The sequence below is a fragment of the Homalodisca vitripennis genome, chromosome 2 (assembly GCF_021130785.1).
Source record: "Homalodisca vitripennis isolate AUS2020 chromosome 2, UT_GWSS_2.1, whole genome shotgun sequence".
Taxonomy (NCBI): Eukaryota; Metazoa; Arthropoda; class Insecta; order Hemiptera; family Cicadellidae; genus Homalodisca; species Homalodisca vitripennis.
The window spans coordinates 89,804,181-89,948,359 of NC_060208.1; the positions used below are offsets into that span (position 1 = coordinate 89,804,181).

Genomic DNA, 144,179 nt, shown 5'->3' on the forward strand with positions numbered 1-144,179 from the left:
ATGATTTAAACACTTTTTCATTCTTACTTATAACTTAAAGACATTTTGATTCTTTATGTATATTCTTAATTTACAGTAAAGTAAAAACATTGTTTCTATCCTAATAAATGGCTTAATTCATTCTCCTCTAATTATCCAACCTTTTAAGCGTTCCAACCATCCTCTGGTCCCCTAGGTGATGAGTAATCGAGGTGCTGTGATTACAATACACATAACAGTATGTTACAGTTGAGAATCTAAATCTTTTCTCGATATAAAACACTTGTTCAATACTTATCTGTATCATAAGGTTGACATACTTTAATAATAAAACATGCTGGTAGGCACCAAATACGCATCAATTTTTATGCTTTATTAAAATGTACCTATAGCACTTTTATAGTTATAAAAATATTCCTTTCAGATGGTTTAATTCATTAGGAACACTCAGATAACACATTTATTGGGTTTAAATTTGAATTAATGGTTTAATATGCGATAAAATCAAACAACATTTAATCAAGATCCTAGTCATTAGCCAGAGCAAAAACACCCCAATAAACTAGGTTCTAGTCAAAGGCTAGTAGAAGGGTTAAAGGTTTGTATCATTTGTAACAATAGAAAGGAGATCAAATATGCTACTGCAGATCCCTGTATTTTATGAATGAAATTTGAATCAGAATTCACAATCACTTTATTGCTTTACAGTAACAGTCATAATAAACCAAACTCTAGGGTGGATTTTTTTAAGAGTACATGTTTATGGTGAGCTGAAGAATATTATGGGATAACAGAGAAATTCTAGCCATAGATAAGAATTCTCGGTATTGAATAATGTATATATGCCTCGTTTGATACAGCCAATAAAAATTTGGTAAGACAAGAAACTCAACAACAATTGTCCAGTAAACCACAACGTTTGAGGAAACAAGGGTGTATAGATAACGAAAACACTTGAATTGAAAGGATATAAATATGTAGAGACCATCAGTAACACAGGTAGGTATTCTTACAGAGTTGTCATATATAATCCCTCGCATAATGTTTTTTGATTAAATTTCATGCTAAATTTAAAATGATTAGCTCAATTCGCTTTAGAGATAGCCTTAATGATAGCCTTTACTAATGTTCAGCCAAACAGACTAGCAGCATCTTCGAACTTGATCTTGCATATTTAGAAGTGTAGTTTCATGCAAAATTTCAATTCTGTAGCTCAATTTCTTTTTCTCTAAATAACCTGTAAAGAAACAAATAAACAAAAAGAAGAAAATTTTCCCAGCTTCCTGAGAAATAGGATTTCCTAATGCTAAGCCCATAAAATATACAGAATAAATTTAAGTTTAACTGTACACCACAGTTAAGGTCTTAGTTAGACAATAATAGTTGAACAAAAATTAGATTACCTGAGGAGGTGCATCCTCATCCGAGCACTTATCACATCCCATGTCATCTACAGGAGCATCCTTCTCTTTTCTCATTTCTCTAATATTTTCCAAAACCTGAATCCAGTTCTCTGGCTCCCACTTGCACCGTTTGTCCACAACTTCGGTTTTTACTTCCAAATGGCTATGGCTACTGCTACTATCATATTCTATTTTAATTGTGGATTTATGATTCTTCTTATATGCTGAATAAGAAGTGTCATCATTATTTATATCTGTATTTTCATTTTTCTCAGAATCCTGGTTAACCTTTAACTTCTCAAGTTTCGTTCTACCTGCTGAAACTGAAGTATGTCCCACTGGGTGTATGCTTGAGTTTGATTTCGATTCACTTTTAATAACCAATCTCTCCTCTTTTTCCACTGGATTGGATGACTCATCAGGATTTTCTTTCCCTATTTTTTTTCTGGCTCGAAACGAGTACTTTTTTGCAAGCCCAATTTCTTTTGATGACATCACGGCAAAGCGCTTCAAGAACAAACTCAGCGCAAGAGTCTTCCTGAAAAATATATAAAATAATAAGGTCTTTTTTACATAGGACAAGAAGTACTCATTTCACTTGCTTCCAGAAGGGATATTCAATATGGATAAGGTTGAGGGTAAAGGTCACCTCTTATCGAAACTCCTTTAACACTAAGAGAGTTCCACACATTCCAACACCATAAACTGACTTGTTAACCTTTTTACACTAAAACTATTCTGCCAATTTGAGATTTGTAAAGATAACTATGGTTGAGAGGCTCATGCATACTTTACATGATATACACCTGTACTCAGTTAAGTAAAATGTTGTAGTGGTAAGGACAAGGGAATCTGTGTTGTCTAAATATGGGCCTAGCGATCCATGCCAAAACCAAAAAAACACCTGAGGACATAACATTGATGGGAAACAATATGTCCACAGAAGAGATATAAAGGGTGAACATATTGGACTCCTTCATAGCAAATACTTAAATGTTTTTCTTAATATACATTCTATTTGAAGATATACCTTTTAGAATTAGCTTTAAATTCTTTGAACTGGAACATCATATGTATTGTTATAGGAATGTGAATAATGTTCCAGAAACAGCCCAACCTCCGACACAAAGGGAATGTGAACGAACACTCGACGTCACAGACAGTAACAAAAGGGATAATAGGTGAATAGCGCTGTTAGAGAGCGCTCAGTGGGTTGGGTCAGTTACTTTGGTCCAGCTTTGTCCCCCCCATATATGAGTGATGACACTGTGATCCTTCTCCACTTGTCTAGTAGTGCTGGAATTGGAATGTTATGGAAGCGCCAATAACTTTATAAGGAGCTGTAGCAACACAGCAAGTGAGTTGAGCTCCAGAAGTAACTTGTAAAGTGACAGAAATAGTGGTACTACTCATGATCATAACAAACCGAATTGTGTTAATAAGTATTGACTGTGTCAGTGTTAAATAGAGTCATGTGTAACTAAATAGACAATATAGTTGTTAGTGGTGTTGTGGCAGTAGAGATTAGTGACCGTTTTATAAACAATAGCTTATTTAAAGCCAGCCTAGTTTTAAGTTTGTAAATATTAAGATTAATAAATATTCAGTGGATTCAATATTCACAGTATTCCATTTCAGCAAACCCTTAACAATATAATTGAAAATTTGCTTCATCAAGTTACTCGTATATAGTTTATAACAATTTATAAACATTTTGGGTAGAGTACGATAAGCGGACCCGGTTTTTTAACGATATTATCAAAAGATATTTAATTATTATACCCATTGATATAACTAACCAATAGTAATTAATTTGAACAATAACTAAATCATCTGCAACAACTGTAAAGCATTTTCATATTCCAAACATAATTTGTTCTATAAGCAACTATAGTTAACTTTAGAAACCAAATTAACTATACAAAATACCACTATAAGATACTGTGTCTTTCTCCGTTTCAAGATGTTTGTTTTGTTGTTGTTTTCTTTATTATTTAAATGTCATTTGCCCCTTTACTATTTATCACATTACATAATTGTTTAAACTATTTCTATTAATATGAAACATGTAACTTTAATTTAGTATTTCAGATACAATAATATTGATTAATAGTTCTGTTATTCTATACAATAACATATATATATATATATATATATATATATATATATATATATATATAAGTATTGATAATTGTAATAAACGATAGAAAAACCAGGTCCGCTTATCGTACTATAACCAACATGTTTACAAATTAATGTATTTTTGACCACGAAAAACCACGCTTCTTTTACTTTCAGTTTTTGCGCTAAAACTAATTTATTTACCTTTATGTTACCTTAGAATCTGAAATTTATATAAACTATATTTTCCAGGCATATCCCACTTTTTTAAATACAAATAACAAAAGAAATTTCCCCCTAACTGTAAAAATTCAAATGAAAATATTTTCCTAATTATTTGTTATAATTGTATTCTATTGTTCATTGTGAACAAAATAATACCAAATACAGGTAGGTTTTCAGTAAAATATGTTTTACAGATTTTAGAAAAATATCTTGCAAAACTGGTAAACGGCTTAGCATCTAAGGAAAATACAAAGGGAAGTCAGAGTGATAATTGATGGCCCATTATTAGTTGGAATAATTTTTCTTACCTTTAGTGGTTATTAACCTTAAAATTCAAGTCACATTCCCTTATATATGTATAATATAACATCTATCATTCACAGTTCGGTTAAAATAAAGGCTAGCCTATATATAACGTCAATCAGTAAACGGTAGATGGAATGTTATTCCAACCATAACCTTCCTTTACGTTGACAACAAAAACAACATAACCTACCGCCTTGCTCTTTTTTCTGTCATCTCTCTTTGGCAAACTGTTGCACTGAATTGACCATGAAGCTCTGATGTACTTGTTTTACATTACTCTAAAACAATTTTCATTTAAACGAAAGAATTTATTTTAAAATTGTATTGATTCTTTCTGTTTGAGTATATTAAAACATATGCGTGTGGGTGTATATGATTTGTTATATTGACATAGGCCTAGTGATTTAGTTATTTGAACGGATTCAAGAGAAATTAAAGATGAATTTATTTAGAGGACATTTGGTACTAATAGGTGTTCTGGATATCCTCTTGCCGGGCCGCTCAGGCACTTATAAATCAAAAAGTTAGACTACGAATAGAAGCATCTAGAAAGAGAAACGCCTATACAACATCTGTATATTTATATATATGTTTAACTTTACTAAAAGGCATTACCACATAAACAGCAGTGAACCTATCGAAATCATTGTAAAACATAAAGACAGACAATAACAAAAACCATTTCAGATTTAGTTATTAGGTAAAAAAAAATTATGGTTGCCTGTAAAGTCGGTTTTACGGGCGAAGATTTTACGTGACAACGTCTTTTTCTCGGTAGAATATTTATTGATATGAATATTATTAAATTGCACAATAGGAACAAGGAATTGAATGAAAATAAGAATTGTATAAATTTTAACAATAGAAATATATTTTGTTTACTAAAACATTGTACATAATTTGAAAATAATTAAAATTTGTTATTGTAAATGGTAAAGTTGAATAAAACATTTACTAAAATTGGAATTTGAAATTCTTGCTAAACACAGTTAAATTCTAACTCCGCGCGTGGTGATTGGTCGGTTTAGTTCGTTTGTTTGGTCGCACTGTTATGACAGGTTAGAGGTTATAATTTGTTATTTTAAATGTTTGACTAGCAATACGCGCTGTTTCTTCTCAATCGACTGAATTACGATTGATTGCAGAGTGATTTAAACTAATAATTTACTTAACACTATCAACATTTGTCAATAGTATGACATAACCTATAAACTCAGTTTCTCAACTTTTGTGTCAATCTAACAATTAATCAATCAATCATAGTTTACGATAATGAAATATCAGTGTACAATTATTTACCTTTATTGTTGTAGTTGTTGTAAATGACGAATCTAAGCACTCCACATTTTCACGAATAAACATAGTTATCTGCTTTATCCCGTGCGGCGGACCCACAGTTATCTGCTTTATCCCGTGCGGCGGACCCACTTGACGGGCATCGTAACGTTACCGGGCGTTACACTTTTTCATGAGTGACTCCGAGCCGCAACCTAATTTAAGACGTTGTCACGTCAATAGTACAACAATTATTCATAGGGACATAAACATTGTACGTGTAGCATGGCCAGAGCTAGAAGTGGGACGGTATTTCACTAATCAGTACTTTGCAACTGTTAGTTTTCTCCAGTATCTAGAACGGATTATACGACCCAAAAATACTGACAATATATACTTTTCACAGAGTTAAATAATTAGTAGTGTAAATACTTATGCATAGTTAAAAGATGCTTATATTTTCTCATACTGATTTGTTTACTAGTCCTGAAGTACTGATACTGAAATATTTATGAACGTTTCCAATACCGGTAATTTGTATTATTGTTTATAGTTTATTTTTATACATATATGTAATGTATTACTTTAAAACACTTTGTTTTCAAAATAATTGTTTTATAATTTTTAGTTCAATTCAATACCTTTGTGTTGTTACAATAATTCAGTGTATCTTTATATAGTTATGTAGTATTAAATTTATATAATACATTGCGTTAAAACTCTTTATTTGAGTAAAATAGAACTAGATATAGAAATAGAATGTAAACAAAGAAATGAAAAACAAATAAATATTCACTTTGGAGCAGTCCTCCATACATATAATCTGAATCTCGTAAACGGCTGCAACAATTTTCATGAAATTTAGGGTAGTTTCGGAGGCGATAAATCTATCTAGCTAGTTTCATTTTAGAAAACGTTGTTTTTTCAGTTTTTACAAGTAATGAAAAACGGCTCCAAAGTCTTTTTTAATCTCATTTAAGCCTCAGCGTCAGCTATGCCAGCTTCGAAGTACACTGGTTCTTTATTAAAGTACAAAGTACATGATTGGACCTTCCCGGGATTTAAACCCATGATCTCTCGGTAAGAGAGCTGAGACTATAACCATTAGTCTATGGAGGAGGACTGCTCCAAAGTCAATATTTATTTGTTTTTCATTTCTTTGTTTACGTTCTATATTAAGTGACATGTGACGTATCATAAGAAGAGTAGTAAGCCAATCCTCACAGCTGATGTTTCATCAGAAATGCCAAAGAGTAACAATAAAAAGTTTTGTTTTAATTTCTACAAAAATCAAACTGAAAGGAAATTTTTATTGTAAGATAAGTTCATGAATAATTTCACTCCTTTTAAAATTAAATCTATTTATTTATTTCATATACTTCGTCCTACACGTACATACTGCTAAAGTCAAACGCCTTAACTAACACTATACGAGCAGAAAGGTCTCATGATTTTAGATGTTTCGACGCTGTAAACCAATGTACCTACAACATTTACAGCAGCTTGCGTCACAACGTGTAGCTACCGAAAATGATGAGCAACGAGAATACCATAGGGGAAAACAAAGACGTCGTAGGGATTTAGAACTTAATAATTATTTACCGACACATAAACGTGCTGTTACTGCAGCTGTGCAGTATAACGCCTTAGGACCATTTGAAAATTTGTGTATCTATTGCGGTGATTGCATTTCCCTGAGGAAGGACGAATTTTAATGGATCTACCACAATCTTCAAATGAATTAGTACGTCTTTTATTAAACCGTCACTCATATTCAGAAGTTTTATTTTTTTAAATATAAGAAACATAAAAGCATATTTTGCTCTAGCATCCTTTAATGCAGAAGATGACAGAACAATAAATAGCCATAGCATAAATGTATAGTATAAATGTATGTATAGTATGAGCAATAGCCATACTATTAATAGTTTTATCGTTTGCGGACAAGTATATAAAAAAATGAATCCCAAAAAACGATTTACCAGAACAATTTACTAACTATACATCTAAAAAAAAGTCATGATTGTAATTTATACAGAGTTTACATATTTCTACTTTTGAATAATTTTAGTTAAAACACAGTCTTTTCTTAATTGTTGACTAGGAAAATACACAGTTTTTAACACTTGCCAGTACGGAAATGCTGATTTAGTCTCCTATGTATCAGATTACAGGTATTTGGGAAATCAGTATCCAAACAAGTATTTGTAACCCATATTTGTACTCGGTACCGCCGAGTAGTAACGGTACCAAAAATAGTGGTTACAGGTCCGTACTGATTTACCCCATCTCTAACTGGTGCGAGCTATTCTGGCACCCTAAACAAAATACCAAATTGCCACGCTCATAGCCAAACTTGAATGCTCTTCCTCTTCCGCTACACAGAAACACTGCAAAAACAACTTCTTCCGTGGTATTTTTAAACATAATGAGACTTAAATTACCGATACAACAAGATATTACATGTGTGTGTATTTTGTTTCATATAGGAACTTAAAAAATAAAACGACTCTTGTAATTTAATACAGATAACTCTATTTTTACTAGTTCAGATAGGATTTATCTTTCATAGAGTTCAATTAAGTCTACTGATTGGGCAAAGTCTTGTTCTATTGATGGAGTGTACAGTCCGCATAATATACATTCGAATCACCACACAATAAGCTTACACCTATAATCCTTAAAAACAAGTTTTCTTGCCAAAAACTTTTATCTACTTTCCTATTTGTATAATAAATATTGTATATGGTTATATGGGTGCTAAAAGTATTTATTGTTATTGCTAGTAGATGCATGTTATCACTATTATAACTTATTTTCTTGCTAAAGATGATACGCATGAATAATAAAAGCTACTCCTCCATAACCATCAGACCTATCTGTTCTAATATTATTGTAATTATTATCTAATACAATGTCTGTATATTCTGTAGCCATGTTTCTTGTAATACAACTATGTATATTCTACTGGTATTAAAAAGTTGGGTGATCTCTGGCCATTTAAGCTTTAGAGATTTTACATTAAATTGAACAATATTCAACTCATATATTTCCATATTCCTTCAAGCACTATATATATGTATTTTTTATTACCTGTTACACTATGAGGTCTTACCTGAATGTCTGGAAGAACCATACTCCAGTTTTGTGAGGCTCTTCTTTACTATGTGACTGTAATATCTCATCTACCTGCAATTTTGTTTTAATGTTTGAACTTTATATTTTCTTCTTAACATTAGGAAATTTACACTTATTGCTGTTTTAAATTTTATTTTATCTTGTAATGTTAATTTGGAAGCGAGTTCCTTACTAGTTGCCATATTTGTTTGTTGATTTTTATCTGTAACCACACTATACTTTTTACCGGATATTGGACTTCTTTTGATAGCGCCTGTGTTATTTATTTTTGTAGATATCAAGTTACCTATTTTAATATAATGAGCTGTTATCCTGGCCTTTCTTGTGATATTCAATTTCGTCTATCTCTCTTAAGTTATTATAACTATTAGTAGTGGATATATTGTACTTACTACCTGTCTCTGTCAGCGTTAGGTTTCTTGGAGTGTTGTTTTTAAAGTTTGGATAGCTTACTTCGTTAGTAAAATCTAAGTGGGACTATGTAACATCAACATAAGTTTTTAATCTAGCATACCTAGTCTTTTTATAATTAATAGGAAAGTGCATACTAGCTGCAAAGTACAGTAGTCCTTCCTCAGGGTGCTCATTTGCTGCATTATTTGTTTTTGTCTTATATATTCAGGACACTGTCTGGAGTTACTGCTATGAGAGGCATAGCAATGAAACTAGAATCATTTGTGTGAATAGACCCTTATGACCAAAGATGGGACTGAAATATGATGCCATATTTATAAATACAGACCTTGTCTAAACACTAATGAGGCTTATTTTTATCAGTCTTACAGGTCAGAATCAGCTAATGATAACATTACAAAACTTCTATTTCAGCAAATATTGCTAGAGAGAAGGCTGCATCATGTTCCAATGTAATTACTATTGATAAAACGTGAATAATAGGCTGAGGTTGCTCCAGATATTCCAGAAATACATCATTCTCCGAGCTGGGGTGAAATTGGTTAGGGCATTCTCACGTTAGACCAAGGTAAATAGACTACCTGGAATTATATTTATCAACCACCTGATGTATGTGTTTTCATTAATGATTATTATTGTTGTTGTAGTTCATTTGAGAGAATAGATCTTGTTTCTTATTTTTTTATTTTTATTTTAATAGTTGGTCATTCATTATAAAATGACTGTTGTGATTCTTTAGTTGAGAGTTTTGAGCTTTACAATTCATATTATTGCTATGCACATATTAGTAATTCAGTTATTTTAGTTATAATGGGTCGAGTGGCGTGGTTGATTCTGTGGCATTTGATTTAGACTGCATGTAGTTTAGTGGTTTGGTGTGCACATTTAATTTGTTCAACACCACTTGTTGAGGCATCATAGGTTACATTTTAACATTTAACAAACATTTAAAAATTACAAAGGTGTTTGTGAACGGTTTGGAATTAAGATTGATATGGATTGGATCTGTTTAGGAGCCAAAATCATTCCACCCTTGGAAGAGGTTGCTATAGTGAAAAATTATTTAATTAAAATTGTATGAAAGATTAAAAATAAAGATAGATCCTGTCACACTGATCAATAATACAATTTGTACATGAATAAATAATAGAAGACAGTGAACACATAAATAATATGAACAAGACAAATGAGACTGAATCGAATGGTCATCAAGAAGCTGTCACAAAACTAAACTTTTCAACAAAAGATATGAATTTTGTAATAAGAACCTGAGACTGGTACCCAATTTAAAATTTTGGCTATTTGTGACAAGCAATATAGATATGTAGCTTGCTAATTTATAAAATATTGGATTATTTAAAATTAGTACAAAGTTTTTTCATGAAGACTATTTTTGATGATTATTTTTAAATGTGTATGATAAGTTCAGTTCTTATCCTCCAAGAACGCAAGTGTTCATGGTGCATGGAATTGTAAAAGCTTCTTATACTATGCAACTTTGTAATAAATTGGTCTTAAAATATTACTTCAGTCAACAATCTTCTAGAGTTTTAAGACGTAAATCCTATCCAACGGTCAAGCAACAGTTTTGCTGCAATTAGTTGTCATGTACATAAAATATGTGAATTAAAAATTAAAATATAGTATTTCATTATATATGAATCAGCAATCTTGATCATCATCTCAGCTGGCTAATTTCTACCCTTGCACTAGCCAATAATATAAATGATTCACAATTTTAGCCTCTAAATATATTGTACAACAACCAATCATAAATAAATAATGGTTAAGTATCATCAACTATCTAGTATTTCATTTTTCCACTACCCTCTGCATTCTGATCCCTCTTTACAGACACAGCATATGTGCAAAGACGTCATTTTCATGTAACAACTGTTTTTACATCACATCTATTGCATAAACTATCAAGTTAAAAACTATGGTGAAGAAAAATTCAGAGACTGGAGGTAGTAGTTTCCTTTAACTACTTCCAGCACCTGGACTGGAAAACTATCAGGCCTCTAGATTCTAAAGCTTTATTGTTTGCCATGACAGCTACTTAACTGCTACCACAAACTCTTGTTAACTTTCAAACATTCAGAACCGGCCTCTTTACTTATTCCTCTTGCCTCACCAAGTAATCTCAATTACTGTAACCGCTCTGGCCAACAATCAAGATATCATGACCTCCCACTCGTTCCAGGATTTTGGTTATTAATCTGTAATCATTACTCCAGGTTTGAATTTTAAATGGACATTTTTAAGGAGTTTAATATTTTTGATTACTTGCTTACATTATTTGTTTGAAAAGTTTAGAATTTTATATTTGTTCCGGAAATATTTTGATTTACAAATCTTAGGCAAATATTTTCCTGTTGGACTGGCAAAATAGACTAATTTATGAAACCTTCTAAGGTCTCAGAAGGTTAGCAAAAGGATAATAGTTATCACAATGACCTACCCGAATAGTCAACAGTTCTTTCACTTGGACAAATGCGGAGGTAGGCTACTATAACTTATTTAGCTACACAGGTAAAGAAGTTCGGAAAGACAAGATAAAATTAACCCTTTTGAAACAAGACCAATTTTTTCTTTGTGTCTGAGGTATACCATTGACTTTTACCCAGAGATTACCAAATAATACCAGTCTCTATTTAGGCAGTTTTTACAGTTTTTTCTCTAATATTTTGGTAACAATTGATTTAATTAAAAATCGAACATAAATACATTTTGTAACAGTAAATACAGCTTATTACAAAAAAATAAAAAGTAATAATAAAAATAAATTTAAAACAAATAAAAATATTTTATTTTCCTTCTCTGAGTACGAAGAACATTCTTTACTAAAACTCCACATGTAAAATGTTTTATTTCACTAAACACTATATATAGAATTGTACACAATCACAAATTTTTATTGGCTTTAAAATAAAAATAAAATTTATCAGACTTTAGAAAAATTGTATATGTTTGATTTTCCACATATTTTTAAATTCATAATTTGTAGTATATTTACAATCACAAATGTCAATAGAAACTCATGTTTCATAGATAAAGATGAAGAAAATGTACAAAAGTTATTATCAGTTAAATAATAAATAGAATTAATTTAATTGAAAAGTAAAAATACAAAATTAGGCATGTTCTGATAAGTTAAAGACAAGTCCATATATGCCCAACAAAGGGGTTTATAATATTTCTGGGCATTTCTTGACACATCTGAATATCCAGATGTTAGTATTCAAGTGGTTACAAATATTTTTTGGTATTTGACCAATATTCACAGATTTTCAATAAATAAATAAACTCTTCTAACCAAATCTTACCTATTTTAGTTGAAAGATTAAAACATTTTCTTGTCTAAAATTATTCTAGTAATAAACTATAAACGTTTCTACTGATAAAGCTTCTTTAATTGTTAAATTTCTTTATTTTCTGACAATTCAAAGTGAGAGTATGTGCAAGGTTCTTTTTATTATTTCAAAGAGGGGTTGGACAAGCTAGATCTAAGAGCAGATTTGTGAAGGCTGTTGTATGATGGCCTTACACCATCCTGGGACCTATTGACTTCAGAGTAGAGTTGTTGGGCCAGCCAGGTGAATGCCTCTTGGACACCTTGGTTCTCCTTCTGCAAAACAATTATCCTTGTAGTGACTTAGCCATATAATAAATTTAGCATCCTGTAACAGAAAATGTGTCAAAATTATGTAATAAATAATAACATTTTACGTCAATATCAACTCTGCCTTGTTTTTAATTTGAAAAGTTGGTGTGGAAGAAGGTAAAAAACACTCTTTGCATCTTTTCGACATCAGAGACTACAAAAACAAAATTAAGAGGTGTACTGATTGTCTCATCAGGTGCACAAGTGAGTGCATTACAATATTTTAGACACAATCCCAAATCATGGTGGAGCAACTGAGGTTCCTGCACATAACGAAGCTATGGTGGGAAGAGTTTATTCAATACATATGTTCAGTTCTGACTCACCTTCTACTCAGTGTAGCTTCTGAAATCTGATGCTGTCACAGGCTTATCTCACTCCTGTTTTTGTAATCTAGATGTCTTTGATGTCAAAACGATGCAAAGAGTTCATTTTTGAGTTTCTTCGTCCAACATTTTTGGATCCCTCCAAATAGACATGGATTCCTGATTTCAGGACTTAAGTCTGTGACAGAATCAGATTGCAGATGTTGCACTGGGCGGAGGGTGAAGTGGGGTTGAACATTCACAACTTGAATTTAATATTTAATAACATTGTATTTAGACATTACTGAGGTGAGTATGGTGTTCAGTAGAGACTTACAGCTGAGCCTTCAACGTAATGGAGACCCAACTGTCCTGCCATCTGCGAGCCTTCGTCTGCCCCCACCAGTCGGCGCCCTGCCAGGTCAGTCTTATTGGCTAGCAGCAACCCTGCCACAGGCCTGGCTCCACCACCAGCCCACTCTGCCGACATTGCTAGTCTGTGCCAGTCCGCCACTGACTGTAGAGAAGTAGGGGAACAGACATCGTAAACCAGCAGCAGTAGGTCTGGCTGGTCCCACTAAATCACAGATAAGTAATTATTGATAAAGTCTTAAAAGTTAAACAGATATTGAATTATTTGAGTTTTGATCAAATTTTGTCTGTATTTATGATTACATTTTCTGTAATAGGTAGTTTATCCCAACCAAACCATATTGAATGTATTTGTGTGCATGTGTATAAAGCGTTTTAACAGTTTAATTTTAATTCAATTTGCTGAAAGTTAAAGTTATTGTTACTTACAAACTGACTGAGACAGTCAAGGTACAAGTCAAGACCTCCACAGTCATAAATGAGCATATCAACAGCATCGGAAGTATTAGGAATGTGACATCTCTTCAGGTGTAGGTCTACTCCAAGGGTCTGTAATGCAACACAGTATATTTTATTTACTTTCAGTATTAAGCTGTCCTGTGTCTCATTCTAGGTGTCACCATGAAGTTTTGTTATAAAGGTTATCAAATCTCTGACAATGGTGGAATTTTCTTCTCTAACATGATCCCAAACTTCTATAATGCTTAAAATAAAATAACTAAAAAATAAACTTTAGAACATGTTTCACTTGTAATTTGTAGACCATTCATGTTGATTTTGGACAACAATGAAAGTATATCTAAAAGATTAAAATAATTGTAAACAATGAAAAAAAAAAAACAACAAAACGATAAAGCAAGAATGTAATTATTATTACAATTGGAAAGAATTTTTTCCCTGCCAATTGTAACATTTTTACGCTGCACGCCCCATCCAGGGCTAAATCCCCAAAATTCCATAGCTCAACTCATTCACAAGATATCCTGCGGAAAACAAATTAGACAGACAGACTTAAGTAAAATTTTGCCAGCCCTTCGCCAGGGCTTCTCAGTTCTATGTGTGTGTTTACATTTTCTTTTTCCAGAATGCTTTAAGTCAAACTCAACTTAGAGCACTAGAGATATCTCTTAGGCTGCAAGTAGATTACATGGGCCAAATTGTGTAACCCAATGTTGATACAAATAAAACAAAATAATAAGGAAAACTACATGAATGGATCTTGAAGATATAATATTTCCTTTCAGATATATATTCTGTATCATATGTATTTTGGATTTTCAAAATTCTTAGGGTTTTCTAAATATATCTCTAAGTTCCAACTTATGACAGTACTAGAGTAATACTTGTTTGTGTATTTGTGTAATAGACATTAATATTAGACATAATTATGAGCAATACCATACAGGTGTATTGTCAAAATATGGAATATTTACATACTAAAAGTGACATAAAATGAAAGAGAAGGTTACGATAAAACTTAATTGGAATAATATAATTGAACAAAGAAAACAGATAAAATAGCACATTTTACATATTGTCCATGTATATTCAATATTTGAAAATGTCCTCATAATATTCTTAATCCTTTCAAAGCAAATGACTTTAAATTAGTATTAATTTTTTTAATAAATTTTAATTCTCATTCATATTAGAACTTCTATCAGTAAAGAAAAGTTATGTCATCAATAACTGAGTCTGTTTTTAATAATGTGCGTAATGTGTTAATAATTGTAAATGCTGGTTTATAACAGTTTGAAATTATGATTATTTTAGTGTATAAATTGAAAGCTTTATGCATACATAACTGCTGTTTCAACTATGTGACTTTATATTCTTTGATGATTCTGTTTTCCCTCTTTTAAATAAAATATTATTTATGAAGCAAAATTTAAAGTATTGTACACAACAGCTGATTGAAAACTTTTTGTTTATAGTAGTTATTTATTTATAGATATTTTTAGAATATCTTGCATACTGGTTTGAGTTATGTTTAAAGACATTTTTTATAAGTGATGTTCTGAAGAAGGATTTTGAAAACCCAAAAGTTAAACATATACACTAATTTTTATATTTTGTTCTCATTTAAAACTCATTGTAAATGTATTTACATGTTGAAAGAAGTAGATTTTTATAGATTTTTTAAACAAGTACAACCGCTGACTCTTAAGTTGACTTTAGAGATTATTCTGTTTATATCCCTTCTAAATCTAAATCTGTTGAAATTCCTCATAAAATAAAATTAAAAAAAACACGAGTTACCAAAATACTATAGCACAAAAGACAAAATAAACGCTGTATTTTATCTACAATTCTTGAACTGTTGAATAAAACATTAACATATTATAATACAAAAAACCTGAACTTACCATACTATAGTTCTTTGCGAATTCTCTACCCTCAGAGATAAACATCTGTACTAAAGCAGTCTTGCCAACTCCGGGATCTCCTAAATAAAAATTACCATAACGTGATATTAATAAACTCACAATGGCCTTATAATTATAGTGGCTACATTTATAATCTGCAAGACAACTGATCAGACATCAACTAGTGTTTAGGTTTTTGAAAGAGTAACATTGTAGATTATCTAGACAGCCAGTCATTAGTTGTCATGTGGAAGTCACTTTATTAAGTTTTAGTTTGGTCCTCAGTATAAATAATTAAATTTCTTTCTCTAAGATTGGTAGGATATAATCTTTTTGATCCCTTTGAGCTCAAGTTACTTCATTCCACGGCTTCGGTACATATTACAATTTTTATTGAAATTGATTTAAAAATACATTTTTTGACTAGCTAACTTCAACATACCACTTAGTATTTTTTGTTTCTACACATGATGAACTCCATATATAGTTTTACTATGTAAGCATAAGATAAGTAAGTAAGAGCTCTTATTTTAAATACATTTCTGAAATCATAATGGCCAGCAAATCTGCAAAAACGGACTACTCCTTTTGTCAGTAAAGAAATGTACAATAATTGTACTATGTAAATGTAAACAATTTAAAAACCTAACCTGGGTAGACAATAAGCTATAAGCTACACTAGAAATATATTAATAATATTTTGTAAGTTTGGCTGGTAAAAAGTACATTACCCAGTACAACAGTTTTTACTCTAAATATGTTGACAGGCATGGCTGATTATAAGATGAGAAGACAATACAAAAAATAGGTTTTTATGAATCCAAAGAACACACAACTATCATGTCTAAAGAACAACAGTTTTGAATACACAGCTGTAATGGTGGCATTTTGTTTACATATGGTCATATTTGTTGCCATAGTAATGTGTTGGTTATTGATTTCACCACCAGAGTGAAGTATTTAACAAATAGTGCATTTTTTAAAAGGGACCTACAAAATATTAGTTTTATTTACAATTTAATGAAGAGTACCTTTCATTAGTAGCTTACTCCTTTGTACTACACATGACATTAATCCTTTATACTAGTTTCACTTACTACAAACTTGTACTCTGAATAGCCTATGTTTTAAATGAGCATTAAACAAAACTAATAATACTAATAAAACTAAATATAAAACCAACTATATTAATCAGTAATAGATTGAATTTATTAATAAAACTATTTTGAGTTAATAGTAAGAAAACTATCAATAGTCAAAATTTATTAAAATTATAAAGAGCCTTATTAATGATGCAATACTTTTGTTTTGCTTTGAAAGCTTCTATTTTTATTTCTTTGGGTGATTTATTATAGAGAATAAAATTATTTCCATTAAATGAGATTTTCTTGTGACAGAACTCAAGGTGACGTGAGAGAGTGACCAAGTGACTTGTTGTCTGATGTTATATTTATAGACTTCAACAAGATAGGATAGCTATCAAATCTTAGTTTAATGGATACTATGGTTTCATAAGTATAAACGCCACACACGATCATCATATAAATCATTTTACAAAATGTTCTTTTTCTGAGGTTTTCTAATTGAAATTAAATTTCTGCTTGTGGTGTGCACCAAAATTCCGAAAGATATAATTGAATAAATCTAAGACAAGGAATAAATTTAATACTGTTTACATTTCAAATATTTTAAAATCTATTTAAAGCATAAATTAATGCCTGAACTAATCTAGCAAAAATATTTTCAATATGGAACCTTTAATCCAGATTTTCATCAATGGATAATCCTAGACATTTTGTGAGAAGTTTGGACAATCTGAATGTCTTTGTTTTACTAATGAGTGTTATTGAAAACTATAAAGTTTGTCTTACCAACATTCAGAAGGGTCATAATTATGTTTTATCAGCCAAAAAATAATAAATTAGTGTGTGATCAATCCTCTCACTAAAGGGACAGAAGTTTTAAGGTTTGCACATAAATGTGTAAAACCACAGCATCCCTATTTGCTTCATACAAGATAAATTACATGTAACAAATAAACGATAAAGGCTTCAATAATAGGAAGCCCAATGCTTTATTTAATGAACTGAGTACTCTAAAATTGTTTATTATTTTATACGAGTATTTTAATTTAGCAAATTGTTTTCTATTAATTAAATACAAATTCAACCATTTAAACATTTTCCTAACAAACCCATTATTTGAAAATTTAAGTGATGTAATCTGTTTTCCGTTGGAATATTTATTTTTTAAGAAAATGTTGGTTTTAGCTCCTCAAAATACCATTACTAATTACAGAAAAAAATTATTTTGAAATAAAATATTATTTTTTAATATTTCAAGGAGTAGAGTTTGAAGCAGAATTTTGGGACATCTTATAATCAGACCCAAACAAAAACTATTGAGGAAAAAGATACAAACTCTTTATAGTATGTGTATGAAAAATTACTAGAGTATTTTTTTTTATTTATAAGAGAATTTAACTACCAGAAATTAAAGCATTTAACTTTCTTAAATATTATTCAATTAAAAAACAATATTTGCTTAAGACATAAATGAATAAAAAAGTAATTTCCTAAAGCCATATATAACCCATGTACATGTAGATAATGTAAATATTTCACATTTATATTTCATTGGTCTTTTTGGGTCTGATTATAAAGTTGTCAAAATTGCTGGTCTGATAATCAGTGTTGGCTGATTCACAATCCTTACTAACAGTCTGGTATTACCTCACTCTGATTCGCTTAGTGTTGTGTACAGCCAATTGTCCCTACTCTGATCGACTTCCTCTTCTTCTGGTCTGTTCAGAAACTTTTGGGCCTGATTATAAAGTTGTTGAAATTGTTGGTCTGATAACCAGTGTTGGCTGTTTACAATCCAGTCTGGTATTACCTAACTCTGATTCTCTTAGTGTTGTGTACAGCTAATTGTCACCACTCTGTTGGTTGACTTCCTTTACTTTTTTGTTTATAAGTTTTTTTTGCATAATGCCATTGTATTGCTAAGACTCTTAGATTTTGGTTCTTGAAAGCACAGGAATGGAAGATACAAATTCCATAATGACTGAATTTATTCTTTTTGTTACAGAATTAGAGAAGATGAGAAATTCTCTATAAGGGTATTGAGGGATTGATGAATTTTGGGGAGTGCAATTCAATTTCCTTGCTGAGTGTTCTTGTTAATGTTATTATGTTTATCAATATTTTTCATTGAAAACACTACAATGAGGTCTGACAGATTTTGACAGAACTTACTGTTTGCTGAATGATTCAAATGGAATCCATGTTTGGGTGGAATTGCTTTGAAAGTCTAACGGCTTGCACATTGAAATGAGCAGCTGCCAGATGCAGTAAATTAAAAACAACTAAGCCCGTGATAAAACTTAATATTGTTGTAAATAGTGGTTTGCATAATTACACACCTGGATAAGAACAAAAATTGAGAAGGTAATTTAATTATAATTTTTTTCATACACTTCTAAAATTAAATGTTAAAAAACCATACGCCCTTAACTATCTTGCATACAAATCTGCTCTTGATTGGATTTAAAGTTATGGATTTTCAAAGTTGCAGATGGGTTGAAAAGCACCAAAAACCGGTATCCTTCTTTGTTTTTATCGCCATAAAAAATGAAAATTATTGCTTTAATATTTAAATACAGGAATAATCAAGTAAAATTTTTAATGTAACATCCACTACTGTAACTGTACTACTTGCTTTTTGGTTAACGTTCAAACTTGGGTATCTATACTTTTTATCTGAGAACAGTTAAAATTTGCAGCACAAGCCTAGAGAAGTACCACAATTCACTTCCATCTTGTAAAATATAGCTATTGTAGCATAACAGATGCATCAAATATTATATACTTTTTAATTTGTAAATTCTTAACTCTTAAACTAACCATGTTTAGAAATATAACATATGAATGTAGTTAGTAAAGATTTATAAGAGTACTCTTTTTATTTTCAAAGACATTTAACCTTCAGGATGGTAATTGATGGTTATCCATTGATCTAATTCTACCAATCAGTGATGGGAGGATCAATCAATGAGTATAGATGTAGAATGTACAGGTGTAAGGATGATGTGTATATTTAAATAAGCCAATTGCCATTTATACAATTTAATGTAAATAAAAGTAATTTGACAGGTATTTGGTCTTCTGATCATATGTTAGTTTGCTTATTTGAAAACGCATATGTGACAGATACGGCCAAATACAAAATAATTGAATCGGAAAAAGTAAGCGCTCTGTGGTGTAATGGTAGCACATTCACCCGGCAAGTGAGAGATCCGGGTTCGAATCCCGGCGGAGCAAGTACTTTTTGCGATTCAATGTTTATTGAAACTAAATAAGGCTATTGCCATTTATACTATTTAACGTAAATAAAAGTCGTTTGACAGGTATTTGGTCTTCCGATCATACGTTAGTTTGCTTATTTAAACACATATGTGACAGATAAGGCCAAATACAAAATAATTGAATCAGAAAAAGTAAGCGCTCTGTGGTGTAATGGTAGCACATTCACCCGGCAAGTGAGAGATCCGGGTTCGAATCCCGGCGGAGCAAGTACTTTTTGCGATTCAATGTTTATTGAAATTATATATATATATAGTTGTCTTATAAATGTTAAAGAATCACAATCTAATTTAACAACCAGACAAGATATTCATAGTCATAACACCAGGAAAAATCATATGCTTGATATACTCTCAATCAAATGAGGAAAGTGTAAAAGCAGCCACATATTCATGAAAATTAAGTTTTTTAATAAGTTGCCTGAGAAAGGGCAACTTATAGTACTTGGTCTTTATCTTTACATAGATTTAAAGTAGTAATAAAGCATTGGTTTAAACAAAAAGTATTTCATTCTATACTTGAATATTTGGGCTGTAATACTAATGATGTAAGTTTTTAATTACATTGTTTTTCACTCATTTTATTCATAATATATTTATATTATTTTGTATGTTAATGTCGTGCATCTTTAAGTGTTAAATTAGTTCTAGGTTTTATTGTTATTTTATTTATTGTTCCTGAATGTAGACTTGTTGGTATTTTTAACTATTTTATATTTATACATTATATTCTTGATCATTTTATTATTATTATTATTGCTATTGTTATTATGTAATATATTGACTTTGTCCATTGCACAAATTGTGTTAAAAGATAATAAAATTCTTGATTCTGATTTTGTACATCTTCTCAGCTGCTACAGAAATATAACCATAAAACTGAGCTTGTTTTCAAGCTTCATTCTGAGGGAATATCACTAAGTTGTTAATAACATCCTATTACAAGTAGACCTAGTAATAATTGAAGGAATGACGATTATTAAAAATATTATAAAGAAAAATGGAAGAATGAACAGTTACAGCAATATTTTATTAAAATCTTTATTTCTTCTTAGAAAAATATATATAGTATACATGTATATAATATATACATTCCTAATATCCCTCCATGTTAGTATATTAATTTAAGTTACTAATCAATTGTTATACTATGAAATTATTGGGCTTCCATTCCTTTTTTACTAAAAAATTGGTTACTACTTATCCACCATTAGGTAAAATTAGGTTTGGATGTCAAATCTCGACTCATTGACTATTACAAATAATAATGAGTAAGTTGGTTCAGAGAAATACATTTGTGTTCGTGAATTAAAAAATCAAAAAGGACATAAAAGTTAGGGAGTGTCCAGTTTTATTGACAACTATTATTATGATGAAGAACTCTTAACTGTCTGGTAGTTGTCTTATTGGGAGTCTAATAATGGGAGATTTTAGGTGGGTCAAGAGTTTTTATTCAGTGATTTCAAGTTCAAAAGTATAGATTTTTGGTAAAAAGACAGTTAGCATATGTTAGGATGGGTAAATGGTGAAACAAAACCCTCCCCCAATAAAAATCCTTGATTTTTGGATTCACTGATAGACAACCTTTACCAAAAACCAACTTGCCTATCACTATCTATAACAAATCCGTCAATATCAAACATTGTAACCTGATAAAAGTTTGACTTATCCTTATTTTTAAGGTTGAAGAAATAATAATTCTTTTATAAGGGGTTAAGGATGGGAGCCTGAGTTGTGTGTGTCAACTCCAAAGTATGTGCAGGGCTTTAATACAGGAACTGATAGTTGGCACTAGGAAAATGAAGGAGAGATAGGTGTCAAAAGTGACTCCAAGGTATTTACTAGTGATGAAATGTGACTTCAGAAGTTGTTGAATGCATCTAAAGTTCACTTGATCTCTACCAGTTAGTTGAAGGAATATAATTAGGTTTTTATGATGATCTGTTGAACCTTAAATTTTCAATAACTGCTGTGAGATTGACTTGGAGGTTACTTTGGATAACAGACAAAGTCCTGATGGAAGATGAAAAAAGGATGCCTGGATAATGATCAGACGACTATTATGTCGATTAGGTGTACATTAATCAAGTCTCAGATAGATTAAATCTTACGTATTAAGCATATATAGTATAAGAAAACTTTTAAAAATTATTACTTATCACCTATGATAAACATTACAACTAATCAACAACAATAATCAACAAAATTATTAATAACAACAACAACAAATTAATTAGCACCTCATAGATAACCTAAAACATGACATAAAGCTAATAAAAATGGTCTATACAATGGTCTACAATAACTAACCATTGAATATATCTCCATTTAGATAAAATAAGTGTAAATAGAAAGATATTTAAAAGAAGTTTAATAACAACATATTTTTACACAATTAATTTAACAAATCAGTCTAAATTTATCTTTACATAAAGTAACACAATCAAAATTAAAATCTTGAAATACGAGGATTATTCAGAAAGTAAGGACTGTTTCCATCTGACCCTGACAGGCACGCGTCAATCGCATATACATTGGGATGCTCATGCTTGGCACCTCAGTCAGCTTCCAGCTGTGACATCGGAAACATCTCCGTTCTGCCTGTTTTTCTATATTCGAATTTGAAATGTTTGCTGCAATCAAAATTCCTGCCAACTGTTCATGATCAAGAGAAGAGTAGACGTCTGAGTATTGTGGTCGCCAAAGTAGACGAAGATTTGTTAGAACAACCTTTTAACAATAACTAATTTTTCTGTATAATTCCTACAAGTTTTACAAACTTTATTGTTTGAAATTTCTTTTACAGAAGCTAACAAGTGCAAAGGAAAATCATCCAAAAGTTTGCTTGGCCCGATCTCTCACAGCAAACCATAAACAAGAACTCTTGAACTCGTTCAACTGGGAAGTTTTTCCTCATCCCTCTTACATTCCTGATCTTGCTCCAAGTGATTGTCACTTGTTCCCGAAAATGAAGAACTGGCTAGCAATTCAGTGTTTTGAAACGATGAGGAGCTCCAGATACTTGTCACTGAATGGCTGAGATTACAGGTGACAGAATTCTATGCAACAGGAATTTAAAAGCTTGTCCACTGCTATGATAAGTCCTTGAATTTGTATGGTATTATATAGAAAAGTAGTATTTTGGTCCCTTTTTCACATGTATATAATAAAGCGATTTTCTTGTGCTTGGTTTTTTGTTTTTTAATTCCAAAACGTTCCTCACTTTCTGATTAGGTATATGAAGTAAATACATATTTCACAATTTACTTTATGGCTGATCTTACTCTATTTAGCTCATGATTGATTACATGGAATGTTTAATTAAAAACTGAATTCAATCCTGATGAAAATTGTAAAATATAACTATACAAGTGTATTCTTTCCCAAAAGATTGTGTTAGCAACCAGCCTCATATTTCATATTTGTTACGACTCGTAAACAGTACATACATATATGAGTAAAACAATGTATTCCAAACTTTTAGTAAAATGGATATGTTTAATATTGAAATGTTCAAGCAAACATTCTAAGATTGATTACAAAAGCAACTTTTTCTGTATGAATAAGTAAGAGATTATATCTTTATAAAACATTTAAAAATTTTTAATTGTCTTGAAGGAAGTTTTCAAAGTAAGCAACTCAAGTAAGATACTCACGTAGTTCAGGAAAGCGCCACAACCAAAAGATAAAGTGCAAAAGTGAGTCAGAGAGTTGAAGAGTAATCGTGAAAACACTCATGATGAATGTTCTGATCTATGATCACTGAAGATTTGGTAAGTGCAATTGCAACAAAAATTTATAGAGATTCACGATAACTACTCTCTCCAAGGAATTAAAGCTAAGTGCTTAAGACTACTGTATAAAATTGTGTCAAAAACCTAAAATTCTGAAAATTGTTCTCTTGATGCGATCTAAACTCTTCAAATAGGATTACAAACGAGATTCGACAGTTACTTTACCTTTTTGACTCGTCATGACTAAGAAGGGAATTATTTTGAGTCAAATTGTTATAGGAAATAAAACATGCAAAACCTCACATTGTTGTTCTCACTCAGGAAATTATTGAGTATTGGAAAATTGAAAAGTTTCAGGGCATTATCACCATACAGTCCCGATCTTGTTTTAACCAATTTCCTTCTTTTTATGCACCTCAAAAATCTTGGATGAAAGAACTTCAATAAAGATAAAGCCGTGAGATTTAGATTGTCAGAGAAGGCAGTAAATTTCTTTGAAGAGGAATAAAAAAAATTACTTTTAAGGTATAACAAGTGCCTAAATAAAAAAGGCAAAACAATGTAGGAAATTGTGTAAAGCCCAAAAACATATGTGCTTTGTATAAACCATGTAGTTTGTTTGTATAAAACAAATGTAAATTAAAAAAAGTCTTTTAATAACAGCAAGGAGATATTAATTGGTTTATTGATCACAAAATAACATCCTAATAATATTATAAATGCAAAAGTACCTTTGTTTGTTTGTTTTCAAGTGTAAACTATCCAACCGTACCTATCCAAGTGTATTGGAATTTAACATGGACATTCTTATGGTTCCTAGAATGAATATTAGCCTATTCTTTTAAAAAATCTCTCCGGGTTACTACCTATCAGTGTTTAAAGTAGTAAACACCCGACCTTGGTCTCTAAAGTTGTGAAATATGTCAAATGTAATCAACAGTTCTGTGCAAACATTGTTTATTATTTTCATCTTGTTTACATTATTATAGTGAGTAAATTCTGTAAGTAATGATCATTAATTTTTGTTGACGTTTTTAGATTCCAGCGATTAGGAAAATACTTATCCACCTTATACAATGTACTAATACATAGTATGGTCAGAATTTGACTATGAAGACCACCTTTGAAGCAGTCAGCAAGTACTATGATAGATGGAAGTTTGCTAGACTGTGCTTTTGAACTAACACAGAATTTACATCTCTAAATGTGCTAAAATACTAAATATAATTTTCAGTTTATAAAGAAACAAAGACGTAAATTGTTAATGTACTTTTAACTGTTCATTTTTTAGCTAATATAAAGTATTAGATATAAATAATAAAGTTACTATCTAACTTTTACTATACATTTAAAGACTTATATCCATCTTAGTTGTTTTTTGACAGAATTAGACTTCACTGATCTGTGATATATATCTTATAGATCATGAAACAAGGCAATATCGTCTATGGAACAAAATATACTGAGGACGGAGTAAATATTAACCATATGGCCATATATTTATATGGCCATAAATATGAACTTTTTGACATAAATTCTTGATCGTGGTAAGAAGGCAAACTCAACATTGGTGTCGGAAATACAGTTCACTCTACCCAGCAATGTCATACATGTGCAATGCTTACTAAATTACGTGCAAAACAATAGGTAAATACTAGCAATACAGATATAAAAGACAATGTAGTCTATGCTAGAATATTGGCCAATAAATTAAAGTATTGTATAAAAAATGTATTAATTTTAGTGTAAACTTTTATTTTTAACATAATTATGGTACTTAGATGTACTCTTTATTTAGAGTTTGTTACTGACGATAAATTATCATAAGGGCTTAACAGAATTTGCCATTGTTAACAAAACAAACACACAGTTAATGTATTTTTTTCAATTATAAACTTGGACATAATTTATTACTCTTACACTTGTCCTTGACAAGAAGGTATTAATTTACAACTAAAGGGACTGACCTGCAAAAGATATATTTAATTTTAATTATTTGCGCAATGTCATTGCAGTCAATAAAAAAACGAATTTATTTTGAGATATTATTATCATTATCACCTTATAACCTCTCTATCCAATCTGAGGGCAATAAACACGTAGGCCTAGTATTGAGTGCCTTTGACCTGACACAATCTTCTGTATGTGGAAAGTTCAGTCACACAACCAATTCACTTTTTTAATGGAAAGAATACTTCTTAAATCATTACAACTGTTTAAATATTTATTCAATATTTATAGACCAATTAGTAATAAAATAAATACAAACACTATTTGTGTTTAAAAATTTAGTCCCTGATGTTTGTTAAAATGTACTTCTTGTGTCACAATAGTGGTTTTTTCTCAGTGAATCAAATAGATCAATTAATATTGTTATATACTGAATATAGCTTAACAGAGTAATTTATCTGCTGATATAAAAACATATAAGATCTATAAATAATTACCTTTATTAAAAGCTAAAATTCAATGAAAAAAGAAACTATACAAAATATGACCGACTGCACTTGAGAGAAATGACAAAAAGGAAAACTGGTGTAATAGTTTATACCAGGGCTGCCCAACCTACGGCCCGCGAGTCAGTTTTATGTGGCCCGACTTGTTGCCAAAACAACCAAATTTGTTTACAAGCATTTGAAATATTAAATAAATACAAATTTTGAGAACCAAGCAGTCCAGCCGATTTCACGTAGAACGAGCCGTATTCATTTGGTGGAGTATGAGTGTTGAAAGAAGTAAAGTAGTTGCAGACAGATTTCACTGATTACGGTGGTGGCTGCCGGCTGGCGAATAGAGCGCGCGCGTAAAGCACGGCACAGCGCGCGGTGCGGCGACGTAACCCCTACCCAACTCAAGGTCACCACTCGCCACGTAATTTGTATGTCCTAGTATCCTAGTAGGCTTAATTAAAATCAACATATTCAATTTATTGGTGACTTTTTTATTGTTCCCTCAGAATTAGAGCAAACATCCAAAAGTCTGGGTTTATATTTATTTCTACTAAAAGAACCTAAAAACATAATATATTATAAACCTTTACCTAACAACTAATAAATAATAAGAAATTACAATAATCAGGAAACAAGGGCCAAATAACCTTAAAACTCATATTTTGAACAAGATTTCTTGAACAAACCCCGGGCAATACGTTTTGTTTGGGGTTCCAAATCCCCTGGGATGTTGGCCCGCCTGGCCATAAAGGCTTTACAATGTGGCCCTTGGGTAAAAAAGGTTGGGCACCCCTGGTTTATACAATGAGAAGACGGGGATAAAATAAGCCAATCAGTTCAATAAATGCCAAGAAATTTAAATTTGATTATACCCCCTTTCTCTACTAACTGTCTACAGCACTGCACTACAAATGCACGGGATGCCTGCAGAACGATGCCAGGACTGGAGTTTGTCTATCAACAAGCCAGAAACCCTCCATCCACAGGGAGAGTGACAGCATTCACCATTGGAGCAACGTCGCTCAACAGAAAGAGAATAGTGTTGACCACTTCATCTACCTCTGTAAAATAATAACAATTCAATCCAAATAGTTCTTTATTCATAAGTAGTAAGTAAAATATATATAAAATAGAGTTACTTATAAATTAGCATTAAAAAAAAATTAAATAAAACATAATACAGATGTCACGATGGTATACTAGGCATATGATTATCCAGAATGGGGTTAAAGTACATTATAAGAACTAGATTTTTTTTAAATCCAGTCATTGATGGTATACATTCTATAAAAGCAGAAATTCCCTAATAAACTTGTGTGAATTATTTCATACATTACTACAGCAGAAAAATCATGTATGATTAAAAATGTCCTTTGTGAGTGTTACGACAGTGAACAAGTTATAAGTGGCTGCTGTTAGAAGCTAAACTATGTAGTGGTGTTTCCATTCATGCAAAATAGCCTTGATTGAGAAACCACATGAATGTTACATAATGAAACCTTCCCCTCCCTTGATTAATTTCTAACATTATATTTAAATGACAACTTTTTTATACATTGTTGTAAAACAATTAAAACAAATAAAATTAATGATTGAAAATGTTCAGCTTTTATTATATATATATATAAATTTATTTTTTGTACCTATATATATATATATATATATATATATATATATATATTTATATATATATATATATATATATATATATATATATATATAAATAAATTATTCACCTGCAAATCTGCCAAGTGGAATTTTCCTGAGCATCTCATTAGCTTTGGCTGGCTCCGACCACCCGACTCTCCCCATGTCAGTCATCACTACAGTGGGGTTCACTGTGTTAACCCGGATATTGTGGGGACTGAGCTCCAGGGCCATTACTCGGGAGACAGAGTCTAGGGCTGATTTGGTGCCACAGTAGACCACATGGTCCTTCAAGGCTGCCTGAAACAAGTGAGTGAGAATATAAGTGACACAATGGAACTGTGTAGTGGCAAAGTTAGGATCATACATATTGAAATGAACACTGTGAATCTCATTGTTTTAATCTCGATCCTAGGACGCTGATATGCGTTCTGAGGTGATTTGTAATCCACTCTCTGTGGCTGCAGCTCTATCGAAAGGGTGGATAACTATAAGAACCTAGGAATCATTTAAGACAGAAACATTTACTGGGTTCCTCAAGTTCAACACATTAAACAATTACAAACATACCTTCATAGGATAAACATTGGCTTCCCAACCCCAAAAATAAATTCTGGTATTATAACCATTTACTTTTAATGTCTCTTTTATCCACAGAAACATTCCACAAGATATAGTACAATTATTGTAGAGAAGCAATGGCGTCCTACTCTGATGGAGAGATGCTGCCACTTCTATGTAGTTGCAGAGCATGATCAAACCACTATATGTTTAAATTATTAGTTTTATCCATTAAAAAATCTTTTTGTTTATTTTGCAGTATTTATTAGTTATTGACAAAATAAATCTCTTTATAAAAAATATTAAGTCCTTCTCTTCAGGTGTATCGGGCACTTTAATACATTTTCTGATAATTATTTATCATTATTTTTTGTTTTAAATATTCTTATGCTGACTTTTATATCAATTTTTATGTGCAGAAGTACTGAATATAAATTATTATAGTTCACTATATTTATTAGGGAATGGATGAGTTATTGTTTATTTTATATTTAGCTCTATGGGCCGCTGATATGCTAGAGGAATTCTACCTCATCCACAGATGTGTAATCTTGTTGGGGGCAATACTAGCTGATAAATATGCTTTTAAGTACTTATATCAGTATACTTTCACTAAGTACAAAGAATCAAATATTTAAAAAAAAACCCTCTTTTAGGAAATGTACCTTTTGACCCCCCACCCCCCCCCCCCCCCACCCCCCCCCCCCCCCACCCCCCCCCCCCCCCACCCCCCCCCCCCCCCACCCCCCCCCCCCCCCACCCCCCCCCCCCCAAAATATATGTCCATTTTTCTAACAACATATGTATTTATACTTTCATATTATCTTTCTTTCTCCGAGAGTCTATACAATACGGATTAATCCACACAATCACGATCAACACTAGCTGGTGCAAGAACAGCCTTTATTACAGTTTCCTTCTCATGTGTTTTCCTGATGGAAACCATGATATGCTGGGACAATCGCAATTTGGGATGTGGTAATTATGTTTCCAAATAATTACAATCAATTATATATATTTTATTAAAAAAAATATTGAAGGTCACATTGTTGGTCCTGGAGAGCAACCAGGGAGCAGACCCACTGATTTTATTAATTAAAACAAAGCCATTCAAATGTAGTGCAAAGTGATATTCCTATCGAAACAAAAACATGCAAACCACATATAAAACTAATCATAATGATAAAAACACAAATAATAAATAGCCTATTTATAACGGTCACAAATATTTTGTATCTAAAAGGATTTTCAAACTTATAGTAATTTTTTTACAATTTGCTCGAACCTTTATATGTAAAATTTAAATTTAAAATTTATGATAAACTGACAAACAACTAAATATCTTTTTTACATCTTAGAGAATTTCTAAAATATGACATTGTTTGTTTTACACCAATTTGTACTCTTTTTAAATGCAATATAACACGTTAGATATGGCTTTACAGTATTCTTATGAAGGATAAATTACATATTTGTCTTTACGATCTTCTTGGCCTGTAGACCATGAGTGCTTCAAAATAATTTAGAGCTACCTCCAGTATTACAATGGCAAAATATTTAGTATTCTCCCAGGTGTGTGGGCGTTCACTTAAGCTTAATCAATAGTAAGTTCGGAGCTTGAAAGGTTTCCGTAATTCAGCAAGAACTCAACTGACTTTACTCGTCATTTTCACTTTACTTAATTAAACACAAACGATAGTACAAACTTCTAGGATATTTTTCTTATTTCTTAAAAAGTATATAATTTTAATGCGTTTAGCAATATAATTTTTATATATTCTATCTTTCTAATGAAGCTTTTCGCCTTAAGGATCTCGAAAACTGTCATTTGTGAAGAAAAATTACTGATAATCCAATATAACTTTAACCATTTGTGGTTTAGATTCTTGATACGTGAAAAAATGGAAAGGCAGTCGCGTGACTAACCGACAGAAGTGACTACTTCTTATAACGGGCTGTTAATATAAATCTTGTGAATATAAATGTTACAATCCCATAAATTGCAAAATTTATACACCTAAGCAGTTTGATCTACAAAAATTAAATTAAAATACTATAACAAATGACTAAAAACCAATTTCAAAACATTTATGATATAAAATTTGATTGCTTAAACTACTAAATATAGTTATCTAAACATACTACCTTAACCTGTTAATCAGTACACAAATTAGAATATTTGAGGTTATCCGAAGTATATAGTTTTCCTCAACCCTGTACTTCAATAAATATTGTTTCCCTAAAACACTAAAGAACAATTTGTGTTTAAAATAGTGAGTTTTGTCAAACAATACTGGCTTCCTATAACTTTCAACATATTTAATAAAGTTTATTTAATTACCTACTGAAGTCAATAAAAAGCCATACATTTAATTATATAATTAATTTTGTAAACCCCAAAATGCAAAAAAAATTATTTCAGTTGTATTTTGTATAAGTAAGATAATTTGCTTTTATAAATAAGGCTTTCATAAATATAGGCTATGGACACTAAATTAATGCATTTAATATCTGAAGAATCCTTATATCTCAATTAATATGCATTAAAAAAAAAACTAAGCAAAACTTATGTTTAGAATCTTATGTATTGTCTAGAAAAATATTCTCGTCCTACAATTTGCAATCTTTTACTTACCTCAGTAGTTCGACATAGAAAAGTTAAAATTTCAATATTGCAAAATTATTTTAAAACCAATTTATATACCATTATGGTTTACAATTAGATTATCCAAACCATTAACAACAGTTATTCAGACATACCACTATAACCTTTTGATTAGTACGCGATTTAGAGTATTTGAGGTTATCCGAAGTATATAATATTCCGCAACCCTGTATCTCAATAAATATAATTTTTTTCTAAAAACACTAAGAACATTTTCTTTTAAAATAATGAATTTTGTCTACATAACCTCTCATTAGCACGCAGCGATAGTCCCGCCCCTAGTGGCTACAGAACGAAGAGCGAACAAACGTGACGGTACGTTCCGTGACGTGAAACGAAATTTCCCCCCCACGCAAAACATACATCTGCAGCCTGCCAAAAACATTAGTCACTTAAAAATTGAACATATTGTTAAATGTTACTTTGTAGTTAGACAAATACCAATAGTTTATGTACTAAGTTATAGCCAAATGACTGCCAATTACCACAGAATTGAGAAATTCCAACTATAAAGGGTTTCACAATGTTGGGGCTCGTGTATTGTAAGAAATGCTTAAGATTGACCGTAAACAATAATTTTGCTTACCTACTAGTTTACTAACCTACAAAATGGAGCTCCAATTATGTCAAGGGTTTTATCTCCAAACAGGAATATGAACGAAGACGACAATCAGCCGTACAGTCGTGAGTCTTTATTCAGATCGGACTCTGACATTTAAAAACGACAGCGAGGACTCTGTACTTGATTGTTAACAGCTGACAACTCTTATCAGTTTCCAGTCGCTGAACACTTTCTGTCTCCGCCCGTCCCTTTTAATGGTATATATCGATCTTCTGGTTACATTTTGCTGGGAAATACATTTACATTTATGATAGTTTTAGAAGTATGGTTACGTACTTACAAAGAATGCAGCAAAATTTGTTAGATTATTTAAGGAAATTATTATCTTAGTAAATACAAATCTGAATTATTTCTCACGTAGTTTAATTTTCGCGATGAAAATTGTGTTTTTAACCTTCATTTGCATAAACTGAAAATACATTTTTTGGACTGGAAATAAGAGACTTAAATGTTGATAGCTATCTGTAAAAATGAAGTTTTTCTAAAATGAACTAACTTTTCTTTTTTTCTAAATATAAATATGGCGGCACATTATTAGGACATTAAATTTAGAAGTATCTACGTATCTTAATTTGTCAATACATATCTTTTAACTACGTTGTATTATCAGTAGAATGTCGAGACTCACAAATTCAATTTCAATCACAAAGTCCTGTTTATTTAGATAACTTAATATGAGTCCTTTGAATAGTGAATTGTATGCAGATTAACAACTCACTTGAGATGGAAATCGAGTTTCTCGTCAGCCTGATAAACCGCTACAGATCTGTGACGTCATAACATTAAAACCTGGGTAGCACATCCTTTATAAACAGAAAAACGTGATTCTAAAAACATGAAAAGGTACCTACTATTAAAAATTGTTTTGTGACGTTAAAATTGTTCGTGCGCATTTAGTTTTATTGGAACGTTACGGAGTTTCTGGATACCGGTGATAGTATTACATATGTATACAGGGTGAGGCAGACCACCCGTACAGTACGTATAGCGGCCAATCTAAACGAGGTAGATTATTCGTAACAACTTAAACCCCCCAATTTCCACCCAAAGAATTTGGATGAAAGAAATTATTTTGAAATCTCTAAAACTCCCAAAAGGGTATTTTTTGGGGGGTAGGGGTGGTTTTTGGAAAATTTTCAAATGTAAAGGTATGTTGAGTTATACCTCATTTTAAAGGTATTTCTTCACTGATTATTTTGATGCAAACAGTTTGAACCTATCTTGCCGCTTATGTACAGGGTACACCAAAACGTTAAAAAATCAGGGGTTTGTGGGTAAATTTATTGAAACTACCAGCACAAATGTAGAGAGACGATATTTTTATTAAAAAACTAATGATGAGACGGCTTATCGAAAAAATATCATCAAATGCCACCCTACCCAAAATTTACACATTTTAAAAAATACATAGAATTTTGAAATACTTAACAGCCCCAATCTAAAAAAAACTCAAATAGCAACCTAGGTTGTGTTGTACATCATTTGAAAGGTCTTTAAAAAATAAACATTTTCTATGTTTAAAAGTTTGTCTCTATCTCCAATGGTTTCAAAACTGTAGTACAAAAAATAGATTTTTTAATAATTTTACTCAATGTATTTATTATAAAATTTAGTGCAATGTGCAAGTAAAAAAAAGTTCCAACAGTAAACTGGTCTCTTATGTTTATGATTGAAAAAAAAATACTGTACCCAATTTTTACAGTCTTTTTAAAATTTAAAAAGGTATTGGAACACCGTAAACTACAATGTCTTACGATAAGTGCTGAGGTATCTCATGAAACAGGAAAATTACCCAGTTATTAAATTAGTACATTTTGAATTATAAAAAATTTTTACACTTAAATTACTCAAAATGTATAGGAGAAAACCTCTTGTTATTTAATCATTGATGTGAGTGCCATGGAAGGAAGGAATATCCTGCCATTATTAAAAAAGATAATCACTTCAAACTGGTTTTGAAAACAAATCTACATGTTACAGCAGCATCATGGTACATTATCAATATGACAATTATCAATTATCAAACTAACTAACTAACAATAACCTAGTAACTGACCTCATGAAGAGTTAAAACCGGTGCTCAAACTGCAACCCCATTGTTTTCCAGACAGAGTTCAATCCTTGAGGTGAAGCTATCTACAGCTCTCATTATCTCTTCTCTACTGATCGTGTTTATAGCCTCCCTTATCGCCACATCATGTCTTCTCTAGTTGTTGGTCTTGATTTATACACTAGGTCTTTTAGTCTACCCCACAAGTAAAAGCCATACACGTTAAATCAGGAGATCTCGCTGGGTAGTTCACAGGGCCGCCTCTTCCAATCCATCTGTCAGGGTTATTGCTCATTTAGAATTAATCGAGAATCTTCGGCCGTAGTGTGCTGGTGCCCATTGTGCATAAACCACATACGTTGTAAGACTTTCTCAGGGATTTCGATTAGAAAGTTAATATAAACTATTCGGTCTAGGCGATCGTCAAAGAAGAATGGCCCTACAATTTTGTCACCGATAATACCGCACCAGGTATTTAGGGTCCAGTACCTTTGGTTGTCCACTTCTTGCATTCAGTGTGGGTTTCCAAACACCAGTATCTCATATTGTGACGGTTTCACTTCTCGATTTACTCCTAAACGTAGCCTCGTCACACACAGAATGTTACGGTGAGTAGTACGGTAAGTTTTGATTTTGTTGTAGTTTTTCTCGAGCCACAAACAAAAGTTCATTCTATGAAGGTAGTCATCTCCATGGAGTTCTTGATGTAATGACATCCTATATGGGTGCATTTTTATGATCGTGAACAATTCTTAAAACAGATCTTTGATCATACCAAAATCAAAGAACTACTCTTCGTGTAGAATCATGCGGATTCAGTTCAAAGGCTGCAAAACTTCGGGTGCCCTATCACTTCTCACGGGTCTAGCGAGTTCCTTTCCTTTGTTGTGGTCAGGTTGAACATGACCTGTTTCACGAACTCGACTAGCAAGTCTTTGAAAAACGTTCCTGAGTGATGTTCGCGGTCTGGGTAACGTTGGGCATAAAGAAGAGCGGCAGCTGAGTAATTTTGGAAACATCCCCCAATACCATAAGCATCTGGAATCCCTCCTCATTGGAGAATGGCCTATTAGAACAAACAAAACTTACACTACGTACTTTAAAAAAAATTTAAACTAATATCTTCCTCATACCACGTGGTCACAAGAACAACTAAATAGGGAGACGATAATAACGAGATTAGATAAGAGACTAAGGAATTGGTTCCAAAATTCTTCCAGGGGCTACTCGTGTATTTGGGATTATTAAAAACATGAACCCCACGGTTAGATTGCTATGAAACATTGTTACACTGATAGAAATCCTGTTTTTTATTACATTATTTAAAAACAAATTAAACTTAAAAGTCCAACTTTTTTCCATTTTTTTCATTGGGTTTTGATATTAAAATTCAACTAACTTAGTAAAACTTATTAAAAAATATTTTTTGTACTACAGTTTTGAAACCATTGGAGATAGAGACAAACTTTAAACGTAGAAAAATGTTTATTTTTTAAAGACTTTCAAATGATGTACAACACAACCTAGGTTGCTATTTGAGTTTTTTTTTAGATTGGGGCTGTTAAGTATTCAAAATTCTATGTATTTTTAAAATGTGTAAATTTTGGGGTAGGGTGGCATTTGATGATATTTTCCGATAAGCCGTCTCATCATTAGTTTTTAATAAAAAAATATCGTCTCTCTACATTTGTGCAGGTAGTTTCAATAAATTTACCCACAAACCCCTGATTTTTTAACGTTTTGGTGTACCCTGTACATAAGCGGCAAGATAGGTTCAAACTGTTTGCATCAAAATAATCAGTGAAGAAATACCTTTAAAACGAGGTATAACTCAACATACCTTTACATTTGAAAATTTTCCAAAAACCACCCCTACCTCCCAAAAACTACCCTTTTTGGGGAGTTTTAGAGATTTGAAAATAATTTCTCCAAATTCTTTGGGGTGGAAATAGGGGGGTTTAAGTTGTTACGAATAATCTACTCGTTTGGATTGGCCGCTATACGTACTGTACGGGTGGTCTGCCTCACCCTGTATCTAGACAGTTATCTCTAGCTTTCATCTCCATTAAACCATGTTTCGTTAACATCATGCAATTTAAATACAAGCTACATGCCTAATAACTATTTAAAAATTAAATAACAATAATTACACAAAATATAATAAATTATAAAAAAATATTAAAATGCTGTGATTTAAATTTTAAGGCCAGTAAAATATATAAACATAAATAAAATTAATGTAAATAAAATATATAAAAGTTCTAAAACCTACAAAACGATTTAAAAAATCCCTACTTAAGTCCCTTAGTGACATATTTGTTACTGCTATTGTATAATAATGTTCTCTGTAAAAGTATTAAAATATGTATTACCATATATCAAACTTTTTTTGAATCGAAATATACTTTGTATGCCTTAATGTAAATTAATTTAAATGTAAGTAAGTAATGTATTATGTAATAAGTATTATATGGAAAGAATTGCTCTTGTCTCAGAATACAGAAGTTGGAAGCATGCTACTGAAAAGGGTGATTTTTTACTATGGGTAAAATATATTTAACATTTTTATTAGTATAGCACATGTTAAAAATATCACACAAGTAAATAATTAGTTTTTTTTAATACAATTTGAAAATACATTTTTAGTGATTCTGCAGATGCATTTTTAAAGCAATATAGCTAAACATTATCTCATGGATTTTGCTGAATTTAAGTTTTTCTTACATTTTATACAACCAAATACAAATTTGGGTAGAATTAGATCAATAAAATTCTAGATTATAAGAAGTGTTATTGGCACAGGGAATATGGCCAGTAACATTTCGATAATTCATCAATTCCCCGGAATTTAAGATTAATTACCTAGGTTCGGTAATTCTTAATTACCATTTTGCATGTACACTGAATACTTAATTTGGATATAATTTGAAAACCTGGATTAGATATCCAGTTTTGACATAATTTGGATTTAAGTTAAGACATTCTTTAAATATCCAGTTCATATATCCTTTGTGTATTCAGTTTAAATATATTTCAGATATCCACTATGGATATTTATTTGTTATCCATTTGGATATACTTTGATTTTCTAGTTTAGATACCCTTTTGGTATCCAGGTTGAATATCCTTTAGGAATCCATCCTAAAGGATTCATTCACGGGCATCCTGTACGTGTTCAGTTGTAATACTTATTGGAAATACTATGTGGATATCCTTGATATACATAGTTAATATATGTAATAGATTATGGTATTTTTATATCAGGAACAATATAGTTACTTGTTTATCGATCTTTAGGTACAAATATGTTTAGGATTCCTTATGGATAGCCGAAGTAGATATTAGATTGTTATTTGAACTCGATGTATAATGGATATCCAAAGTGGATATCTAATTATTATTATGAATGGATGGATATTCAAATGACAAGTTATTTACAATTATAGGCATGGTTACACATGTACTAGTCTCGTATTGACTGATCCGTACAATACAGAGGATAATCCTTATAATCCTATACAAATTAATACAAAAGAGTTAAAACTATATATTTATAGGAATTTTGTAATACCTGTAATATTTATGTTTCATAATCCAAACTTAATTGACACTAAACTGTTGACACCTTTAATGAAGTTCTAAAAAGTGGCTGAAACATCTGTTTGCATTTAAATTTTATAAAAATATAGTGGTTGACCAGTAGTGTAATTCAGACAGCAAAGGTAAAGTTAATACGCGTATATAACTTTTAATCCATACTGCGCCAGTGCCGAATTAAAAACATCCAAGCTATTTTTAATAATATTTAAACTCTTCTCTACAAAGCCAGCCTCAATGAACAAAGCTGTAATTATATCCACATAAGGTACTCCAAACTAGTGGGTTTCATTAACATTGTAAAGTGGCATTTTAACATTGGCTTAAGAGAAAACAGTAAAATGAAAAATAATATACCTCAATGAACCATTATTCCTAGAAAAATAGCAAAACATCTATACCATTAAACTTTGTAAACGATTATTTTGAAAAGTTGCATTAAATTAATAAGGATTTCACTTTATACAGGAAATCGATCTATTCAGAATTAGGTAAGATTTCACTCTAGGCTTCTAGTCAATAGGCTTCTCTCTCCTACGTTTGTATGTACATATTCTTCATCATGACAATAAGGCAAACTACACTCTGTACTGTAAATATCACAAACCGGTTAGACGATCTTTTGTCCGAAGTAGATTTCCGAGAGCTACATATATATGTAGTCTTTTGATGAGGGCAATAAAACACCGACTAAACTGTGACACCCTAAGTGAATTTAAATAGCTGGAAGTAGACGCTTTTTAACACTGTATATAAGTTAATCCAGTAGTATATAACAACAACTAGATGTTTTTCCGAAACGCTGTAATTTTACGTGTCATATGTTTTGTAGGTGGAAATAATCTTTATTTAATTTTAGTTGCCTATATGTCTGCTGCAGTTACGACAAGTAGCATTATATATTTTGAGATCTCTTCCAATCATAACAGCGTGTCGGAAAATAACTGCTTAGAATAGAAATGGTGAAACACAATCAGCTGTTCAGCTGTGAATCTTTATCCAGTTCGGACTGACATTTACAAACGACAGCGAGGTCTCTGTACTTGATTGTTAACAGCTGACAACTCTTATCAGTTTCCAGTCGCTGAACGCTTTCTGTCTCCGCCCCATCCCTTTTAATGGTATATATCGATCTCGACAATCTGCCGGTGACATTTTCCTCGTCTAATTTTACATTTCTGACCTGTTTAAATGGCAGGTAACATTTATTTAGATGCAATAAAGAAAAATAATGTTTCATCATTTACTTAAAAAATAAAGGACAATGTAATAAATAATCACAAGTCTAAATAATTTCAAATGTATTATTTTAGTTGGCTCTTTACTTTAGTGTTACACAAATAACGATCCGTTACTTTTAAAACACATGATGTGATTTAATTTTAAAACACGAATTAATACTTTCTGGAAAAGGTATATAAGCAGATTATTGAATGTTGTGTCCATAGTCTATTAGTAAAGTATATATGCAAAACTTTAACGCTTTCCAGGTACAATACGCATAGTAACCTCATATAAAAACAACAGTTACTTATCAGCTTTTACTCAATTCGATAGTTATCTTTGCCTAATTAAATTTGTATTTATAATGATACGTTGTAATGACTGTGGTATGTCAAGACTCACAGATGACTTTCACTCACAAAGGACTGTGTACTCAAGTATCTCAATATGAATCCTTTGAATAGTGAACTGCATGCAAATTACCCAACCACTTCAGACGCAAGTTAAGTCCCCCCGTCATTCTGATGAATTATCTGGCTGCTCTAGAAGATTTGTGACATTTCCACGACATTACCGAGTCAGCTTCGCTTTCTCAAAAAGAATAACCTGATTCGAATTCTTATTAGCGTGTTACTGTTTGAAACTTGTGACGTTAAAGTTGTTTATGTATTTATTTACTTTTAAAATGTAGTATTTGAAACGTCAACGAAAAATAACTTGATATATTGTTAAAGGATGTTTGCCACTTTGTGTACTATGCAATACATTTAGGAACAATTGGATCGTTTTATACGTCTTAGAATCTTTCTTTTCCCGTTCCGTTAAATGCCAATTTAATTTACGATAGTAATATACACAAAGAAAATTGTCTTAAAACAAATCAATTTAAATTCTCTTGAGAAGAATTTCAGTTTGTCTGGAGATGCTGACAACTTAAAGGGTCTAAAAGGGTCTATTTTAGCCACTATAAATAAGATGTTCAACTAAAAAAGGATTCACTAAAACTGCTATAGCTGTAAAAGACATACAGTAATCAATCCCCTTTAACTAAACAAACACATTCATAATCGTATAATTCAGCCATAACTTGCCAAGGAAACCAGTTGAAATATATGCCTTGTGTAATGGCTACAAGCTTAAGCAGTAGCATGACGATATCGCACTTAGTTCTTATTTTATTAATTTGTTAACTATAAAAGTAGCGTAGCTAGTTATGGAAATTCTTCATTACATCTTTTAATAAAAATAAATAACTTAACAATGATGGTTTGTATAACCAGGTTCAAAAATTAGAATATTATAAAACTGCCCACATTAATGTAACTGTTAATTATTAAATGTGCAAGGTTTGTACTTAATAGTGGAACCACGCAGGAGGCCTTATATTTATAGTGAAATTATCTATTTTTATCAGTATCTTGTTGCAGTGATAAAGAGCCCATTTATGTACTGTGTTTTTACAAGTAAAATATATTGTAAACATACGTCACACCATGAGTGGGTGATGCATGTATCAATAATGTTTTTATGGACAAATTTTGTTGAAAAGTTACCATATAATGCATCTGTTATTAGAGGAGAGAAAACTTTGGAAAATAAAGAGTGTAAACTATCGGGTAGTTTCTTATGTTTTGATGCATGAAAGTTTTGGAAAACCATAACCAAATAAAATATTCTAGATGCTCTGAAATCACTTTACTATTAATAAAGCCATATTTATCCCGGTATATTTGGTGAGACGTGTGTCGGATGGTGTCAAAATACCGCGGGAAGGAACATCTACATTTTTCATAGTCATTAATATCTTGTCCCTGATACACTGTATCTGACAAGCGACAACTTTTAAATAATTTTTCAAACTTGGGAACTAATTCTTTCTTGAGTGAAATTGCAGATATGTTATTCTCATATATTTTTCATAATAATTTACTTGCAGTATGTAGAACTAGACAATATTGTATGTGATATTATTATTGTATAAAATAATAATAAAATATGACTTCAACAACTGTATTTGTAAGTAATTAATGCACTATGAATATAGACAAACCAAGCATCTAGTAAAAATTTCCCCAACCATAAATGCACAGGAATGTCAGAGAATAATAAGTTATATGTACGTTTGGAACAAAAGAATAAGTTTCGGTATGATTTTACAAATAAGAATAGTCGTTATGAAATAAAAAAAGGAATCAATTGAGAGTTATAAAACAACAATCACTTAGAATATCCTGTGAAAAACACTACTAACCACCTACATCACTACTTCTAAACAAATCACTGAGAAATCATGCGCACAGATTACTATCTAGCTATATGACTACTTCTACTTAACAATCACCTAATAGTCAGGCGGCAGAGAATAGTATCCAGCTAATATCACTACTTAAAAAATACAACAACATTTACTGATAAATCACACAGCAGAGGCTACTATTTAGGTGTATCAATACTTCTATACAAATCAGTGCGAAATCTTACAGCAACGACTAATGTCTAGGTATATCACTACTTCCAAACAACAATCGCTGAGAAAATCATGCGGCAGCTACTAGTAATCCACCTATATCACTACTTCTAAATACATCAATAAGCAATCATGGGGCAACGACTAATGTCTAGATATATCACTACTTATAAAGAACAATCGCTGAGAAAATCTTGCGGCAGCTACTAGTAATCCACCTATATCACTACTTCTAAATACATCAATAAGCAATCGTGGGCAACGACTAATGTCTAGATATATCACTACTTATAAAGAACAATCGCTGAGAAAATCTTGCGGCAGCTACTAGTAACCCACCTATACCACTACTTCTAAACAAATCATTGAGAAATAATATAACAACAACTAATGTGTAGCTACATCTCTACTTAGAAACAGCAATCGCTTCTAAACAACAAGAAAACTTTTGTGATTTATTTGTACAATAGTATAGTAAAACATTTTGTTACAATAAAAAAAAGTTGTAATACTTCGTGATGGTTTCAATTATATTTGTACTGAAAATAGCTCATTATATGAAAAAAATTAACCACTACGTTTAGCTAAAAGTAGGGGTTTTTCTGATGCAGATGGAGTCTTTTTAGTTGATTGATTTTTAAATTTGTACGTGGTAAACATTTATAAGGAGAAAGTACGGATGACATAAATACATGTTTATCGCGTGCAAGACGCTACAACAAAGAAGTACATGGATTCGTCGATGGCAGTCGATAGTTAAAACACAATATCGGAGTAAATAATCTCAATATATTGACTGGACAGTTAGAAGCTGAATATGCTATGTAATACAAAGCTCATATTTAAAACAATATTCCTCCACTGAAACGCGTATAGTAACGATTGGGTCTGCTATCAGTTTAAAGGCTTAATTCTATTACCGCAGTTCTATTGACATTCACCTTGTTACCTTAATTTTCCCGTTTCAATGAATACCATATTTTTGTCATCCAATTAAATACGTCACTTTGAATTTTGCCTGTCAAACAAAATCAGATTGTTATTAAAGTAGAGAATTGACTGTAATAATGTATATTCTTTTGTTTTTTTTTATTTTATTCTGTGTATGTTTTACAAGTGTACTTGACAGAGTTTTTGATTACAACGAAATATTGTACATTAAAAAATTGTAGTTTTCTTTTGAAACTGCTCTAAGAGGCTATATATATATATATATATATATATATATATATATATATATATATTTATTTATTTATAGAGTGTTTATAGTTTATGAATTTGTTCCATATTCAACTCATAAGGCATAAATAGAAACGAAATTAGTATTGGTATCTGGGTATGCCAAATTTCAACTTTCTGAGATATCGAAAAGTTGGAGGTTTAGTTATAAGAGATTGTATGAGCGCTTTGCAATGTAAATATAGGGATATTATTCGTGAAAAATAATTTAATTTACTCGACCCTGTTATATAGGAGTATAACCCAAATTGAGTTTCAGAACCATAACACAAAATCAAAGTTCCATATCGTAATTTACTGATAAGTTTACCGGTTTACATATAATTAAGTTAGACCCCATTGCAACATCTATAATACCCAATATGGGATTGGTTATTGCGTTATTTGATTATTGCTACATAGTTGTGCCTTATTACATTTCCAATACTTATTCATAATGTGTCAATTTAAGTACATTTTATTACACAAATTTTTCTCACCTACTTTATAAAATAGATTATATCATAAAGTTGGGTTACATTAATGGAATGTCTTTAAGAGCCTCATATTTTTTTTTAATTAGGACTTTGGAAAACGTGAATTACAATATAATAAACGAAACTCAGAATAAGCTACGTTTTTCTTCAAACAAAAATTTGGAAATAACTTTCGTTGAAGTAACCTCTGAAGTGAGATATATCTTAAGTGAAAAAAATGTATAAAAACATTCTTATCCATATTGAAATAGAGACAAGAAATAAAACACTTGTATAGTTAATCTAATATTTATCAACCTATCCCAATATCCAATATGTATAGGTATCACATATAATATATAGGTATCATACATATAGAATATATGATATGATATGTATCCTATACATATTGGATATTGATTCATTTCAGATAAAAGATAAAAAGAAACAACATTAATATTCTATTAAATATTATAAATATATTTAGTCTATCATATCAGGATCAAATATAGATTATTATTATTAATATCACACAGGAAAAATGTTTTTGCTACAATAAAATTGTATATTTAGTTTGTAAGCCGACCATTTAAAAACTATATTATGTAGGTATCAATATAAATTTTTACATCATTCATATCAAGAGGTATTGATAGATTACTCTTACTATGAAGTAGTAACAGAGTTTTTATGTATCAAAAAATAATTTTTGATATTTGCAGTAACAAAACATTTTCCAGTCTTTTGTCTTTTTAAATCATCTATCATCAATACTAAGCTTAAAACAAATTAAGTTAGGATAGTAATTTAAAGGTTTCTTATGTCAAAATGATCAATTATATCTAAAACAGTCATTTGTACATAGTTATTTTTTTACGAAGTTTTAGTGGATCTGTGTTAGAATATGCTTTAGCATGAGCTTTTACTTCAGTTTTAATTAAACATGTTTATTTATTTGGGAATTAAAATTCATAATTTTTATTTTTTTTTCCGCTTCAGAAAACCGAGCATAACAAAAGTGTAAAATATATCGAAGTTAGTACTAGTTTTGTCTGTTTGCTTTTTTTATTTAATGGTTAAATCTTTATAAAATATATAAAATCCAACAAACTTAATAAATCACAGCAATCGTATCAAAGAAAACGCATTTATTTTGTTACGTCAGTTGTTTTACATATTATAAATACAAAAGAAAGATATGAATTTAGAAAATAAATATATTTTATTTAATCTCATTCTGTATAAAGAATAGTTTATAAAATGTTAGCTACAAGTTTAATTTTTGTGAAGTATATATTATTAACGGTACAGAAAACAAGCTCAGGTTTTGACTCACGGACTAGTTCCTTTCACTTTGATTTCCAACCAAAATATGTTTCAATTTATGAATTTCTCACATCTTGATCCCACTTCTTCAGTTCTTAACTATTAATTCAGGTAATACACGAGGTTAATTGTTTTTACACAAAACAATAATTTCAGGTTGGCAACACTCAAATATTAAAAAAGTTGTTTAAAATAATTGTTCTTACATCTTCTTTATACACTCCGGTACTCATACATTTTGAGTAATTGTTAATATGTGTGTTTTTAATGTTGAAAAGCATCTCTTCTACTATAATCATATTCAGTATGAAGCGGAGCATGATATTAATTCAAAATTGTATACTACGAGTATATTTCTCTATTTTTGAGCCTTGTCACCAGCAAATTTATGTCTTTTTTAATTCAATAATACAATATTTTTCAGCTAATTAATGATTCTAACTTGACTTAGTTATTACATATCATGACCCAGGTACATATAAGAATAAGAATAAGAAGAATAAAAACAATTTATTCATACAATAGAACTCAAAGTTTTTCTGTGCAAGTCAAAACATCAGTATCAAAAGTAGTTATAAAAAAGCAACAGAACAGCATACAATTTGAAGATAAAAAAACAATAAATTCTTGTAACATTTATAAGTCATTAAAAAAAAAAAAACAAATCGGTCTAATCAAGACATGGGTATCACGAGAGCCTCGCGGAGACTGTAGAAAGCCTTCCTGATCAAGTAACAGTCAGAAATCAAAGATGATATTGCTGTATAATGTTCTAACAGGGTAGTAAAGTGACAATTATTTAGAATATCACTAGTGTCATCCGCGAAAAGAGTGACAGCAGGTTTTGTGGTTCTATTGAAATAGCTATCAATGTGTTTTGGAAGATCATTAATGTATATGAGGAAAAGGAGAGGTCCAAGGATAGATCCCTGAGGCACTCCTGTCTTGATAACAGAAAAAGTCAGAAAAATACTGCTGAGAATTATTGCGGATTTCAACACATTGAACGCGCCCCAATAAGCAAGTTTTAAACCACTTAAGTACCAATACTCTGAATGCATACCTTTGAAGTTTATCAAGAAGTATATGATGATCTACAACATCAAATGCCCTGATGAGGTTACAAAAAGACCAAGGGTTTGCTGTCTAGAATCAAGAGATGATATAATTATTTTTATAGAGTTAGCTATGGTAAGTTCGGTATTTGATGCACGTTTAAAAGCCATATTGAATTTGGGTTAAAAGTTTTGTTAATTTCCAGAAAATCATAATTTTTTCGATGCATGATTTTTTCAAATACCTTTGCAAATATTGGGATTATGGCTATTGGTCTGAAGGAATCAGGATACAACTTTTTCCGACTCTTTGGTAAAGGTATAATTTTGGTTAACTTTAGATCAGACAAAAATATTCTTCACGAAAAGGCCATTATTTACTAGCTCACATTATTATTATTACACTATACAAGCAAATTTCTATAAGTTACACATTTTCTAAACTTTTTATTTTTCGCTCGTAATGTACTAATCATTACAGCCCAGAGGCTCAAATTAAAACCTTATTCTGCATCATTTTTACTTTTAAATACATTCTGAGTTTGGTGCAACAAAATTTGTTAGTTTATGCGATATGCTAGAACGAATAAACTTTAAATATTCCCGGAAATAAATAAATATAAACAGTCTAATTCTTGTAAATTATTAACAAATATTGAACAAATGTCTAATTTTTAAATCAGTGTGTTGATAAGTTTAGTAAACATGTATAGCTTTTATAGAAGTATCCTTTAAGCAAAGTCTATACTCAAAAATTATTTAAAACTATAAACAATTTTAATGAAAATGGACGATAAATGATAAACTGAATAAATATCGCAATAATATAATAGGTAGTACGCAGAAGCTTATAAATCCAAAGTGTATATATTTCACTCTCATTTTTTAAACATAATATTACATGGAATGTGGCAAATCCATTACAAGAATGACGTCATTAGTATTCTGTACACGTCACCACTAGGGGTTGAGAACGACGGTTTGCATAATGTCAGTGCAGAATATGACTTTAGATTGTGACCTGGTAGAAAGTATGTTTCAATATTAGAACATTCTTATTCTTCTTTATAGACAAATTATATACAATACACTCTTCGACAATCTTTACATTTCTATAACGTTAATGTCAAAACATCTATCTTAAAGTTATTTATGGATAAAAATGTGTATATATATATATGTGTGTGTGTGTGTGTGTGTGTGTGTGTGTGTGTGTGTGTGTGTGTGTGTGTGTGTGTGTGTGTGTGTGCGCGCGTGCGTGTGTGCGTGTGTATATACATAAACAGTGTGAGTTTAAAATATTAATACATTCTGTTTAGTTTTTGATGGATAAAGATGGAGGGATTTCCACAAAATGGGGACTGCTCAACATTTTAAATGTAAATACCCATTAAGTGACCTCATTTGAAAAGTCTTGATAAAAGAAGAAGATAGTTGAAACTAGAGCTTTATATATCAACCCGGTACAAAATAGCTTAGTGAAATTAATGCAGGGCAGGCCTCCCTTACCTATTCTGTTTTGGGGAAGGTTTGGGAGTTGTAGGTTGGAATTAACAATGTTATTACGTGTTTTAGTAAAATAACTGAACATATCACTGTGCTATCAAAAATTGTCAGGTTGTGTTTACAAACGGCCAAGTAGTGTTAAGAGGAGTGAGGTTGTATGAGTAGGGGTACATTTCATCGAAGTTCCCAGAGTTCAGATGGATATTACAATGCCAGTGTTAACTTCTTGTTGCAACTAATAAGTACAATATGGAATTTCGTGATTAGAAATATGACTAATTTTCTTCTAGACGAAATGATTATATGTATAGATGATACAATTATGTTATACAATAGTGTGTTTTTATTCTTATAACATAAATCAATGAAAGCAGCCACTTCTTGCAATCTTAAGCAATAATTTTTAAATTATTAATAATAATGAAAACATGATTTTATAGAGTCAATGGTTGAGTTTATTTCCTTCCATAATGATTGTTTTATATATATATATATATATATACACATATATGTATATGTATATACACATAATATATATATATATATATATATATATATATATATATAGCTACAAGACTCGGCAGAACAAACATTGCAATATAATAAGTTTTTATTATTTCCAAATGTTCTCAGAAAAATTGAATACTAATTCTCTGTAAAGAGATTGTTCATTGCATATTCTCCATCAATTAAGAAGATCTTTATTTTCTTCCAGCCCTAAATTCATAGATTTCAGATGATAAAGATAACGTTTAATCTGCGCTATCCTTGGTGCATTTATTCTACGATGTCACATTTACAAATTGAAAATGGAGCCATACTACTGCTACACCTAAGGTAATGAAAGAATATATCCCAGGTAACTGAATTCAATCAATGTTACTGGGAGAGTTCACTTCATTTCCATATCACCTTCCACTCAGTGTTGCGTCTGACATCTGTCGCTGTAACGGACTTGATACCTGGAATCTGGGGTCCACATACGACTGAACAGATAAAATACATTTTAAGACTAGGAAGCTTGTAACGTTTCCGCGTCAGAGACACCTAGACCACACAATTTGGTGCACCTCACGAGACAATGAGAACACCTTTTCATCTACCTTACATTTTATATAATTGTTAAGATGTCTCTGATGTCGTACTTAGATAAATTTGATTTTGATTTTTTCATTGTAGCGTTCTTACCAAATTGAATTAAAATTTAACCCCTCATAATCAATATCTATTTTTGCCTCAATCTATTAGCTAATGACATTTTTATTGTTAAGTTCCAAGTATTGTTGTTATTGATCTAGACTTTTTCTATCGTTGTTACATGAGCAATGTAAAGGAGCGGTGGACTGGAAGTTATAAGTGATTGCAAGAAAACAAATAAAATAAGTTATGTCCAAGTAGTTGAAGCTGAGTTTCATAACTTTACTGGTATAGTATATGGCTAAAAAGTTAGGTCTTATACCATCTAGGCTTTATAGTATGGTTAAATTTGTGTTATATATAAAACTTTACCTGAATTGAAATTGAATTTCAGCAGTATCCATAAAGAGTATTTTTACTGAAGTAAAAATTACAAAATAATAATTTCATCATACTTATGAAAAATTAAAATATTTTATAACTTACATCACAACATGTATCTATATTTGAAATTTATGAGAATTTAAATTATTACAAAAATATGATAAGTACTCAGCTGTTGAATTCATCACTGGAACAGTTAATGCACGAAAAGTGTTCTAAACCCTAAAATATGTTACATTTATCTGATATATAAATAATGCAGATGGGCATGAAATTTACCTTCTTTACTATGTAACGATAGGAATATGTTTGTTTAAATGAACGTGAAGACAGAAGAAAGCTGCACATAAAATGCAAATTATATAACATGAATGTGTATGGAGGTGTTGCGGTGGTAGAGGTTTCATTAGCCAAGCTTGTTTACTCTCCTCAGATATCATATTACCCTACGCAGTACTTTCATAAATTACCTTCATCAACCATCAGCGTGATTGTTCTACTATTGTTTACACACAAATTATATAACATGAATGTGTATGGAGGTGTAGCGGTGGTAGAGGTTTCATTAGCCAAGCTTGTTTACTCTCCTCAGATGTCATATTACCCTACGCAGTAGTTTCATAAATTACCTTCATCAACCATCAGCGTGATTGTTCTACTACTGTTTACACACAAATTATATAACATGAATGTGTATGGAGGTGTAGCGGTGGTAGAGGTTTCATTAGCCAAGCTTGTTTACTCTCCTCAGATGTCATATTACCCTACGCAGTAGTTTCATAAATTACCTTCATCAGCCATCGGCGTGATTGTTCTACTACTATTTACACACAAATTATATAACATGAAAGTGTATGTAGGTGTAGCGGTGATAGAGGTTTCATTAGCCAAGCTTGTTTACTCTCCTCAGATGTCATATTACCCTACGCAGTAGTTTCATAAATTACCTTCATCAACCATCAACGTGATTGTTCTACTACTGTTTACACACAAATTGTATAACATGAATGTGTATGTAGGTGTAGCGGTGGTATAGGTTTTATTAGCCAAGCTTGTTTACTCTCCTCAGATGTCATATTACCCTACGCAGTAGTTTCATAAATTACCTTCATCAACCATCAGCGTGATTGTTCTACTACTGTTTACACACAAATTATATAACATGAATGTGTATGGAGGTGTAGCGGTGGTAGAGGTTTCATTAGCCAAGCTTGTTTACTCTCCTCAGATGTCATATTACCCTACGCAGTAGTTTCATAAATTACCTTCATCAACCATCAGCGTGATTGTTCTACTACTGTTTACACACAAATTATATAACATGAAAGTGTATGTAGGTGTAGCGGTGGTATAGGTTTTATTAGCCAAGCTTGTTTACTCTCCTCAGATGTCATATTACCCTACGCAGTAGTTTCATAAATTACCTTCATCAGCCATCAGCGTGATTGTTATACTACTATTTACACACAAATTATACAACATGAATGTGTATGTAGGTGTAGCGGTGGTACAGGTTTTATTAGCCAAGCTTGTTTACTCTCCTCAGATGTCATATTACCCTACGCAGTAGTTTCATAAATTACCTTCATCAACCATCAGCGTGATTGTTCTACTACTGTTTACACACAAATTATATAACATGAATGTGTATGTAGGTGTAGCGGTGGTATAGGGTTTATTAGCCAAGCTTGTTTACTCTCCTCAGATGTCATATTACCCTACGCAGTAGTTTCATAATTTACCTTCATCAGCCATCGGCGTGATTGTTCTACTACTATTTACACACAAATTATATAACATGAAAGTGTATGTAGGTGTAGCGGTGGTAGAGGTTTCATTAGCCAAGCTTGTTTACTCTCCTCAGATGTCATATTACCCTACGCAGTAGTTTCATAAATTACCTTCATCAACCATCAGCGTGATTGTTCTACTACTGTTTACACACAAATTATATAACATGAATGTTAAATTACATTAAAATACAAAACCAATATTTAATACATTTTATTGTGAGGCCTTTCGATATCCAAGATACCTTCATCAGACACATCACAAAATAAATACAAAAAGTAAATTTGATTATTAATAATAGTTAACATATGTGATTTAATAATAATTTGTCTTGGGTGGCGTAGTGTCTAAATATAACTAAATTATTACTGGTATTATACTATATAAATTTTGAATGTTATTTTTGTAATTTTCGGTTTAGTAATATTGAATTTTGAATTGGTCCATCTTCTTGATTTAATAGATCTTCTGTGTTTGTTTGATTTATGTAATATGACTCCCATGCATTTAAATATTTTGGAGTGTTAACATGTTTTAATAGTTTTAAGTTTTTCTGTGATATAGTATGTCCGGTATTGATGCAGTGGTGTGCGACGGCAGATTTTTCTTTTCTGTTGAATTTAATGTGGGAGCAATGTTCTTTATATCGTGTATGAATTTTTCTTCTTGTTTGTCCAATGTATTTTTTGTTGCAGTCATCACATTTAATTTGGTATATACCTGATTTATTAATAATTTCTTCTTCATCTTTTGGATTTTTTAATTTATTCTTCAATTGACTTGTAGTTTTATATGTGATGTTTTTATTTGTATGTTTTTTGAATGATTTTTGTACATCTTTAGATATATTTGTCCATGTAGTGCTTATCCAATTTGTGTTTGTGTCTTTAATAGGTAAAAGTGTTGTCTTTGACTTTTTGTCATGTTTCTTTTTTGCTTTTTTAAATATATGTTCGACTAAATCTGTTTTATATCCATTAAAAACGGCAACATCTTTTATATACTGAAGTTCCTTTTTGAATTTTTCTTGCGATAAAGGAGTGTTTAATAATCTATATATCAATGAATGGAAGACTGCTCGTTTTTGTGTTGGTGGATGGTTTGAGTCATTTGTTATAAAACGATCAGTGTGTGTTGGTTTACGATATATATCGAATTCTAATCGCTTTGAAATTGTGTTTTTTATTACTAAAATATCTAAAAATGGAAGTGAGTTGTTGGATTCAATTTCATGAGTAAATTTAATGCTGGAGTAAATTGAATTTAGGTGATTTATAAAGTTATTAAGGTTTTCATTTTTGTTGAACACTGCAAATATATCGTCAACATATCGAATCCAAATTCTTGGAAAGTATGGTAGAGATTCTTTCACTAAAATTTCAAAGTGACTCATGAAAATATTTGCAATGAAGCATGACAAAGGATTTCCCATTGCTGTTCCATTCATCTACAGCATTTCAACATGAATGTGTATGTAGGTGTAGCGGTGGTATAGGTTTTATTAGCCAAGCTTGTTTACTCTCCTCAGATGACATATTACCCTACGCAGTAGTTTCATAATTTACCTTCATCAGCCATCGGCGTGATTGTTCTAATACTATTTACACACAAATTATATAACATGAAAGTGTATGAAGGTGTAGCGGTGGTAGAGGTTTCATTAGCCAAGCTTGTTTACTCTCCTCAGATGACATATTACCCTACGCAGTAGTTTCATAATTTACCTTCATCAGCCATCGGCGTGATTGTTCTACTACTGTTTACACACTAATTATATAACATGAATGTGTATGGAGGTGTAGCGGTGGTATAGGTTTCATTAGCCAAGCTTGTTTACTATCCTCAGATGTCATATTACCCTACGCAGTAGTTTCATAATTTACCTTCATCAACCATCGGCGTGATTGTTATACTGCTATTTACACACAAATTATATAACATGATTGTCTATGACGGTGTGTAGCGGCGGAAGAGATTTCATTAGTCACGCTTTTACCCAATACAGCTCCATAATTTACCTTTATCAACCATCAGGGTGAGGTTCTACTACTATGTACATACAAATGATATAATATTAATGTGCATCAAGGTGTAGTAGCAATGGCAAATGTTTTAGTACTCAAGCTTGTTTACCCTCCTCAGATATCATAATACCAACCACAGTTCCATAATTTACCTTCATCAACCATCAGAGTGGATGTTCTACTACCATCAACACCCCAATCTTAACAAAAGAACAAAGAGCTATATTTCCAACAAAAGAATGTAGTGTTCGCTCTATCCTAATATATTTTAATATAATTAAATTCTGGAAATATTTAGACCTTACTTTGGTATTTTGGTTCATGGTTTTTGACCACATTTTGTTAATCTGTAAACTGGAAAACCTATATGATAGCCTTGACAGGCACCTTTGCAAGAATATGAACTAAACATAATTAATGCTGCATAATTAACAAATTAGAACTGTTATTATCATTGACAGAAAGCTCATTATAGTAGAATTATTACTATTTACCATTAGTCAGCTAAAAACAAATGTCACTGGTGACAGCCGAATACTGTTGTTGGTTGATATAGGAATTAGAGTTAAAATTTACACTACCATAAATTTGTTGAGAGTGATTATTTAATCACATCAATTATAGTTCATGTATATTAATGCCATTTACATTTTACGCACATTAACATTCAATAATTATTTCAGAACAGCAATGAATAACGCCTAATGGCATTAAATCAATACTGGCACTTAAAAATCAAGTTGGATTAATGATAAAAAAATATATAACTTTTTAATTTACCCCACAAAAAGGCCCAGCGTATATTAGATGTTATAATTTGCTCTATTTACTTTGGGAGTTCGGAGTACCAGCACCACAGGTATGAAATAATTATTTTCAGGAGAATTAAAATCGATGATCTCGTTCAAATGTTCCACATACTTACTGGGTTTAAATATAGATTTAATTAAAAAAATTTTAAATCGTACAGATAAGAAAGACAAGTTTTGAGTGATCTCTGGTTTTGATCAGGAGAAGCAGGAGGTAATGTGCCGTTGGCATCACAACCAGAGTTCTATGTGGTCTCTCAGTAAGTATCTTCTCACGCTACCTTTCTCAATCGAGGACATCTAGTAATGTGGCGTTGGCATCACAACCAGAGTTCTATGTGGTCTCTCAGTAAGTATCTTCTCACTCTACCTTTCTCAATCGAGGACATCTAGTAATGTGGCGTTGGCATCACAACCAGAGTTCTATGTGGTCTCTCAGTAAGTATCTTCTCACGCTACCTTTCTCAATCGAGGACATCTAGTAATGTGGCGTTGGCATCACAACCAGAGTTCTCTGTGGTCTCTCAGTAAGTATCTTCTCACGCTACCTTTCTCAATCGAGGACATCTAGTAATGTGGCGTTGGCATCACAACCAGAGTTCTATGTGGTCTCTCAGTAAGTATCTTCTCACGCTACCTTTCTCAATCGAGGACATCTAGTAATGTGGCGTTGGCATCACAACCAGAGTTCTATGTGGTCCTCAGTAAGTATCTTCTCACGCTACCTTTCTCAATCGAGGACACCTAGTAATGTGCGACAGCAGATCGTATATGGGGTACATTCCTGTCCTGAGCGATGATGATATCTTGTCCAGTATTACACAACTTCAAGAAGTAACTATGCTGCAAGTACAAATAAAAGTTCCTATATAAGATTTCTTATCCTGCGATTGTGACAGCGATATCATATGAGTGGCAGGTATTAAAAAGGAGAACCAATATATTAAATAATGAGATGAGGGGATTTAATTCTTCTACTGCCTTCGATCACAGGTAACATAGAGTTAACATTTAACAGTGTTTGAACAGCAAGGCCGATCATGTTAATGTTTTCCTCCAAATTAAATAATTTACTCCTACTTTACGTTATTGGTTGTGACATTTTAGAGTGTTTTATTCTCAACGTAACAATTTTAAGTGTATAGGAACAATAATAAACGGCATCATATTTAGGCTGCGAAGTAATCACAATAAAGTATACTGCTTGGAATATGAAGATATTTAGAGACTTGATGGAGACCAGCGGAGTGGTTCAGCAGGTGTGTCATATATCAGGCAGTGTTTCAAGAGTTACTGTACACAATTACGGTGTTATTACGTTCGTTTATAGCGCAGTATACGAAACGTATTTTTATAGGCTAAGTATTAAACCTAAAGGTCTGCAAATTCGTACATCAGCTTTAGAGTGGCTGGAGAAGCAAATAAGTATAAAAGTTACATACTCAATTTTAAAAGGAAATATAAAGTATTCAGTAAGTATTAATTAGAGATTTTGTTATTTTAAAAGGAATGTGTTATCCAATTTGATGAGAAAAATTGTAGTAATTTCATAGTTAATTTGACTGGCGAACTAATTGATAAGTGTTATCAAACCACTTTTCTGCCAAAAATTTACGTATCCGTCATTAGTTCATGATTATGTGAGGAATCAATCTTAGCGGAGAGGCTACCCTGACATGATTGACATCAATAATCAACCTGGGCTAGGAGTTTACATATCTAACGACAGTGTCAGTGTGAAGTTTAGTTAATATCCGTGAATAAAAACGAAGTTAATCAAGATAAGATGAAGTACTGAGATACTGTAAGTTTGCGCTACCCCAGCACAATAAGTAGATTATAAGTCTATTTAAAGGCTAAAACAAGAGTAAAAATTGTGAAATCGTAGATAAAATGTATACAAAAAAACAAATTCAAAATAAAAACAAATTTCATTCACTACAGCTATAGTTTAATCCTTATATGCCACTATTATATTATTATGGCGATTGATTTTCTCCCACAAAACACCAACGTTTAAATCTTTGTTTTAGGCGACAAAGGCTTTCATAGTCAACATCAAAGTCTTTCGATTTAAATCGCATTGAAACAATATTTTAATTAACATTGCTTGTACATTTAATTAACTTCTTTAAATATCTTTGCAAAATCTTTATAAAAGTAACATGTAAATTATACGATAGTACCCAACAGAATGCGTTGATTTGGAAAATGGAGCCAAAATTGAATAAATAAATATATATATAAATATATATATATATATATATATATATATATATATATATATATATATTGTAAGAAAGATAATATCATAGATACAAAGTATTATATGTTTATATAAAAGATTGTAATAAACATAGAATTATACAGATATTTTCCCGTCTTATTAAATTAATAATTAATAAGATGTTTAAACATTAATATAAATGTATTATTTATCGTTTATATAATGTGACACCTCGGTGTTAACGCCCCAAAATTTCAACAAATAAATTAGTCCTAATACTACGAAATGTCTTATTGTTACTTTAGTGATTATTTTAACCACCTTTATAATGGTAAGACCTCTACAATATGTAACTGTTAAGTATTATTGCGTAAATAACTTGTTTTTTTATTGCCTAATATGAAAAGGCTACTTTTATTGAACAATAATTATGTATATATTTCTTGGGCAATTTATACTCTATATTTGCCTTTATTTTACTAAACTGTATATACTGCATTAATTCTATATCTCTTTCTGCGGCCTAGTGCCTACAATACCATTCCTTACTGGATTAAAATATTCACGTACAGTGACAGACCAATGAACCATTGTTTCACGAATCAGCTGTTTACTGTACACTCACCAACCAATCACAACGGTTGACTTAGCAATTGCCCACCTTGCAAGCGACGGCACGCTTGCTCATTATACTCTCGGTCCCGCCTGGGACACTTATGTACACTCTAGCCACTGCTAACCATACTTACTCTCTCCCCCATGTGTTACTCTCTCACTTAAATATTAGTTTATCTCTATTTGTTGTACATTTACATTAACATTAAGTCAGTGCTCTGGATTGGCAATCTCTACCAGAACGTATCTGCTCCCGGACACCCGCGTCTACCGTGCTCTACAGGACTGGCCACAGTGTTATAAACTATTCGTTTGCGGTCGTATTGTCCGTGAGTGAATCCGTGAAGGACATCTTCCGTCTTCACGCCTACCTACAAGACAGCAGCCTATTTCCACACTTACTGATCACAACCTGGCCCTCAACAACAGCAGACTACGGTTAGGTACCTCTCATGAAAACAAAGGTAACTGTTTATTTCCTACACTTTATTTGAATATGCACTGTTCATAAACTCATTATGTGTAACCTGGTGAACTCTTGTTAAAATCAGTGTGTTCGGCGTCTTCACTGCCTAGTGTGAAGTGGTCCTTCTTATTCGAGCCTCTAAAATATTATTTCACGGTTCTCATAACCAAAATTCATTCTTTTCAGTAACAATGCTGCCGTAAACATCAAGTGCCATCCGGATTAATATAGGAAAATATAGGCGTTAAGGCCACTTCAGAAGAAAGGGACAGGAGTTCTGCCACAGCCTGTATATGCATTAAATTGGAGCCCGCGGTGATGCGACAACACCGGTGTTGTCGCAGCCACGTGTACGGAATGCGCTAAAATCAGCAATAGTTGTCTTGTACGCAGGCCTTGAGCACCATATACTTTGTTAATTACTAAATGAATCGCCTAGTCGGCAGCAACTCTCAGAGTATCATCCTAAGACGAAACGCGCTCTGATTGTTCTGGAGCCTTGGCAGCGGGAGGATCGGGCGATGTTGAGGGCATGCTCAGGGAGTCGGCTAACTTGTGCGGAACGCGACAGACGTTAAATTAGCCCCCCCCTCTCTCTCTCTCTCTCTCTCTCTCTCTCTCTCTCTCTCTCTCCCTATTTTAACTTTTCGGAAGCCAAATTCTAAATTCTTAATTATATATTAATCAAACCTAATTCTTGTATTAATCTAATCCAAAGAGTGTGCTAATTTTAATAAATCATATATTATTTCGACTCCGTTGTTTTATTTCGAAAAGTTTATACAACCTTCCTCGCCACGAACCCAAGAGAAGATCTTTCGCCTCGCACTGGGCAAACGAAGGCAACCTACCACAATAGCATAATATTAGGTTCTAATTTAACTATAGTCAAATCCTCAAAATTTATTTAGTAAATACAGAAAGTTACAGAATAGAAGAAAGATAACGCTATTGGTTCCCCTCCATGTAAGTTCTAAGATCTCTCTCAACTTTGGAACGCTCTTAAACACAAATATAGTAACAATTGCTGTGCTACATTGATTTCACTTTGAAACTTCAGAACTCATATTGTCGTGCCTTATATCTTAACTTTGCAGTTAAGGAGTTCTAACTGTAGAATGTGTGGTTTAATTTGTAAAATATACATACTGTGTTATAGGTAGGATAATATCATTCTTGGTATTTATTTCTTTTAAATTTGATTTTAAAATGGTGGAAAAATAATCCTGTCTGTATACTATAAATAGATTAAAATGAAAAAACGAGCAACTAGTAAAGTTATTACTACAAAATATAACAAGTCTTAACCAATAACATACATAATATATTTATACTCCCTTTATTTTGGGCACTTATTGTAAGAAATGAGTAAAGAATTAATTCCATATTTGTTAAAATAAAAGTTTAACTACTGTTTATTTAAATAAAGTATCTATATTATTGAACTGACAAAAAGATTAAGCCAATATATAATGTTGTCTGTGACAGTTTATTTCGATACGATTAGTATCATTCATAAATAAGTAAATTGTTTCCATGGATACAAACCAAGCAGGTCAAACAGGTCACTTGGGAATGTTGAGTTCAGTTGTCGAATATAACGAGTGGGCAGCTCCTAGTCAACAATGGTTCTCCGTGAAATGTTCAAACTGAGGATGGAGCGCGTGCTATATTTTTTAGCTGGCTTCCCGATTAACGAAGAGAACCACAGTGTGTCCATACTACAGAAAGTTTACATAATATTGTGTTTCATCAATCGATGCATTTCAGTTTTAAAAACAGTAATCTCAAATGTTGATTCAGTTTTCGGTGGTGCAAACATTTTGATTAAGTACTTAGTATTTACTTATGTTCTATACACATTTCTCGAAACGATATCGTTTGTAAAAGTGTTTTTTATGAGCTCGAAAATTCGTGGACACTGCATTATGTTGGAAGGTATCGAAAGAGAGTCAAAGAAAATGGGGATGAAGAGCGAGACATTATTAACAACTGTGACCATGGTCATGCTTTCATCTTCGATAATGGGGTTTTTAATTGATTATATTTGTGACCTCTATAGCTTGTGGCGATTACTACAGTATTCTAGGCTAAGAATATTGCTATTCACTTTTGGCTCCATTTTCAAAATCAACTTCAACGCATTCTGCTGGGTACTGTTGTATAATTTAGCTGTTACTTTTATAAAAGAGCTAGAAACCATAAAAAACTTGACTGAGCAGATCTCAAATAAGCCATGTTGTCAGAGCTTAAACTCAGTTCTCCCAGTAGTTGAAGGACATAGTTCCAGTATGTTTTGTGATGTCCTTTCCACACATCGCTGCGGTCCATGGCACTGCAGACTGCAACGATTCAGGAAAATTATGGGAACGTATTGTCAGATGAAGAATTTTCACCTCAACGTAAGTGAAGTTAACTTTCTACCAGCCACCCTTATAACTCTCGGGAACGCCCTCGGCTCTTCTTATTTAGCTGTTTCTTTCTACTACTCAGAAGAGGTAATAAAGGATGTCCCATTTTATCGACCAAATTCACTCATCCACATCATCTGGGTATTGGCAAGCATTACTCCTTTCATATTCAACGAGTGGAAAAATCACAGACAAGAGAATATGGCTGTAAGAACTACCAGGGAAGTGTTCTCTACCACAAATCTTCAAACTAGGCGAATACTCAGTGAATTTGTTTTCTGTGCTAACGATCAATATCCGAACGACCCTTGGAAAGTTTTTAGATTGGATTATTCTTTCTTGTCACAATACGCAGACTTTGCACTGCTTTTATGCACAACCTTCGTCGTACCTCAGGGTTAACTTACTGTTTCACGCGTTCTCTGGCCAGTGTTCTGTTACTCAAAGTTTATTAACTTGTTATTCAAAATTGGAAATATACATGGAAAATACATTGGTTTTAGTGTGATGTAGACAAAAACAACACATGTTATATTGTATGTCACAAACAACGGAATAATATTTATTAGTAATTTTCAAGGTAATAAAATGAATGAAATTTGTTAGAATTTATACAAAAAACATCAGTCTAAGAACTAATCTATCAAATGTTGAAATAAGTTCCGTATGAAATATTATTGGAACAATGAACTAAGGAAATAAAACTTACAATTATGTAATTGGACACTTTTCATAGGTGTCAACTGTCCTGACAGTAATTTTACCACCATCCAAAAATGTCTTTTTCAGTCTTAAACTATTTTCCCTTTACCGTTAGATAAAGTAAAAAGGCAATAGCTTGAGTCAGGTTTCTCATAAGTACTATGTCTTAGTCGATCAACTGCAGTGACATTTACAGGCCAATAACAGGTATAGTCTATCTTTTACTATTGTGGATACAGCTGAGCAGGAGGCATGACACGATTAACTGCAGTGACATTTACAGGCCAATAACAGGTATAGTCTATCTTTTACTATTGTGGATACAGCTGAGCAGGAGGCGTGACACGATTAACTGCAGTGACATTTACAGGCCAATAACAGGTATAGTCTATCTTTTACTATTGTGGATACAGCTGAGCAGGAGGCGTGACACGATTAACTGCAGTGACATTTACAGGCCAATAACAGGTATAGTCTATCTTTTACTATTGTGGATACAGCTGAGCAGGAGGCGTGACACGATTAACTGCAGTGACATTTACAGGCCAATAACAGGTATAGTCTATCTTTTACTATTGTGGATACAGCTGAGCAGGAGGCGTGACACGATTAACTGCAGTGACATTTACAGGCCAATAACAGGTATAGTCTATCTTTTACTATTGTGGATACAGCTGAGCAGGAGGCGTGACACGATTAACTGCAGTGACATTTACAGGCCAATAACAGGTATAGTCTATCTTTTACTATTGTGGATACAGCTGAGCAGGAGGCGTGACACGATTAACTGCAGTGACATTTACAGGCCAATAACAGGTATAGTCTATCTTTTACTATTGTGGATACAGCTGAGCAGGAGGCGTGACACGATTAACTGCAGTGACATTTACAGGCCAATAACAGGTATAGTCTATCTTTTACTATTGTGGATACAGCTGAGCAGGAGGCGTGACACGATTAACTGCAGTGACATTTACAGGCCAATAACAGGTATAGTCTATCTTTTACTATTGTGGATACAATCTCATGCACGCGATTTGAAGTTTCTGATCGAAGGAAATATTTTTACTTTGCAGGTAATCCATTTTTACATTGATTTACCTATATTTTCTGATAATTAAAAAACTCTGCAGTAAACGGAAAAATTCTATTGTGGAGACTATATATATTAGGCTATATACTTGTTTAACAATCCACTAAACAAAGAAAGAAGTTATAAACATGGACCTATGTCTTACTTCATCTGATACTTCGGCTGCTTTGCTAAAAAACTTAGTCAAATCTGATGTGCACCTCTGTAGTAGGAGACACATCATTGCAAACCTGGGTTGTGGCAAGTAAACTGTTGTCTAATGCACTTAGGCCTGATATATATAGTTAATAAAGAATTATTAATTTATTAGTGCAATGACACTGTCATTAACATTATTAATTAAGATCCATTAACAGTTTTAAGAAATAATAACCAGGCTTTCAATTATATGTCTTGAACTATAACAGCATAGCCAGCAGTACAACATAACCTCTAAACCCGTTAAAAATAAGCTTGGCACTTAGCTCGGGTTTCACTAGTCACCTGGGTGGAGTTAACCCTTGCGCATTATTGTGCCCAATATTTGAACCTCTTGGGATTATTATTTACTGATCACTCATAATTTAGCGTGTTGGGTTTCCTACTTACAATACATTTTGACTTGTGTTTTATTTTCACATTTTTGTACTTAGTTCTTTTTATTTCAACATTTATGGTTATTTGATTGGGAAACTAAAAATACTTTGAATATTTTCAAATGAGTCAAAATTGAACACGATGACTTACTCAAGTAGCAACGTGTGTATCTTTTATAAAACTTTCTTCAGTGGTACCGCTATACTTCAAAAATAATATTAATATTAATGAGCAACAATTAATACTAAAATATTGTATTAATAAAGAAAAAATATCACTGTATCATAATAGAAATTATATTAGATACCTTTGTGGAATTGAAATCCCCTGAATGAGTATGTGAAACAGAGGATTCACTCATACAAAATAAAAGAATTGAAAGAATACCAACAAAATATAAAGAAATGATGACAGGACATGGGTGTTTTGACGGCAAAGCATTTACTGCCGTAATAAAACTGGGAGCTGTGACAACTTCACCATAGACAACTTTGTCTCTTTTCGTTATAGTTGTCAATAGTAAGGACTCGACTTCGTGAATATAATATGTAGAACTGTTTCTAGTGTTAGTTTGAATATAATTTATGATCACAGACAAACCTCTAATTTTCAACGTTATATTCCAACCTTATATCAGAAGTTTCTCTACCATAAACCAATTACCCAGTTGTTACTATACTCTTCATAAAGCCGAAAGCATGATATAAATCCTTGGCCCTTTTCACTTTCAGTTATTATTAATGTAAGAATTGATCTCAGTTTGAAGGTTATTTTTGACGATAGAAGGATTGTGAAGGAAACAGGATTTTTCCGGACATTTGCCATCGTTCAGTGAAACAAGAAATCAGTAACACTACGTTTCGAGATCTGCAATCTGATCTCTTCTTCAGGTAAAGAACGATGGCAAATGTCCGGAAAAATCCTGTTTCCTTCACAATGGATCTCATTTATATTAGTTTCATCGAATTCTTTTACCTGTAAATTTATATTGCCCAAAGTTCGTAAATACTTCAGATAGAGTTTCCAAGTGGTCTTTAAATAATGGGCGTCGATTAAGATGTTTTTAGGTCTACTAATTGCGGCCTTTATATGAAAGCTATCAGATTACCTCTTTGTATAATGCTGATATTATTCTCTTATAACAATATAATTAAAATATTACAATTTAAAAAACCTTTAACTTCCCAATTATAAGATTAGTTTGGATTTATGTGTTGGATCTTGATAGCTTATGTTTGGAGTTATTACAAAATCTTCGTTAGTCGCATTAGTTACTTCTGGATTTTAGAAGCTGGCCTCTGAGAGACTCCGGCGCTTTACAATTTCGAGTCCTCCTGGAGGGGCTAGAGGCTGTAAGTTCCGAGACTGTGGAAGATTATGGCCTGAAGAAACGTCATGTATGTGCAAGCTATTATATAACCATCAGATTGGTCCGCTTCTTACAGTTTTCGGCTTTTGCATTCTTAACCTTTGGATGCTTCCAGCCTTGCACCATTTAGAAGCGTCTAGGTTATAGAAACTTCCGGTGAGCAAAATGTCGTTTGAGAAGCAGGGATCTAGGAGTTCGTTACATTGGAGGCTTTATCCTCCAAATGTATGAGAACAGTTACAAATTACCACCCCCATCTAAAGATATTTTCCACTATGCCTATGTGAACTTCCATTTTTATTTCCATTTCTTGAGCTTTGAATGCCCCATTAAGAAAAATTAAAAACCTCTTTTTTCTACTTTTTGAAAGTTGAGTTGTCCTTAAAATACATAAATAGTTACACAATCATGATTCAATGAACGTGAGAAAATCATTATTTACAATAAATCCTCAAAATTTATAAATATAACAATGAATAAGGAAATGGATAGATGTTTATAAGTTTTGAATATAGCCTCAGTTTATATTTGGTTGTGCGTCACTCATCTACCCATACTTACAGATACAGTTTTTACTGGTTAAATATGCAGCATGGCGCCATGCCGCCCCGCGTCAGTCTGGCAGCTCCTGTTGTGCTCTGAACTGCAAGATTGTTTGCTATATTTGGCTCAGTATTTCAAGGCAATATTTGAGTAATGTATGTACATTAATAGTGCTTGGAAATTAATAGTCTACTCGTGGTTGATTGGTTATTTTAAGTATAGGGGTTTAACAGGTCCAGTATGGTTAAAGCCCTGTTTTAAAAATGTACAACAATACTGATCTTATGTATCTGTCATTGTAAGTTTAAATGGAGGTAAATATCTGAGTGACACATAAAGATGATTTTATAAATAAATTATACAATTAATACCCTCGTTTAATAGAACAATCTATAAATGAAAAATACCCTAAACAAAGCTGTATGAAAGACCTTTTAACATCCAGGATACTGTATAAGGCACATTACAAGAAATTATACATTTTGTTTGATTTCAAACAAAGGAACCTTATCGATCATCCAAAAGAATTATACAATAATTATTGATCTGGAGTACTCAAAATGACTAAAAACGAAAACTAAACCATCACTACCGTAATCCTCCATAGTTTTCACTAGTTAGCCAGTAAGTTCTTGTTTTAATGTATTTAATTTTTCAAAGTCAACCTTGGGATTGAAAAGGATTTTAAATATATTTTTCCTGTAATTATTGGTTTAAATATATTATTCATATAAAAAACAGATAATCATCCATTTATAGCAGAATTGATAGAATTTATTGAGGAATAGCCTGATATCCAACCAGTCGTGACATCACGAATTCAGTAAATTGTCACGAAACAGGTGTAAGGCTTGAGACAACTGTCAAAAGTTCATTAGCCTGTTTAATTTGACAAGGGTTTGAATTAAGTAGGAAAATCAGCTCTTTGAATTCATGTTTACCTTTAAATAAATTCATAATCCCCGTAAACGTTAATAAAGCTTTATCCTTCATCAGAAAGTTGAAGTAAATAGTCTTAAATAGCGAAGATTTTACATCGCTGATAGTATTTGTGAAATCTATCTTAATGCATCTCAAGCCTCAACTCCAAAACGTTTGTTTTTAGACATGGTTACCTGCATATCTCCTAAATCATGTATATTAGGTTGCGAGTATAAAAGAAAATCGTCTATTCATCGTATCCCACGCTGACAAGCTACATTAAAAAAGTTTGAAATATTCAATAAAATTGATTAAGTCTAACAGTTCCATCATCGAATATCCTTATCTGGACAACAAGATTTACACAACCATATTTCAGCTGAATAGAAGAATTCCTACCTCTTCATTTAATCCAAACTCGTGAAAGCTCTAAAGCTTTTGACAATAAAAAAAAAACATTGGATAGCCTTACGTGAATTAATAAATGTTTTAATCATCACTTGGATAAAGTAACTATTTGCCAAAGTCACTTTTATCCTCATCTAACTACTCACACTACATCACACGAATGTTCGTGGCTCCCATTATACTGACGCAAGTATCATTGAATACTGATTAATAAACCAAAAGCATTAAGGAAATTCGTAAAAATCTACATCCAGTATTGTTATTTTAGGTAAATCATGTAATAAATCCAACAATTTTTAACCTAATGTGCTTACAACATAATTTAAATTGTCGACGGATTCATGTTGAACCTATAGGCTATTTTCCTCTCACTGACTGTGGCCCATAAAAGGTTACACAAATAGAGACGACACACTATGAGCTGATTCTAATTCTATTCCTAATTATCAAGAACCAAAAGTCAGCACAGTTTACTACACAACGTTCGAGTTACCCCTGTCCAAGGCAATAGTATAGATCTTATCTATTTTGCCACAACTTAGGATCAATCATAAGTCTTCGGTATTGTATTGTCAGTTGCTAATCTTGTTCAAACACAGTAATGGAGTGTTTTGATGGATGATTTAGAGACGAAATCGTACAGAACTTAGAAGAAAGTCAGGTTGAAACTACTTCATAACTGAAATCTGCAGATGTTTTAGCCAGATTTGACAATATCGTTAGTAAAATTTGTGAACTGGGAACCATTTTGCGTCGCTTGAGAATTCTTTGTCCGTACCACGACGGAGATGTATCCGGCGTTGCCTCCATTGTAATGTAGACTTAGTTTTCGTCATTGTCATCCAAATCAACCACGATTTATTTCAAGAGCTAAGTACCTGCGCTCATAATTGTATTGGTGATAATAAGACAAGGAGATTTTTGCAACGTATATAAAAATCCCTTAGCCAATTAGTTACTGCAGGGAAAAAGACTCCCTATTTTAATGAATGGACTAAAGTTCTAACAGTGTGTGAACGAGAGTTTTAGGTTTTACATGTATAAGGGAGACCGTAGAGAGAACACTCACAAAACGTAAAGAAGGGATGACAGTGCAGCGGCTGTTGTGACGTGGGAGTGTTTACTGTCGTACTAAAACTGAGAGCTGTGATAGTTTCAGAGTAGATAACTTTGCATATTTTCGTTATAGAACACAAATGTAACTTTTGAGTTATAACATGCTTTTAAATATCGGCCAAAATATGTAAAACATGTTTGGAGGATGAACATCTAGTTAAAAATAAACATTCTACTGTTACACCGTTACATATTTCTAAATTATACTTAATATGTACTTGTCTGTCTGTCCAGACGATGCCTCAAAAATGTACTGACGTATAGGTTTGAAATTCTGCATAAGAATGCGTTTCTATATGAAGAAAATTGAGAAAGATTATGTGGTGCATACTACTACATGCAATTAGGTTAAGCGTTGGTGAATATTTTTACATTGTTCTTATTGGTAGCAATGATGGCAAAAATAAAATCACAGAATAGTTAAATTTGTAAATAAAGTACAGTCATATGAGATTTGAACATGTGGCATTTTATTCATTGAGTATGACGTAAAATTGATAGAGCGGAAAGTCAATTTTTTAAAATTTGATAACATGATTTGATTTTACGCACTATAGCTTTGTAGTACCCTACCTAGCTGAACGGAGCCTTTATTATTTGAAAACTATAAAACCGAAACCAACGTAATGAAACATATTTGCCTAAGCGTAATTTTTTTGAGAATTTATTTTTGTTCGATTGTCAGTATATATACCCACAGTGCATCTTGAGAAAGAAATGAGTTGTACTAATATTTAAAACTTTGCGTGCAACTAATTTTTATATCAATATGAATTCAATGATTGCGCATATGACTAAATGAGATTTGCCTAAGCGTTAGTAAATATTTTTCTATTGATCATATAAGTAACCATGATAACAACGAGAAAATCACATGATAGAAAAATTCAGCAAGGAAAACTGACTTAATTGTGGCACCGTAAATATTTTAGACTAAGTTATTTTTGGCCGAAAAAAACTTCAATTATGGAACTGGAAGTAGACCACTAGGGATATAAGAGTTTTTTATAATTTTTTTTAACCAAATAGGTTTTAAGGCGTATGTACCGTATATATTTTCTTGATCGGGGAGCAATGCAAACTCAACTGTAGCATCTGAAATATAATTCATTTGAACGAGAAATGCTCTTATACTCGCAAAACTTGGTGGAAGAGTTCTTAACTAGGAACACAAAAAATAATTTATTCTTGATCGTTTAAGAAATATCATAGAAGACCATCATACTACATCATAAGTGCTTCGACTAAGAAGACTACGGACTTTTATTTTAAAAGATTGCGTGCGAAGCCGCGAGCATCAGCTAGTATAGTTATAAATTTGAAATTTTGCACGTATCTTCAGCGAAACCATGCAACACGTAAGGTTGGGCACTTTTTGTTATAAAAAAGAGATTTAGACAAGTCTAAATAATGTTTCTAAAAAGAAAGAGATTTTTCCATTTTAGAACACGTTTTCCTATAAATTTATATACAAATTTTGATAGGGTTATATTTTCATAAATAAACTTTACATTCACCGTATGGCATAGATTAAAATTGAAACGTTTCGAGACCTACCATGATCAATGGTTGATTGTGTTTTATGCGAGTTTTATTACTCCGTCCAAATTTATGATTAAGAATGATTGTAGTATTTCCTATATTTAGCATGAGTATTGTAATGTTTAGCATAACTCTCATTTATCACCGGTAGTGTAGTTTTTGCTCCCGAAATATAATTTGAAATTGCAACGTTTTGGATTGAACAAAAAAGAGCTAAAAATTATGACTTTTTGTAAAAATATTTGGGACACATTTACGGCAGTTTTACGTTTCAATAGAGTAATAATAGTACATAAAATAATGGAGCAATGTAACTTTTTACATAGAGTTATTAATGCATTATATACAGTAGTATTATAAATAAATTGTTTATAAATAACTAAGCTTGAATCATGCTTTATAAACCACGGAATATGTAATAGTTAAAACTAAACATAGGTTGTACTGCTCTATTTTTTTGAGAGCACCCTATAATCGGAATTGATTTTAAGTGCAATTTTGCTAATATAACATTAGTTGTCTTTTACTAGAAAACTGCACTAAGTTTGTTGCAATTTTCTTAAAAATCACCTAAATTTTTCACTATTTTTGTACACCTATATTGTATAAACTATATTACGCTCGTTATTCTGTAAATAATATTTTAAGATGACATTCGAACTTTGCATTAATGTTTTTTTTAATAGTTCATTTCATATTATATTTGTAATAATATCTATTTACATATTTTATTAGTCAATCCGTTCCAAAAATATGTAAAAGTTAATTGCGATTCACTTTTTACAACACAACAAGGATAATCCACCAAAAAACTTAGAAGCTAGCCCGAAGCGCAATAGTTTCCAGTTTGGATAATTGTATGAATAATGCAAACCCAAATGGAATTCCTAGAACACAAGTAATGTACTCGTTTAAGCAGAGCATGCTTATTAATTGATTCTGGAATAAAACTAACTCTTTTTTTGTTTTCTTTTCTGTAACGATGTAATCTTCAAATCTTTTAAAGTAAAACAGTTTTTATTTAATGTAAAATAATAGATCTACTATAATGCACCAATTTTTAATTTTGTAAACTATAATAGTTATATCTCTGTTACTTGATATGTTATTGAGAAGTTAAGATTTCTCTACAATATTAGAACATTATTTATACAAAACATCTTTTTTCAACCCCTTCTGTGTATTTTATGAAATTACAAACAAACTTAATATAACGTGAAGTTGAGTTTTGTAAACGAATGTAAAAAAAAAAAAAAAAAAACAGGGTCTAAAATGTATTTATACCGAGGCATGAAAACAAAGAAAGTTTGATAAACGCACGCCTCTGATGCAAATGACTCTGTTTATCATTTTATTTTATGCTGAAGGTAATAGGCAGCATATTGGAGAATTGCTTCAAGATTTTCCTTTTATCTCTGTTCAGAAAATCAGATTTTTTTTATTTATATGAGCATTTCTAACGTTTTCCTGCACAAGCATTTTTACGGGTTTTATAGTATTTTCTTAAAATGAAGCTTTCAATATGGTAGTACAAAATTATAACGCTTGAAAGAATTATTTTTAAAATTCCAATTGCAAATGTATTTGTTTTTGTTACTATATGTCTATGTTCTTTCCTCTCGAGATTGCATACTGGTATTATTGGATTAATGTTTTAGCCAAAGAACAAACTGAAATATGTTTAAAATTATAAATTAACGAAAGTTTCTACGTCTTGTTCTGCAAAATATTCTTGTAATTAATGATGAAATGACTTGTATGATTCTTTTTGTGAAAGAAACAAATGCTTCTGTTATGTACACGTTTTGTAAATTACGATGCACATAACGTTGTAATGTACAGGTGAAGTTCCAGAGAGCTATGAAAATATACACAGCTAACAGAAAGTTATACTGTATACCGATTAGGTACTTTATTATTAATTTTTGTAAAAATTACTTATTAAATCGCATAAATTCTACAATTTTTTCTGAAAATCTTAAAAAAACGTTTGTAGCTATTTCGTATTGAAACCTAAAACACAAGACAACTAAATACGTAAGATATTGTAAAATATTTGTGCTACTTTCTCTTTAGCATACCTACCCCGGGAGCTCCAACCTCTATCCGCATTGAGGTGACAGCTACTACGTCACTTTTCGTTTTATAGGATATGAATCTAAAAAAACCTTAATCTTTCCTTAGTATTTGTAATAACTATCAAAGCAAAATAACTCACTGGCCCTGCCTAAACTCATCTGATAAGACACAATAAGGATGCACTTGGAATTTAGTTGTCTATAGTTTAGACTCGGTCTTAGTCTATGAGATTGTATAATATTTTACGCTGAGCTTTTTAATATTAGTGAGAGAATATATGTTATACGAACTTTTTTTATTAGAAATATAGTGTAAAAAACTGTTTAAGCTTTAAAAAAAATGTTTGAATAAGCAAAATTCAAGTTACACGTAATTTAATATTTTTATAGTTTCTGGTAAACTATGTTTCACGCTAAGAGTATATTGTATTGAATTTAGTTAAATTCATTTTATATATTATTGAATATTGTTATAGTAGTATGACTTGCGCTCCTCTAAGTCTTTTATATACTGGGAAATAAATTACCCGTAATGAATCGTATTCATAGCAATAAAAATTTGTGTTTCACCTGACACATCTGTATCCAAGTAGAATTAGATCAGGAATTTATCGTTCACAGACACACTCCTAACACTATAACTATAAACGGTAGTAATGGAAATCTCCATGGTTGTCCAGAACTGTATGCAATACTCATCTACGATCTATTGGGAGTATGGGGCGCCATAAACAGCGTATTTTCATATTTTCAGACAAACAAGCCGCGTATAGAGCGGTACGCTTATATTACACCAAATATATTCTAACTTAATATAGAATGTTTTTGCAATCTCTCATTATATTATAATTGCAAATTTACTAGAATCTACTTCTTTCTAAGGCAATTGGAAGTGTTAGGAAATGAAATGGAAGCCACAGTGCGAAAGAAAACCCAAGACGCTCTAACTAAACTAGTACCAGTCTTTTATTACTCGCTACTATTTGGCTTGACGCTTTTGGAAATTACATTATATTTAAAATCACGAGACTGGCTTTGGGGTTCATTGGCAAAAATACTAAATCTCTAGATTTTGACGAACAGTATAAGTCTGACATATGAAGTACCTAAAACTACAAATATCACAGATATCAAACGATATAAATTTGTGGTGGTAACCCTAATATTAAAACGAGCTACGCTCGTTAGCCAAATATCAAATGAGCCAACCTAAGTGTGAGAATTATGTATTGAAGGATAAGACTAAGGAATTGTAATTTTAGGAGGATCTCAATGATATTAAACCAATATCTTATTTTAATATCATCCCTTCATAACGCAAATTTAATATGGTTAGTTTCTGAGTTGGTACTATTCACGAGGTTAGTTTTGGCATTAACTGCTTCTAAAACTTAAAAAATTTCCAAATTTTAATTGGATTTGAATTTAAATTTTACTTGAAAACTAACACCTTACCTAAACAACTAGTACGTAACTAGGCTTTTAGGTTTCCGGATAGAAAAAAGATAACACATTTCATTATCTAGTTATAAAGGAAGAAAAAAGGCACTTTTGGATCAGGCCTCAGAGTATGGAAATTAAAAGTTACGTGAACAAGCGTTTGGTAAAAACAGTGGCCGAAATCCCAGCGTTGTTCAGGATATTAAGGCTGTTGTGTTGGAAATTATTCCAATGTATTTGCTATTACCATCATCCTAACCAGTAAGGTTTGGTTACTGAGAGTCAAATTGTGTTATAAAGCCTTTTTGTCTTCATACACACGTTTTCTGCATGAATTTTATCTTAAAGACTTATTTTATGCAATGCCCTTGTTTTAATGATGATGTGTTTAAGTGAGGAAATAAATCGTTTACCAAAATAATAAAAATACAAAAATATCATTCTGTTGACAAATCTGTACTCTCAACATACAAAAGCATTTTAAAAATTAAGACATACTACTCAGTATTTTCTACATATTTTAGCTACCGATAAAAACCACATGTAAAGTGAGATTAAAAGTAACAAAACAGTCTACAGTTAAGTAATTACAGTTCCCAGTTTTATTATGGCAAAAAAAGCTCCACTGTCAAAACAGCCGGTGCCACGTTATCCCTTGTCTATGTTATGTAGGATATATCTGTATACTCTATTTTGCATATGAAAAAGCTCTCTTTCATATACTCACGAATATCTATGCTAAACAATATATTCGACCAATTTTGCGACGAAATTCGTACACTGAATTTGGAACGACTGGGTCCTAAATATTAAACGAGGTCGTGAAACGTTGATTGGAAGGTAGGGCCCACGATATTAACACCAAAACACCGTGCCGGTTCGTCGAGGGAGCGGGCAGCCAGCTTTGATCATAAAACTCCGACCACAGAAACTCTAAGATGTCCTCGCCCTACGGAAGCCAGAAGAGAAGAGAGCAAGAAACCTAATTCCAGATATCTAGAAAACCTGAAAAAACTAGAACCAATCAAACAGGCAGAATTCCACAGAAACATCTAGAAAGAGATAAACCATCTGGAAAAACAGAAGACTCGACCAGCTGTAGGGAAACAGCTCCCGGCCCGTCCAACGGCCAACAAAATAAAGTGGCAAACGCCACATCCTCCCCCTCTACCCCGGGAGTGATAAGAAAAAAAAAAAACTCAAAAGGATAAGGTAGGAAGTCAAGGACGGAAAGAGTAGAGACTATAACTGGTATCGCTGTAGTTAGCAATCTGCTAGATATTGCTCTAGTATGGATATCTTGCACGCTCGCGAGGCGCTCCAAAAGCGTAACGGCTAGAATCCATTCCGACTGACCACACTACTCAAGAATAAATCTTTTTAATTTAAAGAGGCTTGAGGAAAAGCCTTGTAGTAGTAAAAAAACTCAAACAATTTTAAGTACTATCTGTGGTAGCTACCAATAAATAAAGGTCTGAAGTGTTGACACAAGGATGGGTTTATTCGTTTGTTTCTAAATCACTAATACGCTCGGTGGTCAAAAGGCTACAAGAGGGTGTTCCAGTAAGGTTGGGAAGGAAATTGAATAAGTGTACACTTATTAGCCTAAGCACTCCCTAAGTCTCCACCATCCGGGTATCTCCACCCCGGAACCCAAGGGCCACTTAAGCACCCGAATGGAAACCCCGAACGGTTGGTGGAAGTCCTTGAACCACCAGGAGAGTATTACTCCAGACATAAAGTCTGTATTTTTGTTCAAAGATGGGAGGATCAGAAAGGATGAAGAGACCATCCCAAAGCGAAAATTAAAAATATGAGAAAATTACACCCATCATAATATCAACAGACCTAAGTTTGCGTTGTAAAGGCTAAATAGGTAAAAACCTGGTACTGGCAAAATTTAGTTAAAGTGGGCCAGTACTCTCCTCCCCCTACGGGACGGCTGAGAAAAAAAATTTGGTGGCCAGTGGGAAAAGACAAAATAAAGTTTTATTTTTCCATACTAGTTTTTTAAATTTAGAGAATTGGAGCAAATTAAATCAGGCTCTTAAAAGGCGTGAAAGAAAAACTGTAGAGCTACGGGAAGAGCTTAACGGAGTAAGGAAATCATTTGGTCGTGGTAAAGTGGTTTAATTAGGAACTTTAAAAAAAAAAAAACAACTAGTTTCTTAAGTGTTGGCCAGGAAAGGCAAAAAAATACCCTGAAACCTACGGAAAAGAGACCCAAAAAACTAACTGGACCAAAACCCAACAAAATTAGGTTAACAATCAATAAACCTCTAAAACATTAACAAAAACAAAGTCTTCAAAGGATAACAGTAACAACAGTAAAAAAAAACACTTCCAGTATAAACACTAACAGCAAACAATAAATATAGCCGCTGGAACATCTAGCAGCTTCAGAGACAAAATTATAAAGTCTTAAAGACACAGAAAGACAACAACAAAAACTAACTACAAAAAATATATAGACAAACTACAATCTTCAACAATATTTTCAACAATAAAAACTACACCTGTCCATCGCTGCTTAACTTAGCTGAAAAACAAAGATGAAAAACGTTGACATAACATGAGATAGAACAAAATATATAGCGGAATTTTAATTTCAAGAATTCAAAAGACTAAGTTTAAAGCAACATCATTTATGAAAATACAATCTTGGAATTTAAATAATTTGTAATTAAAAATTGGAAATTAGTCTACATTGACAAGCAGTTTTAAGCATACAACAAAATAAAATGTGTTGGTTTAAAGGTTGTTGGCATACGAGGTTTTACTGGACATTGCATAACACATTTGTACCGTTCAATAATACAAAACATTAGTAACACTACGTTTCGATATCTGAAATCCGATCTCTTCTTGAGGTAAATGAATACCATACCACTTGACTGACTACTATCTAGGTTAAAATAAAAAAAATCATTCTGACACTGATAAGTTGTAAATCACACCAATTATGTTGTGTGATACCTCCATTCGCTTAGTAAAAATAAAACTATAATTATTAAAACGGAACTAAAAATTTACAATAGGTCTGCACTCATCGACCATCCACAGTTCTCAACTTCACCTAGTATAATTAATAATATTTAACTAATTATTTCACTCTTAAATATAGAAATTGATGTGGATTGAAACAGGTAAACATACATTTAGGAAAAGAGCATAAGAAACATAAATATAATGTATTTTCTTGAAAACGCTTTAAAATTGGAACAAAATTATTGTTACATTTCACGTGTAACTAATGTTGTATAAAGCGTCCTTGAAGAAATAATATTCTTCAAATTTTTATAAAAGTACGAATTAGCAAACATTTTTCATAAATGTACTGTAATAAAATAACCGCTGTTTCATGAAACTGAGTATTAAATCATGCTGCTTTCTTTTATTTATCCCTGCTTTTAAAATACTTGTATGGTTAATAGAGTCCATGAACTGACTTGGTTGCACGTTTTCAGGCAATATTCCTGAAAATAAGTAGTGACTGGACATAAACCAAAGTAAGCTATTTATTATTTATTATAATATAAAACTTCACTTAATCTTTTAACTGCTTATATATGCTATCTTATTATAATCCACGTAGATACTTGATGTGAAAGTTGAAAAGGCAATGTAAACGGAAACCATATCCTATTAAAACATGTCAAATTTAATATTTAAAACTAATATTACATAGGTAATTTAAAGTATCTAAAATTGATAATGTAATGACAATTTATAGATTAAAAGTATTTGAATACCTACAGATCAATGATGCATAACTACATAAGAGTAATATAACCCAGTTTCCGAAAGTTTCAGTTACCGACACGATAGAATCTTTGACATTTATCCCAGGATGAGAAAAATCTCAGCAACAAACGGTCAATCGGAATGGTCATGAAATGAATTCCACAAAACCCTCAGTAAAAACTGGTTGTCAATATTCTCTATCCGTTAACCTAGTTTCAACTTTTTGCTGGCGTTAAATAAGATTAAATTGTTCAAATATTTTACACTTAAGAATAAAATTTAGCAGAATACAAATTTACTATATAGATTTCCCCATTTTCTAAGCCTTTTTTTATGAAAGGTAAATATATTCATATTCCAATTAGGAATTAGTCTGTAAAAGAATATTTTGAACCATTAAACTTCAGACACATAAATATATATTAAAAATCAGAGTCAGGTAACCATCATACATCACATACCATCACTATTATTTTTGTGCCAGGCAGTCGTTTTGATCTGGATCAAGCTGAAAAATATAACAAATTTTAGCCTTTTTGATACCTTCTATTTTCGATCTCCACCAAAACAAAAGAGTGGTTGAAAATTGGTTTCATTCTTAGAAAAAATTCCTCTGTCGATTTCAAGATAGATACATAGCACACACATAGTTAATACCCACTAATTCACCATTAATACTGCCTTTTTTAGATTTACGGTTGATAAAAAAATAATTTAAATAATTTTTGAATATATATATAGCATGAGTGTAGTACAGCACTGGAAGAAGGCTAGAGAGGCAATAATAATATAGCAGAAATTCGAACAATAACATTAGTATGAATAAAACACTATTTGCAAACAAACCTATCTTGATCGTATTTAATATGTTTGATAGCATTTTAAAACTATTTTAATTCAATAAATGGTATGGTAGCCTTTTATATGATTTGTAAAGCATTATATCGTGATTATATTATAATATAGGACATGAAGTGTTGGAACACCAACAACAAGTCTCAGATATATTTCCGTTTTAGTTCATGAGCCGGTAGATTAAAATTTACGTCACTGAAATATCTGAAATCTAAGCCACAAGAAAATACATCAATTAAAATAATTCTAAAACTCTAGGAGCATCTGACCTCTGAGAGCTGTCATCCTGTGGTACCATTCAAACTATGAGAGCCCCCGGCCTGCTGTACAGATGAAATAATTAGTCTGGGCGCGCGGCCGGTCGGTGGTAGGCTAAGGGCGCGGGGGGAAGAGGGTGTGTGAATCGGTCATTCCTGAAAACATCACGCCCGCGCCACGGTGGCGGACTTCAAGGTCGGGCCAGCCGGAAGGGCTTGGCTGACTTGTGACTCATCTTTTCCCTCCAGCAAACCTTCCCTCCAAACAATATAATACCAGTGTGACATCTGTTGTCATAGAAGTGAGGCATCGTTAAACTTCAGTATTATCAGTGAGTTGTTTCTAATCTGTGTGTATTTACTGTGTGCAGTTATCTGTGAATAATTAATACGTTCAGTGTGTTTTGTATTGTGTTATTTTGTTTTAGTAAGAAGCTTATTTCATAAGCAATATGTGTGACCGCGTGAAATCAAAACTGAAGGGTAGAGTTTTGCACAGTCAAAGTCGTGAAATTGTCAGTAATGTATATACATTCATGAAAAAGGAGGCTGATGAAAAAACTTTAAGTATACCCTTGGCAAAGGCCCGTGTCCGAACAGCAGTAGCTACAGTAGCTACAGGTCCGGCGTCTCAGAACGTGAAATCTCAAGAATTAATAAAGAGCTTAAAAATTTAACCATTAATAATGACAATGGTGAAAAGTAGCTTTCTCACCCCAAACAAATTGAAAAAGGAATCGTAAAAAGCCTATTATAGGATTGGATGGACTTTGACAAAGCTCTGATAAGGCGAGTTGTGTACGAGTTCCATCTTCTAAAAAACAAGCTACCAACTGTATCTTTGTTACATGAAGAATTGAAACAGCGGATCGACTTTAAAGGATCAAAAATCAAGCCTCAACAACATTTCTTAAAGAACTTGGTTTTTCGATGGAGAAGGACACAAATAACCGCAAGCTTTTGATCGAGACTAATGAAATAAGAGAAAAAAAAGAATTTCGTATTTAAGACTACTCAAAACGTTATAGAGATGAAGGACGTCCAATTATCTACTTAGACGAGTCTTATATACTGACAAGCCATGTGTCAAGTTCATCGTGGTCTGACGAATCAACTAAAGGAATGCGTGTTCCCATTTCGAAAGGGGAAACGGTTGATCAATGATACACGCAGGAAGTGAAGCTGGTTTTGTTCCCAATGCATTGACAATGTGGAAGGCATCGAGTCATTCGGGTGATTACCACGATAACGTGAATACGGAATCAATGATGAAATGGATGAGAGAGAAACTTCTATGCCTAAACATACCACCAAGATCAGTTATTGTTGTTGATAACGCCCCCTATAACAATGTACAAAAAGACAAAGCACCTACTTCAAAAAGTAAGAAACAATTGATGAAAGATTGGCTTTCTAAACATCAAATACCTTTTTCGGATGATTTGCTACTCCCGGAGCTGTACAGGAGTATTCTCCTAAATAAACCGAGATTTGTTAGGTATGAGCTTGATGAACTAGTGACCAGCAGTGGAGGACATGTTGTGCTTCGGCTCCCACCATACCACCCGGACTTAAACCCTATTGAACTCATTTTGGGCTGAAGTGAAAAACTACGTAGCCAGTAGAAATATTCAGTGCAGTTTTTCAAGTATTAAGTCTTTAGCGGAAGAAAAGTTTTCACTTATAGGTGCAGAGGAATGGGCCAGAAAGTGCGAACACGTGAAAAAAAAAATTGAAAATTATTATGCTTCAGCTGAGCCCCAAATCGACAATCTTGTGGAATCAATAATCATTTCACTCGGCAGCAGTGACAGTGAAAGCAGTGAAAAACGCGCCAGATGACTTGAGCGGCATTGAAGACTTGGGTGATTTGAGCGGCATTGAAGATTTGGATTGAAGCGTATGTATTAACTTTGTACATATTTTTATTATTATTTATTAAACATGTTTTAAATTACTTCTGTCATTAAAAAACTGTGGAGAATGTTGAATACAACACTGTTCTGTTCTATTCTATTATGTAAGGATCTAGCTTTATATTTAAGCCATTTAAAGACAGTTTAAGATTTAAAATGTTAAAACTGAACTTTTATCCTTATTTTATCCTAGAAAATAATATTAGGTGAGGTTTTATAGGTAAGCCAAAATGTCATTGCTTTCACGCTAAAAGAACTGAAGACCGTACTGAGACTGGGGAGAAGCTCGCGCGCCGAGTGTTTATAAAATATTAAGATAACGCTTAATTTCCCCCGGAATGAGGGTCGTAGAAAAAAGTTTTTTAGACAAAAAAATGCAGTTTAATCGATTTTCTAAAACTTTTCCACGGGAAGTTTGATACTGACAGAATAATAAAAAACCTTCCTCGCAGAGCGAAAATTTCATGTCATAAAATTAACCAAACTAAAACTGTACTTGGTTTTTACTAATTTAGACATTATTATTTTAGAATTGACATTTTTTTATACGTATTGGTTGGAAAGACAAGAATGTGTTCTTTAATTTGATATAACTTTTATTACGATAAAGTAATGGCAAAATGCTCATTTCATGTGTTAAATGGAATGAGTTTTGGGAAACGTTGCGCGTGACAGCGAAATAGAACCTCGAGCGACCCGAACCTTAGTTGAACGGCTAGTAGTGCCAGAGCCGCGAGCCCAGACTAATTATTTCATCTGTACCTGCCGGTCCTCTGAGTGATCCCAACTACTGGCGGTAGCACCCGCAATTTGAGAGCTTAAGGCTCCTTACAGCTCTCCTGGCTTCTATCATTTTCCGAAATCCTGTATTTTCTTGCCTCTGGGACCTCCCGGATCCTGGAGAATATCGACCAGATTGTAGAATTTAACATATTCTAAATTCCTAAAATGACCTCTGGGAGGTACTGGCAGGTACAGACCTCTGGTAGTTCTTGGTGTTTAAAACCTATCAGCCGCTAGCAACTCTAGGTGTATGTGAAATCTAAGTTTTCTTTGACTTTTCGACCTCAGGCAATTTCCGACCTCTGGCACACACTTGTCCTTGGCATGTCCCAGCTTCTAGGAACTCTCAGTATCTGGGACTGTTAGCAAACAACGGCCTGTGATAGTGCTCTTTATGGCTTGTTCTAACCGTTTAGAGCTCACGGCCTTCATGAGTTATTACACATTAGGAACTGTTTTATTTAGCTCCTGAAAATTCCGGACTTAAACGTTCTTGCTACTTTTATTAAAAATATATCCTACTGCTAAATTTACATTACCTATAATATTGTATTATTTAAAAGTGTTTTATGGGGGCTGCGACTTCTTGGATCTAATACCGATTATTAACTATCACTGGTTATCCCTAGACTAGAATACTTTTATTTAAATCCATCAAACTACAAGGCCTCTAGATTAATTTTATATAAAATGGTTTTACTACTCGGCCCCCAATCTCTTTCCTTAAATATGTGTAGAATCCTTATCCTGGGCTAATATTACCACATACAATTTCCATAAAATGTTGGTTGAAAATTGCAGTTGGTGTTTATTGCAGTTGTTTAGAAGAGGGTTTTGAGCCTGATCCTCCGCCCCCTTTGGTATGATTGGCCACCACAACCAAGTTACCATTGCCTTTTACTTGAAGAACGTCACAACTAAGTTTCGTAAAGATGCGTTGACAATTTCAGCAGTAATCATAATGATACAAGAATGTATCTTTACAGTTATACATTGCGATAGATAGATTAGAAATCTAGCTAATATAGGGTTGAATGACCAAAAAATTGTTGGTTTTTATATTTGTAAAACATGTTTATATAAGTTATACCCCCCCCCCCATAGGAGAGAAAAACTGTTATCAAGTGGATAGTTTTAGAGTTCACGTATATACATTATTATACGTATTATTATTATACGTATAAAATTATAATCATATAACATTATATACATTATTTAACATGATTATTATACCTATACACTTCATGTTTAAAGATTTTAGAAGTTTTAAAAATTCTGGGGGCTGCTACCAATTAAATATAATATATTTTATATAAAATTGTATACAAATTGTAAACAAAAATGAAAAGGCAATAAAACATTATATTTACTAACTAAATAAATTAAATAATAATATAAATATTAAAATAACATTAATGTATTATCAATAATACATTATTACAATAATAATAATAATAATAATAACACGAAATTCGCTAGTCATTAAAGCAACAGCTTTCAAATTAATCTATGGGGCAAATGTTACAATTTAGTTTACTAGATGGCAGCCGTAATGAAACTTCTCTGTCTTATATTTGTGATGGATGTGATATTCTTTTTTTAGAGAAGTATTTACAAATATAATATTATCCATTAGTTATATGGCATTATGACTGTAGTCTTTACTGTAAATAGAAATCCTTTTCAATAACTGAGACACACTATTTTAGCTATTCAAGTACACTTGAGATGCTGAAACGTATACAGTAGAACCCCTCATATCCGGCCTCGGTTTTACCGCACCTCGGTTTATCCGGCCACTTCCCGGAAGCCAATATCGAAATTTATTTACTACGGCTTGCGTACGCGCAGTTGCACGCACTAGTCTCCCACGACTCTTGCGTTATTTTGGTGTATCTATTTGTTTACATTTTCCTGTGTTGTCCTCAGTTGAGCTAGTAGGTTTAACCTGTAAACAGTTCGTTGATTATTTCCAGTGCGGTTAGTACAGTACAGTACAATTGTTTTGTTTCGTCAAGTGTTGTGTACTGTAGGTTGGTTTATCCGGCCAAATCGTTATCCGGCCAGGGGCTCGGTCCCGTGGTGGCCGGATATGAGGGGTTCTACTGTAATTGTAGTCTCAAGTTAAAGTACCAGATACAATGTAATGGTTGTGTCTTAACTTTTACAGTTTCTTTGCGACATGAAAAGAGACGCGTACTTAATGGCTTTCTCAAACACTGAGAGATAATGTTATATAAAAATGTTAAATGTTATATATACTTTGTAGATTGTAGTTTTGACATTATATTATATGGGTGACATTTTTACACCACGATAGGTATATGAAAGCGGTTATCCGTAAAACGGTGAGCTTCGTCTTGTTATATTATATACCTGCCCTAGTTTTTCAGCAAAGGAGATTTTCTACTACATTTGACAATGTAAAGTGATTCAGCGGAAGAATTTGATTTTCCCGGGTTTATCTTTTTCGATGAAGTAGAAAAATGGGATATAAGAAAACATATATTATAAAACAGCCTTACAAGCAACTTGAGATTTGATACAATAAATAATAGATGCTTTGATAATCGATTAGGCTTATGGAGTAGTAATGCAGATGGAAGAGATAAAGTTACTTTGTGTCTTTAACTACAAAAAATTTGAAGAGTGTTATAAAACCTATCTTTTAACAGAAGTAGTATTCTCAGACCTGTGCACGTTTATATTATTGATTGGACATTAAGAATGGAGTAAATAACAATGGCCCTAAATATATGCTTTTTCCAGATTTTCTTAATCGTGACATCAAGGCGAATTTAACATTGGCGTCGGAAATATGATTTATTCGAAACGGAAGTGTTCATGCACGGACAAAGCTTACGAAATAACAATGATACCAATTAATAAATTTATTTGGCTTTAACTCAATTCAGAATTGATCAAAAAGAAAAATACCTATTATTCTTACAATTGTTAGATACTTACTTGAATAAAACAATAAAATGGAGTATCCAAGAACCCGGCAGAAGAAAAAGACAGACGTGCACAAGGACAGTACTTTGATCTTTTGACCTCAGTATCAATAATGTTCTTTCTTCGACAGGAATGACAGACTAAATACCAATCTCCAAGTTTATTTTAAGGACCTGTCTTTCAAGAGTTATCTTAAAGACGCAAAGGTAGAGATACAAACTGACCTTTGAATTGTTGTCTTAAAAACCACTGAGGACGGACAATGACGTGATGACTATAACATCGTGTCAGGTTCTTTTTCTTGTATTATTATAAAAAGATACGTCTCTTATTACAATATTTAGCCATAGAATACCATGGACGACATATGCTCTTACTTATTTAGAGCTGAAAATTTTCCACACTAGAAGAAACCTAGAAATCTCAACTTCAGAGAGTTTGGATGAATCTGAAACCTCCAAGTTTCTATAAAACAAAAGAAAAGAACAATGAGTAATATGTCACAAAAAAGGAAGTTGACGAGACACGTATAGAGATGCAAAACGAGGAGATAACTTTGTCAGAAAATACGGTCGTGACAAATAAGTTCGTCTCTGCATCATGGTGTTGTATTTGTCTGGGACTCCACCTTATCAACTTTAAACCCCGTATTGGCATTAGAAGCTTTGCATTAATTACATGTTTTCTCAGTGAAAATTTAGGTTAATTTCGGTCTCAAATTATATATAAAGCTTTTCCGAAATTGCAAATAACATCTCGTTCTGCTCAGAGACAGGGAAGTGAATGACGCTAATTTCCAGACCGACTTGTATAAGGTGTTATTATAAATCAATAGCTTCTTTTGGATTTTACCATACCATAAGCCAATCACAGGTAATTAAATGTCTAACTTTAAAATCCAGTGGACTGGAAGCAAATTGTCCTTTTTGAACAAGTTCCCGGTAATAACGAAATATGTCCAAAAACGCCATTTAATTTCTCGTAGATTACAGTAGTTCATACCTCTAAATATCAATGGTATAACAGCTTATCTTTACATCATTGAACTCGTTAAATTGCTCACTTCCAATTTAAAATATAGAATAATATAAATACAAATTAAACTGAATACATCTCAAATTGCATGTTTGATTTCAAAAATAACAATTTATAGAGTAATATTACGATATACTCTAAATTTGTTTCTTACCACTTAAAAATCTCTAAACCAAAAACTAAATATTATAAAAGGACGTATGTCTATTTTTTTCGGAAAATAGTCCAGAAATACCTATTATGCTGCCCTATTTATTTGGCTTACAAATGTTATCCTGCATATATTATGTTTTGGATAAAAATATTTTTCTACCTTTACACTTTAGATAATTAATTTTACCTTAGATACACTGATGATTTTATGTTCTTTGGAATTGACTTCAATAATTTTTAAGAGTAATAGTGTTTTAACTTTACTCGTGCATAATAAGGGTTTCGGGCATATGCCATCATTACGTTTCAAGAATCGGAATCTATCATCTTTGGGTATAAAAAATATACAGGTTTCTTATTACTTGAATACTTCGTATAAGAGAATGTTTTATTACAATATTTATTATTCTAATTGTTTTTTCCAAAGGAGTTTGACTTCTTTTACAGTGTTTGTTAACTCTGTTAATTTGATTACTTCGTTTGATATATTCTTTGACACAAAGTGACTACATTCCAAACAATGTACGGTAATGTATATCCACACGATTGCAAACCCAGAATATAAAGTTTTAGCCTCTTCAGAAGTTAAAAATCAAATAGGGATTGTACCGCAGTGACGTGTGAGTTGACAATGTGCCTTGACGATTATTAAGGACTTGCTACGTAGCCGACTAACCTACAGTCTAACATCAAACACCCTTCAAACGTCACGCAGGTTCCCGATGAGTTATAAAATATTATTTCTTTCTACTGGAGATTTTCATTTCTATTAATAACAAGACGGTGGTTTCGTCTGGATTTTGTCTGAAACTCTTTTTTTGATTTCGAAATTCAAATTCCAATCACTTTCATAATTAGACTTTGCACATGGCTGAGACGAGAGCCAAGTACTGTAATAAGCCTAGTATCATAAAAATATAGAAAACATTCATTATGATTTTTCATCATTAGCATTTATTTGTTATAATGTTCTAGCAATATTTTTTTAAGCATGACTAGCAGTTACCCGTGGCTCCACACGATATTCTTAATGAAAAACAAAGAACATCATGGACCATGTTTCTTTTGAACTACATTCTTTGCTCTCCTGAGACGTATCATAGTCACTAAAAGATATTCTAAACTCTTGATCTATTTCATATAAAAATAATTAAAAGCTAGATCTTGAAACTCTAAAGTTCGGATTGAGAGTGAAACAGTTTTTATAAGTAGATGTTATATAACTCAAATTTATCTCCACTATTCTATAATTTTTTATTGAATAGATCGAACAATTCCAGTAACAATTTAACAATATTAACCCAATTTAGAGAAATTCTAAAGTTTGAGTCCTTAACTTTTCAGTTAACGAACTTATTATAATTAATAGTGGGGCTCTACGTAAATTTTGAAACAGAAGTATACATATTACACTCGTCATGGTTGAGAACATACATATTACAGTGTTCATGGTTGAGAGCTTCAGATGTTACGCGAAATAATGTATGTTTTTAATTTTACGCTTTGCGCATGTATGAGCACTTCTGATTAGGATAACTTATAATTACGTTATCGTTACGGTTGTATATATAAGTATATTATATATATATATATATATATATATATATGTATATTTATCTATATATACATATATACAAACATACATTGTATATATATATATATATATATATATATATAAGATAAAGATATATAATATAATGTTAATAAAGTTGTCATAGGCAAAATTACTCACTTTTGCTACACTGATTTAACCCTATAAGTAGCGGTCATTTGTGCTCTCAGTGGCAGGCCGTTTTCGGGTAAATTGCCGTGATCGTTAAACTTATTTTTAGAAAATAATGTCTAAGTGATAACCTAGCAACATTATATATTTTTGATTTCCTTATGAAATATAGAATAAGAATAAATATAATATTTGGCTCCTTACCTTTATTTTAAGATGAATATCATTGTAGATGTGTAAAGATTTTCTTTCAGAAAAAAATAATTTTTGAGTTCTACTGTCCGTCACTTTGAAACTACTGGAGCTACAAAATAATGCCAAATGCACAGAATATACAAAATTTTATTTGAAACAAATTACTTCCTGTACACCTTTTTCTATTTACAAGAACAAAAACAGTTAGATGGGAAAAACTGAATCTATGAACAAACTGGGTTTTTTACTCCGAGTCACTAGAAGGGGCTTGTCTTTTCCTCCCAGTAGTGTAGTGCCTATAATAGTGGTTTAGTTTGTCATAGCACAGTGGATGAATGCCACAGTTGCAGCCTGGGCACTAGCATACACTTTTCTTTCTTTTAACTGTAGGGTCTTTTGCGCTAATTATGCAAACCCTTTCTTTTTTCCCTTCTAAATGAACAATTGTATGTTTTTTACTAGGGCCTACTTGGTGTGGACCTACAACCAAAGTGTCAGGAATGGTTTCTTTTCTTACTAATTCTTGAACCACTGAATATACAAAGTCATCTCTTACCATGGGCTTGTCTGAGTTTTGGAAATACAGTATGTAGGCATTGAACATCGCGATGTCAAGCATACTGAAAAATATCTTTTTCTAATATTTCTTGCTTTGTCTTGCGCAAGAAAGGTGATAGATACTCTCGTCACTGCTGTCCACACCGCCCATTTTTAAGGTGTATTTATTTATTACTGTTTATATTACTGGCTTTACGGCTTGCAGTCCTAAGCTGTTATAACCTAAAAAAAAAAAAAAAAAAAAAGATTTCTTTGTATAGATGAATTGCTTAATTTTACTTAATAGAGTAGGGGTCCTGATTTTTTAAGCAAATTCAATACTTCTCGGAGTGAAGGCTGCAAGTCAGAAGTAATAAACCACTCAAGTTGTTGACAGTTAGTTGTACACTTTATAACTGGAATAAAGTTGGAATATCATGCCGTAGTATCCTGCAATTACAGAAAGTTTGAGGGCTGTGGCGGCTGTTTACGCCTCAGTGCTCGAATAGTTGACAAGTAGGTTTAGGTTCTAGAGCTGGAATATATTTAGTACATTATACAGCAGTCCCTCGGAATTACAGAACGTGTGGGTATTGTTGTGGTTGTCATATATGGCAATTTGTGCTTCACTACTTGGATTACCAGTTAGATGTAAAGTCTAAAGCTAGAATCTCGTAGTCCGTATACAACTAACTTTAGAATTTAACGTACTGTCAGGAGAGGTTGTTTAGGAAGTTACTTTCACCTTGTTACCATTGAAAGACAAGGTTCCAATTGACCACCACCTAGTTTTGAAAAAATTCAAAGGTTCATTTTTTACCTCTCAAACATTAACAAATCGGATCAAATGCTTTACCCCTAACTAATTGTTGCTATGGTAGTACAGAAGAATTTTGTTGAATAATGACATATTTATGTGCATAAAACAAACTTATAAATTCAAAGTTTGTTATTGACGATGTAAGGTTTAAAAGTATATTAGGATTTCATACTTTTGGCATCATTTGATGTTCAAAATGTATAACACAGCTTTCTCTGGACAGAAATCTATTCTCTGCATCAGAGAACAAATAGTCCATTTCAAAATAAAGAATATAAAGGTAGAAAAAAGAGATATAATATGAAACAAAAATACCAGATATCTGCTAGTAGTTATGTACTTCTCGAATTAAGGAATGACAGATAAGTGAATATCTCATGCCAAGTTTCTGAAAATGACTGTAGTCGCAACTCCGAAATACACATTTTATTACTGTTTTCATTTCTATTTTAATGGACGCAGAAGTAATTAAATATTATTCCAATAGGCCAATAATATCAGATTTCCTTATACGGATCTCTTTATAAAATTATGATATGAAAATGTGTCAGTACATACACAGATTTCTTGCTTTTCATTACATTTGACGTACATATATTTGTACAGTTTTTAAATGTTTAATAAACTTAGATCTGATTATAGTAGGCAATGCGTGATGAGAAATGTCTGCTATTGTTGTTGCTGGAAGATGATAAGGCTCCTCGTTTGGTAATTCTGGTTCAGTTGAAGTTACAACCGAGGATGTTTATTGAGCTAGTCACGGATTCTTCCTCTGCCTAAGAAAATTCTGTATTACTAAATATGCAATAAAAATGTTCATCATCATTTATGTGCTTAGGTTGAAAATTTAGCTTTATGAAAGAAGGTGTTAAATAACATAAAATGAGTTAAAAACCCCATCTTGGGTATTTATAAATCTCAAATGTGTCAAAATTTTGACTATATGCACTCGACATAATCCACAACCCATTACATCAATATGAAGATAAAGCGAAGTTTAACGGACAAATAGATATGTGAGTGGTACTCAAACGTATTGCCCCTAAGATACATTAACCCTCTATGAAGAGGTTTGAAGAGGTTGAATTGTATGTCATCACATAATCCTCTAGTTATTCAATATTAATTTTATTATATCACCTCGCGTGGTAATTTTTATACAACAATAGTATTTGAAAACAATATTAAACAGCTGTTTAATGTAGATCAACAGGTTAGTTTTGCTCCTGTATGTAATGGTTATATTGCACAATATCATAATAGATTATCTGATGCAGTTGGAACGTTTTCATACAGGGATGAAAAACATATTCCAGTTTAGATTAATTTTGTGTCTCAGATGAAACTTAGGCATTCTTGTAAATCACGATTCAACCATAGTAACGCGCCAGGAGTCGGCTCATATAATAGAGGACACCAAAGGTGTCAAAATTCATACGTGATTTTGATAGATTGAACCTTTTCTTCATGACTTAACTACTTGTAACCTGTTAAATGAATTGATGATATTTTTAGTCATAAGTGTTTTTAGAAATAATATAGTTGATATAACTCGATACATGCTTAGCATAAGCGAATAAACTACTCAATCTCTGAAGCGCCAACAGTCTTCACAGTAATGGCTAAAACAACAACCACCGTATTATACAAACTGTATTCTAGCTCTGGAATTTACAACTGTCAACTACTTGAGTACTAAACCGCAGACAGCCAGTAATGACTTAATAAAAATACCTTCACAACTCTCTAACATTGTGTAATGCTAGAGACTGCCCATTTATACAAACTCTTGTATTCCAGTTCTTGATTTTGCAACTAACTGTCGACTACTCCAGCTCTGGTATATGCAACTATATACTCCCCACTATCCGGCCAGAAACACATAATCTTATAAACTACTTTGATATCAGTTGCTCATCTACTGGTACATACTCATACCAAAAACCATGTTACTACTATCTATGGAAAAGAATGTAAGACTTTTCACTGTGTAGCTGTATGTGGATAAGTTGGTTTTGTTGAGACCGCAGTAAAAAACAAACTCAGTAAAAATGTTGATTTTAACCAAGTAAGTCTGGCAATAAACAAAATACTCTCAATTCTAAAAATCAGATATTATAGTAACAAAGTTCATCAGGTATAAAGGCCTTCAAATCGCAAATATTGTAGAATGTTGCTAGTGTTTCATGTTATTTAGGATTTATAACAGATTTAAATAATTTAGAAAAAGGAAGGAAAATAAGCTCTAGCCCTGAAGTAGTTAATGTGAAACTTTCATTAAATTCCCGTGTAACTGTAGAAACGCTTAGATAGTTTCCCCATGCAATGATTCCTTCTTAGACGCAAATTTTTTTATCTAGTAACTTTTAAAATTCATATTTGCATTCAGTTAGATAATACTGCATCTAACTGCATGGTACAATTTATTATGCACCGGTACTGGTAACTTACTGAATATACTGGCTTATGAAAACATATTTTTAAGTATAAATGTAAACATTTGATAGTTTCGTAATATTTTAATATTAAGTTAAATTTATTTTTATATATTCTACAATCCAGTAAGAAGTTATAAAACAGGTATAAAAATAGAATGACTAATTATGATTTGATATACATTTTATTATTTAACTTCACGATTACACTAATACAGAATTACTTCTTAAAAATAGGAAGTCTTATTATTTTTTGGAATATTAAAAGCAAAGATCGATATTATTGCAAGGTTATCATAAGTCTTATTTTTAATGTTTATAAATAAAATGGATAACGTAAAACATTGATTACGAGTCGAGTAAATAAATAAACTCTTATATTTTTCTTTGAAAGAGGGAAGTAAGCTAAGCAGGTTCTCTGCTGCTACAGAAAGAATATTATAAAAAAGCTTTAGTGTCAACAGGAATCTCATAAATAATTGAAACACTTCAAACAAATTTGTTTATTCTGTGTCCTCAGGGGCCGTTTTCAAATTATGCTGAGCCAAGTTAAGAAAGCGTTCCGCCAAACGTAAACAGATTCTTGATGTCCGTTACCGTTATGCCTTCAAAGCGTTAAAACCTTCTTTAACGAAGAATAATATTTCTGTTTTGCGTATTTACAGTAAACATTTGAAATAAGAACATTGATTGATGAACGTAGTCAAAGTTTCTTCAATTTAATGTTTTTGCTATTTAGGTCTTTTCTTATTTTAAATACTTACTTGAAGTTACTACATATTACTAAGACATAAGATATTTATTTTAACAACATTAAACGACAAATATATAATACGAAAATCTTAGCTTCGTGTCATATGTATCATAACAATTGAAAATTTAAAAATGTCGTCTGTTTTTGATATTCTGAGTTATACAGCTGAGGTATCAAGTAATAAATAAGAGTTATCATGATTACAGCATGGATCCAAGTAAGAAATCATTAGAGTGATAAACACAGAACTTAATTTGGGTTTAAAAAAACGTCTTATAGTATTATACTGCAGTTTACAGTTATTTGTAATAACAGTTTATTATATTAAATTGTTCCATGAAGTGGTTATTAATTTCCTTATAACAGCGATCTAAGAAACCAACTATTGTAAATGGTAAGCATTTTAGTGCGCTAACCTCAAAACGTGAATTTAATTTTAATTAATGTAAATAACAGCCGTTTTTCATACGTTAACTTGACAGTATGACTATATCATGTTATGTAATAAAAATAAAATACAAGATAAGTTAAAAATATTTTCCGTGTGTCAAAAAATGTTGCTGGTCACATAAAGAAAAAGTGTGTTTTGGCGATTAATCGTATTTTCGAACTTGACTTTACTTTACTCATAAAACGAGATTACCCATAGAAAACAATCACATTTACTCCTCGTGCTGGAAAGTTTTAGAACTAGTATTTTACTACTGAGACCCTTGTTAAATTCACTGTTTATCAGGTTAGGTTATAGAGTTTATTACGACCTTTCTCTAAAAGCTTTTAAATAGTCTAGAAATAATTACACATAATTACGTGATATGGATCTAGGAAATCAAGAGCTCAGGCCTTTTATTGATATTTTTGCTACCACGTATCTTACCAGGGCTAAAATCAGGAATCGAGGACTTTAATTTATTTATTTAGATGTCAAGATTGTGTTTATACAAAATTAGGGTGATTATTGTTTCTATTTCAATTGGTTTACTTCGATGTATGACGTTTGTTTGGTGGACAAAAAAAAAAAAAAAAAAAAAAAAAAAAAAAAAAAAAAAAAAAAAAAAAAAAAAAAAAAAAAAAAAAACGTAACACAACTACTGGTTGATGATCGAGTTGAATTATGAACAGTAGGAGTATAAAGTATGTAGCCTGTGCACCACTTAATTTTTATTTTGCAGCAAGTATAAGAGATTAAACAGAAAATATTAAACGTTATTAAAGCACTGTTCGTAATATAATACAAGACACCCAACTTCAGTATACAGTAATAAACAAGATGGACATCAGTTGTATAAACAGACATCCTATACAACTTCAACCATACGAATTGCTGTTAAAGCTTGAATGAACAATAATAGTCCTTATGGCTCAGTCGGGAGAGGTAGGAAGATTTGTGACAGTTAAAATATTAAAATAGTTTATTTCATTTAGAAATAAAAGGTTCCCGCTACATTTATACCATAGGTACGTTTCTCTTGAGCCATTGATAATAGAATTTTAAACATTCCAGATTTTAAATGGAATTGTATTAGAACTAAAGCGGCGTATGTAGCTGGCCAATGGTTTTGAATCTGAAGTTCTTACACAATGTGTTCCCCATTCTTATATATCGAAAAATTTCATGGGATTAACAAGTAATCAATATCTTAAAATTTTTTCAAGATATACAAAACTGCTTACAGCAGAATTATTTTATACCTTACGCACAATGTTCTGGAGCCCATTTTCAGTTATGTTATGTAGAAATGTTCCGTAAGTGCTACCACAAAGAAAATTTCTCATAGACTGATCTTGTATACATAATCTACTAAATAAAGAATATAGTTGTACTTTTACTATCGTACTTAATGTTAGCAGCTTATAATATTATGGCATTACTATCAGAAATACTGAATCAAATAAAACACACAGTTCTTTGACAAAGATTAGTTTGTAAAACGTCCATTTGAATATAAAGTTGAATGAAGATCACTTTAAAATTACTCTCCCTTAAACTTCTACCAAAGAATAAGTTTAATTTTTCTAATTAGATAAAAGATTTAAAAATTGTGTCATATAAATTGTAGATAAAGAATTTCAGCCTCAAGGTGCATTTGTTTGTTATAATGGATGTGGTAAAGTGATATAGTAATAAGTGAATAAATTATTAACTGAATGTCCCAGAGCACGTATGTGGTGGGCTGGGCCGCCGCGCCTCGCCGCCATGTTGGCGGAAACTTGATCTTTCCGGTAATATCCAGTTTCCATTATCTACCGTCGCGTCGGCTGGAGCTTGCACAATTGTGTTGTTCTGATCAATTATTTTTCTAAAATTACAAGAATACTATGTAATGGCGTGTTTATATCAATGGCTAATTACATATGATTAGGACCGGAAAAGTAAAGAACACATTTGAAACATCGACTCTCATAATACACTCCTATATCGTTGTGTATCATTTTAATTAAGCTAAACCATATTTTTAATATATATTATAACTATTTAACTTTACAAAACCAGTGCAGCTCTGGTTATCATTTCGTTCTACTTACTATAAAGTTTACATAGATAAGGCCCATCAGTTCGCTCCCTCCAAGAAATGTAATTTACTCTCTTCAATGCTTTGTATTTGTTGTCCATTTAAGTAAATAAATAAGACATGTGTAAAACTTAAAGCAATATTCCACTACTCAATTTCCGTAAGAAAACATCATGATTCTTTTATGCTGTCTCAGTTTAAAGCTAGACAGTTGTTCGACAGTAAGGACATATCTTATAACCCGACTACAACATGTTATGTCTCTATCGTGTATTATCTTCCGGAAAGCATATTCAGTTTAACATATTTATCATACTTTGTTATCGAACATGTTAAACTGCAACTATTTACTTAAGTATAACATAGAAATACTTGAGTTTAATATAGCCCTTGTTATAGATGCCTCGCTAAGTATCTAGTATTTCCTTTCTAGTCTCATATCTATGAGACAGCTGATAGCTTTTACAAACATACATTATACAATGTTCTATACACGAAAGACAGTCCATATACTAGAACTATCTGTTAGTCGAAATTTTGTTCTGAATGTTACAGTCAAAACTCTTTTTTCTCGAAGATGATCTTGCTTAATGAAAGACATATTTTTTATCGAGCTGGAGAAGCACATATTAAAATGGATACATTACAATTCAGGAAATGTTATTACCGTCAGCGTGGTAATAGAATAGTTCAGTGACTCGATCTCTCTGTGAAAACAAACATGTTGATAAATGATCATTGTAAGAAATTAAATCATAACTTGTGTATTTAAACTACGGTTTGTAAAACCACAACCTTTTCCCCTATGACGTATTATTGCTACTCAGAGTCTATTTAATTTATGACTCTGACGTTTCTAACAACATTATTCAACACGTTTTGTTTAAAAAAATATGAAGAAGAATTATATGAAGACACAGTGGTGTAAGTAAATATGTTTTATTTTGTATATATTTTTCATGACGTATGTGCAATAATGCGTAGCAGGTTTATTTTTTGTAAAATAAATGCTAATATAAAGAATAAAATAGTGTTTTTGTTATTTTTATTGCAATATTGATTTATCCGTGCTAGTTTATCCTTAAATTTACTCTTTTATATTGTTGAGCTTTAAATTGAGCCATTGCGTAATTATTACGGGGTTTTCAAAGATGTAAAGGTAAAAAAATGTTACACATTGAAAAATGCTGGATAAACGTCGCCAAGACGAGCAACGTCTGAGTAAATAAAACTGCAATGTAAGAATTCAAATTTTCAAAAGTTATTTAGGAAGATTGTGTTTTTCTTGTAAAGGCTGTTTTCAATGGGATGATAGTCAACACCATTACATGGTCTAGATTCTGGAGCAAAGGAAAAATAATGTTTAGCCTTTCAGTTTTGGAATTCTCTTCCAGAATTAATTAAACACGAAGAAAAAAGAACTTGTTTTTTATCATTATCAAGAAGAAATATTAATTAATGAGTATCATCGCTATAAACTTGAGCTCCCTTTTTCAGGCTACTCATGGATTGTGTAAGTTGTAAGATAATTAGGTAGCATTATACCGGCAGCAGAAATAAACTTTTATTACGTCAATATAAATTAATATTAAGAAAATTGACACATTGTATTTTAATATATTTACATATTTCATACAAAAAAACCAAAGAAACAAATTTTTAATTACATTTAAAATAGAAGGACAGAACGTATTTTATTAGTGTACAGGTCAAAGACGGAATAAAGTCCTTGTAAATATTCAAGCAACGATGCGGCGCCCTTAGCTTTGTTTGTACCACTTTTCTCTTTGAACGTTTTCTCCAATATTCTACGAGTCAAGCCGACCATTATAACCTCCAGTTGAGGTGTGCATTATGGATGCTTTTTAAAATGGGCAGTGAGTGGTTTGGTGAGTTTTTTTATTTATTTAAAGAGTATGAATGAGAAAACTATTATTTTATTCACAATGTTTTAAGCGTTGTTTTTCAATTATCTTAGAAAATAGTTATATCAAAAACTACTGAATGTGTGTGTGTGTTTACTAGTTTGTGTAAAAATACAACTCAGAAATTCATTATTACGAAAGTTAAACTTTTTTATTTTATATAACTCATATAATTTGCCAATATATGAAGTGAAATATAAAATATCTCTGTAAACATCACACTTTAAAAGTTTCATGTTTAGTAGTTTGAAAAAAGTATTGGAAATTTGGGTCAATTTTAGAAAAAAATATTAATTGTAAAAATAAAAATATTAAAATTATCAAATTCTGCTCAAATTAATAGTAAGCCTAGTTATAAATTTTCTTACAAAACCTTTATATTTGAAATAACTCTTTTATAATTTTAATCCAATACATCACGAGTTTATCTATAAAGTGACAGTGCATGCTATTTTGATTAGATTGGATTTTATGGATGAAAGAGTATAATAATTCATTTTTAACTCTGATTGATTCTTCCAGCCAACCCAGTTTACCAGTTCTCTCTGCGGTAGCAGTGAAACGCAATCTCAATCACGTAAATGAAAAAAGTTTTGTTATTGCCTGTCCTATTAATTTAGGATTTATTTTCATGTGTACCACAAAACGGGGCCAAAACTATGAGTTGTTCCAGCTTGACCGTTCCTTCACTCTCACTACTTCCAAACAGTAATATAAAGGTTATACAGTTGATGATCTTAACTCAGAGCCTTATGAGGCTAACGCATACAATTATGGTGATGTCAATAACGATAACATTATTTGATAAATGTTATCTGATCTCTTACATATGACTTATCAATATAGAAATTTAAAAAATATGATTAACAGATATTGTGTTTTTGAACTATTAATCAAGATTAACAGTGTTATTTAATGCTTAATGCATTAAGTAACTGTTATATTTGTCATAATTTGAATAAATGTTTATTGAAGACTTAAAACACGCAAAACTAGTCTAAAGCTCAGACAATCTTGGATTGCAAGGGGAGTCCTTTTTTCGATACTCAAGTTTATAAGTTGCAAAACAATATGATATATACAAATGGTTATAATACATATTAATTTTAAAATATGTTATGAAAACAAATAAAATAGGACATACGAGTTCGGATGTTTTGCAATCATTATACATTACAAAAATAGAACACCACGTTATGAGGATTTGAATCTTCTTTATCAGTGTAAATGTAAGGTCATTTACAAATAGAAGAAAAAAACTACATATATAGTGATGAACTCATTAAAGTTGTGGGTAACAAATTAAATGTTTTACGCAAAAAAAGCTAATGGAGTGGGTCATTGGACCAAGGAACTTACATGACAAAAATTCTTCAATGTTTTAAACAGGGCCAGGTGTTGGCTCAACGACTCTCGTTATGCATTAGATCATTTAAGCAAGTAAAGAGTCGATTATTCCACTTGTCTAGTCACCGTTTTCTTCTTCGCCAGTTTGCAAGATTATCTTTAATTTTATTAGTCTTGCAGTTACTACATTACGTCACGTAATATTATTGTCTGGATGTTAATACAAGTAGAAAGTAATGTATTACTAATATATGAATGACAATTAATATTAAAATGTTATACTTGGTCTTAATTAGTAGCAAATATTAGTATACATAAATTATAATATAGATGATAAATTGTATGCGCTATTACACAGTACATTAAATTTTAACACAAACAAGGATAATATAAACTACAGAAGAGATTTTAACTTAAGCAACGATTTAGTGATGCATTTATTGATTATAATAATTTGTCTGATTAATGTTGGTAAACTGTATAGTAAATGCGTAAACGTTGTCAGATCTCGAGGTTGGTGTAAAAACTTTGTTTACTTAAATATGTTAATATTTTTATGATAGCATAAATAAGACGAAAATATCAATAATATATTTTACATCTTGTTACCCCAAGTTGAATGGTTTTCAGAACTTTATCGAAAATTGTTTGGTATATTTCGAACTAATTATTTCAAGAATCCATAGTATCCATATTCCTAAAAATCGGGAGAAATTACATGTTTATAATCGCTGTTAAAAAATTGTATTTCTGCGTGGTGATGCATAGTTATTATCAAATTCACGTTATGAAAGTTCAGAGTTATAATTTAAGTTTAATTGAAGGAGTGACATTGTTCTCAGTGTTTAATCTTTAATTTAATATAGCAGAGTTTTTGATTGTTAAGCACCGAAGAACAGAAACGTAATGTATCTCTTATGTACCTATTAAAATAAGGAGAGACTTTTTAACGGGATAGGGAAAGGTTTATTTTAAGATTGACATAATAACTAAATATCATGTGTAACACAACATAATAATATAAACTTACTTATTGACAGCAGATATCCATAATTTGAAAGCCTTATATAGATTATTACGATTATTCGAGTACTGCTAAACTTATATACTACAAGAGTTCGACATTTAAGACTGCTTAGGTACTGTGGAGTTCATGACATAAGTGAGCCATAATTTAAAACTCCATATAATATAAGTATTAGAAGTTATGGGCATCTGTGGAATTTCACGCTACGGGCTTCCATCACGGGCCTTAAGAGTGGACCCCACTGAGGGACTGGTATAGATACCAGTTCCTTGTATCTTTGACCCAAAGAGTTCTAGGTCTCTGGGAACTCCCAGCTTGTGGATACTTTCGGTGTCTGGTTTATCCCGATCTCAGGATTCCCGGACCACTGGTAGTTCACCATAATTCCTGTCCACTGTTAACTTCACGCCTAAGCTCCCGAACTCATGCGACTAAACAAGTCCTTATATAAAATAATTTTGAATTTAAAGTTATCGGATCCTGGGTGTTCCTAAACACTAATAAGTTTCTCGGGGTTTTGATGTTTTCCACTTCTATAAGATTTTATGCACCTCATGACATTTAGGAGATATCTGCCACTGCAACTCCCGGACTCCCGGAGTTCTTGGTAATAAAAGTTGTATAATTTTATTTATTTAAAAGTGTTTTTATAAAACGATCGTGTTAATAGTTCTGGGATTAATACAAATTTCGTGGCAGGTAATAGGGAAAACTGTTCTATCTAGATATAGAACTCTATATTCCTAAACGAGATTTCTTAATCCCCTCTCCTCATTTTGCACGTCAAATGTGCTCAAAATCTATCCAACCACAAGGAGTCTAGTCTAATTTATTGTGCATAGATGGTTCTGACACTAGGAATCCACAACACCGAAATATCATCTATTATTAAAAAACTGTATCATATACAATGTTCATGTTAGGTTTTCTTGGACCCATCCTATTTTCAAGCCAACTTCAAAAATTGTTTGGAAAACTGATTTCCCCTAAGGCTCTAAATTGGTCAGTCTGATTGGTGCCAACTTGTAATTTTATAAAGTAATTGATTATAAAGTATTTTTTACTATGGAGGTATGATTCCTTACTTCTGGCTCCAAAGCTGTTCACGAGATGTTCTCAACTAGTATTTATTCTATAGATAAACTTATTGGTGACAATTCGTCCAACCATAACTACTGGCGACGCCAAGCTCCTCACCGTGCCTCACCATCGGGTCTCTAGAGCGACTGCAGTTTCATTCGGTCTTGGGTCATCGAAAGAAAATAATACAACCTAATTCAACTGATTGTAACAAATAAAAACTTATCATATATAAATCAGCCTTGTTTGTTTACTCCCCTTCCTCGTTTGGTTAACAGAAATGTTGCCATCACAATGGGACCGTAAAGACAGTTTCCTAAGTACGATATTTTGCATAATATAACATATGTATTTGACTCGTATATTCGTTCTTAAAATAAATTATAAACTTATTATCAGTCAGATCACATTCAATTTCTGCAGTAGTTATGTTTCCGTATGCTTGTATTGAAGACCATTCTCCATTTTCATTAAAGAAATATACTAGTCTATGTCGTAATCTGTTATTTCCTGTAATTATTCTTTTTATGCTGACACTGTAGCAAGTGTAGTCCAACAATAGTATTAATAACAAGACATTGTTAAGTATTAAAACGGGTCCTTTTGCTTTCAGCATTGGAATTGTATCAAAGCTTCTAGAGTGCATTCACTTTTAATAGGACATATTACAATCTATAAAATGTTCTTTTCTTAAGATGTACACTCACTATAACATATCAGTGGCTTCCATATAATTGTTTTCTGTCACCACTAGGATCAATATTATGAAAACTGTAGGCTTATTTATCCGATAATTATAGTGTAGACAAGTTGAAAATATAAAACAGAAATGTACTAATTTGACTAATCCGAGATAGGTGTTCCGAATGCGCTCAGCTAATAATAGGTAACAGTGTACTAACAGTTCCCACTCAAGAGGAAATATAGTAAACAGCACCATTCCGTGCATACTCATTGTTTAATAAAGCTTGCAATATGAGCCTTCATCAGTTACTTTACAGTTATCAATCAAAGTAACAGTCAAAACATATGTGCTACCCAACGAGCCGTGTTGATTAAGGTGGGTAATAAGGACCAAATGTTACTAAGATGGATAACTTGTCTCAAATGTACACGTAGTTTGTAAACAGGGAAATTAATTTCGCTTTGTAAAGAAGCTATATATGGACCCTCAGTGCAATGGAACTTACTAGCTGTACTAATGATACATATTTAATAATTTATTAGAATAATGCCTACGATTATATCCATTAGAGGATTTAATTACATTTCAATTAATTATAAATGGATTTTGTTCGGCCAGTGCAGAAATCAAACCAATGACCTCTCGGACACTGAGAGGTACTCTACGCTACGGTGAAGACCAACTTTTCATTCTTTAAAAATGTTAAGAAATTTCTATGACTATCATTTTGATATAGACGCATTTTAATTTGTCATTACATTAAAGAACGGAAAAATGGTCATGGTAAAAAAAACATGCAAAAATATACAGATATAAAACATAAAATCTGCAAGTCAATGTTGAATATAACGAGAATGTGCCTGTCAGTCACTCATGTATTATACATCACTAATCAACAGCCATCCATCATCTGCAATCAGTCGAGCAAGAGATGTCAATAAATGTGAATCCTGTTAGTCCTGCAGTGATGGTGTTATTGGATGAACGTTGGTAAAGTTAATGACAGTTGGTGGGGAAACTGTGTTAGTACGTATTCGGTTTGAGATAGTTTGAAAATCTGTTATGTTTTATTTCAGATTACTAAATCACATGCATTTCTTACAAAGCTCGAGACTAATCCACAAACTTTTGATGTCCACGGACGCTGAAATTTAATAAATCTTAAATTAAGAATAAAATTAATTAATGCATAAATTAGAAGTCGATACCATGAAACGTGTAGATGACAAGAGAATTACACGAAACATATTTTAAAGTTAATATTGTATCTCTGACAGTTCAGACCACAAATCGCTTAAAGTATTACATAGGCTAGTATTTTGAAAAGTATTACATAACATTAATTTAAATTCATAAATTTAAATATTTCAAATTGAACTTAAAAGTATTTAAATTAATATAATTATTCAATGAGAGTTTTATACACATATCTAAATGTAGATATACACTCGTTCATCCCTTATTTTGTTGAAAAACAATACTATAAAAATAAATATAACACGCATATTTTTTTCTTCACTGGTAAATATAGTATAGAGTATAATAATAAGTAAAGTAAGAGTAAAGTAAAAAATAAGAGTAATATATAGGGATTTTTTTAAAGTTGTTGTATTGGATTTGTTTTTGGAAAGCATATTTATGCTACATTCAAAGCCCTTGAAGATAACTCCCCTAAACATAAAAAGAGTATAAAAACATTTGTTACAACTTCACATGAAATTACATGCATTGACAGTTTCTGTTTGATCAATATGTACTTGAGTTATAGCTTCAGGTAGTGGCACATGTTTATTTAAAAAATGATGTCGTTAAGAAAAATATTTAAGATTATGCCACTTTATTAAATTATGTTTAATTAAAACATAATTTCCTTATATCAAACATGAGTAGAAAAACATGCCAATCCCTTAAATTATAATCCATGAACAGAGTATTAATTTGTACATTTTAAAATGTTCTTATTTTTATGATCAGCTACCTATAATTCCACGTAGAGAGGTTGAAACTTAACATTTTTCTTTTCCTGTATCAGGGAGGTTATTTCAAAGGGCTACGAATTTAACATAAAAAATATTTAAATCTAACATCACTGTACAATCTTTATTATCTAAATTACTTATGATTAGTTTGAGAACAAGTTGGCAAATACTAAATTTAAAATTTGTATCACACATTTTGATTTTAACAATTTGAAATTTTTGAATCCGCGAGTAGTGGTAAACTAACTGTGTATAAAATATATAAATTCGAAAAACTGTTAGAATGTAATCGTGGACAGCATAACAAGAATAAATTACTGTCACCTTGATTTCTTGAGTTAAATTATAAAACGCTCTTCTAATTACTATTATGATTTGTGCTATATAATTATATTTCATACAAAAATTAGTAAACTGTGTATTTTATTTTAATATATGTATGGAACCTTAGAAGCTAATTAGGTAAACCAATATGACATTAAATATACTTTCTTATTATTCTGATTAAAAGTATCCGAGAAGGCACTAAAAATGTAAATTTAATCCTTATGTGGTCATTTCATAAATAAAGAACCAAGGGACTTAGGCCTATACAATTATTTACATTTAAATGTTACTTTATATGTAAATTTGGATTTTTATTCATATTTGAATGAATAAATTAAAAATTTAGTATCAACTCATTAAATATTTCTCAGATCACAGTAAATATTACTTCCATTGTACATCAAACTCGTTTGCATTTACTTTTAAGGTCTCCAATTGCACAGTATTAAAAACATATACAATGAACTACAGATTAGTAAACTTATACACGTCAATTAAAATATATTTTGGTTCAGTATAATATGTTGTTTGCGTTATATTGTTTATTTATGAAAAATGAAAGTTAGTAGACCTGTTATGTTCAAAATAAATTATTTAATTATTGTTACACCACAACTTTATGTAATGATATTTAAAATTTACCCATATGTTGCCTTGTTTTCTCTCTTGCAGGTTTGAAATCTATTCCTTCTGCAGGTAAAAAAGAGTTACCTCCCGTTTATTTTGTCATACGGCCATAGTCATGTTAACCTCACTATTATTTGTACATACTGTGTTCAAAAAGTATCGCGAATTTTGTGTATTTTCAAAAATTATTTATTTATTCGTGAATATCTATTTTTTCCCCTTTAAAGTAATCCCCCTGGGATATTATGCACTTGTGACAACGTTTTTTCCAATCTTCAAAGCACTTCAAAAAATCATTTTTTTGTATCTTGTTCAGCTTCTCCTTCGATGCCGTCCGTCTCTATCTCGTCAATCGTGGCGTAGCGTCGTCCATTCATGGGCCTATTCAGTTTCGGGAACAAGAAAAAGTCACCGGGGGTCAGATCTGGGGAATACGGTGGCTGCGGTATCATTAGTGTGTTGTTTTTGGCCAAGACATCGCGTACAAGCAGCGATGTGTGAGCAGGGGCGTTAGCGTGGTGCAAAAGCCAATTTTTGCTTTTCCACAAATTCGGGCGTTTCTGGCGGATTTTTTTGTGCAAATTGCGCATAACTTGCAGGTAATATTCCTTATTCACCGTTCTACCTTGTGGCAAGAACTCATGTGGTACGTCTTGTAACACTTAAGCAGCGTCAGAGTTAAGGAGTCCGTGGTTTTATGTTCTGGTGTCCATTGTGAAGGTACTGACACTGTACTGTTAGGCGAAGATTATATTATGTTAGAGTTTGTGAGGCGGGAGAGAGAAGTTGGCTGTTCTTGTGTGTCTGTTTCAGATTTTTTTACATTATTTTGTAATGTTCTGAAATATTAATACTTCATATTAATTCATACAATTCAACAAGGCAAATGTGTAAGATGTAATTAATTCTTGGCAAGTGCCAATATTAAATATTGAAGCAATCAAGTTAAATTTGCCTTTTAATCACATAGGACGACTTTCTAATTTCATAACATAACTAACTGCAGCCCTTCCAAGGCTTGGAAATCCGAAAGAAACGCGAAAGAAACCTCTAATCGCAAACGTGGTTGAGTAATTTATAATATTAAATGCGTTTAAGAAATATAAATAACAATATTAGAATGTATAATGTGTAAGAAAATAACGAAATTTTTAATAAATTAATTATAGAAAATGATAATACACTTTAGAGTCAATTTCACTGTTTCACATATATAGATTTAGTTCAACTGAATCATTTTCACCATAATAATAATAAAACTCAGTTTCAGAGGTTATTGAAGGATATATACAGTTATATATATATATATATATATATATATATATATATATATATATATATATATATATATATTATATATATATATATATATATATTGCTATTTCAGACATAATTATAGAAAATACATACAATAATGATGATAATATAAAAAATAATGAATAGAATGGTTTGAGGTTTAATATTCTACTTAACTTTTATTATTATATGATACTGTTTAGCGTATAGTTTATTTCGTATAGTGTAAGAAGACTAATAAGAAGAAAGCAGGAGTAAGCCGCACCACGAGTCGCGTAACAGACTTCGAACGACCAAAAAATCATTCGGCAAAGAAATGTTTACATCCCCCGGTTAACAAAAAATAAATTCTGTCAGCCTAGCGAGTGTTTGGCTTCTGCGAACCTCAGCCAAATTACATGCAACATCAAAGAACTTATTCTTATTTTTGGAGAAATTAAGTATAATGCGAAATTTCAAATTTACAGGTTCTTTATCTAGACTTCTTGCCGCAACATATATTCAAATATTTTAAAATTAAATTGCGTTTCCTATAATTTTTAAATTATAAATGCGTAAATAGCAAGTCACCATAAGATTATGTTGTATATTTTGAGATAGTTCGGCTGCATGTGTTAATATGTCACATATTAAAATTTATTATGAGTGTACTTAGGTAAAACAGACCAATGTACCAATGTAAGTTTCGCTAACGCCCAGCCAAATCCCATGGCGTAACATGCAGCACAATCGAAGTAAATATTCCTCATACAGAAATGAAACCTAATACATAATTTCAAGTCTATTTAGTTTATTTTCGAGATATCGTGTGGGCAAACGGACGGATAAACTTACAGACAGAATTGAAAGTTTTCCAGTCCCACGTGTAATAGGCTTCGCCAACGCTAGACAAATAAGATTAAAATATGACTTTAATAAGTTGTAAATATCGTGAGTGTCATAGATTACTAGGCAAGGCTCCTGTCGTGTGAAGGATGTCCAGGTCCATCAGCCAATCAGCTGTATTTTCTTCCATCTGATGCAGTGCTGTCTTTTTAGCCAGGACTTTTCTTCAAGGGCATTTTGTCATAATGTGCTATGGTGTTTGGTAGGCATTTACACAGTCACAGTAGGCCGAGTTATCAATTTCTCACTTGTGTTTCCAGAAGTTGGTTCTGCCTTCATTATTTCGTATGCGGTTTATCGCCGGCCAGGCAGATCAAAACCACGGAAATGTACCATGGCTTCAGGCAACAAGCAAGAGTCCGGGCTCGAGATTATCATAAAGCATCTGAAGATCGATTGATCAGCTGTTTAACTGTCCTCCGTATCGATTTACTTTTACTACGATAAATCCATATTATATTTTTTTACGTAAATTAGCCAGAACTGTAATCGATTTTCATTCTAGCTATAGTACAAGATCAATGTTTTAAACAAATTCTTGAAAATTTCTTTGCAATACTCCAAAGGAATTTAATACAAAACAACAAGAATTGCTAAACAATAAAGTACACAAATATTGTTTGGCGTAATTTTGTAACTTAGTTTTTAACGGTGACATTGTAGTTACCAATAATTGATCTGCTACTCCTATCTGAGACGGAACACGGTATGTAAGTAAAAGTAAGTACAACACGATGACAAAGTGAACGGGGAAAACATATTTTACCTCGCCGTCTGTCCAGGTAACCTGATATTAAGCAGCCCTAATCCACTTCCCAATACAAACATTCTCTCACATTGTTTTTTTTTCAAACTACTTGTTTCTTCACTGTGAATATTAAATATGTTTGATATAATTCCTAAAATTGAAATTAAATACTTTGCTTTATGAATTATATAAAGTTTGTTGTAATTTTTATTAAAATAGTTTTTTGGCTGAACATTTAAATATATATAATTTTTATTTTATAGTGAAAGATATTTTAAATGTAAATAAATTAGTATACGATATATATTTAAAAGAATTGTTTTTATTTCTAAAATATTTGATAGTGATAGGTTTTTTAGTCCACAAACCCAATCTGAAAAAAACACACAAACACGATAGTTTCACAATTGTTTGTTTAGGAATTGTATGAACTTTATATCAGTAGGACCTACTTCACACTTTTGCATTAAAAAACCACGTAAAATATAATTTATACATTTCACAAGACTTTGTCACTAAGACTGTAATAATTGCAACAATACATTTATGGTAAATTTTTAGACTACATAACGGCTATCTAACTCCCGTCATAATCGTTTGGAGAGATTAAAAAGTTACTTAGTGACAGGACACCCTACTTTTAACACTAATTTATGCGGAGGTATTCTAGAGGACTGCAAGAAATTCAGGAAATCTGTAGAAAAATGAACTGCCTCACCAAGATCTATCACAGTGTTTATAGAGAATGTATCTTTTAATACATTTCTGAAAGACTCAAAGTATTTACTTTGTCTTGAAATTTATTACACAGAACAATAGAGTGAGATATTTGAAAAAACGCTGCTAAAATGTAAAATAAATACCTCATTTACCTAGCAACTACATTATACTATTTAGCTATGTACACATAGTCCAAACACATTTATACGCAATTCAATTGATATGTTTTTTTTAATTATTTATTTGATCTTTATTAATACGTGAAAAATATATTAATTCATCAAGAATATCGTTTTTAGAATATAAAATCATATAAGTACATTACTGTCATAAAATGACTAAAATTAAAAACATGATATATGGTGTCAGAAATACATTTTAATTAATTATAAGCGATTAATCGTTTGAGGATAAAATAACTAATTGGGTTTCATCAAAGAGCTTAAAGCTAAACCAATGGCAGCCTGCAGTATAAAGTAGGTTAAACGTCAATTGACAGTGATAAGGTAATCCCTCTGTGTAACCGTTACATTTATCACTGCCAATGAGCAACGTGTTACCGTTTTATCTTCTTTGGGATTGTTAGAAATGAACGTTAATGCTACTAAGCTTTTTCTGTCTATCCGTTCTAGTATCTCGCACATATGCAGGAAAATCATACAGCACACTAAAAAAATCACTACTACTAATATATACGTAACACTCCGGAAATCCTCTGATTTTTTTGTTACAGAGATGACCAATGTGTTTATGTCGTTAAAAAATCATTACAGAAAATACACAATATAAAACCGTACCCAAGTGAACTACAACGTACAATTAACATTACTTATTGCAACTGCTTTTAGAATTTACTCACTTATTTCCTTGTTAAAAAGACGTGCTAATAAAAAAAGAGTACGACTAAATTAATGTAGAGATTTATTTTAATAAACTAAACTTATAATTGCTTAGATTAGTTATGTGGGGATGAAATAAAAGGATCACAAATAATACTACACAAAATTATTTTCACATGTAAGTGTTTTACATTAAAACATCTTAACAGTCAGATCCGCCTATAGATAGTAAAATTGGACTATTTGAAACAGATAACGCTCAGTCTGTATATATCGATGCTTTACTTAGATTAAGTATTATTTACGGATTTGTCTGTCTGTTTTTAGTGCGTGAAATGCTACTCCGTAAACTAGTGCGGTTAAAGATCGCCTCATTCCTTATGAAAAAACATCCACCGGTTTCACTGAACACTAGGTTGAGTTCTTAAGAACTCAATTCATTGCATAGACAATGCAAATTTCCCCCTCCTCCTGAAATTGATACTCTTGAATCTTTATAGGAACAGAAGGGATTTATGGCGAAATCAGTCAAAGTTTAGAAGAGCCCATAAATTATGTTTGCCACCAGATTTTCGAGCTAATGGTGAAAGTTAAGTCGTAATGTAAAGTAGTTTTCCAGCATCTTCCAGTTCACTCGATAAAGCCGCGAAGTAGAACCGCATAAATCTCGACCAAACCGCTGGGACTCGATACGATATGCTTGCTTGAGCGAGACGCGGCTGCTCACCTCACAGTGCCGTGCAAACAGCTTCCTGGATACTTATCTTTATAATCAACAAACATTCCAACTTTTCAACTTAAGTACACTACCTAAATAATAATTAAACTTTCATTTTTGTGAGTTGTGGCATTTTCTGAGTGTTGGCAAAGCCTATCATTCGAGGGTTTTTATTTCTGTTTCTCTGTCTACATGCCCTTCCGCACGATTCCTAGAGAAAGAACTAACCAATGGACTTTAATAATTGCATTAAGCTTCATTTTGAAATAAACTACGTCTAGTGAAGCCTGTTACGCGACATATGGTGTAGCGTATACCTACTTTGTTTATTAATAGGGATAGAAATGAATTTCAAAATAGTAGATCAAACAACCAAATATTACAGTAATAAACAATAATAAATAAATCATACATAGAGAATAAAAAACAACTACAACTATTTTTTGCTAATTCACATGAAATTTATTAATGTATATTCTATTATTAAATGTACTAATATAATTTTAATATTATAGTACAATTATTTCGATAAACAATGTAATTAATATAACACAATCTATGTAAATTTTTAAATGCTGTACTAATAGTAAGTTGCAAGAATAGTAAATTCTACAATACTTTGGTCGGTTGTAAGACACACAACCCTTCATTAGCTAAGGATCGAATTTTGATCGAACACACACACACACACACAATCACGCAAACATATGTATATATAATAAAATATCCATGTTCAACATTATATATATATATATATATATATATATATATATATATATATTTATTTATATATATTGTTGAACATGGATCTTTTCTTAGCTATTCTTAACTTTATCGCTTTAGAACACACCAATTAATACCAAAAACTCTGTATTGGTCTATCTTCTTGATTGAACAAATCTTCTGTATTTCCTTGATTTATGTAATAGGATTCCCATGCATTTTAATATCTAGCTAAGTTAGCGTGTTTTAATAGTTTTAGGTTTTCTTTTAAAATATTATGTCCAGTATTCATACAGTGGTGTGCGACTGCCGATTTTTCTTCTCTGTTGAATTTAATGTGAGAGGAATTTTCTTTATATCTTGTATGAATTTTTCTTTTTGTCTGTCTAATGTATTTTTTGTTGCAGTTATCAAATATTATTTAATATATGCCTGATTTATTGCATCTTTTGGATTTTGCAATTTATTCTTCACGTTACTTGCTGTTTTATACGTGACGTTTTTGTTTGTATGTTTTTTGAATGATGTTTGTACATCTTTTATGATAATTTTTTGAATGATAAATTTGTCCATGTAGTGCTAATCCAATTTGTGTTTGTGTTTTTAATTAATAAAAGTGTTGTATTTGAATTTTTGCCGTGTTTATTTTTAGCTTGTTTAAACATATATTCAACTAAATCCGTTTGCAACCATTAAACAATTTTGTATATACTAAAGTTTATTTTTAAAATCTTCTTGTGACAGTGGAGTGATAATCTTAGTGAGGTGCCTACATTTGGTTTGATTTTAATATGTTACATATGCATGTTTAACTTTTAGTGGCAGCAATGGAGAACCATAAACTATTTCTGAATATATTTATTCCTCTACTATAATTTATACTTCTTCTTGTAATACTTAATAATTTTTGTAGGATGATCTCAATAGTTAGCAGTTGTTTAAATGGGATAGTAAATCGCGATTAGTTTTTGTTTTTATTTCTTTAAATTTGTTATTAGTCAGCAAATTTAATTCTATCCTTAGTTTCATAAAGTTGTTCTATCATTAGGTGGGAAGGAAATGAAAAATGCCTTTTTCATTTCAGAGTAGGGTCAGAGTAAGGGCTGTCAAGCTCTACCTTTCGGTTATGTTAAGCATAAATAATTTCAGGAGGTATTTTACAGTTTGTCACAGCCTACTGACAGCTTGAGACGACCCGACGCGACGGCAGACTGTATAGAGTAAGTCGGGGTTTGTCGCATTTCCGCCCCGGGCTCCTCCATTATTCAGAGATGAACGGTACAATGTGTTGTTTACACGCCGACTCCAGTCAGCCTCATTGTTCTTTTCCTTTCATCAAGTCAGAGTCATTTAAATAAGTAAACATGTTAAAATATACCATTGTGCGTTTCTCACGTTCATTTGCCTTTCTTCAATAGTCACCTTAAGAACCAATGTGAAGCGATGAGTGAAGATGCTACATTCGTATTCTCTTATTAAAATTAAACTCGTTTGTGCCATTTCAAAATAATTTGGTACTTTACTTACACTTTTTATATAAATAAAACATTATATCTAACCATGTGATGTTATGGATTTGGAATTCGGTTTCTTTTAAAGGGTATCATTCCAGCTGCTCGCTTGGTTTTACACGTTTCTATTTAGTATTTTCCTTTCATTTGTAACATAGAGACAGTTTATTACATTTGGCGGACTCTGTCGATTAGTATTTTACATCTTAAAAACCAAGATGGGATTTTTGCTAATTTAGATACCAGTGGGGCGTAGATCGGAGGGGTTTTCGAAATAAGAATATGCCTTTATTCAGAGCGTAAGAATGCCCATGTTAAATTTCAGTAAAATCTGATGAATGGTTTACTCGTGAAAGCAAAACAAACTAAGTTTCCCATTATATAATGCTATGGTTTGAATGTCAAGACCATCAGTGAAACCTCTGTAGTGAAACAGTAATTGTAGTTGTTTTTGTTTTAATAGTTTTAATTATGTCATAAACATTCTAAAAATAATATTAAACCACAAAATTTTAACTCAATGTTACCACTGAACATAAACTTCTAACTTAAGATGAAATAAAACCAAGTGCTTTAATACTCTGAAATCATTTTACACACTAATTAAATTGATTACCATAATATGTATTAGGAGCTTCTACAAGTTGGGTTTAAGACAAAAGTAAAATATGTGTTTTGCATTCTAAGAAACGTTAATGTTTTGTGATATTATGGAATAACCTTACTGAGCAGAAAATTATTTCAACCTGACATATAAGAATTGTATTTTTGTCTCCATATTCTTTTTAAATAACATGGTAAATTTCTTATATCTCTTACTAAGAGTAAACATAAACTATGGAAATGTTTGTGATGGTATTAATTTATAGAAAGTTTGCGCATTAGATTTTTTTGTTGGTTTTCTGTGTTTTGTATTGCGTTTGAAAGGCGTTTTATAAAGTTTTAAATAAATTATATTACCATTGAAAGTTGTGGATAACTTCACTTGGTTTCTCATAACTTGATGTTGACTCTCTCGAGCTTTTTCCGCCAAAACCAATTTAGTTTATTGCCACTTACTGAAACCAAACCAAGCTTAGTTGTTAAAATAGTTAGTTCATATACTTCTATGCCATATATTGGTTTGACTCTTGAGATGCTGAAGGGAAGAGATTTGTGGTCTGATGTAATTGTCTGTATGATGTAATTGTCTGTATCCAATCACGGTAATGTATATAGCCCACTGTCTAAACCCCCGGAGCTGGTTGATCTCTTATCATAATTACTGGTGTCTATAGTATAGTAACTGCCAGTGTCTTGTAATAATCTAATGGCAGTCAATGCAAAGCCCGCTAGAGACTACACTCTCTAGAGAGGTGCTGCGGAGGATGATTGATTGTGTTGGTTACCGAACTTGATAAAGTTTACCCCTTGTATTTCTTGTATAATCTTCATAGCTGATTTCCTTTGAGGTTACAATCAGTCGGTGTTCTTTATCCTTTGATTAAGCATTTAAAATTCACACAATGTAATAAAATTTGCTATACCATTTGGTTTGAGGTCTGTGTATTGTAAAACTTTGCAACTTGCAGTTTTTTTCTTGTCACCACTATTAATTATTGGCTAATGAGATGAATGAGTATGGCTCTCCTGAGTAATCCTGAAATTGTAGGTCAATTGATCTCTTGTAAATGCATATTATGTAAATATACTTCTCTTTTGATAGTTACGTAAAATTATTAACCAGTAATCTGAATGTGTCTTATAATTATATTTGTAAACAAATCCGTACGAAGAGCTATGGATTTAATTGTCTCTTACAATTATATAGTAGAAAGACTAGTTTAACGGTGTACTCTTCCAGGGTTGAATAAATACTGAAACATGACGCATAATTATTGGGTAAAGCAATATATAAATATATATATATATATATATATATATATATATATATATATATATACACATATACATATTTACAGAATAAAATAAACAAACAAAAGTGCGTTTGGAATCTATTTGTATTAAATTTGAATCAAATTGTATTAGTTAATATCGAACTTGTTTGGAGACAAGGAAAATACATCCCTAGTAAAAAATACTTTTAATAACACTGTTATGTGAGTATTTAAAAAATACCCGTGTTTAGCAAAAACGTTCTTAGTTTATGTGTCAACCTAGAGTTTATACTGATCACAGCAAATTTGTATCTAAAAAAATAGTGAACAGATCTTAATATAGAGATTCAAACATAAGTATTAAATTTATGCACCAAAATTAGGTTCTTCTTCGTTCATTAAGCGAGTTATAGAACCTACGTTAATTTATAGCCTAGGATTCGACAGCCTATCATATATGCACTCAACCTAGTTTTTCTTGAAATCACTTCTAAACCTAGTGAAGATAGAAATTCATCATTAGACGTGTTATTATTGGTGGTGGTCATTCAGCCACCCCTATAAAGACCAGCTTTGTGACTTAAAGTGGCTACTTTTGGTCTGTTCGTTTAAAAACTTTGATGATAAACATTCATGTCTTTATTAACCTAATTATTTTCGACTTTAATACCCATAAAATCGTATTATAACCTGTACCGTTTGAAAGCCCATGCGTTTTTCTTTATATTAAGTGTTCTTTAGATTTGTCGTACACTGTACAAAACATTAGTCTACATAATTTTCATCAGCTGTTGTTTCCAACGAAATGTGTTTGCATTGTTTGTTGCTCAGATACGAACTATGAATTTTGCTGTTTACAGTATATTTCTCCTTGTTTTCGTTTCAGATCGTTGTTATGTAGTTACTAAATGTTAGAAATTATATTATTGCATGTAAATATTGTCTATGTTTTTTATAAAAAAATCTCTATTTTGACTTCCCTCTATATACGTAAATATTATGAATTGCTAAAAACACTTACAGCAGCAAAATACAGGCAGCATATTTCTGTGTTCATGGCAAAAATTTGCTACAAGAGGGCTATTATTAATGTTGTATTGCGACTAATCTAGTATAATACAAAAAGTAAGAACATGGTTATGCCAATGTGCTATATAACTATCGAAAACTAGGAAAATATTTCAAGTGTGCATTTATTTATTACAAAATATTAATATAAACAGTTCAATATTATACATTTCTATCTTCAGGACAACATTCCCTACAATGTGGCTATTACGAATTTTAAATACGTGTAATATCGTCCATACATGTCCATACTGTATTACCAACTTTGTTTTAATTTTAACTTTTTGTTTAACGTTTTTAAATTTCTAAAGTAAGAAATTGTTTTTTTCTTACTTCATAGTTATACAGTCTGAAAGCACATTTTTTGCAAAAAATGGTATAAAACACTTTATATTTAAGTTAAACATTAAAACTGAGCTCAAGTATATAACTTTAATGAGCAACAAAAAATTATGAAATAAACAATTTGGTAAACAAACAGACCAAATACGTAACCAAATATTGTTTATAACTAAGTTACCAACACACGCGATCTAGTTTTTTTGGGTTTTGCCCAATTAATATAATACATCGGGATATTTAATTCCATCTCAAATTTAGGCCTATAAATTAGAAAACCAAATTCTACCATAACTTGGTAATGTAAATGATTTGTCTTATTTTTCATAGTGTGTATGATTAAGTTTTAGCAGTAAATTGCATAATTATTTGAAAAAGAAAACCTCCTGCTCAGTAAAATTACTCATTTGAAAAATCTAATGAGATATACTTCAGACACACTCTTATGTTTCGAGAATATATCACATACATGTTATATTGTACTATACACTCTAATACGAGCCAAGTAAATTTGTTTTATAAAATAGTTAATCAGCCTGTTTCATACAAAGAGGTAATGCAAAGAAAGAATGAAATGACCTTGAAATGTCGGGTAGTCTGATGTACGACATCAGCCAATTACGCAATAGCACAGCTGAGGAGCTAGACTGGTCAACCATCTTTGCCTACGCATTTTTGACTAAAGTTTGTATAAATATTTCTGCAAGTGTACTGCCAGTGACTCAATCACCACTGCTATTTACCAAACTATGAATACCAAAATAATCTATCAATTATTCGATTAAGCCTAAGGTTTTGTGCAAATGAAATTCCAGCAATTCATCCTCCACCAAATCTACGTAGCTGAAACCACCAGGCATTACCTTGAAACCACTTGGAACTTAGTCTTATACATTCTTATCAGTAGTGTATTATTCAAGAAACAATTAATTAACTTTCAGAAAGTGAAATTACTTTCTAGTGCGTGAACGCTTATAATATACTTTGTATATCTTATATATTTACCTTTCAAACTCAGTCACAAAATGATTCTAAAAAATTTATTTTGAGGTCTGGCAACTATGTGAATCTCACACTATGTGAAATTTTATAGGCAAAACTCTCCAAACTATGACTCAATAGGCCAAGTGATTATGCATAAGATCAAAATAGGCCGTTAGAATAATTGGAAGAATTGTTCAATAATAAGAATACAACAAAATATAAATGTAGAGCAAACGTTCTCTATTTAGTCAATTTAGCATTCTGTGTAGATATACCCGAGGAATCTCGTAGAATACGTTTACTCTAAAAGAATATAACACCATGAAAATTGGTTTTGGTACTCATTCTTGATTAGAGGCAAAATTGAATACCATTTGATTAGGACGGTTTGCTTGAATATATATTTTTGTTTGAAGCCAAATCAATGGAAGATGTCATCACTGAATCATCAATGCTTTCAGAATTAAATCAAAGAATTTTGTCAGAAGCATACTGAACAATGTTTCCGTCGTGTATTGGTAACTTCATTTATGTATATAGCCTATTAATTGTAAAAATGGTATTTTTCTAGTACAAAAATATTTTGCATCGTTATTAAACATTTAGTACGTTTATATTAACATTATTTACAATATTAATAACAGATTGTCTTTATTATAAATGAAAATGACGAAAGTACTAAAAATACCGTAATAAAGGTATAATTAATTAAAGTAAAAAAAAATAATTGTATATATTTTTTTATAATACTCTGTCTGACACGTGGAGACAGTGTTATGGCGTTATGAATATTAATGGTGTATTATAATATGCCTTTAGTGACTGTTTTCAAGTTTTGGCTATTTAAAATGTTAGTTTTATCTGGAGCTATTGTATCTAATATACTGTGAACTTGGAAATGATCGCCGAAAAATGTACAAGTACACAAATACGGAGCTACCCTAAAATTTGCGGAAGACTCTAAAATGCAATGAACTTTAGCAAAGAAAAGATTAGTATGACAACGGAGGAAATCTGCAGGCTCAAGTTAGGCCATCATTTGAATAATGGTCTGAATAATACATAAGCAGAAACTGTATTTGTGTGATAACCTTTTATTTATTACCCTCTTAAGAACTTCCCCTTGAGTTATGTAATTTTAGATAGCCAAATTGACCTCAATAAATCAACAGCGCACGTTTTAATAGATTGCAAAGGGGACGCACACATAAATTGAACTCATTCTTAAATCACGTTTAGCAAACCCCTTTCTTTCTGATATTTGAGTGCTGAGGATTGTTTTTTAAGAAAACTTTTTTTAACTAAAAATGTCTTCTGGTTCTTATTGAATGAAGAGTTCAAATATATTTATGTTGTTTTTGTATGTTTATAAAATCTTTAGATGGCTTTTAAAATGATTCGTGTATAATAATTATGATCGGTGAAACTTCTGGATGGTTTTCAAAAACTCGATTTCATAATACTCAGACAACACAACCACTCCCAGGGTGTAAGTTTATGTACAGTGTCAAACAATTGACGATACTGCACATTAACATTGGACAAAAGTCTAATTTTGTTCATCAACGGCAATCCTCATTACTCAGGAACATACCTCGGGTACTTACTGTACATCTTAAATTTAAATAATATCTATATACAGGGTGCCTCGCAACCATTTGATGAAACTATACCATCATTAGGTAATAAGTAACAAATAATAAACAGTAACAACTCTTCTATCTAACTTATATTAGAAGTTATCTGTATATATGTGTGTTTGTGGAAAAAGTTATTATCTCATCAACGATATAAGTTAATTTTGTGAAAAATAGCTATTTAAAAATATATCCTTCTTTGCGTATTTGTTTAAAAATGGCGGCGGTTCAAGATAAAAAATCTGCAAGTGTAACAAAAAGATGTTAAAACAAAATTATTATTGAAAATAAAAACAGTTTTCTCAATTATGTAATGTATTTGAGCTGTTTTAGAAAAGATTCCAATAGACACTCTCACTATGTTCATGAAAATATCATCTATAAATCTCAGCCAAACAAGCGGTTGGTGTGGCTGAGATTAAAAAAAAATTCTCTTCCAGTTTACCAATAAATAAGTTTGCATAGGCAGGTGCCGTCCTAGTTTCCATTGCTGTACTATTAACTTGTAGGCAATTTTTATCTCTACATATAAAATTATTCATTGTTAGTATTATGTTAAGAAAAGTCACTATACAATTTATGCTTAGTTTTGAATTGATTGCCCTATTGTTTAAAAATGAAGTTACATAGAACTGTTTGCCCTCACTTTGTGGAATGTTGGTATATGGTGAATAGTCACTAACATAATGTCATTTTGGAGTGGTTGTGTAATTTCACTGAGTCTTTGAATCAAATGATCTGTGTTCTTGACATAAGAGTTCAAATTCTTAACAAACGGTTGTAAAAGTTCATCCACATAATTCGAAATTCGTTCAGTGGGAGATCCGTAACCGAAAATAATGGGTCTTCCTGGTGATCTTGAAGTTTTGTGAATTTTTGGTAATATGTAGAAAACTGCTATTCGTAGTGTTTTTGGAACCAATAAATTTATGGTTACCATATTGATGTCTTCTTTGGGAGATTCTTGTAACAAATATTCTCTTATTTCATCGTTGAATTTAGAAGTTGGATCTTGATCAATTGGTTTGTAAAATGTTGAGTTTTATAGTTGCTTTTCAATTTCGTATACATAATCATTAATATTTAAACTGACAATAGAATTTCCTTTATCGGCAGGCCAAATTATTATAGTCTTGTAATAATAATTATTAATTTTTAAGGAGTTTGTTTTTAGAATTTTTACGAAAGTGTTTCATCATTGAGTTATTTTCGTCTAGGTTGTCCATTAGTTTTAGATATTAAAAGCTTGAGATTGAAGTCTAATTTACGAAAAGGCTTGATGTACTGTACGCAGAAAATAAATGCGCAGAAGTTTCTTATAACAATAAAAGAAAAAGAATTCGTACAATCCTTTAATATTTCGAAAAACGTCTTATTATAGTCTTGTATAGTCTTGTCAAGGATGAAATAATCCTTCGTTTGTTTAATGTTAAATGTTCTTTTTTTATGTTGGATGTCAGTAAATGCAGGTTGAGTAAAATTTACTATTATCACGTTAAAACATTATTCGAAGGTTGGCCAACTAACAGGTAAAGTGGAGTCCATCTAATATTGATTGAAATATCAGAATTTGGAATTATAATTTTGTTAAATTAAATTGCTGTTGGAAAAAAGTGAAATTTAAGTCGTACGATTCTAGTAATTCTAGGAGCGTCTGCCACACAATTCATGTGGTTGAATTTAGTTGTCGGTGCAAAATTAAGTAGTTATTTCTCTAAAACTGAAATTTCGTAATCGGTGAGTTTATATTTCGAAAGGTTTACAACATTTGAATGTAATTTACTAATCTCACTTAAACGGAAGTTCCTTTTATAGAATTCTCAATATTTTTATCATCATGGAATAACTGTACGCTAGGTAGATGAGTTCTTAGATTTTTAGATGGATTATTCAACAAGGCAGGATCATCTTTTTAATTTGCATTATAGCAATTATTAGTATACTGTTCATACCTGTTGAGAGAAGTTTTTGGATAAGATGTTCATTTTATTATCCATAACACTTTGTAGTTCAAGGAGTAAATCATTAATTTTTACAGTAAATTAAAAAGAGTAATAAGATTTAAATACAACATTTTCAATTTTTCTGCATGTTCTGTAAAAATCTGTCTGTAGATTTGAATGCTTAATTCAGTCATATGTTTGCTAGTATTGCCAGTATGCGTAGCAAAAACTTTAACCTCGTTTTGAAGTTGTGGTGGAAAATTAAATAATGGAATTCGGGCTGTAAGCCGTGTACTGGAATTCTGTACTGTACGCAGAAAATAAATGCGCAGAAGCTTCTTATAACAATAAAAGAAAAAGACTTCGTACAATCCTTTAATATTTCGAAAAATGTTGTTCTCCAAAAGGATATAAGTATTATGTATACACACAAAGAATAAAAGTTTGTATACACCACAACAAGCAGATACTACATAAAGGAATAAGCTGGGCACTTCAAAGTCTTACTGAAAGATAACGCATGCATTGCGTTCATGTGCGCTAGACATTGTCATTGTTCCTACATATTATTACTTGCTTGCCCCATTTGCCCTTTAGAGATGTCTTATTAGTATCATAGTGTTTAATTTAATTTACCTTTAGAAAGACATGTCACAGATAGAGTTTGAATTTGAAAATTTAAAGTTACCCCATTGTACCTACATTTGAAAAGGGGAGAATGTTTTTATTTTCTAAACATTTCAAACGATGAGTTGGCGAGGGTTATACATAAATGTCTCAATCTGTAAAAAGATTTGTAAAAAAGATATCTAAACACCTAGGTTTGGAAAGTCCTTCACCTATGCATAGAGTAGCAGTACCCTGACAATTGTTTTATATACATGTTAATATTTGAAAATTCACCTATCCAACTTGTAATCAGAAAATCTCAATGAAATAAAAAATAACAAATGTGAATTTTGGCCAGATATGAAGGAAATTAATATAATAACTAAGTGGCCCCAGCTAGCCCTTCTGCTTCATAATAATAATTGTATTACATTCAGACCTGACATAGTTGCTTAAATGATGACTCTCGCTGAGTACCCAGTCGCCAATGTTGATGTTCCGACCAATCAGAAACTGATTCTAGTCCAATTTTAAACAACCGGATTTTTTGTAGATGCAACATGCAAAATAATATTAATAATCTAAGAAAATGGAATGTAGGAACGAAACACTTGAGGTTGTAGATGTCTGTAATCGTAATAAATACTCGAGATTGCAAAGTTTACATGCAAGTTTAATTGTGCAAAGCGACTTATCTATACTATTTATAAATATCACATAAAAATATGACACTTTGCTGCCAATAACAAGTAAGAATGTTCTGTGGAATACATATAAACAACGGTGAAGTAGCAAAAAAGGAATTGAAACTTAAAAGAAACAACAAAATAAAGGGCTTAAAGATCTTATTGCCATTCCTTTACGCAACAATTATACAACATTCAAAACACCACAGACCATGAAACTAGAAGAAATACTAAGATAGAATTAATAACATAGAAAACAGTGTGATGGAAACGATTACAGGAAAATTATTAATAACTAAGCTAACATAAAGAGGTAAAAATACTGAAGTCGGTAAAGAAATAATGCATGTTGAGAAATAATTCATTGCATTCAGAAAGTCACGGAAGGGCCTTACTGGTAAAATGATGTCTTTAGCGAGGGAAGAATTAGGGTGAGTGTTCTTGTTATGCCAGGGGGTACATCCCACCCATCCAACCAAATTTATTGAAAAGCTGAATGAGCTCTTTCGCCGTGCTATGGGCAAAACTTCTGGAAATAACATTATATTGAGAAAAATCTAACAAAAGAAATTTATTCAAATTTAGGAAAAAAACTTGTAATGTTAAGAAAAAAGAGAACGTTAAACATATCAACAAATCCGAATAGATATGATGCAAATAACATTGACCCAACGCATAAAAATATGGATATATAGTAAGCAAATACGTAAGGAAAACCCTGCGAAAATGGGCAATGAAAACATCATTGACTTGGAGAATTTTAAGAGAGATCATGTTACTTGTAACTGTCTTTATAAATGTCGAAGTAGAGGAGAAACTATCTTATATGATAATAAATAAACTGAAAGAATAACTGTAAGTAAAAATGATAAACCTTTGCACCACAACATTACAGCTGAAGCAGTCCAATCAACATCTCAGTATTCTTTAGTCGAAGATCTAAATGAAGGAGATACAAATACTGCACAAGTAACTACTCAGGAATGTTACATATATCTTATAAAAACTTCCTGCATGGTTTTCCAACTTAAACCACCTGTGTATCGAACTGTTTTAAGTTGTGACTTCCCTGTTAATACTCGTAAAATTTTAGACGTATTGTATAAAGCTTATGGAAATTAATTCTTAAAAAAAGAACAAAAAACGGTAATGTAATAACGGTTGCTTTGTTTTTAAGCTCTCCGACAAATTTGATCCTAAACCCCCCCTAAAAAATGAAATAAAACACACAAGAGCAAAAAATTTTCAAAACAGAATATCAGAGATATGCAAACACGTGTTGAATACTTAGAAATAACTTTGTCTGAATTTCACCTTAAAACATGTGTTTCTACTAAAAATAACTTGTTATCAATCAAACTTTAACGCTTTAATATAGTAAATTATAGTTTAATTTCAGTAAAACTTCTGGAGGAGGTGTAGTAATTATTTCAAAAGAGGGGTTGAAACAACGGGTTTTCTCAACTATTATTGACCTTGTCAAGAAAATTATTTGAATGTTGTTTAGCTAAATTTAAAGTAGAGAGTTTTATTTTTATGCTACTAGGTGTTTATAGAACAACTAAATGTAACAATAAAGAAGTTATAGATAGTAACTATCTTGATTACTTCATTGATTTTATAGAATGCCACTAATGTCTAAATCCTGTAGACAATTTCCTGACATCTGCAAAGTAGTAATGATATAGGATTTAATTTAAAAGAGTTGTAATAAAATACATTACTGATCAATTCCTTATAATTAAACAAACAAGCTTAAATTATTCTCCAGACTCAGGGATGGTAGTAAACATAAAATTAATTTTGCTGCTTTGTTTGGTTTGTTGCAGTTCTCATGAAACATCAACTAAATTTATCTCCTATTAATGAGTGACAAGATGTTTTTGTATATCTATATTATATTACAAATTTAAAACCAATCTTACTCTACGGTTATTATTTGTGTAATGTGGAAAATTACTGCTCTAGTCTTGATAAGTATATTTAATCATGTAAATATGTTTCATATTTAAGTTAAAGTAATCTCCTTTACGGTGAAGACCAACTTTGATTATGGTTTTCTTTAAAGCTATATTATATACGTTTATTGAATATTATATTTACAAAATTATTTATATTAGAGTTTCGTTATTAAATCCGCTTGGAAAATATTTGTAATTGATTGTGGCTGTGTAACGCAATAAGGATATTCCACCAACAGATTCAGAAGCTAGTCCGAAGCGCAATAGTTGTCAGTTTGAATAATTGTATGAATAATGCAAACCCAAATGGAATACATACAACACAAGCAATTGATAAACAGAGAATAATTATTAACTGAGGAATAAAACAAATTCATTTTAGTTTCTTTTCTGTGTCATGTTAATCTTTAAAACTGATGCTAAAAGAAAAGTATTAATTTATATACTATAACAAAAGAGTATAGTGCACTAATTTTTAATTTTGAAAACTGTAATTATGATATCTCTTTCACTTGATTCTTCCTTGAGAATGTGAGATTTATATATGATGAACATTTGAGATGCAATCTTTTTTACCCCTTCTGTGTGTTTTATAAAATTATAAATACATTTCAGATTACGAATTTTTGAGTTTTGTTAGTGAATATAAATAAAAAAACAACGTTAAATTTATTTATACTAAATCATGAAAAGAACGTCATTTCAATAAACGCACAGTTCTGATGTAAATGAGTATGTTTATAATTTTTTTTATGCTGATGGTAAAGGGCAGCGTATTGGCAAATTCCTTCAAGATTTTTCTTTCATCCCTCATCAGAAGTTTTTCTTATTGATCAAGTATTTCTGACGTGATCCAATACAAATACCAATCGAACTTAATGTTTTCTTATTATTTATTTCAAGACGAATCTTTCACTCTAGTAGCACGAATCTATAACGCTTGGAGGAAATCTTTTAAAATTAGAATTAGTAAAACTGTAAAGCAATGTATGTAAAATTTACAACTGTTGGTTTTTTATAGAGAGAGGATCCACCATCAGTCACTGCCAGCGCCATTATGACGTCACAAATACAACAGCCACAGGCCGGATGTCCGGTCCGAGAACTGTCAATCACGTGATGGATTGCGGTGGTATGTCTGGCCAGTACACCATAAATCTAACAAAAACTCTGTTCCTTTCAGTTCGAACTAAATCGGTTTGAATAAAGCCTTTATCTGGAATTGGTGTATGTTTTATAAAGATAGACTGGGAAAACCACTTACATATTATTTTCAATATTAAGTTTCCAAAAAAAATTATTTTAATGCATTAATTTCATAATAAATATAGTAAGAGTAAAGTTTTTGAAGGTTATTTTGTAGTAAATAAGTAAACTATTTATACACAATTCTTCAATATTGCCTCGAAATTCAGAACCTAATATACGTCTACGAAACAAACTTGCAATTGCAGCGCTACAACAACACAAATGCCACTAATGCAAAATAGTAACACAAACAGACAATAATGTTTATGGGTTGTTGGCTTCATTGTAAATTATTGTGCTGAATTCAGAGCACAGCAGAATGTCGCCAAGAGGGGGCTCGAGTCATCTTACATATTTAACGAGTAAAAACGAATTTGCAAGTATGGGTTAATGAGTGACGCAGTAACAAATTTGGATAGGGGCTACAGTCAGCACTAATTGCTGAACTTCATTCAAATTAATATTCATACCTGTTTCGTTCGTCCATAAATGCCAAATAAGAAAGTAGGGTTTTCATAAGCCAATTTTTCTACATATTGAGATTTATGTGTAAACAAATAATGTGCATAATTGTGTTTAAGTTTTTAACTACAAAAACCAATTAAGCTATTATGGGATCTTCACCAAAATTAGTTTCAGAACAAATACTAACAAAATATTTTTCTACATGACTATTCTATAAACCCTACGGTTAATTCGAAATAATTTTGTTTTAATATTAAAGATAAGTTTTAATAAAACTTGACGCAATGTTCCTTGGAACAAACTTTAACCGAGTATGGTACGTGAACAGCTTTAGAGCTGAAAGATCAAAATCCTATGGAAAATCCTTTCTATATGAAAAATTGCAAAGGTTGGGAACACCCATACAGTGACTCATTGAGTCCCGGAATCGCCATGGGGTTAGAACCACAGAAGCCAGGAAGGTCGTAGAGGAAACCCAGAGGGCGAAACCCAGTGTAATAACTAGATTATCTATTCCGGAGGTTATGTTGTTCTGAAGTTGTGCACTGTAACCCGATATGGGAAGTTTAAAATCACCAGGTTTGACGTATTACGACAAAATTCTAATTCGATCTAGTCACTGGCTGACCAAAATTTATTTACCATATAATTGCTATATTAATCATTCTTAGTTGTGACAATACCCTTGACTAAGATACAATCGCTCAAATTAAACTATTTGAATATTTTTATTGTGTAAAATATACATCCTCCGGTTGAACAGGTTAGTTATCAGTTAACTCATATGTTAACATGCTGATTTTTCTCATTGTATATTTTCGACTTTCTTTATAGGCTTGCAAAATTTTAGGCAGAAACATTCAAATGACTCTAGTGACAATTCATTTTCCCATTACAATTATTCCTCCCTTATATTTATAAAATTAATAAACTGTTTATCACTAGAGTAATATAAAAATTACTAACGGGTTGTACAGAATTAAAAATCCCCAATACTATTCCTGTAAGTTTTTGACTGCTATATAATTAAAGTACGGAAAAAAGAACTTTACCAAAAATCGCACGATGTTTATAAAAAAATAATTTTATAACAGATGGAAACGACAAGGAATATCGATAGAAATTCCTAACCAATTTAAACAAATTTCAGTAATGCTTTGCATTACAAAAAATTCGTAATTGAAATATATTCTCCATTATAAAATTGACACAATATCAGAAAATCTTAAGTTTTTGTAACACAAAAAATTGAACAACTACAACCATAATGTAATAACTCCGATATACCCTTAAATTCATATTTGGCACATTGTAATACTCAACTTTCAAAGCATGTATGGAAATTCATCCAAAATCCTCTTGCTATTATAGTTAACACCTATACCTTTTGATTGTTGAACGCAACAGCTCAATTGATTTCCCAGCAGCCTTCAAAGTGAACTTATGAAGTTATTGTTTGTCAAAGGTCTATAGCCAGCTTACCATTGTAATTCTAGTGTTGTAACGAATTGAAATGCAGTAATTAAACATGCTAAGTGAGATTATGTGGTAGTTTATGATACAACTGACTTATATTTATCAGTGCAGTTTATAAGTACGAAAACCAATGACATACATGGAATATATTCTTATATTTTGTGAATAATGTGAAATATGTACGTGAGTAATGTATTGTTGGCAACTTTGAATATGTTAGTGTTCTGTTATAAAACACACACACACACACACACACACACACACACACACACACACACCACACACACACACACACCTAAAAACTTGGAAATGATACTCAACCCGACATTACAACCAGAAAGCTTAGCAGAAGCAATGGTGGGATCGAAGGCTGCCTGGGACGCGACCAGTACTTTCGCCACGGAAGTTCTTAAGGAGCTGCGGTCCATCGAAAGAAAGAAAGCCAAAGACATGGAAGAAGTCAATTGAAGAAGTTGCTACCTTAAGAAAGAACTCCTGATCTATATCTTTTCCCAGTGAAGTAATACTTTTTTGTAATGTAGCGGCGGTTTCCGCGGGGATACAGAGGCCAGAGAAAGAGGAGGTTGTTTTGTCGGTATTGACATCTGAGTCCGACATACTCAGGCCAAACGACTGGTCCTGCAGGACACGTAAAAGTATTTTACCTCAATCTAAAACAAAACACACACACACACACACACACACACATCTTTAAAGTTATGTTTAAAGCTATTAAATGATAGAAAGCTATCTGACTATCGGCTTGAAATTATGCAAAAGGATTAATTTCTATGTAGCGATATAGAGTTCGAAGATGGTGCATGTTACTCAATAGGATTTGTCTGAACGTTAGAAACTTGTTTAAATTACTCTTTTATTTAATTGTTAAGGCAACAGGAATCCTATAGAATTAACAAACTGACAATCAAAGTGATACAATTATTTGACAAATTTACATGTGGTATAGTAACACATGTAATGAGATAACGTTGTTCTAAATCTTTCGTTGCGTTATATTCTTCACTTCCTGGTATATGTATCAGTATGTTTATAGTAAAATATATACTTTGGTGGTGGTTTATGCTCCTCTATAGGATTTAGCTGAGCCCTATCAACTAAAGTGATATCTCGAAAATGAATTGACCTATAAATTTGAAATCTATATATAAAAGGCAAAGCTCTCACTCACTTGTTAATAATTCTCCAGCTTCCTGATATCACAGAAAGTTGAAATATGGAACACTTGCCTAATGATTTAAAAAGGAAAAATAAAGAATTTTGTAGAACGATTGAAGAATCGCAGTAGGGCTTACAAGTTATATAATCTAGCGAAATAACAAGAGAAATAATCTCTTCTTGCACAATAAATAAAAAAAACATATGCATTAGTTGTTAAACTTCAAAAATAAAACACAGAAATAATAATATCATCCGAAAGGTTTTATATACATTTATTAGGTACTAGCAGTTACCCGTGTTTTCCCACGGAATTTCGTAGGCTATGCACTTGTATAAGCACATCTGGTACGAGTGAATTATATTTCAGACGCCATTGATGACTTTGTACCCATTCGTGTTTATTGTAAAAATAAAAAAATAAATCGTATAAATATTAATAAATAGTAATTAAATCACGTTCTTATTCAGTATTTCTTAACAGGAAAGTAAAGATAAAAGTCACGACAGTTGTAGTGGTGATATTCCAAAGTAAAGTCAATGAAACATCTCAACCGTTTCTTTATTTGTCTTTAAGATCGTACCAAAGTTGTAAGTGCTCTTGGAACTTAAATGGTGAGGAACGAAAGCGTTACCTTATTTGTGGGGTTTGACTTTCACTATTTACTTTAAAGTTCAAGCAGTTGGTTTTATTTAAATTTCCAAGTTGATACTCTAGAAATTACGTTTTAAAGTAACTTTATTAATAAGGATATCCTGAAAATTAAATATAGTAGGATTTTATATTGAAGATGAAAGCAATCAAATTCTGTAAAGTTTTAAATTTGAAAAAGGTCATTTAGTTTCTACTTTGCGCAGATTTTTGTTACCGTACTGAAAATAATTAATGAAAGTATTTATACAGTTATAACTACATATTTCCGTTGATGATATGATTGTATATTCTGTAAGATGAAACAAACTTCTATTTCGACGTCGTAACGTTGATAAAAAACTAGGAAACTATGGATCCAAAGCCGGAGCTCTGGAGTACTCGCGATATAGTTTCAAACTCTAAGAATCACATAATCTTACATTACATTACTTTAACAAAACACAATGATCTAACGTATATATCCATAAGCTAAAAGGTTTAAATAAAATTTGTCTGGAAATAATTATAGAAATCAAGGTATTCAGGCGCTGCTTAAAAAAGCCCATTGTACAATATAACAAACCAACGTCTGTTTTCCTGTACACACTACGTGGAAACTTTTCTAACGACTACGTTTTTGAAAATTTTGCCCACACTGTATAAAGCCATCTTTAGGCAAAAGATTTTAAACAGAAGGTGCCAATAATATGGTCCGCCTACCCTGTATCTTCACCACAAAATGTATTATTTCAACTGTTGTACGCTATATTCTTGGTTAATAAGTCGTTTCTTGATAATTTCTAAGCGTTTTCTTACCATCCTTTGGAAATTATAATGATTTTTAAAGTGGAAGTTTATTGCATGTATGGTTTTGAGACTCCCAAAAATTTGGAGAGATCCGGCCAGGTTCAGACAAAATGCCAAAGAGGTGGGCGCTGTGTAACCGGGTTTCGATTGTTATCACATTAGCTCTACGTTGGTACAATTTTACATATTGGCAGTATTATAGCCTCTTTTAGTTAGTTTAATGGATTAATTATAGTAAGTATGTTTATATACACGATTTTTAATTCCTTTGTTTTACACCGATACTCTAAAGAAAAAAAAAACCCAAAGAGTTTGAATACTTACCATTAAACACCCTCTACCCAATAATTTCACCTATTTTTCGTACACTACCCATAGCTATTTAAGAATGTTTACTAAAATGTTTAAATATAAATAATTATACGGTAATACTTAATTAGATTAAATTAATTCAAGTGAATGAGTCCTCATTCCTTCCCTTTCCAGCTCTAAGAGTTCACAGTTTGGCATTTTCTATGATATATGTATCAGTGAGGTTTTTATACATTTTAGGGAACATATTTAATTATTCTTTATCTTTATACACTTTACAAACTACTGCTCGGGGCTGTGAGTCCTCCAAAGGACGGGTGTTCCCAGAGACTTGTGACTGCTAGGGACTGACTTGTCAGATGCTACTGAAGTCGGGGCCTGCTAGAAGCTGGGAGCTCCTAAAAACGAATGCTCCTAGAGTTGGGTAGCTTTAAGACACTGAGACTTGTGAAAGCTTAGAGGCATAGTTTTGACAGAGACTGATAAGTTTCAGAGACCGGTGGCTTAAAGTGTTTCAGATATAGTGTAATATACATTTTGGGGATTTTCAGGCATCAATTGGCTCAGTGCACATAATATTAAAATAACAGTTTTGTGTACTGCGACAGAAAGCTACCTGAAATATATGACGGACGAGCAGAACGGACTTTTATTATTCTGAGTTTGTTCGAATAGAAATTACATAAAAAAATGTATGTATCTTTTGTACAATAATTATGTACAATGTATATCTACACATATTATATTATATCTAACACAACTCAAACTATGCTCTCTAGGCTTTTGGATGCGTAAAGAACCTATAACTAAATATATTACTTTTAATTGCAGAATAGATTTCATTAAAGAGAATTACGATGAATATAATCTGCAAATATAAGCTTGCAAAATGTATTTTATTCAATGTATAAATTCGTCTGATGAGTAGTTCGAGGAGTGGTTATAGATATGTAGAATGTAACTTATTAGGAAATTTTATATATAAAAAGATAAAATTGTATACGAAAGAAATAGCTATTGTAATATGTAATCCCATGGCACGTTTTAATTATACCTCTCTTACAAATAATTGGTGACTATGACCCAAAACACATCAATTTGTTATAAAAACACCCATTGATTGATCATTGATTGATCATATTAAAATTACGAGTGAACCTTTAACTTACAACCTGATTTATGGTTTATAATAAATTTAAATATACATTCAACAATCAATCCTTCTGATCTCACGTTATCCTGAAACTGTATGTAAATCTGCAGTTAATATTTATAATAAATGTGCTGATGATGTATAGGTGTTGTTTCAAGATGAATTTTAATATTTAATTAGTACGTTATAATTTTAATTTATTCCACAATGTTTTATTCCTGATTTAGATAAATAATATGACAAAATTATTCTTTTATGTGTCAAATCTAAAATACACTGAGTATACTAATAAAAAAACAAAGGAATATGTCTTATATGTTCTGCACAAAAGAAGATGAATCAAATCATCTTATACACATGAATACACGGATTGTGAAATAAAAGAAAACCCGAGATTTTATAAAAAGCATCTTGACGAGGCACGTATAGCAATGCAACACGAGGGAATAAGTTTGTCTTCCAAAAGTAGGGACGTGACAAAACCTCTGTCACTACAATCTGTTGTTTTATTTCTACGTGCCTTTACCTTATGAATTTGACAACTCCCTAAGGATAACTCACGTCTGCCTCTAGAGCATTGCTTCCATTATAAATAAAGACAGTTATCCCACAATACTGAGGTTCCCTATATAGATACAACTATGATAGTATCGCCTAAACCGTTGTCATAACAGGGTGTGACGTATAGTTTACAAGAGCGTTAAATTAAATAAATGATAGACCACAATGCATTTTAAGTTTATTTTTGTTCTAAAATGCAAGAGATGTTTTCCAAAATTAAAAATAAACAGTCTTGAAGAGAATTAAGGGATTTCAAAGTCGTATAGTCTATTAGCTGTAATTTAAGATTTTTATGCATTTCCCCCATGTAAAAAGGGCATTGCTACGATTTTTATGATGAATGTGAGTTTCAACCACTCCTAAGATGGCATCCTATAAAACATGACCATAAATAGTGACCATTGGAGGATATCCATATTTCTTGTACAACTTGTGAATCATATTATGTGTAAATTTAAAATTCAATGGGATTGGAAGTAAAATATTTTCTTGGAGAACAACGTTACGTTAGTAATTATCCTAATTAAATTACATGCTAGTCCAAATGGTACAAAGGTATGTGAAATATACTGCAGTTCACTACTTTCTAGTAGCCAGTTGTGGTTAAAATTTCATAATCCCATTCACTACATTATGTAAAAGTAAATTAATTTACTACAATGTTAAAAGCATATTTCGGTTCAGCGGACTAATCAGTGACATTGTGCTATTAAAAGCCACAGTTGCTTTATAAAGTTGAAGAGTATAAAAGCATTGTGGTGTGTGTTCTTGACATCATTGAGTTTAAATCAATAACAAAGTGCATTATAGCAGACATCACTGACGAATTTCACACGACCAAGAAATAATACAACTTTAAGCAACATTTCTACCAAGGGGAATCACAATATCAAACGGAATGCCAAACACTAAGAATTCTTTTTCTTTTAATAACTTTGCTCTTGTTCATTTGTGTTTTGAAATATGTTATTTAATATTAGTTGTTACCTGTGGTTTTCACGCATTTTTTAGAAATTGAAGTTCTTATGCTACTCAGAAAAATAATTTTTTATTTAAAATTGATGTAGTCTTATGAGATTTTTCAAACGTAGTTATGCGTACATCAGGTAGATATTTTTTAATTTGTAATGTTTAAGAGTATCATAGTTTATCCTGACTCTTATATTATGTTTTGAAAGTGTACAAGCATATCGGGTTAAAACTAATTATATTTCTAACGTTACAGCTTGAATGTTAGTTTACCTTCAGTACAGCGTCTGAAATCTGGTTACCCATGATACCGATCTAACAGTTAGTGATCCACCCCAAATGTCTAACCCTCTTGGTAAATACTTTGAGACTTATCATCCGTGCAGACAGACTGACATAGAATAAAACTGATGGGAGAGGCTTAGTTAGACGCTCAAACAATCAATAAAATAGTATTCCAAATATGTCTAAAAGTTTAGAATGTAAAAATACGCCTAATACTAGCAAATGTAAACAATAATAAAACTTTTTGCTAAGCGTTTATGTCTTACTTAATATGTATATTAGCAGAAGAAAACGGCATTAAATGTACAAATCAATTTATTTGTTTAGCCATAGTATTAGATCATGTTTGGCATACTCGTTTAGCATAAAAATTACATACGGACCAATATAGTAAAGAAATAGAAACTTTGAGGACGTAGTATTTGCAGGTCACAATGTATAGCACATTGTCTCACATGTTATTTTCTTATTTTAGTCAGCATAATTTAGCAACCAACAAATTTAAAAAAAATTAACCACAATATCTATGAACAAGTCATATGGTGATTATTCGATATTTTGGAACAAGCGATGTATGATGGTAAAGGAATAGTGCATATTCTTTCAATTAAAAATAATCGTGTTTTGAATAATCTAATTCTTACCTTAAACAATTCAAGAATATCGCCTCCCTTCATAAATCCTTGTTTGAAACAAATGTGAAATACATTAACCTTGAAAGGAAAGAATAAATCATCACTTCTGATATCCGCGTTCCATATAGAATACGATTTGTATTTATTCGTCCTATCAAAACAGCTTAATTATTGATAATTTATTTATTTATTTTCACTTCCAACGGCAAAATCCATTATACAATTTCCATATCATAATCTAAATAACTTAAACATACAAATAATAAAATGTAAAAAACTTACCAGGCTACGATTTACAATAAGAAATTAAATACATTGATATTAATATATATTTGATCTGAACTCTATGCGCAAAAATGATCACTGATTTACTAGAAAACTCCGGTTCTGACAAAATGCTCAAGCATATAATCAACTGGTCATAATAGACCAATAATATATTCAATAATTTTATAAGTTTTGTCACAACCAATCAGTTACTATACAATTTATTTAACAGCAAATGAATGTGAAACAATAAGAATAACAACAATAATAACATGATATATAACAATATATAAATAAATAATACAATAAAACAATAACTATAATATATATATATAATATAACATAACAATAATTACATGTAAGCGTAAACATTAGATAAGACAACAACTTAAATATTAACGTTAACCCCAATAAATAATCCTAAAATAATATAACAATAGTAGGTATCAGGTATCAGGTCACAGATTCACGGGTGTGTGTGTGTGTGTGTGTGTGTGTGTGTGTGTTAACTTCTGTTAGGTCAAAAAAGGCATGTTTTCATCACATATAAACATTATTGAGGTCCTTTCTGACATGAACCTCTGGTCGCCGTAAAAAAAGTCCAAGTGCGGAGCGATTTTATTTCCTAGGATTTGGACTCTGTTCATCGTGCTGTGGCATTCGTAATTTACTGCTCAGACTTCTTCTCTCGAATAAGTCCCTAGACCTAGTTCCACTGAAGCAGCGTAATCCTATGTGGCCAAGGATGGCTGGACAATCCACCAGTCCTGTTATGACCCCGTATAGGAACAGTGCATCCTGAGAGTTCCTCCTGCACTGAAGGGAGTGAAGACCCAGCAGCCCTTTTATTTCGTTTAAGGGAGACAAGCCTAAAGGGAAAACCCATTCGACACCCAACAAGCCGCAGGAATCTGTTTTGGACGTTCTCCATCTGCTTCACGAAGGGCCCACTTGGTTGGGTGTCCACACCACGCTACAGTACTCAAGGATGGGTCTGACGTTGGCACAATACAACACCTTCAAAGTCCGCAAGTCAGTCATAAATCTGGAGGTTCGACTCAACAGCCCCAGCGATCTTGAAGCCCTCAGACAAATGTCATTAACATGGTGGTGTGTTGATCTTAAATCGTGGGTAAAAAACCACCCCAAAGGTCCCTGACGTCAGCACGACGAACCAATACTTTCCCCGCCAAGTAATAGTCATGGTTAATCGGGTTCTTTATTTTGGTAATAAGTAACGACTGAACATTTGTCGATGTTTATCTTCATGCTGTTTTGCTGACACCATTCCTCGACAGCCGTCAGATCTCTCTGGAGATCCGCGCAATCACTCTGGGCTCTGATGTGATGGAAGATCTTGACATCGTCGGCAAACAGTAGGTGTTTTGTCTTCATCTTCTTGCCAATGTCGTTGATGAACAATACAAAAAGCAAAGGTCCCAGGTGTGACCCCTGAGGCACTCCTGATGCTGCAATAAACTCACGAGAAAGTGAACCGAGATACTTGGACCATCAGCCTCCGACCACACAGGTAGCTGGCGAACCATCTCAACAAGGGGCCAATCACTCCATAGGCCTCCAATTTGGCAACCAGATGCTTGTGGCTCACCCTGTCAAAGGCCTTAGAGAAATCGATATAGACAACGTCAAGCTGACTTCTATCCGCAAAAGCTCCAACGATTTCCTCTTGGATAATCACAAGGTTACTAAACCGTCGATCTTCCCGAAGTGAATCCATGCTGTTCAGGGCACAATACGTTTTTGAATAGTGGATTGATCCTGGCTAATATAAGTTTCTCAAATAGTTTTGCCAGCGCTGGTTGGATAACGATGGGCCGATAGTTGGCAACGTTCTCATGGTGTCCTGATTTGTGGATAGGAATCACATAGCCAACCTTCAACACGTCAGGGAATGTACCAGTACTTATGATTTGTTGAACATGGCGGTAAGAGGTCCACATAGCAGAACTCTGCAATATTTCAAAACCCTTGGAGGGATCATGTCTGGACCACATCCTTTTGACCCATCAAGCCCTCCCATAGCCTTAAAGACCTCATCCTCCGCAAATAGCAGACCGTTCAAGGTAAAAGGAGAGATGAGAACTGGTAGTTACGAACCTGCTCTGTAGTGTGAGAAAAAGACAGAAGAGAAGAAAGTGGCAAACGCCTCACACACCTCCTGTGGATCAGAGACAGAGTTTCCATCATACACCATAGTGGCTTGGGACGTGTCTTTCCTTCTAGAATTTCTCAAGTAGCTCCAGAAGATCCTGGGGTTAGCCGGGATACAGTCCTGTACGTATTGTACATAATTGTTGTAGCAAGTTGTAGATAATTGGCGACATTGGTCTCTAAATTCTTGAGAACTCGTTAGTAGGTACGTAAATTCAGCGTTTGTTTGTAGCGTTTGTGCAGCCTTTTCTTCTCAATGACAATATTGATTAACTCGGTAGAAAACCAGCAGGGAAATTTAGTGAAACCGATTCTCCTACTTGGTGTATGGGAAAGGATAATAGTTTTTAGTGACTTACAAAAAGCATCGAAAAGCTCATTAGTGTCTGCATCGGGAATGTTTAGATCCATTTGCAGGGACTCTGATGATAGGAGATCTTGAGAAGACGCTGTCAAGATTGCACCTAGAAAGGTCAGGCAAGTATATTTTCTTAGTAGATTGAAAAGTAATGCCAGTGTAGAGGGTTATGTCCAGGCTGGGTGATGAACATCAATTGGCACAAGGGGGAGTGTATCTTCCTTTATCTCGATGTTTGACGAGGCAAATACCAAGTCCAAAAACACCCACCCCCTATTGTTAGGCACAAAGTTATACTGGTACAAGTTTAGCAGACATGCAGTTTCTGAGAGTATGCGTGACGACGCCGTATAAAGGCTTGGGTCTTTCACGGTCCAGTCGACGAGTGGAATATTGTAATCTCCGGCTAAGATTATCTCCTGAAATTGCCCGAAGCCAGCCACCTCCTCGACTGCCCGGCAATAATCCGTGTAAACTTGGAGAGGCTTGTTTGGGGGAATGTAAACACAGTTTATAAGGAGTCTTACATTATGTGACAAATTGATGGAAACAAAGACCGTCTCCAAGCCAAGGAGCGTACCAGGCATTGCCATTCCCGAGTTAAATCTCTTGTTAACAGCAACGATCACACCTCCGCCACTCCCCTTTTGCACTGGTAAGGACGGATCTGTCCCGTCTGTAGACGTTGTATTTGTTAATCCCAGTTCTGCATCGCCTATATCAGAAAACAAATTCGTTTCCGTGAGCATAAGGATATCATACAAGCATGCTGCTAAAGAGGTTCTAAATTCATCGAGTTTGGATCTGATGCCATTCAAATTTTGGTAGTAGAGTTTTAACATCGATTTGCCGTTGGAGAATGTTAGTTTTTTGGTTCTTGATTATTTTGGGTGTACCATTGAAAATTTTATGGTTAAACCCGTTTCGCCTTTGCTTGTGCGAGTCTCTAATTCCTTTCTCAGTTTAGCCAGGTAATTGCGTTCATCATGGGTCTTGTCACCAGCCAGTGTATTTGAAATATAACAAGATATTTTAAATTAAAAGTGTGATATATTTTCAAAGTTATTTTACTATCGTTCGGTTGCACAGATCTATGTACGGACCCCTTTGCAGTGAAACATTATTTGTATATTTGGTACACGAGGTACTCTTAAGGGTATAAAGTAGCTTGTCGTGATTCAGGTTTTGTTGAAAGAGTTTACAATAAACTTATAAAAACGGATACCGTAGCCCATAAAACATTATAAAATTATGAAAGACATAATACGTTGAAATTGTAAACGTAAAAATAAACACTAAATCTCGAGATAATATCATTTACTGTTTAAAATATTGACTTAAAAAGCTTAACAAGTATAACTGCTAAAATGCGTTCGACGAGTTCCGTCATCAGCTGTTTTTAAGAAAACGGACAGGTAGAGGTTATCATAAATATTTTAGTACAAACAGTTTTTCTTAAAAACATAATTTATTTATTTTTATTGTTAGATTTTAAAACTTAATCAGGACAAATTGAGGGCTTGAAATCCTACTTTTTCTACTATATTGGTACGTTTTCATAGTTAATTTTTGAGAGTTATGTTTGTATTGTTCAAATTAAGCTAATCGAGGAAACTAAACTTTTTGACTGTTTTTATTGAAATACGATAAAATGTAATGAGAAAATGTGAGGGCGGTGTGGTGTGGTGTAGGTCAAGTGCCCACGTCAAGTTAGGGAGATCCATGTTCGAGTTCCTGTAAAAATATAAATACTCTTGTCAATAAAATGTTATCAAATCGAAGTAGTGTTTGCCATTATTAGTATTCAATAGATGTTTATTAAAATTCAACAAATATTTAATTATATGAAATTTATTTACATGAATATTTATTTTTAAACACACAAACTACTATTCACACGTTAGTGGCTGTGCAAGGTAATGTCATATTGAAAGACTTGCACATTTCTGTCGAAATGAAACAGAACAAAACTATTTTCCGTGTGTTGTATTTATTATCTATTCCAAATTGATACGTAGACTTTTAACGAAATTTTTGGAAAGGCGATGTTAAAAGGAAATAAATAATTAATATCCTTAAAACCCGACAAAATTACTATTAAAAACTAACATAAACTCAGGTATGTTAAATAGTAATGATCACGGGAATTAATAAAATAAAACTATTAGATGAACTGGATTTGTACAAAACTACATAAGAGTAATATAACACAGTACCTAACAGTGTCAGTATCCAACAGAACAGAAGCTTTGACAACAGCCCAGGACGAGAAGAAATTCCGCAACAGACGGACAGTCAGAATTGTGATCAAATGGATTCCACAAAACAGCTCCCTCAATAACAGCTGTTCGTCAATCTTCTCCATATGTTGACCTAGTTTTTACTTTTTACTGGTTAAATTATTAAAATATTTCACACTAATATTGTAGTATAACGGAATACAGATTTATCATATCGGTTTCACTCATAATCAAGCAGTTTTTTTTATCAAAGGTATATGTTCATATTCTGTTTGGAAATTATTGTATAAAATAATGGTTTTAAAGATTAATTATCAGACAGAGTAATAAACTTTAAATCAGCCCCGGCTGATCATATACATATCATTAAAGGGCGATTTCCCATCTCTCTGTGTAGTTATCAGACAGCAATATAATTATGGTTTATGTGCCACGGTTTTAAGCTAAAAAATATATTCAGAGAACAGTTATTGTTTTACAATTTTTCCCTTTTTGATTCCTTTCCATTTGGGACTTCACGAAAACAAGACCACAGCACAAAAAGATTTATAGTTTACTTATAATTCACTATTTGTAGTGAGTGCCTTTTTACATTTGAGAGTGATTTATAACAAATTAATTTGTTAATATTTTGGGATTTCTAGTAATATTTTAGTATAGGACTTGATAAACCTTTGAGAGGTTAAAAAGATAATAGCAGAGATTTGGGCAATCGCGATAGTATGATCAAACATGTTATGTATGTATTCAATATGTTCTGAAAAAATTTGTGTATCTGGTAAATGAAGACGTGTAAGAAAATGTTATAGTATGGCGGCCCTCTATAGTGTTGTATAATTGATTATTTCTTGATTATGTCATAATCATGTCATTTTGGGACACCGAACACAAGGGTCAGATAGATTTTGGTTGCAGTTCATAGGACTGGTACGTTTAAACTTACATCACTGAAACACCTAATTTATTTATTACAAGCCTCATGAACGTTCGCACAATATACCAATTCTGAAACACATGAAGCTCCTGAATTCTAAGAGCTCTCGGCCTATGGCATGTACCTGTTTTTGGGACATCTTAAAGTCAAAGACATCTCAGCGTCTAGGAGCTCCTAACCTCTGACAGTTGCCATCCTGTGGTAGCATTCAAACACTGCAAGTCACTAGTCTTCTGTAGCTTCCAACCTCTTGGAAGTTCTCGATAGCTGATAGTATTCGGAGTTTGAAATCTTCAGGAAATATTCTATTACAATTTTAGTTTAAATCAATCTTACCATGAGGTGTATATTGTAAAAATATGAAATGAAAAAATGTCTTTATTAGCGGCAAAGTTAGGACTATAAAGTCCTCTCTACCACTTAACCTCGTAAAAAATAAACTAACACATATATGCATGTATAACTAAAAATAAATATTTATTTACATTATACATTTAAAGAATCTTAGCTTTAAAAAAACAAACATCTATAATTAATCTCATAAATATTTACAATGCTATAAAAGACACAAACGTATTCATTCAACTTGCATTCAGTTGCCCTAAGTACCACATTCCAAAGCCGCCAACCGCTATACCCCCTGAGCCCCCAGCATCAAGGCCCTGACCTCCGCCCCAAAGCGAGCGCGCTTATCAATGGCTCTGATGTTTATAGGTAAAGCATTCCACAATCGACAGGCAGACACTGTAAACGACTTACTAAAGGTAGTTGTTCGATGAATTGGGACAGATAATAAGGTACGTACCCTCCTTGTACTTCGTTCACTTATTTCAGACATAAAGCGAAAGTTCTTTGAAAGATAACTGGGACAATTTGTATTTTAGAGCGAGCAACAGAATGGGTGAGTGATAGTCTCGAAGATCTTTTACTTGTTTAGAAAAAAAATTCACCCTGAGGTCTGGCTTCTTCGGTCCAATTTGCCCCAAAATTTAAATTAACCTTTATATTTACTTGTAGAATGTCTCTAATAAGTTTCTTAAATATGAGTTGAGAATTGCATCCATAATCGTGATTATGTACCGATAGAGAATGCTTAAATTTAAAAATTTGCAATAGGTAGATTATAAATATACCTGATTTACGGTTGAACTACTTAACTGTGTACTTATTTTTATCAATACAATGTTTTTTAATACGTTATGGCCCCCATATACACTCAAAAGTTTCAAACTTCTGGGGCTACACCTATTAAATATAATATACCATAAAATAATAAGTCAAATACCCGTATACTAAAATAAATATTTTATCATGTATATAAGTTAAATAATGATATAATATATTAAAACACAATTATTCTGTTTTATAATGAATTAGTGTAGTAATGATAATAACGTGACATTCACCAGTCATAAAATGAAATGAAATGTAACATGCCTTTATTAAAGGGACGGAGTTAGGGCTATCAAGCCCTCTCTACCACTCAACCTCAACATAAAAGCAACAGCTTTCAAATTAATCCATGGAGTAATTCATCTTGATATTACATTTCATGTTACTAGATGACAGCCTTAATTCAATCTACCTTTATACTGACTGTGATGGATACGATATGTTTTTATTAGAGAAATCCATTGGTTTCATAGCATTGCGCCTCTCTTTACTTGTAAATACAAACGATTTTGAATAAGTGAGACACACTATTAAGGCCGTACACGTACGTGAGATGCTGAAATGTGTAACCACAGTCCCAAGTTACATTACCAGATGCAGTGTTCTGATTATGGCCTAACTTTTACAGTCTCTTCGTGAAATAGAAGGAGATGTACTAAACTGATAGTCAGTATTATATATAAGTTGTTTGCAATACAAATTTAATATTCAACAGTTATAGTAAAGAAATACATCAAAGTATCGAGGTTTGAAGTAAATATTGAAGAAATATTGTTTAATTACAGTTTTTAATTTGAATCCGATTCAACTGTAACTTCTGTGAGTAGAATATATGGCGCAAATAATTTTTCAATGTAGTTTAAATTTAATTTGGGTAACGAATAAGATAAAATTATTTAATTTATTTTGCATTAAATTTATAATGATTTTATTAGAATTTTTTTATTTAAATTTTACAAGAAATTAAGTTTTCAGCACCATTATTATTTTGAGGAAAGAGGTATTGGATTTTAACTTATTTTATTTTAAGACCTTTATTGATAAAGACTTTGGTAGAAAAATGGTCTTGTAACCAATTAGTGGATTAAATCTAAATACTTGGGATATTGAATCAAGATTATTTTATTGAATAACAGTTTTGAATTTTGAAACTGAAATGAACTGTTGTTTGATAACAAATTTCGAAAATAGTTTTAAAGTATTCTTCTGTCTATCTGCACCAATAGTCAATACTAAATAGTTTTAAAATCTAGTAACAGAAGTGCATATGAACAAATGAGAAATGTTATTTTGAGAGGTGTTCATTGGATTACTGCATTACACTGTTTAGTTATACTTTACAAGAAGTATCACGAACTTGAACTATTTGTTAGGTAATTAAAATGATCAAACTATAATTTTTGCAAGAGAAAGAAAATAATTTTACCTAGGCTATTTGGAAATCTTTCTACAATAATTATTGTCACTTTAATATGGTATGTAGGTTATCACAATAATAATCTAATTCTCGCCTCCTCACTAATACCTAAAATAATTATTCTTATATGTTATAACGTGGCACTTTTTTAGTAACAAGTAGCGTTTGAAAACAACACGAAACTGCTGTTAGATATAGATCAGCAGGTTAGTTTTGTTCTTGTCTATAATACTTACATTGTACACAAATATAATACATCAGCTGATGTATTTAAAACCTTGTCTTTATAACGTAACCGTTAAATGAATTAATAGGATACTATTTGCAGTCATAATTTACTAATACCACTAAGATCACTAGAAATAATATAGTTCCCACTATTCTTTACGTGCTTAGAACAACCAAACATACTAATCTGTAATTAAAACGCCAACGGCTTTCACAGTAATACAGTTTACAAACTGCATTCTATCTCTGGAGTTTACAACTAACTGTCAACTACTCGAGTACTAAAGCTTAGGCAGCCAGTTATGGGATAAATAACTTCCACATCTATCGATTTTAATGCAGGACACTGCTCTATTATGTTAACTTCTATATCCCAGCTCCAGATTTTGCAACTAACTATCATCTTCTCAAGTTCTGAAGCGTAGACAATCAGTTATGGGATAATTAACATCCACAACTCTCAATTGTAATGCGAGACACTGCTCTATTATACTAAATTCTGTATCCCAGCTCTAGATTTCACAACTGACGGTCAACTACTCGAGTTCTGAAGCGTAGACAGTCAGTTATGGGAATAAATAACATCCACAACTCTCAATTGTAATGCGAGACACTGCTCTATTATACTAAATTCTGTATCCCAGCTCTAGATTTCACAACTAACGGTCAACTACTCAAGTTCTGAAGCGTAGACAGTCAGTTATGGGATAAATAACATCCACAACTCTCAATTGTAATACGAGACACTGCTCTATTATACTAACTTCTGTATCCCAGCTCTATATTTTACAACTAACTGTCAACTATTCGATTTATAAATTAAAGTCTCGATAGCATGGACATGTGCAAATGACAAGAGATAAATTTGAAGTGGAAATGACACTTATTTTAACGTTACAAATGTTTCTTTGACAGTTCAGATCAAAAATTGTTAAAAACCTTTAAACAGTATAATATCTTTAACAATATTGATAATTGTTTTTATCTGAAATAATTAAATTATTCTGTGAAGATTATATATATATATATATATATATATATATATATATATATATATATATATATATATATATATATATATATATAGCTATAGGTAAACACTCGTTCTTCGTTTACTTGGTTAACGAACAGTATAGGTAAATGTATACGTAGTAATTTATTTGTTTCTACACTGGTAAATATACAGAGAGTTGTGTAGTACCAGTTAAAGTACCAGTTAAAGTACCAGTTTGTACAGTATGCACATAAGTTATAAATCGAATAGAAAAAACATTTGAAAATTTTCATATACTGTCTGCCATATCGGTTTAATTTTATTACGTCAAAACTATATTATAATATTTTTACGCAAATACTACTAAACTGTAATTCATTAAAATTATAATTTTAGTAAAACACCAACGTTTAAAATCTTGAATAATTACTTTCATGTTGTTTGCAATACTACAGAATGTGAATTGTTACACAATATAAAACTACAAGAATTGTTATACGATATATCACACACATACTGTGTATTATGTTATAATTTAGTTTTATAATGGTGACATTTTAATAAGCAATAATTTATCTCATACACCTAGCTGCGGGGAATGCGGAATGCACAATTACAGTAAGTACAAAGTACAACACAATGGTGTAGTGAGCAGAGAACAACACATTTAATCTCGACGTCTGTTCAGGTAACCTAATATTAACAGACCTAATCCATTTCCCAATGCAAACATTCTTCAAAATTTTTTTTTCAACTACTCTTGTTTCTTCTTTGTGAGTATAAATATTCTGGAGACACATAAAACATATACAATACTCATATTGATCTGAAAATGATAAAACTTTTGATGTTTATGAAAATAAATTTATTGACTTAACAATTAATATGTTTACTTTAATATGTTAATACGTTTTTAATATAAATAGATCAATAGACATTCTTTAGATTTATTTTAATTTTATTATATCGAAAAATAAACCTTATTATTAATCAATTATAAAGATAGAATAATGAATAATTTATATTAATTATTATTATTATTTAGTTTAGCTCCATAATTCTGTTTACTGATAGACACACAGAATCGGAAAACAGAAAACAGCCGTAATGCTGTTTTTTTTTTTTTTTTTGAAGTGAAAACTTCTTTAGGCGCGTTGAGCGTTTTGGTAGAGGGTAAAATCCTCGGTTCGCGTCACCGACATGCTAAAGTGGTTTCCATGGAAACGTTAATAATCTTTGGAAAATTTGTTTATTCTATTTTAGTCACTTTGTGCTATTTATGATATATTAAACGCCTAATACTAAATCTACGCAATGTAATATGCTAATGATAATAGTATATCTATAGCTATGGAGAGCCAGACTAGCGCACGCGCAGTAGCCTGTGTACACGTATACACTAATACATCGACTATTTCTGACTGTATTATGTGCGCGTTGGACGCTTTTTGGATAAGTATAATTTTGTGAGTCACGTCAACAATACGTTATAGTAGCAGTACATCTGTAATTGTAAATGTGACGCGTTGTACATTAAGTATTAGAGTGTAGAATACATAAGTAAAGTTAAATTGACCACGTGGGAAGTTCAACTTGTGTGTACTGGATTTTGTTTATTTAAGTGAATTTTTAATTTGACTATTATTGTAATTATTTAATTGAAGGATTACTGTTTATTTATTGAATTTAAATTCATTGACTTCAGTATAAAAGTGAGTATGAAACATATTAATATTTTTATACAGATAAATGAATAATGAAAACAACGAATATATTTTTAAACATTGATATTAAGCGGAGACTTTAATATTAACTTCGCAGATAACAAAAATTTATCATTAATTGAATTTTTGAATGAAACATTAGGTTTGACTATGTCTAATGATCGAAAAGTCAGTACAACAAAGTATAAAACGACTATCGATGCTGTTTTTATACGATATTTAGATAAATTTCAATCAAACATTTTTATTTCTTATTTCAGTTACCATAAACCTATTGTATATAACATCCACAACTCTCAATTGTAATGCGAGACACTGCTCTATTATACTAAATTCTGTATCCCAGCTCTAGATTTCACAACTGACGGTCAACTACTCGAGTTCTGAAGCGTAGACAGTCAGATATGGGATAAATAACATCCACAACTCTCAATTGTAATGCGAGACAATGCTCTATTATACTAAATACTGTATCCCAGCTCTAGATTTCACAACTGACGGTCAACTACTCGAGTTCTGAAGCGTAGACAGTCAGTTATGGGGTAATTAACCTCCACAACTCTCAATTGTAATACGAGACACTGCTATATTATACTAACTTCTGTATCCCAGCTCTATATTTTACAACTAACTGTCAACTATTCGATTTATAAATTAAAGTCTCGATAGCATGGACATGTGCAAATGACAAGAGATAAATTTGAAGTGGAAATGACACTTATTTTAACGTTACAAATGTTTCTTTGACAGTTCAGATCAAAAATTGTTAAAAACCTTTAAACAGTATAATATCTTTAACAATATTGATAATTGTTTTTATCTGAAATAATTAAATTATTCTGTGAAGATTTTATATATATATATATATATATATAATATATATAAATATATATATATATATATATATATATATATATATATAACTATAGGTAAACACTCGTTCTTCGTTTACTTGGTTAACGAACCAGTATAGGTAAATGTATACGTAGTAATTTATTTGTTTCTACACTGGTAAATATACAGAGAGTAAATATACGTTTTTAATATAAATAGATCAATAGACATTCTTTAGATTTATTTTAATTTTATTATATCGAAAAATAAACCTTATTATTAATCAATTATAAAGATAGAATAATGAATAATTAATATTAATTATTATTATTATTTTACACGTAACTATTCGCTCCTTCATAGCGGAGATTTATTTTTCATACTTCCCTTATGATAATTAAACTTACCTCACAATCATAAAGTATTATACCTTAGCTTAAACGTCCTTAAGTTATTAAAAAGGGCTTTCAAAAAGAAAAAATACAATTTCCACGTTGTAGGTCTGTAGTACAAGAATAACTAATGTAACAAATTAGTGTATATAAGAATTAATCCCTAATAGGGCAGTATTTTAATGATTAAAGTGTCTTTGAGTTGAGTTCCGCTAACCTGTACTCCACAGTTCTTTTAACTGTTAAAAATGTCATTATCATTTTTTTGAGAAATATTTAATCTGAAATAACACCTAGCGGTTCTCCTAATTTATAATTTATTTATTTTAGAGACAGCAGAAACACATTTGTCTTAAAAAAACAAAAATGTTTGGAATAAATGAGTTAAGCTAACAAACTCAACCGAGGTACCTCAAAAAGGCTATTTATTTTTAAATTTAATTAAATCTATAAATAATGTGAGTGTTTAAATGGCAAATAAAATTAAGAAAGTTGCTGGAACGTTTCCAACGCATTTATTATTGGAGTACGTTTATGAACATATGTACCCATCATAAAAAAGCTTCTGCATGTATGGTTTGAAATTTTTTACAACGTTTTTTATTGTATATGTAGCAGGTACTGTTCAAAGATAAGGTAAATGTTAAAAATTATTTTTATTTAATTTCAGGAAACTTTTTATTGACCATTAATCAGTATTGTGTTAAGATTTCTGCATCGCGTCTTTTTTTATGAACTACAAACAGCAGTAAAAATGCAAGCATCCTGGAAATATCTCAAATATAAATAAACAACTATTTATCTTAAAAAGTGCTTTCTCAGAAATAGTGATGAAAGAAAAGAGTAAAAACGTGATTGCTATTCGAACTGTCCTAGTCCATATTCATAATTGTCTCCTCCTTTTCTATATTCTGCCCTATTTTTCTTTTGCCTCAATTTCATTCTTCCTTCCTTATTAGTTCTCTCTTGTTCTCTGCAAAATGTTGCTATTCTCATCGTCTCATGATTAAATGAAATTACTGCATATATGGCATCAACAACTAATGCATCATAGCCTGAAAAAATTGTTTTAGAACATATACTCCGTATTAAATAATTCCGACTTTCGCGTTTTCATTATAGCCATTAACGCATCTCTTGTCAACAGAAAGAGTTTTGAAGAGTTGTTTTATTTCAAATTTAAACCAAATATGAAGGTTATATTATATTAATATGTATGTGTGTAAAAATATTTATACACAATGTAATTCCAAGGTTTTGTTTAGATTACATTTATACTATTATTTGATAAAGTTATAATTTATATCTTTTTTATTTTTAAATTTTATTACTTCGATGCTTTCGAGAAATCAATAAAATAGATAAATTAATATTGTATAAGATATATGTTGTTATTATTAATTTTAGATTCAAATCACTAGTAGAGTTTCATCAAAGAACTTAAGCTAAACCAATGGCAGCCTGCTGTATAAAGTGGGTTAAACGTCAATTGACAGTGATAAGGTAATCCCTCTGTGTAACCGTTACATTTATCACTGCCAATGAGCAACGTGTTACCGTTTTATCTTCATTGGAATTGTTAGAAATAAACGTTAATGCTACTCAGCTTTTTCCGTTTCTCCGCACTAGTACTTCGCACTTATGCAGGGAAACAATATACTAATACCAAAATATATACCAAATCAATTTTGAAACATTCCAGAACTAATCTGACTCTTTTCGTTACAGAAAACGAATATTGATGACCCATGTGTTTCGTGTCCTTTATGCACAATACGCATAACTTTATAACAATTAATTATTTATTTTAAGTCAGAAAAATGTGTGGTTAAATATAGAAAAATATGAATTTCTTAATGTTGTGGGTAATTAAAAATATAAAATGTTAACTGCTGAGACTAATTACCTATAATTTACAGAGTCAATTAGATAAGGTAGGGATGAGCCACACCACGTAGATCCTTGTTAATCTTCCAAAGTGTGGGTGGCCTTGGGATCATAGTGGGTGTAAATATCCTGCACCTTTCACAAGGAGCGGTTTCCCCTCACTAAACTACTGCTCACAAGCGTGAGGTCCACTGTGGATGAGGCTTCTCCTTTATATATATATATATATATATATATATATATATATATATATATATATATATATATGTATATATTATGTATATATTATATATAATACACACACATATATATACATATATAATATATATATACATATATAATACATATATATATATGTATTATGTATATGTATTATTATATATGTATCAAGATGGCGGACATTCATAGATAATAGGAAAATGGTTATATACGTGAATGTCGGAACTTATTTGTTTGATAAAGCCAATCCCTTAAAACTATCCATGTCAAATATTCGTGAAAAGACGAAATTGCAATAAGAATAAAGTTCGAATTATTTTGGATGCCCGCAGCACAATAGGTACGAGTCACTGAAACTTCCTCGTCTTATTTTGAATACATAATTATCATTCATCATTAACTAAGTTCGTCTTCGTAATATGACTAACGATTCCCGCCCATTTAATGTTAGGAATCACACCGCAATATAATAACCTTTAGAATTTGATATTTGTTGTTTTATCTACTTCATATCAGTCAGACTTCGCATTAAGGCTTCAAAGCCTAGTCCCATGAAGCCAAAATCTAATATAATTTCTTAATGCGTAGAGCCAGATACCACTTAATAGTTATACTCTCCTTACACCTAGTGAATGTTTCAAAGTCCACTGTATTGTTAGTTGCTCCAAGGAATACACGCTATGGTTGCTCTCTTCTTAGTAGTAGGAGCATTTCTAAAGTGCACACTAAGAACTTTTATAAGAGATTCCCAAATAAATGTATCACTAAGAGTGGTCACAGTTTATGTTTTCTTCTCTGTCAAGATGACTGATCGATGATTCTTATCGTCGAACGAGTTATGATAAAGACTAGTTCTAGTCTACTTACTCGTATAGTATCTTGTGCCCTCTTGTTGGTCAACGCGGCTTTCATTTTATTTCCTAATACTCCCTATGTCATTATTCAATGTAATTAAAATATGATTGGATATTTCACACATACTCTATTAAGTGTTGTTTGATAGCATGAAATCAGGTTAGAAAACATGTGGTAGAATAGTAAAAGCCTACCTGCTCTAAGCGTTGTGTCCGAAAATAAAAAATATTATTTTGTATACAATAACAACCATCCCTCTGCTATAGCAACCCTCTCCCCCATTTAACAATCGATTGAGGATGAGAATTCTTTATAACCTCAGTTCTTTAATAACTGAGGTTTTCAATGCTACCGTTTATGGTTATAG

The 144,179-nt window shown here is 31.7% G+C and overlaps 3 protein-coding genes across 4 annotated transcripts in view; all 3 read right to left on the bottom strand.

Annotated features, from left to right (window-relative positions):
* The window catches only part of LOC124354343 (endonuclease III-like protein 1), a 21,644-nt gene extending 17,436 nt beyond the window's left edge, over positions 1-4,208 (bottom strand). Inside the window, exons 1-2 of the mRNA XM_046804718.1 lie at positions 4,037-4,208; positions 1,383-1,920 (exon numbers count right to left, since the gene is read on the bottom strand). Of these exons, the coding sequence (XP_046660674.1) occupies positions 1,383-1,877 (495 nt within the window). The 5' untranslated portion in view covers positions 1,878-1,920; positions 4,037-4,208. The remainder of the gene's footprint in view (positions 1-1,382; positions 1,921-4,036) is intronic.
* A 7,485-nt stretch (positions 4,209-11,693) lies between these two features.
* Positions 11,694-26,214, bottom strand: LOC124354344 (intraflagellar transport protein 27 homolog). Of its 2 annotated transcripts, none has more exons than XM_046804720.1 (5): positions 24,397-26,214; positions 15,569-15,648; positions 13,632-13,751; positions 13,168-13,407; positions 11,694-12,489 (listed from the first exon to the last, which is right to left on the bottom strand). In XM_046804720.1, exons 2-5 carry the CDS (start codon positions 15,611-15,613, stop codon positions 12,337-12,339), a joined length of 558 nt encoding a protein of 185 aa, XP_046660676.1. In that variant the 5' UTR covers positions 15,614-15,648; positions 24,397-26,214; the 3' UTR covers positions 11,694-12,336. The 2 variants fall into 2 exon arrangements, with proteins under 2 accessions (XP_046660676.1, XP_046660675.1); XM_046804719.1 differs by lacking the exon at positions 24,397-26,214 and adding an exon at positions 16,300-16,700 and having other exon boundaries at positions 11,698-12,489.
* A 737-nt stretch (positions 26,215-26,951) lies between these two features.
* Positions 26,952-107,044, bottom strand: LOC124355717 (D-erythrulose reductase-like). Its single transcript, XM_046806875.1, has 3 exons — positions 106,961-107,044; positions 27,852-28,062; positions 26,952-27,176 (listed from the first exon to the last, which is right to left on the bottom strand). The coding sequence occupies exons 1-3, from the start codon at positions 107,042-107,044 to the stop codon at positions 27,073-27,075; spliced, it is 399 nt and encodes a 132-aa protein (XP_046662831.1). The 3' UTR covers positions 26,952-27,072.
* Between the last annotated feature and the right edge of the window lie 37,135 nt (positions 107,045-144,179).

What these genes read in the sequence shown, in the direction of transcription:
- LOC124355717 (XM_046806875.1), bottom strand. Translation starts at nt 107,044, where the DNA reads ATGGAGGAGCCCGGGGCGGAAATGCGACAAACCCCGACTTACTCTATA. An exon ending in CGGGTCGTCTCAAGCTGTCA is followed by an intron (nt 28,063 to 106,960) that starts GTAGGCTGTGAC and finishes CACTTGTTTCAG; the next exon opens with GCAGCCTTGAAGGACCATGT. An exon ending in TCCACTTGGCAGATTTGCAG is followed by an intron (nt 27,177 to 27,851) that starts GTGAATAATTTA and finishes ATTATTTTACAG; the next exon opens with AGGTAGATGAAGTGGTCAAC.
- LOC124354344 (XM_046804719.1), bottom strand. Translation starts at nt 16,339, where the DNA reads ATGCCTGTCAACATATTTAGAGTAAAAACTGTTGTACTGG. An exon ending in TCGCAAAGAACTATAGTATG is followed by an intron (nt 13,752 to 15,568) that starts GTAAGTTCAGGT and finishes GTTGCATTACAG; the next exon opens with ACCCTTGGAGTAGACCTACA. An exon ending in TTGACTGTCTCAGTCAGTTT is followed by an intron (nt 13,408 to 13,631) that starts GTAAGTAACAAT and finishes TCTGTGATTTAG; the next exon opens with TGGGACCAGCCAGACCTACT.